This window comes from Vigna umbellata, chromosome 1 (assembly GCF_029865625.1).
Source record: "Vigna umbellata cultivar VRB3 chromosome 1, Vumbellata_1.0, whole genome shotgun sequence".
NCBI classification, from domain to species: domain Eukaryota; kingdom Viridiplantae; phylum Streptophyta; class Magnoliopsida; order Fabales; family Fabaceae; genus Vigna; species Vigna umbellata.
Window position 1 is genome coordinate 96621240 of NC_142165.1, and position 144179 is coordinate 96765418.

The 144179-nt window shown below is 33.9% G+C and overlaps 14 protein-coding genes across 18 annotated transcripts; 7 read left to right on the forward strand and 7 right to left on the reverse strand.

Annotated features, from left to right (window-relative positions):
* Nucleotides 1–30259: 30259 nt before the first annotated feature.
* QS (quinolinate synthase) lies at nucleotides 30260–35123 on the forward strand. Its single transcript, XM_047317594.2, has 7 exons — nucleotides 30260–31297; nucleotides 32416–32700; nucleotides 32947–33162; nucleotides 33292–33471; nucleotides 33822–34334; nucleotides 34607–34768; nucleotides 34851–35123. Exons 1-7 carry the CDS (start codon nucleotides 30590–30592, stop codon nucleotides 34914–34916), a joined length of 2130 nt encoding a protein of 709 aa, XP_047173550.2. The 5' UTR covers nucleotides 30260–30589; the 3' UTR covers nucleotides 34917–35123.
* Nucleotides 35124–38196: 3073 nt separating this feature from the next.
* Nucleotides 38197–39772, forward strand: LOC124841351 (manganese-dependent ADP-ribose/CDP-alcohol diphosphatase-like). The gene has a single exon (XM_047317606.2). The coding sequence runs from the start codon at nucleotides 38470–38472 to the stop codon at nucleotides 39442–39444; it is 975 nt and encodes a 324-aa protein (XP_047173562.1). The 5' UTR covers nucleotides 38197–38469; the 3' UTR covers nucleotides 39445–39772.
* Nucleotides 39773–39922: 150 nt separating this feature from the next.
* WR3 (nitrate transmembrane transporter) lies at nucleotides 39923–41029 on the reverse strand. Its single transcript, XM_047317607.2, has 2 exons — nucleotides 40783–41029; nucleotides 39923–40610 (listed from the first exon to the last, which is right to left on the reverse strand). The coding sequence occupies exons 1-2, from the start codon at nucleotides 40910–40912 to the stop codon at nucleotides 40114–40116; spliced, it is 627 nt and encodes a 208-aa protein (XP_047173563.1). The 5' UTR covers nucleotides 40913–41029; the 3' UTR covers nucleotides 39923–40113.
* Nucleotides 41030–46865: 5836 nt separating this feature from the next.
* On the forward strand, nucleotides 46866–51309 carry LOC124841347 (uncharacterized). Its single transcript, XM_047317603.2, has 9 exons — nucleotides 46866–47410; nucleotides 47550–48130; nucleotides 48217–48407; nucleotides 48974–49054; nucleotides 49174–49260; nucleotides 49403–49535; nucleotides 49629–49700; nucleotides 50666–50815; nucleotides 50982–51309. The coding sequence occupies exons 1-9, from the start codon at nucleotides 46989–46991 to the stop codon at nucleotides 51107–51109; spliced, it is 1845 nt and encodes a 614-aa protein (XP_047173559.2). The 5' UTR covers nucleotides 46866–46988; the 3' UTR covers nucleotides 51110–51309.
* A 740-nt stretch (nucleotides 51310–52049) lies between these two features.
* LOC124841350 (uncharacterized) lies at nucleotides 52050–54334 on the reverse strand. Its single transcript, XM_047317605.2, has one exon. The coding sequence runs from the start codon at nucleotides 53645–53647 to the stop codon at nucleotides 52670–52672; it is 978 nt and encodes a 325-aa protein (XP_047173561.1). The 5' UTR covers nucleotides 53648–54334; the 3' UTR covers nucleotides 52050–52669.
* An 8954-nt stretch (nucleotides 54335–63288) lies between these two features.
* On the forward strand, nucleotides 63289–65087 carry LOC124841343 (elongation factor Tu, chloroplastic). Its single transcript, XM_047317592.2, has one exon. The coding sequence runs from the start codon at nucleotides 63408–63410 to the stop codon at nucleotides 64845–64847; it is 1440 nt and encodes a 479-aa protein (XP_047173548.2). The 5' UTR covers nucleotides 63289–63407; the 3' UTR covers nucleotides 64848–65087.
* Nucleotides 65088–68129: 3042 nt separating this feature from the next.
* LOC124841353 (protein DEHYDRATION-INDUCED 19 homolog 6-like) lies at nucleotides 68130–72994 on the reverse strand. Of its 2 annotated transcripts, none has more exons than XM_047317609.2 (5): nucleotides 72704–72994; nucleotides 70575–70717; nucleotides 70159–70230; nucleotides 69616–69827; nucleotides 68130–68464 (listed from the first exon to the last, which is right to left on the reverse strand). In XM_047317609.2, the coding sequence occupies exons 1-5, from the start codon at nucleotides 72777–72779 to the stop codon at nucleotides 68359–68361; spliced, it is 609 nt and encodes a 202-aa protein (XP_047173565.1). In that variant the 5' UTR covers nucleotides 72780–72994; the 3' UTR covers nucleotides 68130–68358. The 2 variants fall into 2 exon arrangements, with proteins under 2 accessions (XP_047173565.1, XP_047173564.1); XM_047317608.2 differs by having other exon boundaries at nucleotides 68130–68467; nucleotides 72704–72990.
* A 27747-nt stretch (nucleotides 72995–100741) lies between these two features.
* LOC124838645 (pentatricopeptide repeat-containing protein At3g48250, chloroplastic-like) lies at nucleotides 100742–102889 on the forward strand. The gene has a single exon (XM_088104949.1). It carries the CDS (start codon nucleotides 100803–100805, stop codon nucleotides 102696–102698), a length of 1896 nt encoding a protein of 631 aa, XP_087961075.1. The 5' UTR covers nucleotides 100742–100802; the 3' UTR covers nucleotides 102699–102889.
* Nucleotides 102890–106229: 3340 nt separating this feature from the next.
* On the forward strand, nucleotides 106230–109459 carry LOC124838652 (pentatricopeptide repeat-containing protein At3g48250, chloroplastic-like). Of its 2 annotated transcripts, none has more exons than XM_088104950.1 (2): nucleotides 106230–108226; nucleotides 108780–109459. In XM_088104950.1, exon 1 carries the CDS (start codon nucleotides 106317–106319, stop codon nucleotides 108207–108209), a length of 1893 nt encoding a protein of 630 aa, XP_087961076.1. In that variant the 5' UTR covers nucleotides 106230–106316; the 3' UTR covers nucleotides 108210–108226; nucleotides 108780–109459. The 2 variants fall into 2 exon arrangements, with proteins under 2 accessions (XP_087961076.1, XP_047170274.1); XM_047314318.2 differs by having other exon boundaries at nucleotides 106230–108222.
* Nucleotides 109460–110364: 905 nt separating this feature from the next.
* Nucleotides 110365–111084, forward strand: LOC124838658 (uncharacterized). Its single transcript, XM_047314327.2, has one exon. It carries the CDS (start codon nucleotides 110616–110618, stop codon nucleotides 111042–111044), a length of 429 nt encoding a protein of 142 aa, XP_047170283.1. The 5' UTR covers nucleotides 110365–110615; the 3' UTR covers nucleotides 111045–111084.
* A 65-nt stretch (nucleotides 111085–111149) lies between these two features.
* LOC124838667 (uncharacterized) lies at nucleotides 111150–111730 on the reverse strand. The gene has a single exon (XM_047314338.2). It carries the CDS (start codon nucleotides 111645–111647, stop codon nucleotides 111384–111386), a length of 264 nt encoding a protein of 87 aa, XP_047170294.1. The 5' UTR covers nucleotides 111648–111730; the 3' UTR covers nucleotides 111150–111383.
* Nucleotides 111731–114316: 2586 nt separating this feature from the next.
* On the reverse strand, nucleotides 114317–118840 carry NBR1 (ubiquitin-associated (UBA)/TS-N domain-containing protein / octicosapeptide/Phox/Bemp1 (PB1) domain-containing protein). Of its 3 annotated transcripts, none has more exons than XM_047314365.2 (7): nucleotides 118644–118839; nucleotides 116257–117722; nucleotides 116078–116174; nucleotides 115730–115969; nucleotides 115453–115599; nucleotides 114774–115355; nucleotides 114317–114621 (listed from the first exon to the last, which is right to left on the reverse strand). In XM_047314365.2, exons 1-7 carry the CDS (start codon nucleotides 118665–118667, stop codon nucleotides 114529–114531), a joined length of 2649 nt encoding a protein of 882 aa, XP_047170321.2. In that variant the 5' UTR covers nucleotides 118668–118839; the 3' UTR covers nucleotides 114317–114528. The 3 variants fall into 3 exon arrangements, with proteins under 3 accessions (XP_047170321.2, XP_047170313.2, XP_047170305.2); XM_047314357.2 differs by having other exon boundaries at nucleotides 116054–116174; nucleotides 118644–118838; XM_047314349.2 differs by having other exon boundaries at nucleotides 115730–116174; nucleotides 118644–118840.
* Nucleotides 118841–130979: 12139 nt separating this feature from the next.
* On the reverse strand, nucleotides 130980–133592 carry LOC124838628 (plant intracellular Ras-group-related LRR protein 9-like). Its single transcript, XM_047314282.2, has 3 exons — nucleotides 132769–133592; nucleotides 132363–132529; nucleotides 130980–131883 (listed from the first exon to the last, which is right to left on the reverse strand). Exons 1-3 carry the CDS (start codon nucleotides 133579–133581, stop codon nucleotides 131250–131252), a joined length of 1614 nt encoding a protein of 537 aa, XP_047170238.1. The 5' UTR covers nucleotides 133582–133592; the 3' UTR covers nucleotides 130980–131249.
* Nucleotides 133593–138791: 5199 nt separating this feature from the next.
* On the reverse strand, nucleotides 138792–140301 carry LOC124838636 (uncharacterized). Its single transcript, XM_047314294.2, has 2 exons — nucleotides 139954–140301; nucleotides 138792–139577 (listed from the first exon to the last, which is right to left on the reverse strand). Exons 1-2 carry the CDS (start codon nucleotides 140276–140278, stop codon nucleotides 138976–138978), a joined length of 927 nt encoding a protein of 308 aa, XP_047170250.2. The 5' UTR covers nucleotides 140279–140301; the 3' UTR covers nucleotides 138792–138975.
* Between the last annotated feature and the right edge of the window lie 3878 nt (nucleotides 140302–144179).

Here is a 144179-nt window from a genome sequence, read left to right on the forward strand (position 1 = left end):
GTAATTTAATTTTTCCTTTTTTAACTCTTTATATTTCTACATTTACAATAAAAATATCACTTTATGTATTGAATATTATTAAAATAAAATTACAGAATGAAATGAAAAATGATTTTTTTATCGATAATATGATTATTTAAATTGAAAAAAAAACTAAAATTATAGCTCTAATTTAGTTATTAATGAGTTAAAAAATTTAAAGGAAAAAAATCTTTTATACGTATAATTCATTTTAAAGTTAAATTATATACTTATTTTTCTTATGTTAAGTGACCATAATTAAACATATAAATTTTAAATACATTATTTTGACTTTTCAAAATTATTAATCAAGAAGATCAGTCACTTAAAATAGGTTACCATACTTTATTATTGCATATTGTGGATAGAAATATTTGAACTTCAAGGACAGTGTTTACCGTGATATTTAACAATAAAAAAATTAATACAAGTATATTTATATGGTGAGTAAGAGCAGCATGATTCACGTTAACATTCATTTGATAGGGTAAAATGATTTTAAAAAAGCGAATTTTTTTAGTTTTTTTTTTTTTAAAAAAAAGAATAATGTATGTAAAAATATTGTGTGTCAAAAAGTATCATTTGTAGTTATATTATTATATTATTAAAAATAATTGTGAAGTGGTTGTAGTTAGGACCGCGATATTCCAACAACCATTTCTTAACACTTTTTTGACAACGCCACGTGTCCTATTTTCATTGGTTTGGTTTAAAAAAAAATATTTTATAAAAACCTTCAAAATGAAGTCCGTAACCCTTCTTTTAACTGAAAATCCGAAAATACCCCTTTCTCTGTTTCATTGGAAACGAAGTTCCCGTCTCGTGAAGGTCCCGTCTCCGTCTCGTGAAGGTCCTGTCTCCTGAACGTGTTTCGTGCCTCTTGACTTAGCTTTGTATGTGATTGTTCTGTGTGCGTGGTGTTGTCTCCCTCCATTTTCGTAAAGGTGGTGTTTTTCGTACAAGTTATCGTGCTGAATGGCAAGGTCCGGTGACCATTGTCCGACGACGGAAATGAACAACCTTTGAAGACGTATGTTAGGGTTGGATCCCGAATGCGTTACAAGGGAAGAGCACTTAGGACTCCATACACCGGAACCGTAGTGCTTAGAATAAAAAATGAGTGATATGTGTATTTAGTTGATTAATGGAAAGTAAATGATCATTGTAATCATTGTAAATAGATTAAGAAAACAAGGTGTAATGTATCAGATTTATTTGAATGATATAAAATTTGAGTTTTTGTTTGAGTTGGTCTCATATTTTATTTTTTGAATACCATTGTTATTATGAGTTGTGGGTTTGTGGATTTCAGAATGTGGTAAAGTTTTGTGTTTGCTAAGTTGCAGGCTTGTTTGTAAGATGTTGGTGTTTGAGTGGTCATTATGGGTAACATGGGTGACTTATGAGAAAACCAGTTCATTTGAATCATAATTTGAGTGGGGGTGATGTCCTGTGAGGCCAAGGAGTGTTGAGTGACCCCTCATGAGTGGGGAGAGCAAGGTGTGCAAGGGATGAGTGAGGGTGTTGAAAAAACGGTCTGGTAATCGTTTACACCATTCTTGTAAACGATTACCCGAGAGGAAATTGGATTTTGTACAGAAAGTCCAACACAGGTACTCAGTCAGGTGAACAGGGGTCACCATTAAGAAAAAGGTGACTTTTATGCAATTCTGCACCTGTCTGAGGCTGGTCCAGGTGTTTCAGTGCTGGGATAGGGTGGTTGGTGATGTGATGTGAGGCCAAGGAGTGTGGGGTGACCCCTCATCAGTTGGAGGAGCAAGGTGTGCAAGGGATGAGTGAGGGTGTTGAAAAAAGGGTCTGGTAATCGTTTACACCAACCCTGTAAACGATTACCCGAGAGAAAATTGGAATTTGTACAGAAAGTCCAACACAGGTACTCAGTCAGGTGAACAGGGGTCACCATTGGAAAAAGAAGTGACTTTTAGGCACTTTTGCACTTGTCTTAGGCTGTTCCTTGTGTTTCAGTGGTGGGAGAGGGAGGTTAGTGATGTGATTATGTCCCAATGATGGAGGAAAGTGATGTTTTGGCACCCCATGATGGAGGAAAGAAACAATGTTTATGAGATGAGCAACTTGGGTGAGATAACATGCTGTCAACTTTGACCTTTGCTGGCTATTTTACTGATAACTTTTCCCACCGACCTCCAAATGATGTGATTCTTTTTTTATTAGAAACTAGACTCAAAAATCTTTCCAATGACTACTAATTTGTAATTTTTGGACATCTGAGTTGGTACAGTTTATTGTTTCAAGTTAGCGTTTCATATATTTTTGCCAACTCTGACCTTTGCTTGTTCTTTTGCTCATAACTTTCTCCACCGAACTCCAAATGAGTTGATTCTTGTTTTGTTGGAATCTATACTCAAAGACCTTTCAAATTATGCCTTAGAAATCAATTTTACACCTTCTTTGACACTGTAATCGATTACAAGGACACTGTAAACGATTACCCGAGAGAAAATTGGATTTTGTACAGAAAGTCCAACACAGGTACTCAGTCAGGTGAACAGGGGTCACCATTGGAAAAAGAAGTGACTTTTAGGCACTTTTGCACTTGTCTTAGGCTGATCCTGGTGTTTTAGTGGTGGGAAGTGATGTTTTGGCACCCCATGATGGAGGAAAGAAACAATGTTTATGAGGTGAGCAACTTGGGTGAGATAACATGCTGTCAACTTTGACCTTTGCTGGCTATTTTACTGATAACTTTTCCCACCGACCTCCAAATGATGTGATTCTTTTTTTATTAGAAACTAGACTCAAAAATCTTTCCAATGACTACTAATTTGTAATTTTTGGACATCTGAGTTGGTACAGTTTATTGTTTCAAGTTAGCGTTTCATATATTTTTGCCAACTCTGACCTTTGCTTGTTCTTTTGCTCATAACTTTCTCCACCGAACTCCAAATGAGTTGATTCTTGTTTTGTTGGAATCTATACTCAAAGACCTTTCAAATTATGCCTTAGAAATCAATTTTACACCTTCTTTGACACTGTAATCGATTACAAGGACACTGTAAACGATTACCCGACAGAAAATTGGATTTTGTACAGAAAGTCCAACACAGGTACTCAGTCAGGTGAACAGGGGTCACCATTGGAAAAAGAAGTGACTTTTAGGCACTTTTGCACTTGTCTTAGGCTGATCCTGGTGTTTTAGTGGTGGGAAGTGATGTTTTGGCACCCCATGATGGAGGAAAGAAACAATGTTTATGAGGTGAGCAACTTGGGTGAGATAACATGCTGTCAACTTTGACCTTTGTTGGCTATTTTACTGATAACTTTTCCCACCAACCTCCAAATGATGTGATTCTTTTTTTATTAGAAACTAGACTCAAAAATCTTTCCAATGACTACTAATTTGTAATTTTTGGACATCTGAGTTGGTACAGTTTATTGTTTCAAGTTAGCGTTTCATATATTTTTGCCAACTCTGACCTTTGCTTGTTCTTTTGCTCATAACTTTCTCCACCGAACTCCAAATGAGTTGATTCTTGTTTTGTTGGAATCTATACTCAAAGACCTTTCAAATTATGCCTTAGAAATCAATTTTACACCTTCTTTGACACTGTAATCGATTACAAGGACACTGTAAACGATTACCCGACAGAAAATTGGATTTTGTACAGAAAGTCCAACACAGGTACTCAGTCAGGTGAACAGGGGTCACCATTGGAAAAAGAAGTGACTTTTAGGCACTTTTGCACTTGTCTTAGGCTGTTCCTTGTGTTTCAGTGGTGGGAGAGGGAGGTTAGTGATGTGATTATGTCCCAATGATGGAGGAAAGTGATGTTTTGGCACCCCATAATCGATTACAAGGACACTGTATACGATTACCATAGTGTTTTTTCTACAGATTGGCTCTGCACTTGTCCAACTTGGTCCCCTAAGTAAGAATGGCTTCTTCTCCACTTCTTGGGGCCACCTCCCATCACTTTCCACTCTCTACCTCGACTGAAACACCAACACCAAGTAAATACAAGTGGACTTGTGCTTGAAAGTAACAATTTTTGCCAATGATCACCCATGACACCACAGCTGACTACTTCAGTTCAACTTTCTGTACAAAACAATGATTTCTCTCGTGTAATCGTTTACGAGGCCACTGTAAACGATTACAACAGTGTTTTAGTTTTACAGACAACTGCAATGTCATTAAGTGGTATTGGTTAGTGGTATTGGTGTTTTACTCACAACTGCAATGGTATTAAGTGTATCATAAATTGAACATTACATAATAAATGTCGAGAATTGAGGAACCAGTTTTAAAGTAAACAACTTCATTAAATTAAAGACTTGAAATTATCAAAGTAGGAACTGTGGTACATAGTTCTTTATAATGCAGAAAATAAAGCCTAAACAACCAATTTTAAGTCTGAGGATTGTTTTCAGAAGCACTTTGGAAGTGTTGCAGTTGTTGTTCAATGTTCCCAACGCGCGATTGCAACGCATCAAACCTTGTAGTGATGACCATGTTCATGTTTCCAAATCTTGTTTCAAGGGCAAGATGGAGGACAGAGCGACACACAAGATGGAAGGGTTTCCCTGTGGACGACAGACCCACACAAAAGATGGAAGCTTCGAAGATGGAGGAGAGAACGACAGCGAAGATGCAAGCTTCGAAGATGGACGACAGAGCGAGAGAACGAGACACGAGATCGAAGGGTTGAACGCACGTCTTTCCCACCCTAAACCGCCAACCCCAAAACTTAAAATTTTAGTCTGAAAATCCCAAAATACCCCTCACCCCGTAACCCTTTCTCTGTTTTATTTTCAAATTATTTAGCCAATGCAGAGCTGACACGTGGCGTTGTGAAATCGGTGTCAAAATTTCGTTGTCCAAATAACATTTTCCTTGTAGTTATTTGTTGCAAAACACATGGGTGTTCAGATCATTTTGTCATTTCTGGAAAACTGGGAAATGACACTTGAATCCACTCCAAGACCATGTGGTCAAAGTTCAACGCTCTCCCTGTCCTTACTTTGCATCTTCATCAGCATCGTCTTCGTCGTGTTTAAACTCTCCAGAAGAACCAAAAGAAATTTACCTCCATCCCCACCTAAGATACCCTTCATCGGAAATCTTCATCAGCTTGGCACGTTGCGCACCGTTCCTTGCAAGCCCTCTCTCACAAGCATGACCCTCTCATGTTGCTACAGCTGGGGCAGGTCCTCTTCTTCCTAGGGAGACAACCTCTGCTGTGAAACTAAGAGGGTACGATATTCCAGCCAAGACAAGAGTAATGTTGAACGCATGGGCCATACAGAGAGACCCTGAACTTTGGGAAAGACCAGATGAGTTCTGTCGCAACCGGAATCGCGACGGGACGACGATCCAAAAAAGAAACGGGTTTTGAAAAGAGATTTGGAGTCGCCACCATAGTTTATTCTGGAAAACTACGGAAAAACCATAAAATAATAAGACACGGTCCACGAAAACCAGATTCTGGGTTCGGGAGTCGGTTACGTGTAGGGAAGGTATTAGCACCCTACAACGCCTGCCCGAAGGCAGTACCTTTAACTAAATGCACGAATATGATGTGGTTTTCAAAATGTTTAACTAGTCCCTAAAATAAAATTCTAAATAAACAAAATATATTTTTTAGTTTTTTGGGTCCGACAAGGATTGACCTTGCTCCTACGTATTCTCATTCAAAATGAGAAATCAGGGTTACGTAGTTCTTTCTGAAACTGTGTTAAGAAATTTTGTTTAGGAAATTGTTTGAGAATTTTGTTTGAGAAATTGATTGTGGATAATGATTTTGTATTTTTGGGAAATGAACCTGACAAGGACTAGCCTTGCTCCTACGTATCTCCACTTTTGATGGAGAATCAAGGGTAACGTAGTTCTGGCTGAAAGATTACTTGTAGCTGGGAATATTTTAGTATTTTTAATAAAGAAGGAAAAGGTTTTCTAACACAAGGCCTACGCGAGCGGTCGCACGTGTGCTTAAAACCTTTTCAAAATATTTTTATTTGATTTTTAACTTTTGTAAAAGGAAAAGGTTTTTTAGCACAAGGCCTACGCGAGCGGTCGCACGTGTGCTTAAAACCTTTTCAAAATATTTTTATTTGATTTTTAACTTTTGTAAAAGGAAAAGGAAAAGATTTTCAGCACAAGGCCTACGCGAACGGTCGCACGTGTGCTTAAAACCTTTTCAAAATATTTTTATTTGATTTTTAACTTTTGTAAAAGAAAAGGAAAAGGTTTTTTAGCACAAGGCCTACGCGAACGGTCGCACGTGTGCTTAAAACCTTTTCAAAATATTTTTATTTGATTTTTAACTTTTGTAAAAGAAAAGGAAAAGGTTTTTTAGCACAAGGCCTACGCGAACGGTCGCACGTGTGCTTAAAACCTTTTCAAAATATTTTTATTTGATTTTTAACTTTTATAAGAGGAAAAAGTTTTTTAGCACAAGGCCTACGCGAACGGTCGCACGTGTGCTTAAAACCTTTTCAAAATATATTTATTTGATTTTTCACTTTTTGTAAAAGAAAAGGAAAAGGTTTTTTAGCACAAGGCCTACGCGAGCGGTCGCACGTGTGCTTAAAACCTTTTCAAAATATTTTTATTTTTTATTATCGTCTTTTCCATATTTAAAGTGCAGCAAATAAGCCAAAATAAAATAATAAAAAAACCAAATCTAGGAGTGGGGTTATCATACAAGGGGTTACACACAGTAAAAACTAATAACCAAACAAATAATAAAAATAAAAATAAAAGAACAAAAGCATAAAAATAAAGCAAGAGAACAACCCAATAAGAATAGAGGTGCAGAGATAAAAACCAGGAGTGCAACTCGAAATTTCTTAACCAATGCCCAAACCTCCTTTTTTTTTTGTTTGCAGAAACGGAATGGACTTCAGCCCATATGGTAGGGGTGTGAATGGAGTTGCCAGTGGTGTCTAGACCACTTTTCTTTCTAATAACGGACTGGGCCTAAGCCCAAGCGGAAAACACTGTGAAAGGGAAAACCGGGGGTGCAAGGAGGAACATCTTTTTTGTTTTTGGTGTGGATTTGGCCCAATTTTGTCCAGAAATCCTTAGGGGTTTGCCATCTCCCCTTCATTCCCCACACTATTCTCATTCTCCAGAGACCCCAAGTCCGTTTCCCCTCACGGAGATTCACCGCCGCTCCAACCAGAACCGGCCACCGCGCGTTGCCGTCCAGACCGCCGCCAGCTCTAACGCCCGTCGTCGAGACCAACACCGGCCACCGCTCTAGCTCTTCCACTCTTCCTTTCTCGGGTGCGAGAGAGGAGCTCGCTTTTCTCCCTGCAACGTCGTCGCCGCTGCCTCCACCGAAGTCAGCCGACGCGGGTCGCGTTGCAAGGTCCTTCCAGCGCCGTTGTTCACCACCGGGGCATCGCTAGCCACTGCATCGGATCCTCCTCTTTGCTTATCTTCTCCGCGCGTGAGGGAGATGATCATCTTCTTCCTTTCTCGGCAGCCAGCGGCCGGTGACAGGGGATTGGCGGATTGGATGTCACGAAGCTTGAAGGCCGTGAGTTGTGGCCTCCTCTACGTCTCTCTCTGTGATCTGTTTTGTTTGGGAATGAGGTGTGGTGTAATGGTGATAGGAAGCACGGTAGGGGTTACGAAGTGAATGAATTCTTCCTTGTTTTTCCAGTTGTTGAAGAAGATGAAGGTGAGAACGAAGGGTGAACTGGTGATGAGGGCGTTTCTCTGTGCAAGTGAATAGAGGAATTGAGAGTCGTGTGAGGGGCGAGTGATGGTTGGGTGAGGGGAGTGAAGTAGGTGAGTGATGGTTGGGTCGTGGTCATAAGGTGTTGGAGATGAAAATGAAGATGAAAGGGATGAAGATGATAATGGGGTCGTGCATGAGAGGTATCAGTTTGCAGGTTTGGGTTCTGCAGAGAGAGTACTGGTCTCTAATTGTTGAAAGTCGTGAGGCGTGGTTTTGGATTGTTGGGAACGGATGAAGGAGGGTACATAAGCAAGCCGTAAACAACAGAAACATGTATCCCTCTTTCGCGTTCTAGATTTTCTCTGCTTCGTAAGTGTCTGCCCACTACGACAATGGAGCTGCTAACGAGATTGAATAGTAGGGGTCGATGAGGAGAGCTTTTTTCTGTGCAAGTGAGAACCGGAGGTTGTGAGAATCCATTCCCTTCTTTTTTTGTGAAAATGTTTTTGGGATTCTCTTGTGAGTGGTGGAGAATTCAATTCTCAGAGCCTTGTGAGAGTGAATGATAATGGTGTTGGAAGTGAGGGGGCCTCGAGAGTTTGGAGTTCAGCTCCCCCGTCATGTGACCGATGGGATGAAGTTAAAGATCCATTGTGATCCTCCTCCTTTTTCCTTTTTCTCTCCAAAAAAACCAGAATCATTCCCCCTTCCCTCTGCTTTTTTTTTTTCTCCCCTTCTCCACCAAAATCCTCCTTCTAACCACCTCATCTCCCCCGTTTTCTCTCTCTCCCAAAATCTTAGAAAATATTCCCTTAACCACCTGGTCCCCCTTGCTGAGACACGCCTCCCACATACCCCTTTTCCATGTTTTTTTTCTTTTTATTTTATTTATTTCAATTTTATTTTATCTTTTAATTATTTTCAGTTTTAATTTTATTCTTTCAAATTTTTAATTAATTCTATTAAAACAAATTGAAGATAAAAAAAAAAAAAAAAAAGAAATTGAATTAAAAGCAAAAAACTAAATACATAATAAAAAAAAAGTAAAACAAAAAGGTAAAGTAAAAATAAAAAAACAATAAAAACACATTTTTTTTTCAACCCGGACAAAATTGAGTGTTGACAGCTGCCCCTCTTTACTTAGATATTACTAAATAATATGAAAATTTAATCTTTTCGTATTATTTAAGTAAAGCTAAGTAAAGATAAAGACACTAATTTTGTCCGGGTTTCAATCATGAAAGAAAACGAACAAAATAATTCAAGTCACGATGCCAAATGACCAATGTCAAGTAAAGTATCAATAACAAAAACTAAAACCTGGATTTGACCATTGCCTCGCAGAGGGCCAAACTCACAGAACAGAAATTTAAAACCGACCATTGCCATGCAGAGGGCCGATAACAGAAAACTAAAACCTGGATTTGACCATTGCCTCGCAGAGGGCCAAACTCACAGAACAGAAATTTAAAACCGACCATTGCCATGCAGAGGGCCGATAACAGAAAACTAAAACCTGGATTTGACCATTGCCTCGCAGAGGGCCAAACTCACAGAACAGAAATTTAAAACCGACCATTGCCATGCAGAGGGCCGATAACAGAAAACTAAAACCTGGATTTGACCATTGCCTCGCAGAGGGCCAAACTCACAGAACAGAAATTTAAAACCGACCATTGCCATGCAGAGGGCCGATAACAGAAAACTAAAACCTGGATTTGACCATTGCCTCGCAGAGGGCCAAACTCACAGAACAGAAATTTAAATCCGACCATTGCCATGCAGAGGGTCGATAACAGAAAACTAAAACCTGGATTTGACCATTGCCTCGCAGAGGGCCAAACTCACAGAACAGAAATTTAAAACCGACCATTGCCATGCAGAGGGTCGATAACAGAAAACTAAAACCTGGATTTGACCATTGCCTCGCAGAGGGCCAAACTCACAGAACAGAAATTTAAAACCGACCATTGCCATGCAGAGGGCCGATAACAGAAAACTAAAACCTGGATTTGACCATTGCCTCGCAGAGGGCCAAACTCACAGAACAGAAATTTAAAACCGACCATTGCCATGCAGAGGGCCGATAACAGAAAACTAAAACCTGGATTTGACCATTGCCTCGCAGAGGGCCAAACTCACAGAACAGAAATTTAAAACCGACCATTGCCATGCAGAGGGCCGATAACAGAAAACTAAAACCTGGATTTGACCATTGCCTCGCAGAGGGCCAAACTCACAGAACAGAAATTTAAACCCGACCATTGCCATGCAGAGGGCCGATAACAGAAAACTAAAATCTTGAGTTTAAGGTGCCAGGTGAAACTGGGCTTGGGGGCCAGTATGGAAACTGGGCTTTCAAATTTTGGAATTCTTGAAATTTGTAATTTTGTGAAATGGTTTTTTTTTTTTTTTTTTTTTTTGAAATTTTGACAGAAATTTGATTTTTGAAAAGGCATCAATGACCATTCGCTAAAGAGAATGTCCTGACATGAGGATATGGGAAACAAGGCGTAAAAACCATTGTAGAATACTGAACAGGGTGTAAAGATGTGTATTAAAACCCCAAATGAGAGAAAAAATTATCAACAAGAAACAACATGACTTGAAGATAAGACCATAATGTTATTGTTTTTGTATTTTTGAAGAAGGATTTGACAACCATTCATATGAATGAAGAGGGTTTTGATCTGAAAGAATTTCTTTTGATGTATGCACACATATGGAAAACATTTGCTTTGTTTTGTGTTTCATCTAATTTTTTTTTTTTTTTTTTTTTTTTTTTGCTTAAGTCATTCATCTTACTTGCAATCATCATCAAACTGATCTTTATTTTCAGTGTTTTTGTGAAATTGAGGAATGTCATACATTCGAGGTCTAATGTTTGATATGATTACATTCTGACTTTTTCTTTCGAGACATCGACGCACACATGCTTGAATTTACTGGCAAGTGAAGGATGTGAGCTATTTAAAATGGTTTGGAGAAGTCTGGGACAGCCACATAAGCACATCATTCCTTATACATTGCTTAAAGGAAACGAGACACCCAAAAGCTGCCCCAGTTTGGTGTTTGGGAAAATGAACATGGGGTATGGATCTTTGAAAATTCGGGTGAAAAATTCAAATGATATTCACAAAGCTGCCCCAGTCTTGAAATTATGGGTTGATAAAAAAAACTCTTGGGAGACTCACAAAGCTGCCCCAGTTTTTGGCACGAGATTATGTTTGGAAGAGGTAGTGGGCATGAAAAAGATAAGCTAAAAGGGTGCCCCCAATTGGTCTGATTTGCTTTTGCATACTTTTGCTTAGTTGGCAAAGAGATCCCTTATTCCTAAGACATTACTTTTTTTTCTTTTCTTTTTTTTTTCAAAGTTTTTGTTTTTGTTTTTGTTTTTGTTTTTTTGTTTTTTTTTTTTTTTTTTTTTGGACACATTGCAAGTCATTTTGCCTTATCGCAAAATTAAGCTTTATGAAAATTTGAGCAAACATTATTCAATCTGCGTGGACTTTATTAGGCTTGTAATGTGGCTAGGGCTAGAAGGTATTGAAAGGAAGGGGTATAAAGGCCCAAATGAATGCTTATCGGATACATTTTTTTGAAGCAAGGGTTGTCATCTGGCATTGTGTCAACTATTTGACATTTTGAGCACTTTGCTTTTCTTGAACTCCATTTTTTTATTTTTTCATCATCACTTTGTGATTTTTGGTTCTTTTTTTTTTTTTTTTTTTTTTTTTTTTTGTTTTTGGTTACCCTTTTGAAAGAATCCTCCGTTTGATCATTGAGTGCTCTTCAACTGCTTCCTAAGTTGACTCATACTGATGACAACCCTTGCTTGGGAATAATTTTGAAAAAGGATTTATTTTTGGCTCAAAATGGGGTGACAATGGATATATTTTGTTTTTTGGTAAAGAAAAAATGGCCACACATCATTTCAAATTCTGATTGCTTTCTTTTCAAAAGATTAATTCTACGACTAGATGACCTCAACATGAGTGATTTTTCCCTTTCCTTTTCTTTCTAGACCGCCCTTTTGGGTTTTCAATCTAGTGGACTTATTCTCCTTTTGAAAATTCTTTTATTTGTCTCAATGGGTTCAGGGATCACCCAACTAGCGCAAGCAAGGAAAATTTTGGCCAGGCCAATCTGCCCCAGTGTAAAGGCTTACATCATTACTAAGGGCAGTGACAGTGTTTGTTGGGGAACATCCTTTATTTTGGAACAGTGAAGGGTGAAGGTCTTCAAGCAAAATGCGCACAAACGTCTCGGGAGAAAGCGTCAAATTGTTATTTTTGATTAAACACTTGACCTTAGAAAAACTTGACATCCCAATTTTCCTTTTGATTATTCATCATTTTTCTTTTTTTTTTTGCTCTTTTCTATTTTCGAAAAACAAAAGTTTGACGATTTGCAAGAAAGATAAGTGACTCAAGATTGACTTTATTTCATTTTCTTTTCAATTTTGTTTTTTTTTTTTTTTTTTTTTTTTTTTTCACGATACCCTTTCAGGACTCGATTTCCAGCACTACTTGGAGAAACCCTGTAGTGAATGCTCGCATCTAAAGTCATGGATGAAGACGTGATACCGATGAGCATACTTCCCAGTAGCAAGACACTCCACAACATCAAATTCACTTGTACAATGACTTATGATTTCTTGTGTGATCTTAAAGCCCATGGCATTTGTAGAGGCATTCTCAAGCCTTGCCTCAGTGTCTGGGTTAACTTTCTTCACACTTTAATCATCTTGAATGAATCAAAGTTTGCCTTTACGCTTGAACAACCAGCACTTTTGGTGGAATGACAGATAGCCCATTCATGATAATCACTTTTTGTATATGATGCATCACGAGTCTTGAGGTATTGAGGCTTTAAAGGCTTCATGTAACAAGCAGAGACCAAGCCTTTTTATGCAGAAGACTTGGAAGAAATGTTGCATAACTCATATGGATAGGAGTAAAACTCGTAGGCCTTTTCTCTTGATCAAACATTTTTCTACCTGACAACTTGGTGGGGAGTTGAGTTTGGGTCTAGTCTCCAATCTTCCTCAAAACGGATTCAAAGGGTAGGCCAACGGTATTTGAGCAGTGGGATGTGATTGAGCTCTTTCTTCTCTCCTTATCCCAGGCTTAGACCAGACTTGTTCACATTTGTTGTTATGGTAGGACCTCGTGCGATCTTTTAAGTCTTCACACCAATTTCAATTCTTTCTTGGAGTATCCTCAAGTCTGCAAAGTTTGAGGAAACACTACTCACCATATGCTCATAGGAGGGTGATTGTAGAGTTTTTAAGAACATGACAACCATCTCCTTGTCACTCATAGGATACCCTACTTGAGCAGCCATCTCTTTCCACCTTTAGGCATACTTTTTGAACAATTTGGACTCCTTCACCAAGGTCTACAGTTGTAATCTAGCAGGTACCACATCCCTGATATATCTGTACTACCTCAAGAGAACATCCACCAAATCTCCCCAAGACTGGATGCACGAAGATTCAAGATGAGTGCCCCAGTTTGGTGCCATGCCAACCAAATTCTTGGAACAAATGAATTAGCAACTTCCCATCACATGCATGAACAAACATTTTCTTCCCATGTGTTATGAGATGAACCTTAAGACAAATGGTCTCTCCTTGTCATCTATACTTTCGGAGGTATCACCACTTGGGACTAAGCATAGCCCTACAATATTTTCAAACTTAAGGCTTCCTCCAACTTCCTGACTCTCGCCCTTTTCCAACATTTCCAATTTACGCCTCTCAGCCTCAAAATCCATTGGCGTAACAACATGAGGAGAAGATTTCAACTCGGGTTGCTTTGTCATTGTCTTGCTCACAACACTGGGCCGAATCATTTCGGTAAGGACCATGAAAGTGGTTGCCCTAAGCTTGTTTCCTCCTTCACTGTATTATTTTGGCCTTTTGAATGCAAAGTTGTCCCGAGTTCACTCCCAATGGTGTAGTGTAATTCGGAAGAGGACATATCGAGGGAAAATTGGTGCCCCTAAAACTCTTTGTTGTGGATGTGGTGTGGGAAAATCTCCCGGGTTTTGTAACGCATTCAAGACCTTTAGGATTCAGCTCATTTGCTCATTTGCTCATTTGCTCATTCAACTGTTGGACACCGACTTTCATCCCTTCTTGAACTTTCCCTTGGTTCTCCAAGATTTGATAACTGGTTCAAGTCCTTTAGGGTATCTTAGATGTTAAGCTGTATTTTAAAATATTTTTTTTTTTTTGCGAAACAAATTAAGAAAATAAAAAGGAAAAGAAAAAGAAAAGACAACATAGTTCAAATGCTCTAGTCAGAAATTATAAAGCTGTGAAAATATTGCCCCGGTGTAATTTGGAAATTAACATGAAACAAAGTCAATAAGGTGGTTCATCATTCAGAAGTTCCCTGCAGCAATTGAGGAATGTTTCAATCCCCTTAAGCGGGTTGATGATTGACATTACAGACTCAGCATCAGCTAAGAACTTAGGGACGTTTTCAATGGCTTCATCGGCAAGGGAAGCTAGTTGTGAGAGACCTATCATCCCATTCGCCCTTGTTCAACAATATGCCCCTTCATCTGAATTACCAATTCTTGATGCCTCTTTTTCTTAGCTCGATGACATTTCTTCTCCAGTTTTGCCACTGCTGCTTTCACAATGTTCATCCCTTGTGAAATTTCTTTTCACAATTTGGGTCAGGGGAGATTAACTTGAATGGCAACTGGATTGTCTTATCTCTTTCTAAGATCCATTGGCTAAGGGAATCTTCATCAAAACTCCATGATCTTGGGCCTTTCCTCGAAGCGAACAACATTACCCCAAGCGTTCTTAACTTGATGAAGCATTTTAGCAAAAGTTCATTCCTCACAACATAAAATGGCCATGAAAGAAGATGAAGAAACCAAGAGGGAAAAGGGAGTGTTCCCACGAGTCCTAGCATCCTTCCAAGCTCTCCTCTAAGTGAGATGCATCTCCAAAGAAACCAAAGACCGTAAGCCCTTCGTATTTCTGGATTAAATAGACACATCAGCAAAAGTTGCGCCCGTGGAAAAAACGAAAGCAGATGAGCGTTCACTGAAATTTGGACGAGCGTCCTATTCTCTGGCTTGGACGAACGTCCTAAATCTTGGACGAGCGCCCTCTTATCCCACTGGACGAGCGTCCTCTTCTACTGGCCGATCGTCCATTCAAAGAGTCCTGGACGAACGTCCTCTTGTCACGTCATCTGGACGAGCGTCTTTAAAACGAGCGTCCTCTTCTGCTTCACGACGAGCGTCGTCTTCAACACGAGCGTCCTCTTCTGCTCTAGGACGAGCGTCCATTTCTGCCTGGACGATCGTCCTCTCTAAGAGTCCTGGACGAACGTCCTCTTCTCACGCTTGGACGAACGTCCTAAATCTTGGACGAGCGCCCTCTTATCCCACTGGACGAGCGTCCCAATTCTGGACGAGCGTCCTTGGACGAGCGTTGGACGAGCGCTGGACGAGCATTCTCTTGGTGACGAGCGTCCACTTGCTGGACTAACGTGCTTCTGCTGGACCAACGTGGACGAGCGTCCCAATGGACGAACGTCTCAATTCTGAACGAGCGACTGGATTCTGGACGAGCGACCCAATTCTGGACGAGCGTCCTTGGACGAGCGTTGGACGAGCGCTGGACGAGCATTCTCTTGGTGACGAGCGTCCACTTGCTGGACTAACGTGCTTCTGCTGGACCAACGTGGACGAGCGTCCCAATGGACGAACGTCTCAATTTTGAACGAGCGACTGGATTCTGGACGAGCGTCCACTTGTACGAGCGTTCTGGACGAGCGACCTGCAACGAGCGTCCTCTTCACCGACTAGACGAGCGACTGGATTCTGGACGAGCGTCCACTTGTACGAGCGTTCTGGACGAGCGGCCTGCAACGAGCGTCCTCTTCACCGACTGGACGAGCGTTCCTGGACGAGCGTCCCATTTCTGGACGAACGTGCAGAGGAATGTGGACGAACGTCCTCTTCTGGACGAGCGCTGTGTTCGGCGAGCGTCCATGTGCGAGCGTTGGATGTCTGGACGAGCGTCCACTATCTGATCGAACGTTTTCTGCTACACGAGCGTCCTCTTTCATTGTCAACGAGCGTCCGTTCGCCATGAAACGAGCGTGCGCTCGCTAAGTGACGAGCGTCCTGCACGAGCTGCCTTTCTGAACGAGCGTTAACATGTCTGGACGAGCGTCTAGGACGAGCGTCCACTTTTGCGAGAGGTCTGGTCGAGCGGCCATTCTTGCGACGAGCGTCCTGTGCTTCTTCTGCCGTTCGTTCTCTATCAACGAGCGTCCGCGATACTTGTGTGCGCTCGCTATGTGACGAGCGTCCATTTCTACCTCGACGATCGTCCTCTCTAAGAGTCCTGGACGAACATCCTCTTCTCACGTCATCTGGACGAACGTCTCCTTCAAAACGAGCGTCCTCTTCTGCTTCAGGACGAGCGTTGTCTTTTGAGAGCTGGACGAACGTTCACTTGGCGTCACCCTTGCGCCAAGCGTTTATGCATGTGTGACGAGCGTTTCTGCGTGCCTTGTTGATTCATCTCTATAATTTTGTTGGAGACTCTTCCAAGCTCATTTTTAGCTCCTGCAAATGATATATAATTTGCGATCTATGCTGCCAAGGGACACACCATTTAAATTGTTCTTTGTTTAAACTTGTACAAAGTTGCGCCCATTCATTTGCCCCTTTCACATTTGGTTTATACTGCCATAGCTCAAACATGGGACAGGTGGCCTTTAAGGCGTCCTCAGTCACACGGGAGATGAACACAACATAACACTTTCCCTCCCTTCAACTCATAACAATGATTAAGGGTCCCATGAACTTCAGCCAAGATGGTAGCGACTGGATTCTCACAGCGCTCTTCGTATCCCACGAATGCATTCATAGCGGCATAGTCGACGAGGTTCTTGACATTTAGGAGAAAGCGTGACACCATAGAGGAGAAGAGCTATTACATCCGTAAACATCTCCCAATTTTCCTCTTAAGCCAAATGATGTAGGTATTCCTATAAGTATCTTTGAGGAAGGCCCCTCACTTTGCCCTTGATTGAACTCGCTTTCCAACTTCATTAGGTGTATTTTCCTGATCCTCGCTCACTGCAAGACAAGGATATACTGCTCAAAGTAGTTGTATGGAGTTTTTTCCAAATTTAAGACTTGCTCGAATTCTTCCACTGGTGGCACTAGTTGGAAATCTTGGAAAGTGAAGCACCTCAATGGTGGTTCATAGTACTGGGCTAAAGTAGTAATTTCTGATGTTTGGACCTCCACCTCTAACAAACTCAACAAATTCTTATACCCCTTCTTGAATGCATCCTTCAAGGTTATCTTTTTCTCACCAGATCCCTTGATCCACCAGTAATACCGTCCTTTGCTTTGATGTATATCAAAATGTCTGAACTCGAATACCCCCGACTCAAAATCCCATGTTAATTTCCAATTTATCTCAAAGGCTTAATCACAAATTTATAATTTTCTGACTAGAATCAGCGACAAGACCATAAAAATGCATGAGAAAAAGAAAGAAATAAAAGAAAAAGGTGTATAAAAACGGTATAAAGATATGTACAAGGTGTTGGTTTTATTAAGCAAAAATGAGGGTTAAAAGACTGCACACATCTCCCTTTGTACCCTAATGAAGGTCGAACACTTAAGATCTAAGGTTAAGTATATGGAATCTCACAAGGATGGTTACCTGAACCTAAAGATCAACGGCTACTAGAGCTATGGCCCCCTTTATAGTATCTCCACAACAGTCGAGTAATCAACTAGGTGTGGAAACACATATGAAGAGAACAGACTCTAGCTGGAGTTCTCACGATAGCCAAACAGGAAGTACATCCCAGAGTGACACCGCTACACAACTCCTCTAATTCTAAGTTACGCTCAGACCCGGGTATAGGGCCCCACTCATGATATGCCGAAAGTGTGTGTGTGAAGGGAGAATATTATGCATACCCAAACCCTCACCTGCAAAACAACCAGAAAAATTCCCAGGCAGATGTGAACATATTGTCTACCCTAGGGTTCAATATTCAACAGTTATTGCAGTTATTCCAAATATCAAGCATAGATAGAGAAAAGGGAAAGAAAAAACACAAAGCAAAACCACATCGAATTCGCGCATCTAATTAAATGGCTCGACTCTCTAGCAATCCCCAGTGGAGTCGTCATCTGTCGCAACCGGAATCGCGACGGGACGACGATCCAAAAAAGAAACGGGTTTTGAAAAGAGATTTGGAGTCGCCACCATAGTTTATTCTGGAAAACTACGGAAAAACCATAAAATAATAAGACACGGTCCACGAAAACCAGATTCTGGGTTCGGGAGTCGGTTACGTGTAGGGAAGGTATTAGCACCCTACAACGCCTGCCCGAAGGCAGTACCTTTAACTAAATGCACGAATATGATGTGGTTTTCAAAATGTTTAACTAGTCCCTAAAATAAAATTCTAAATAAACAAAATATATTTTTTAGTTTTTTGGGCCCGACAAGGATTGACCTTGCTCCTACGTATTCTCATTCAAAATGAGAAATCAGGGTTACGTAGTTCTTTCTGAAACTGTGTTAAGAAATTTTGTTTAGGAAATTGTTTGAGAATTTTGTTTGAGAAATTGATTGTGGATAATGATTTTGTATTTTTGGGAAATGAACCTGACAAGGACTAGCCTTGCTCCTACGTATCTCCACTTTTGATGGAGAATCAAGGGTAACGTAGTTCTGGCTGAAAGATTACTTGTAGCTGGGAATATTTTAGTATTTTTAATAAAGAAGGAAAAGGTTTTCTAACACAAGGCCTACGCGAGCGGTCGCACGTGTGCTTAAAACCTTTTCAAAATATTTTTATTTGATTTTTAACTTTTGTAAAAGGAAAAGGTTTTTTAGCACAAGGCCTACGCGAGCGGTCGCACGTGTGCTTAAAACCTTTTCAAAATATTTTTATTTGATTTTTAACTTTTGTAAAAGGAAAAGGAAAAGATTTTCAGCACAAGGCCTACGCGAACGGTCGCACGTGTGCTTAAAACCTTTTCAAAATATTTTTATTTGATTTTTAACTTTTGTAAAAGAAAAGGAAAAGGTTTTTTAGCACAAGGCCTACGCGAACGGTCGCACGTGTGCTTAAAACCTTTTCAAAATATTTTTATTTGATTTTTAACTTTTGTAAAAGAAAAGGAAAAGGTTTTTTAGCACAAGGCCTACGCGAACGGTCGCACGTGTGCTTAAAACCTTTTCAAAATATTTTTATTTGATTTTTAACTTTTATAAGAGGAAAAAGTTTTTTAGCACAAGGCCTACGCGAACGGTCGCACGTGTGCTTAAAACCTTTTCAAAATATATTTATTTGATTTTTCACTTTTTGTAAAAGAAAAGGAAAAGGTTTTTTAGCACAAGGCCTACGCGAGCGGTCGCACGTGTGCTTAAAACCTTTTCAAAATATTTTTATTTTTTATTATCGTCTTTTCCATATTTAAAGTGCAGCAAATAAGCCAAAATAAAATAATAAAAAAACCAAATCTAAGAGTGGGGTTATCATACAAGGGGTTACACACAGTAAAAACTAATAACCAAACAAATAATAAAAATAAAAATAAAAGAACAAAAGCATAAAAATAAAGCAAGAGAACAACCCAATAAGAATAGAGGTGCAGAGATAAAAACCAGGAGTGCAACTCGAAATTTCTTAACCAATGCCCAAACCTCCTTTTTTTTTTGTTTGCAGAAACGGAATGGACTTCAGCCCATATGGTAGGGGTGTGAATGGAGTTGCCAGTGGTGTCTAGACCACTTTTCTTTCTAATAACGGACTGGGCCTAAGCCCAAGCGGAAAACACTGTGAAAGGGAAAACCGGGGGTGCAAGGAGGAACATCTTTTTTGTTTTTGGTGTGGATTTGGCCCAATTTTGTCCAGAAATCCTTAGGGGTTTGCCATCTCCCCTTCATTCCCCACACTATTCTCATTCTCCAGAGACCCCAAGTCCGTTTCCCCTCACGGAGATTCACCGCCGCTCCAACCAGAACCGGCCACCGCGCGTTGCCGTCCAGACCGCCGCCAGCTCTAACGCCCGTCGTCGAGACCAACACCGGCCACCGCTCTAGCTCTTCCACTCTTCCTTTCTCGGGTGCGAGAGAGGAGCTCGCTTTTCTCCCTGCAACGTCGTCGCCGCTGCCTCCACCGAAGTCAGCCGACGCGGGTCGCGTTGCAAGGTCCTTCCAGCGCCGTTGTTCACCACCGGGGCATCGCTAGCCACTGCATCGGATCCTCCTCTTTGCTTATCTTCTCCGCGCGTGAGGGAGATGATCATCTTCTTCCTTTCTCGGCAGCCAGCGGCCGGTGACAGGGGATTGGCGGATTGGATGTCACGAAGCTTGAAGGCCGTGAGTTGTGGCCTCCTCTACGTCTCTCTCTGTGATCTGTTTTGTTTGGGAATGAGGTGTGGTGTAATGGTGATAGGAAGCACGGTAGGGGTTACGAAGTGAATGAATTCTTCCTTGTTTTTCCAGTTGTTGAAGAAGATGAAGGTGAGAACGAAGGGTGAACTGGTGATGAGGGCGTTTCTCTGTGCAAGTGAATAGAGGAATTGAGAGTCGTGTGAGGGGCGAGTGATGGTTGGGTGAGGGGAGTGAAGTAGGTGAGTGATGGTTGGGTCGTGGTCATAAGGTGTTGGAGATGAAAATGAAGATGAAAGGGATGAAGATGATAATGGGGTCGTGCATGAGAGGTATCAGTTTGCAGGTTTGGGTTCTGCAGAGAGAGTACTGGTCTCTAATTGTTGAAAGTCGTGAGGCGTGGTTTTGGATTGTTGGGAACGGATGAAGGAGGGTACATAAGCAAGCCGTAAACAACAGAAACATGTATCCCTCTTTCGCGTTCTAGATTTTCTCTGCTTCGTAAGTGTCTGCCCACTACGACAATGGAGCTGCTAACGAGATTGAATAGTAGGGGTCGATGAGGAGAGCTTTTTTCTGTGCAAGTGAGAACCGGAGGTTGTGAGAATCCATTCCCTTCTTTTTTTGTGAAAATGTTTTTGGGATTCTCTTGTGAGTGGTGGAGAATTCAATTCTCAGAGCCTTGTGAGAGTGAATGATAATGGTGTTGGAAGTGAGGGGGCCTCGAGAGTTTGGAGTTCAGCTCCCCCGTCATGTGACCGATGGGATGAAGTTAAAGATCCATTGTGATCCTCCTCCTTTTTCCTTTTTCTCTCCAAAAAAACCAGAATCATTCCCCCTTCCCTCTGCTTTTTTTTTTTCTCCCCTTCTCCACCAAAATCCTCCTTCTAACCACCTCATCTCCCCCGTTTTCTCTCTCTCCCAAAATCTTAGAAAATATTCCCTTAACCACCTGGTCCCCCTTGCTGAGACACGCCTCCCACATACCCCTTTTCCATGTTTTTTTTCTTTTTATTTTATTTATTTCAATTTTATTTTATCTTTTAATTATTTTCAGTTTTAATTTTATTCTTTCAAATTTTTAATTAATTCTATTAAAACAAATTGAAGATAAAAAAAAAAAAAAAAAGAAATTGAATTAAAAGCAAAAAACTAAATACATAATAAAAAAAAAGTAAAACAAAAAGGTAAAGTAAAAATAAAAAAACAATAAAAACACATTTTTTTTTCAACCCGGACAAAATTGAGTGTTGACAAGTTCCTTCCTGATAGATTTGAAAAGAGGGACGTAGATTTCAAAGGACAAGATTTGTATATTCCATTCTGTGGCGGAAGAAGGGGATGCCCTGGAATTACATTTGGGATCAGTGTAGCTGAGTATGCTCTTGCTAATCTTCTTTATTTTGGTTCGATTGGAAAGTGGCTAAAACTGATGCAACTGTGCAAGGTATTGACATGAACGAGAGATATGGAATCACTGTCAACAAGAAGGTTCCACTTCTCCTTCAACCAATACCCTTTTAGGAAGTGGATGTAAACCTTCACATATCCACCTTTAATAGTCTCTTCAATGTTTAATTTCTTCTTCTTTCCTTTATGTTTTGGAGAAAGTTACTACTAAAGTAACGATGGGTGTGTGGTTGGATAGCGGTTGTGAAATAAAATTCATGGTTTAACCTTGAATGTTAAAACGGAGAGAAGTGTTTTCTGCTTGATGTTCGTCAAAGTTAAAAATACTTTTCCAAAATATACTTTGGTCTTGTATATTTGTTTGATCTGTGTATGTTTTCTGCTTATCCATTGATTGCGTCAAGCACGTACGTACAATGGCTATTTGTGCATGAAAAAAATATAATTTCACACACATAAATTTTTTATATCTATTTGACATTTTTTTTAAGAATATAAATTTTATTCTTTTATAATTATTTTACGTATGTCTCAAATAAATATAAAAATATATCACTGTACCGTTTCCTCGCATGCTTGCATGCTTTTACCTATGGAGAGTAAGCAGCCCAAAACTTATATTTACGCTGAATGCTGATGCAAGTAGTGAAATAACACATGCATTGAAAAAACTAATCGAAAATATTCATTTCTACGAAAAACATAGTCGGTTCTGAGAATCAAGTATAACTTTGTTTTTTCGTTTGTTCTTTATAACATGTAACATATTATAGCTCGCATTATAGGTAACTGATGCTGATCATCACAGAAAAAAAAAAATGTTGGGATCCGTAAAATGCGCCGTGGAAAGGGAATATAATTATATACTTGCGTGAACATTCAGCTAAAAAAAAATAAGACTCCGATAAATATGATGTATTATTATAACCTCAAATTTTGTATTACTCCACAAACATGTGTAAATTATTTATAAAATATTCATTAAAGAAAATGTTTATTAAGATAATTAGGTCGACTAGACAATTTTGTTATTAAAAGTATGAGAAAAAAAATTGAAAATCAAATTAGAAATAATTTCAAAACATAATATTATAATAATATATACATACAATACTTCTACAAACTCAGTTCTGCAAAATTGAATTAAATTTAAACCGAATACGAAGATGCATATAGTTGTGTTTATTCTACTATATACAATTGCACATAATATTCTGTTTTCTTAATCTCCCTCTGTGAAAGAGAAATCCTAGAAATTCCATTATATACAATTCCACTTTCACTGTTATTTGCTCACGCATTCTAGCTCATGCATTTTGTGTTTTTTGCTGCATTTTTGGTTCTCCATTGTTGGTCGTCCTTGATTTCAGTCTACTCTATGTTGGTATGTCATTAGACTTTGGAGGGTCATCGCTGCCCCTGTTGGGACTTGAAGAGTCATTGTTCTTGTTAGTTTTTGTTACAGTCGCTCACCGTCACCATTAGAAAGCTTCTCCTGCACTCTACCGCCTTCATTTGCTTCTCCTAATCCTGCAAAAACACCTCCATTGTCACCAATCGCTTCGCCACAAAACTTCCTGAGTATATCACGTAGCTTAAATTTGAACTAATGTAAAATGTGTTATGTTAGCTATATCAGAAAAAAAAAAGGATAAAAGAGAGAATCAATTAATTTAGTATGAAAAATTAGAAAATAAATCAATGATTTTGTAACTAGAGTTTAATTAGTCTTATTAGGAATGCAAATTAGGTCTTAGTTTTGGATCCAATTATAAATACTTCAACATTAATCCAGTATATATGAAATTAAGTAAATTTATCCTAACTTCCAAAATAAAAAAAATAGAAACTTCAAATTCAGGAAACCTGATGTTTGTTTTAAAGCCATAGATGTCTAGAACTTAATGAAAAAGAATCAACTGAAAATAATATTTACATATCAAATTATAGGGAAAAAAAAAGTATAGAAGTTTCATATTAGCTAAAAATGTGGTGAAATTAAAACATAACAAGCACAACTTATCCTAATTGATAAAAAAAATAGTAAGCATACTAGAATCAGACATATATATCAAAAGCTTGTTGAGAATACAAAATAGGCTTTAAATATGTATATACAGAATATGAGTCATTAAATATTCATTGTAAAATTATTTTGAAAATCTTTGCTAAGAAAGCGATATCTAAAAGTGTGTGTGTGTATATATATATATATATATATATATATATGTATGTATATATATATGTATGTATGTATATATATATATGTATGTATGTATATATATATATGTATGTATGTATATATATATATGTATGTATGTATATATATATATGTATGTATGTATATATATATATGTATGTATGTATATATATATGTATGTATGTATATATATATGTATGTATGTATATATATATGTATGTATGTATATATATATGTATGTATGTATATATATATGTATGTATGTATATATATATGTATGTATGTATATATATATATGTATGTATGTATATATATATGTATGTATGTATATATATATGTATGTATGTATATATATATGTATGTATGTATATATGTATGTATGTATATATATATGTATGTATGTATATATATATGTATGTATGTATATATATATGTATGTATGTATATATATATGTATGTATGTATATATATATGTATGTATGTATATATATATGTATGTATGTATATATATATGTATGTATGTATATATATATGTATGTATGTATATATATATATGTATGTATGTATATATATATGTATGTATGTATATATATATGTATGTATGTATATATATATGTATGTATGTATATATATATGTATGTATGTATATATATATGTATGTATGTATATATATATGTATGTATGTATATATATATGTATGTATGTATATATATATGTATGTATGTATATATATATATGTATGTATGTATATATATATGTATGTATGTATATATATATGTATGTATGTATATATATATGTATGTATGTATATATATATATATGTATGTATATATATATATATATATATATATATATATATATATATATATATATGTATGAGTTTGCTAACCTGCGTACACTTTATTTAGTTGATACATTTTAGCAATGTGTACTGAATTTTAGTAGATAAAAATGTTCGCATATATTATGGATTCTAAGTTTTAAGGTTAAGGGTATTTGAATAATTTTCATTCTCAAAACTAAAAAAACAAGAAACCCCCACCCTTACTCATCTCCCTCATTCCTCTCAATCTTTACTCTTTCATCTATCTGACTCTAACATTTTCTCCGTCATCCTTACTGTAGCTCCAATTGAAAAAAATCAAAAACATTCGCTGTTAAACAATTTGCCTTTATAAAGAGTTGAGTCATTGACATATTCGCCTTCAGGCAAATGTTCATTCAACACCAACAAAATATTAAGTTCTTTATTACAACACAAGTCTTCTAAAAATAAAATTCCACACAGTTCAAAAAATTCTAAAATTTAAAATTTCACACAGTTTGGAAATTCAAACGTATAATTATTTAGAAATTCTCCATGTCTCTTTTTCTCACAAATCTCTCATCTTCTAAGCAGGTCCAGAATCATATGCTAATTCATCTAAAATAGTTTCTGCTCCCATATAATATCACACATTATACGATCATTGCATTCACATACACAAACACAAAGAGTAGGGTGAGCTAATAGAATCAAGAAATATACATCATCCGCAATCTTAATATCACAAGTGTGAGAATCAGTCCAATTGATGCATCTCAAACATACTCAAGAACAGACTATCACATTAATACTATATAATATTTCTCAAGTCAAAATCATTAGTCCATTTACTAGATTCAATACAACATATTATTAACTTGCCTACTTACCAAAGCAAAGCAGTCAACAATCCTTATGTCTACTAACCAAAGTAGCATAGTCATGTGATACTGACTACTTACCAAAGTAATCTAACAAGGTTATTTTTTTTTATCTACTTACCAAAGTAGCAACAAGGTGATATTGTCTACTTACCAAAGTAGCACAAGGTAATATTCTCTACTTACCAAAGTAACACAAACAAGTGATATTATCTACTTACCAAAGTAGCATAGCATGGGACATTCCACCTACTTACCAAAGCAGTACGGTTTATGTCAAACTGACCTCTCATCCTCCCACCTACTTACCAAAGTAGTGTCCGGCTTCGAACCTCTCTCCTCCTGACTTACCAAAGTCGTAGAAAATAAATAAAATTCGAATTTACAATTATGGCAAGAATACCTATACAACTGTTGAGACTTTGGCAAGTATACTAAATCATTTCAAGTAATAAAACCGGTAAGACCGGATATTGTTTTTCAAGAGACTCATGTCACCAAACAATTGTATAATTTCCAACTAACTCAGACTAAAGAATGCTCATAATTTAGGTTTTAGTGCAACTAAAGTAAACATGCAACATAAATGATAAAAGTGTCTTTGATACTCAAACACTTGGAAATGAGAAGATTTGAAATGATATGGAATGGTATTGTTGGGGATATGATTTCACCTACTTCACTCTTATGTAAAGAAAATCACTTCCTCTTCATTAATATGCTTATGTCAATCTACTAAATTACTCAAACCCAATCCCTTGGTAGAGAGAGCCTAGACTTCTTTATTAGGCTCCAATCCCTTGGAAGACCAAACAATTATTTTCGCATTAAGAATTGAGATTTAAGACAACCAAGGTCCTAGCTCTATCCCTAGATACTATTTCCTTTAGGTGTTTAATCCAAGTCCAAATTTACCCAACATTTCCCAATATCGAGCAAACCCTAAAATCATGTCATAAGTAGCTACTTCACAACAAGCATTAAGAAAAGGAATTAAACACTCACAATCAATGGAAGAGGCATATATTCATTCAAAGCAAAGTAGTTTACATAAGATTTCAGTGGCTACATCAATCCCCCAACAACAATGAAACTAGCTCTCCATGAATGGAGAGCTTGAGCTTACAACAATGGTGGAAATGGAAGAAGGAAGAAGACCCAAGGAAGAAAATGCACAGTTTCCACAACTCCGAGCTCACCTCCAAGTGCTCCAAATGAGAGAAAACACACCTGGGTGTCAAAAGATGTAAAGCTCTTCATGCCTATGAGTTAAATAAGGCAAATCTGCCTTGTTAGCAAAGTTGGTGCTCCAGCCCCTAAAAGGAGGGGGGCTCAGGCGCACGACAGTCCTGATGCACTGGCGCTCAAGCCCCCACAGACTAGGGGGGCTCGAGCTAGCTTCAGCAGAATTATTGTTCTTCATTTTTGTTTTTTTTCTTGCTTTCCTTGGTTTCCAGTACCTTCATTTGATGCATAGAGTTCTTCCAACTACTTTAAGCACATAAAAGAAGGGATTAGTGATCAAAATATCTCATTAGAGCTTAAGGTGCAACCACTTAACAAACTAAAAGAAAACTAGGGTTTACAAGGTAAAAAGTTAAGGAAGGGTTGACATTTTCTCTTAATTCATTACTGAATTCATGGTAAAATATGTCATTATCAACAACCCATCCAAATTTACCATCAAATGATTTACAGTCCATGATTTAACTCAAATAATAATTATAAACTCAATAATGTTCAATATAATTTAATTTCTAATATAGAATATATCATATTACTCATCTTCCAATCCTCAAAATACAACTACGCATACAATTTAAGAATATAATTACTCAAGATTTTACCCAATACAAATAAATTTACTATTTCGTGGAAAGATTACTCTTTACACATATCATTAATTAAAGATCTGAACCAATCAAACTAATTAACAACATGTTTAGATCACATGGTAAAATTTTCAGTCCGATCCAACAGTTAAGAAGGCGAAAATCTTAATTTTTGTATAAATGATCCAAAAACAGAAATTAAGCAATATTGAGATCCCTGAGAAGATACGAAACTAATATCTCTACATCTGTACCCCCGATTTAAAATCTGAAAGGGCAAAGTAATTCACTATGTGTTAGGAACTACATATTAAAATTTCAGATTAATCTAACGCTTAACTAGGTAGATATTGAGGTTTTACCGAGGTAACATAAGGACATGAATTTAAGTGGTTTTCGATTATACTCAAAATGCGGAATAAATTCCTCTAAACACAGACATCTAATTACAAATCTGAACGATCAAGATGACTTAATATGTCTTATGCACTACATACTAAAGTTTGGGCTCAATCTAACGGTAAATGAAATATATTTGAAGTTTTTACCAACTTAAGAACAAAAATATAGTGTTCATCAAATTTTTCACAATTTCGAAATTAATTTCTCAAAACATAGACTTCCAATTACAAATTCGATCGATCAAGGTGTAGTAATATATCTTAGGAAGCATATACCAAATTTTCAGGTTGATCTAACGGTCAAATAGGTCAGAATCTATATTTTACCAAGAGCACTCAATAACAGAATTACATGGGTAATTAATTTACTCAAACATGCAGGATTTATTTCTCCAAGTACAGACTTCTAATTAATGATCCGAACAGTCAAAGTGAATAAATAGGTCTTAGGATTCATATATTAAAATGTTAGTTGAATCCAACAGTAAAAAAAACTAAAAGGAAGGTTTTACCATAGTAACTCGAAAATAATAAAATTATAATCATGAAAACTAAATTTACACAAGTGAATATATAACTACCATTACCAAAATTTTAACATGTTCATGGCTCATATTCATGATCATAGCATGTATAAATATCATATATAAGAAATTATTAATTCCCCTACCTCAAGTTTAGTAACTCCAAACGTCTAGATCTAGACTGAGTTTGTCCAACTTCTCTACTTTGTGCACCATTTTCTTTCTTTCTCAGACCAACCTCACTTCTCTCCTAAGTTTTAATTTGTTTTCTTAAGTTTTATTAAGGCAAAAAACCAATGTATTTATCCTTGAAAACCAACAACCTTAGTGTTGAATGGTTCCTACCACAAAGAGACCACTCTCCCTTAATCTACGCTTAACTTTTGTAGGTTTTTCCTATTTGGTTTCATTGGGAAGAAGTTTGGAGTCGAGTCAAAATTTCAAAGTTGTTAGGTGGAAAGAAATGAATTATAGGTTTGTGGCGAAAAGAAGATAAGACCTCATTATGGAAGAGAGAAAAGTAAGATGTTACAATTTCATTAGACAAAATAATGAGTATTTCTACTATAGACAACTCATATACTAGATGTATATTCTAACTTAATAAAATATTGATATATATATCCTAGTTATACAATATACTAGAATAAAATATTAAAATCATATACTCAATATTTTAATATCATATTAGTATCATATAACATCTTATTACAATTATGGAACAAAATGAAATAAAACATGTTATCAAAATTTATTTGAGTCTAACAACTTTCATTATACATTTTTCACACCATAAATAATTATTCAAAACCACAACATATATAAATTACTTTTATTTTTTTTATGGGTCTTACAAATATTAACTAACCATTATCTATTCTGAATTATGGATTAGTTATATATTTTAGGTTTACTAATCTTATAATTGAAATTTATTTATATAAATTTTGTTTAAGAAAATATAAAATGATTCTGAATTTAATAAAATTAAAAGGATATTTTTTATTTTACAGTTTAACTATCGGAATTTAATATATATATATATATATATATATATATATATATATATATATATATATATATATGTTATCAAAAAGTAGTTCTACAATTAATTTTCAAATGTTATTCTATACACGTATCTTTGAAAATTTTATTCAAGAAAGAGATAAAGAATCGCCTAACTTTGAATGAAAGAAAAATAGCATCTTGTTCTATCATCATCATTACACCAGTGCGTGACTTTTGAACTCGTCAAATACGTGAATAGACCTATTACTAGTATTATTTAATTTTTCCAACTAAATGGAACGGATTAGAAATTTCCATGATGAAGTTGAGTGAGGACGGAAATAAATGAAAATGATTAATTTTTTTTAAGAAAAAGAGTGATAATATATATGTGGTTTTAAATAAAAAATAAAAAGTAATACTTTTGTCAATTACAAATTTATCCCTGTTTTTTTATTTGTATTTAGTTATATAAGTAAAAGATCATTAATAATTTTTTTTAGCATGATAATAAATTATGTATTACTATGTTATTGATATACTTATTTAAAATCAATCCACAGACTAATTCGTAAACACTTATAAAAAAAATTGTTAAAAATACTTTTTCCATACGTAAAACAGAAAAAAAAAAAAACAAAACGGACAGTTATATAATTCTCCTCTGACAACTCATCTTTCTTCTTTCTGGGTTCATACTACTAAACTCACTATTTGTTTCTTCTTCATGCTTTTTTAGTCAAGCACGTACTTAAAGTATCCAAAATACAAAATTAGAAAATTTTATTTTAATATAGATGAAAGTATTGAATTTCATTCTTAAAGTATTATCTTGGATGCATTATACATTAAGTTAAACAATTTTTAAAGGATTACAAACCTTCTAAATTAGTTCTTAAATTTCATTTAACGATCAAAATGATAAATATTTGATACTTTAAAAATGACATGAAATAAAGAAAAACACTTTAACAGAAATTAGTAGTTTATTTATTCTTATTCTTACGTAGATTTCAGATATTATGCAATGTCAACTTTGGGAAAGATGCTCACAAGAAATGCGAGTAGGCGAAACTGCTAGAGAAATATAGTGCATAGAATGTGCCTAGGCCCACTCTAAGAAGAAAATATTTGGGACATGTTTTATAGAAAACATTATGCAAATATGTGCTACTAATCTTACTTATTACAAATCTTAACCTGTCCTTTTTCGGCAAAATTGTCGTGTTTAAGCTCACATAACATAACAGTGACAAGATGCTGGAACAGAAAAAAGAGCAACAAATGCCAAAATGGGGGGAATCACCCCCTTTGGGCCCTTCACTGATTCTTCATGTTGTTTCTTCCCAACCGTTCCCACTTTTGGAGTTATTTTAACCCTTTCGCTCCAATTCAACCCTTTCCAAGCATTCCTACTAACTAGCCATGGCAGTTATCACTGTGAACACCAATGTCTCCACTTCCTTTTTCCTCCCAACCTCATGCAAACCAAAACCCTTCATCTTCCAACCCCTCAAACAACAACTTCCGTTACTTAAACCCTTCAAATGCCTCCGACGCCGTTCAAGTTCGGTCAAGCCAAACCCTGTGATTTCCTGCTCCGCGATCGCCACCTCGGAGCTCGTTGTTCCGTCCAAGCTCGAGCAGCTCGCGGCGGAGTTCCGGTTGCTGCAGGAGCCGAGGGAGCGGGTGAAGCGCCTGCTTGACTTCGCCGCGGCGATGGAGCCTATGGCGGAGTCGGGTCGGGTCGACTCGAACCGGGTGATGGGGTGCACCTCGCGCGTCTGGGTGGAGGTGGGGATCGACGAGGAGGGGAAAGTGAGGGTGGCGGCGGACAGTGATTCGGATATTACGAGGGGTTTCTGCGCGTGTCTGGTGTGGGTGCTGGATGGTTCAAAGCCGGAGGAAGTTGTGAATGTGAGCACGGACGATTTGGCTGGTCTGAATGCGGGGTTGCCGGGAGGGAGTGGGCGTTCGAGGGTTAACACGTGGCACAACGTGCTGGTGAGCATGCAGAAGAGGACCAAGCAGTTGGTGGCTCAGAGGGAAGGGAAGTTTCCCTTTGAGCCTTTTCCTTCCTTGGTTATTACCTCTGATGGGGTTTTTCCCAAGGGTAGCTACGCTGAAGCCCAGGTTAGCACCGTTTGTCATATTTTATTCTGAATCTCTCGAGTTCATCCAATCACGAATGGTTTGTTTGTTTGCTTTTTTTCCTCTCTTTTCTTTTCGGCATAATTTGTTGTTTCTGGGGCTGGGAGTGGTTTCAGTCTAAAAGAATCTTACACCGTCAAAAAAGTGAAGAACTGTGAAGAGAACTAGTGACCGCAGGTTTCCTTTTGTTATCTTGAGGATCTGATCCTCCTCAAAAGGTGGATGACTATTTTTCTTTTTTTTCTCTTAATGTGTTTTGTCTTATTGATTGTTGGATGGTGGATACATGGTGGTAGTAGCCAAAGTGATTTTGATTTGGTAAAAAACTAACTACCGGACAATATCTGTTCGATGGTAAGTAATTGTCAAATAACAAAAAAGGAAAGATGATTGCAAGACACAAATTTTAATCATTCTTAATAAGTTAAATGAGGGACCACCTTTTCTTTCTTTCTTCTTTCACCCTCTTCCTTCGGCCCTTATCTACCCCAACCTTTCTTCTCCTTCTTTTCTTCCCTTTCTTTCGCTCAATTTCTTGTACTGTGCATCCAACACATCAACTAGACAATGGTGTATTGTGACCATATGTTTAACTAAGCTATGCCTTTCTACTTGTTACATCTTTACTATTGATTAGTTGTATTGAGAAACACCATCATCTTACGATCTTTGTAAGACACTTTTGTGCGTACAAATTTTGTATTTGATGAAAGTCCCACTGTACCGAAAACTTCCTGCTCATTTTTTTGGTGGTGCTTTGGTTGGATGAGATATTTTTTCTCAAAGTTGAACAACTCAATATGCATGACATATCAACCAAGGACCAAGAGTTGTGAAGTAGGTTAAGCTGTACATACTAACTTGTTAATTTGGGCTTTTAGTAATTTTTGGGATTTTTCTTTTTCCTCTTTGTTTTGTTAATGAACTTCAATTAAAAACATTCTGTCACCATGCTTACTTTATCCGTTCAACTGGTTCTTCTCTGAAAGGACATGCTACTTCACATCATAATGGATGGTTATCCCACCACAAATGCCATAATTTCTTGGATCATGACCTGACAGCATTGTTCTCCTAATTTGGTTCTAGCTCCACTGCAGGCAAAATATCTGTTCCCTAACGAGTTAAAAGTTGATGAATTAGTCAATTTGCTGAAGGAGAACAACATTGGTGTTGTTGCACACTTTTACATGGATCCTGAGGTCCAAGGCATTTTAACTGCTGCTCAGAAGCAATGGCCACATATCCATATATCTGATTCACTGGTCATGGCAGATACTGCAGTTAAAATGGCAAAAGCTGGATGCCAGTTCATAACAGTGTTGGGTGTGGATTTTATGTCAGAAAATGTGCGTGCCATTCTTGATCAAGCGGGTTTTAGTGAGGTATGCAATTTTCTTGTTTTTTTTTTGTTCTCTGTTTTGAAGATAGCCATCAGCAGGCGAAATAAGTAATGATAAGTGAAGGCTGTCTAGAAGATGGACTCTATTTAATTTCCTATTTATAAACATTGGTGAATGGTTTTGTATGAAGCAGGTCATATGTGCTGCAGCTAACCATATTAGTAAAGTTCAGTATCTGGTCTGTGTTAATCCTTACTCCTTAATTTTTCTTTGGATAATTACTTGCAGGTTGGTGTGTATAGGATGTCAAATGAGCAAATTGGTTGCTCTCTGGCTGATGCTGCAGCTACTCCTACTTACATGGAATATCTTTCAGCTGCTTCCAGGTCTACGTCTTTGCACGTCATATACATTAACACTAAGTTAGAGACAAAGGCATTTGCTCATGAGCTTGTGCCTACAATAACCTGTACTTCATCAAATGTTGTCCAGACTATCCTACAGGTTGGTCAGATACAAACCTCTACTATTCCTCTTTGACATTGTAATGGTCATATGAAAGCATCATATGATGATCACCACCAAGCCCATTTAGTCGTTTCTTTAAATAATATGTTGGTCATATTTATGCAGGCATTTGCTCAAGTTCCAGATTTGAGCATATGGTATGGACCTGATTCTTACATGGGTGCAAACATTAAAGAACTGTTCCAACAAATGGCAAAGATGACCGATGAAGAGATTGCTGCAATACATCCCGAGCACAGTCAAGACTCTATTAGATCATTATTACCTCGACTTCACTATTTTGAGGTGAGATCTTTAGCACGTTTTTAAAAAAGCCAGGAAAGAATCTGATTCATTTGGATTTTGATGTGCTTCATTTACATGTTATGTCTATACATTTGGTTCAGATCTGCTGTTTTATCCTTTTGGGATGTACATTATTTTCCACGTGGCAATTATATATACTGTAAGCTAGTATGATATCTCATTCTTATTGTACATTTTAGAAAAGTTTGATTGTATAATATGGCTTGTATTGTATTCGCTTATCATCTGCTGGTGTGTGTGTGTGTGTTTATTTTAGTAGGCTAATACTAGCAATCTATGGTTCCGTACTTCATTTCATGGTTATATATGCTTTTGTGACTTGTTGCCAGGATGGAACATGCATTGTTCACCATCTATTTGGCCATGAAGTTGTGGAGAATATCAAAGAAATGTATTGTGATGCGTTTCTCACTGCTCATCTTGAGGTTCCTGGAGAGATGTTTTCATTGGCAATGGAAGCAAAGAGAAGGGGAATGGGCGTAGTAGGCTCCACTAAGAATATTTTAGATTTCATACAAGATCGGGTTCAGGAAGCTTTGGACAGAAATATAAATGATCATCTCCAATTTGTTTTAGGAACAGAATCTGGGATGGTGACTTCAATTGTGGCTAAAGTTCGTAGTTTGTTGGAGCCTGCGAAGTCCTCTTCTGAAAAAGCAAAAGTTACAGTTGAAATAATCTTTCCAGTTTCTTCTGACTCAATCTCAAAAACATCCTCAAGTTTATCCTCAGGTGTTCAATCTGCCAAAGTGGGTGATATCATACTTCCCGTGGTACCAGGAATAGCCAGCGGGGAGGGCTGTTCCATTCATGGTGGCTGTGCATCTTGTCCATACATGAAGGTAGAGTTTGTCATTTGTTTTACAAATGCTTAGCTCAGTTTATAACCATTTTGAGATATGCTAGTAGATTGACAAGATCTTGAATAGCGGTTGAATAAACGACTATAATGGGAAGGTAATTAAGTACATTATAGGTTTACTGCTAAAATGTAATGAAAACACTTTAGTTCTATCATTTTTCACATCCAGGTGGGTTTTATCTGGATTGTAACCAGTTTTCTTCAGTTTTTTTTCTTGGAAGCTGTCATCTGATTACATCTTCAACCTTTCAGATGAATTCTCTGAGCTCACTCCTGAAAGTTTGCTGTAACCTGCCTGATGAAGAAAATATCCTTTCTGCATACCAGGCAGAGCGATTTAAGTTGCAAACACCAAATGGGAAATCAGTGGCAGATGTTGGGTGTGAGCCTATTTTGCACATGAGGAATTTCCAGGTTAGCATCTTTGTATATTTCCTATATTGTTGAGTTGCACATGTACCAATTGCTTTCAATTCACGTATTGATACTTGCACAGGCTACTAAAAAACTTCCAGAGATTCTTGTGAACCAGATTCTTCACCCTCGACAAAGTACATGCTGAATTTGATGAACTTTTGAAACAATAATGTGATGTGAAGACCGACAATTGTACTATTCCAAGTTGCAAAAGCCAGGTCCGTGCGTGGTCTTTGTCTTTCAATATAGCACGTTAATTACTAATACAACCACATTTTGTTGTTGTACGATATCTAACATCGATTATTTAGATAAAGATTACATAATATAGTTTCGTATTGGTATAGAGAAATGAGGAAAATTAGATCTGCTATTTTTTTCTTTTATTAATTAAAAAGATCATGTAGTTAAAATTGAAATTATGATTAAAATAGGAAAAGACTCATAAAATAATAAGATTTTCCTTTTTACCAAATATATATATATATATAATAGCAACATTCGTAATATCCTTACATTTGTTCATTCTTATATATGATTATGATAATTGTAAATTTTAATTTCACGAAATTTATAGCATTAAATTAATTTAACTGATACTTATATTTTAACAAATGTGAAAATTAGGTATAGAATAAAAAATTAAGGACTTCTTTCATTTTAAAAATATGAACATGACAAAAATAATAGAAAATTAGAAACTAAAATAAAATAAAATAAATTGTACCGCACGTTTAAAAGTTGGAAGCACGTTGAAACGTAGGTTGTCTTTATTTTAACACGTGTCTGTATTTTGCGGCGATTACACCGTTATTAGTCGGTAGCCACAAACCAATGTCAAAGGAAGCTGCCACGTCTGTTAAGGCAACTATTTGGTGTTATGTTTCATGCTCTGCACCATAGTATTTACCATTGCTATTAATTAAATTTTCAAATGTATATATCCATTGATTTAGATAAAGTCATATATATTTAAATCCTAATCAAGTTCGAATTAAATCAGCTGTTATCCCACAATATTGGATAATGTTGTATTTGACAAATTTTCTTGTTTACTTAACATTTTTGCAAGAGTTGAAAGATAAATCAATCACATATTACGTTTCTTTTACCTGATGTTTATTGGGAGAGCCAAAAAAAATCTAAAGTTCAATATAAAAAAAAATCAATATAAAAAAGTTAACTATGTATACAATATGGCTCATACTACTACATTCTACTTTTTATATCCAAAACAAATTTAAAACTAAAAACTTAAAAAGTTCGTTCAATGTGGCTTTTGATTGTAAGTATAAATTTAAAAACACATTTTTTTGGGTAACTTTTGATTTTGAAAACTACATTATTCTAATTTTTATTTTTAAAATAAACTAATTTAAAATATTGATATCTTGTTAAAATTAGTTTTATGTTACGTGCTAACAATAATAATAGTAATAATATATGATTGACAATAATAAAAGTGAAAAGAAGTAATAGTGCAACAGTGAGGAAAGAGAAAATATCACTGCTAATGGTGACAGTTATACTAATAATAATTCTGATAATAAGAATTAAGTATTAAGAATAACTATACAAATAATAGTGTTATTATTGTGATAATGTTTGTACAAATTGGAATGATTATAGTAAGAGGAATAATATCAATCATGGTAGTGCTGATATTGTGGATAAATAATTTAAGTATAATGATAGAAAAATCATTATCAAAGATAATGAAATTATTACTTTTAATTAAAAATGAAATAAAAACTTTTCCTTGACGTTTAAAATAAATACAATTGATTGAAATATAAATCTGTTCCATCTTCATTTTAAAAAAGTTGAAAATTCGCAATCACCTTTCAACACAACCTAAGTCAATATAGGTAAACGAAGGAGGGATATAAATATATGAATAAAATAAATAAAGTTCTTTTAGAGATATTAATATTTAATATGTATTTTTATGTGTATTTTAAATCGAGAAATTAGCGAATATATTTATACGCATGAGACTCGAAAAACATCTTTCAGATACATATAATTCACTCTAACATCGTATCCTGTACCAAAATTTGGAGCCTCAATTAATTGCAACTTTTTTTAGGTTATTATTACATTTATTTTGAAATATTATATTCCCTTAAATAATCACGACAACACTTAAAAATAGCTTGTAGTGAAATCCTGACGACAATTTTATAATTAACACAACTATTATGTCTTTATTATCTAAAATATAAATATGTTGAAGTAATAATAATTTATAAACGAAACACATTTTGAACTTTTATAAATAAAAAATAAATATTTGAAAATTGAATTTTAAATGTGATAAACTTATTACAGATATAGTAAAAATTAAGCATAAAACTAAACTAAATATATCCTAATTAATATAATATGTGAATCGAACAATAGGTAACAATAGTTTTTAGAAACTATAATTAGAAATAAATAAAAAGCAATTAATATAATTATGGTAATTTAGAATTTACAGTTAGGAGGAGAGGTGGAAACGGTGTCAGTCCCGTGTTTGTGACAACTGCAAACGACAATTTTAGCACCTTATATTGCATTAACGTCCGAATTCCCAATAACGCGAGTCCTTGACTCTGTCTACCGATTTTCACACCCCACAGAGTTGGGACTTGCGATTTTCTTCCTTCGTTCCACTTCCAAACATATCTCTCCAACCTCCACCTTCCATTCTACTACCTCTCTCTCACTTTTTCTCCTTCCTGTTACAAGTACCATCCTTCTCTTCTCTTCATTTTCTTTCGCTCTTATTTTACATGCATTTTTCTTTCCATGTTATGCTAGCTGCAAAACGGCCTATTCATATAAATTTAACATCAATGCATTTCCATTTTTGTCATCTCTTCTGTTACATTGCCTGTTCTATTCATATATACATACAATTACTTAGGTCACTGTATGGAATCTGTAATGTGAGATCAAACAAACTCACTGTGTTACCCGGTTACAATAATTTCTGTGTTTCCTTTTCTTTAGTTTCTAAACTATGATCTGTTAAGACCGTTTCTCTTCTTTTTCTGTTGTTCTGAAACTTATTTCCAGATTATTGAGGGTCCATCTGTGCTTGTTATATTTGCCTGAATTTGTGGTTGCGTCTTCTCTTGTCTCAAACTGGTTGACTTGTATAGAGGGAATGATGAAATATGATATTTTTTCGGCCTTTAGACTGTATACGCCTGGTGGGAAAATGGAGAAAGAGTGATAGATAAAATAGGATGAAGGTGATAGATTTAAAAATTCGAGTGTGAAAATAGAGAGTTGAGGAATCATGTTCTTTCCCCGTTAGAACATGCCAGACTCTTTTAAGGCAGGTCATGTTAGCAAATCAAGATTTATGGTTGATTGTATTTTCTTTCTATTTCTATACTTTCAATCCATCATTCTGAATTTCTGATACTGATATAATATCTACCACGAAGAAAATTTGAAACTTAACTGCTAAGCATAGACAAGTTTACTAACAGGTTGAGATAGTTGGTTATTTGTATCCCCCGTTTTGTAAATGAACAAAGTTGTTAAATTAAATATCATTGTGAATTGCATATGAAATGAATTTTCTATTTGAGATTATACACACACATTACTTTATCATAGACCTTGCATCGAAAATCCTATTTTGATGACATTATTTATGCTGTATCTCCGATAGGAGCTTGTGCATAGCAGAGACCTACACTATGGGTTCTGCTAACGGACTGATTAACGCAGAGAGGAAACAGCCTCTATTTTCTTTTGGATTGATATCGGACGTGCAGTATGCTGACATTCCTGATGGTAGGTCATTCCTTGGTGTTCCACGTTACTATAGGCACAGCATTCTTGTGTTGCAGAGAGCAGTAAAACATTGGAATACTAATAAGAACCACAAGTTTGTGATAAATTTTGGAGATATTGTTGACGGATACTGTCCAAAAGATCAATCTCTTAACACTGTAAAGAAAATTGTTAATGAATTTGAGATGTTCAACGGACCAGTTTATCATTTGATTGGCAATCACTGCCTTTACAATCTGCCTCGGAGTAAGTTACTTCCATTATTGAAGATCAAGAGTTTTGGAAGCCATGCTTACTATGACTTTTCGCCAGTGCCAGAATATAGATTCGTAGTCCTTGATGGGTATGACATAAGTGCAATTGGCTGGCCACAAGACCATCCAAAAACATTGGAGGCCTTGAAATTCCTCCGGGAAAAGAATCCGAACGATGACAAGAACAGCCCGACAGGTTTGGTGGGCCTCGAAAGAAGGTTTCTTATGTTCAATGGGGCTGTTGGAAAGGAACAAATGGAATGGTTGAACAGTGTTCTTCAGGAAGCAACAAAATTGGAACAGAAGGTAGTAATATGCTGCCACATGCCTCTAGATCCTGTTGCATCATCCAACGAGGCACTGCTATGGAACTACGATGAAGTAATGAATTTGATACACAGATACACTTGTGTAAAGTTGTGTGTATCTGGACATGATCACAAAGGAGGGTATTCCGTTGATTCCCATGGAATTCACCATAGAGTTCTTGAAGCTGCCCTGGAATGTCCTGCTGGCACGGATTCGTTTGGATATGCTGAAGTTTTTGACGACAAAATATCACTTTATGGTACGGGCAGAATGCGAAGTAAAGACATTTACTTTCATTCTTCAGCAGATTTGTAATGACAAGATGTTGATTTTTGTGAGACACCTATTCGTTAATTGGATAATATTGTGGTCCTCGGGCAAATCCAACCCACGTGGAATTAACTTTCTAAGTAACGGAAGTGGAATTACTTGTATGAGTTAGCTAACCTCGGAACAAGTTCATGAATCAACGGCGTTCTACTTGAGTGTTTCCCTTGTTTCGGAAAGAGACAAAGATTCAAAAAGCATTAACAAAGACTGGAGGTTTCCTAATAGATGATTTATCTGTCAAATTTTTTATTGGTTTTGTATAACTATTAGGAGGCTTTTCTAGACAAAAACTCCTTTAACTTACTGTAATAATCATATTATTTTAGAACTTTTGTACAATGAAACTGCAAATTTGACTGCTTCCTATCTAAGCTTATCACCTTACTTCGCATCGGATGGCTCGGTTCATCATAATTTGACACTTTTATTATTTTTTTACTTTCATAGTATGCTACTCAAATGATGACATCCTAATCACATATATAAAATTATCATGGGGAAGATCGTGCTCTACATTGTGATGGAACTTAGTTGTACTGAAGATAGCTGACTATTAGGAGGGAAAAACAGGTCCCTCTTGATTTATTAATGACCATGATGAAATATGTAAACCTGCGACGTTTTTCTCACGCGCGTGTGTTTGTGGTGACTCAATCACTTTGAGGAAGAAGAAGCCTTTCCCTTTCGCTTCTCAATATAGAAGAACACAAAGAGAGCCACTACGGAGAAAGCACTGAAACAAACGGAGCAGATATCAAGGGAAGCGTGGCGCCCGCTGATCGAGTTGATCTCAAACAAGTTGCTGCTCTTCTTCGCGTCTGTCGTCTGCCCATAGGCCACTTCCTCGCCGTTAGAATCAAACGCGTAGGCGCGTACGAAGTACGTGGCTTTGGGCACGTCGCGCTCGATCACCCACTCGAACCTCTGCACGGTTCTGTTCGAAGCGTCGTAGGGTTTGGCCACGATTTTGTGCTGGCATGTCTTGTCCCTGGAGAGTTCGTCCTCGGTCTTTCTCCACGCGCGGTCCTTTTGGCTGATGGGCGCATAGCACAGCTTCACCTTTATGGTTTTGTAGGCTGAGTCTGTCCCCGATGGTAAGGTTTTGTTCAGAGCCCATGTCACGGTGATTTTGTCTGTTCCAGCCTCCAGAACTGCGTAACCATTAACACCATCAGATTGGGTTTAGCATCAAGGAAAGTGAATTTCACAACCCAATTCATAAAATCCATAAAGAATTGAAATTTAAGAATTTGTGCAGTTTTTCTTGATTCAAATATAGAGTTTGATGAAAGGGGGTATCTGAGAAGGGATGTTTTGACTTACCTTGTCCCTGCTTGGGGGAAGCTGTGACATCAAGGGTTTTTTTCAGGGAGGAAAAGTGAACTTTCCCATAGCAACTTCCAGCTAAACAGAAAATTAGAAGTGATGCTACCACAAGGCTATGTGCTGCCATTTTTTCTCAGTTTCAGCTAGCAAGCTTTTCTGATAGAAAAGTCAAAAGAGAGTACAGAAATGGCACTTGAGAGAACAGCTAAGAATTGGAGAGATATTCTTAGAATGTGAGTGGGGATGCACTGACTTCAAAGCCTTTATATAAAGCCAATTTTCATAAAATAATGGGAAATCTAAACAAATTGAATTTTGATAATCGATAAGGACAAGTCAAAGGCCTATATGCTCAAAATATAGCATAAAAGTAATAGCGGACACAAGCAAGTGGTAGATATATGATTTGAATTTTGAAAAAATGATATCCTTTGAACAGTTTGAAAAGCCATTGAGACGCTGCACCAGGTGATTTGATTGTACTGATGCAGTTGGTTTACACGAGTGTACTTGGCCATTGGCAAAATTTAGTATACTTTTTATTGGTTGACATTGTCATTTCTGCTTTATTTTTTCTTCTTTTACCCAATTGCTTGGAGTTTACGAGGGCCACACGAAAGTACTATGAATATACATTTTTACAGGTTTGCCCTTATTTCCCACTCTGTTTCTCTTCCAACTTCTTATAAAAACCAAGGTTTAATTGCTTCCTTTGTCCCCAGTTTGGTTGAATTATGTCAAATTCATCCTCATTTTTTAAAAAGTTTCATTGTCGTCCTCACGTGGTGTAAAAGTTTCATTGTCGTCCTCACGTGGTGTAAAAGTGTCAATTGAATCCAAACATAGAAAAAATTTGTGTCAAAGTAGTCATTTTTCCTATATCTCTGTGTCTTCCTTTCATACAATCAAGTACAGATATTCATTTTACCTTATCCAATTTAAGGCTTTTCATAGCTCCAGAGAAGTGACATATGAAAGGAAGACACAGATATATAGGAAAAATGACTACTTTGACACAAATTTTTTCTATGTTTGGATTCAATTGACACTTTTATACCACGTGAGGACGACAATGAAACTTTTTTAAAAATGAGGATGAATTTGACACAATTCAACCAAACTGGGAACAAAGGAAGCAATTAAACCTAAAAACCAAATACCAGTGTCGACATATCACGCTTTCTTATTGAAAAGTCCTCTCGGTGAACACATTTTCCTATTATTATACTTTCTAACCGCTCTTTATATATAAATCTAAAATTATAAAAATACCTATAACTAATCCATGAATATAAAAATAAAATAAATAAAAAAGTTTAGTATTGAGATTCTATTAATAATGTTTAATATTTGTGTTTGTCCCCTTATGGCTGAGAAGGGGCACGCAAAATACAGTGCGTAGTGGGATTGCGGACTTAACGTAAGCAAAGCAAGAGCTATAAACTTATAAACTAACTTTCATAATTATTTCTTCAACTCACTTTTCTATTTAAAGTAGGCTTTTCAAAAGTGAACGCACGAGTTACTTAAATTTCAATTTATTGATTAATATAATAAATTGATTGAGGTGTGGTTAGATGAAGATTAAATTGTACGAAATGATAAGTATCATTAATAAATATAAAATGATAAAGTAAATTAATATCTAATTATGAATTGTGTGTAATGGTTTGTATAATAGTTATATTTAGTATATAAATAAATAATTCTAATAATTGAATGACTTTAATTGTTATCTTTCTAATTCTTTTTCAATAGAAAAAGAAAAAAATTAAATTATGATTGAATGGATTATAGACATAACCTAATAGATATTCATTTTAAAACAAACTACATAATTCTTTTATAATAGAGTATTACCAAATAAAGAAATGTATTCAAAAAATTTTCTCATATATTGCTTAATTGGTTACTAATACTTATTCATAACAAAGTTATTTCTTTTTAAAAGGATAATGTTGTAGAGCATAATTTCATTACGTTAGTGTTACACCTACGTATATTAGTAGTACGTAAAATAACAAATATAACAATTCATATATTAAATGAAAATTTTATACATTAAACAATAAAAAAACTATATATATTGTTTTTGGTAAAAAAAACCTTAAATTTTTAATTTATATAAAAAGAATTATTTTTATATTTAAATTATTAATACACATTATAAATGGAATTTTGATATTAGCTTTTTATAATTAATAATTAATTTTAATGATAATTAAAAAATATTTATTCATATTATATTTAAAAGAAGTATTTCATATATAATGTTTCAAAAAAATTCTAAATATTTTTTATTAAAACTTTTTCTTAAATTTTATATTTAAAACCAGTACAAGACCCGTACTATACTATGCAGGATCTAACATTCTATTTTAATTGAATAAAACCATTAAAATGAGACATTACAAGTTTGATAATTCAAAATAATTAACACAACAATTAACCTAGAGTATAAATACATTCATTGGAAAAGAAACAAATATAAACCAACAAAAAAATATTTATTATACTATGATTTAAACTGAGTAGTTCTACTACATCCTATGCATTCACTCCTGTATCATCCCCTCTCACACCAATGAATGTTCATTATTGCAAAAAGAAAAAAATATACAAACAAAGTAGGGTAAGTTAATGATAACTTTAAACATATATAATTTAGCTACATATAAATAAAATTTCCACAGAGTAAGTTATCACACCCAAGTTAGTCATTCATCATTTCAAAATCACAAGGAAATTTCATTAACACATACAAACATAAGCTAGAATCAATTATATGGATTTATACATTGACTTGGACATAAGAAGTCTTGCACGTATCATAAAACCTCTTAGTGGATTACAACAAAGGTTTTGGCTCTACTTGGCCTAACAAATTGATAAAAATCCTTTGGATAGAGTAAGTTAACTTATGACATCCTCAAATGTGGGGTCTCACCTCTAATCCTGCCACAATAATCTCCTTCAACTCTTACCACCTAAACTACGATAATTTATGTGAGTTTATAAGCCTAGTAGAGTATAGGATGACTTTTGACTAACATGTATCTTAAGTTAATGCATAACACTAAATTAATAAAGATTTATACTTCTTCCTTAGAAGCCAAAAACTCAAACAATCATACAATTCAAAATTGTTCTCATTCCATTCCATTGATCCACTTTCACTCTCTTAAAGTCATCACACTTACTTAGAACATAATTCACAACTATTTTCACCAATATTTCCACTCCATACATTACTTGATATCATAGTATAACCTTCTCAAATGAAATTTCAAATATATCATAACAAAATTCCACAAGGTCTTCATACCCACAATCATACATACATAGCTCATCACAACTTTACTTCATCTATACTAAACGCTCTCTCATACAAAATTAATTTTAGCCATCATTCATCAACATACATGTTCATACATATTCATATTCATTAACGAATTCATCATAGACAATTGTAACAAACACACCTTATCATACTTATTTTCATCAAATTATTCCATACAACTCAATCCATCACACCAAAACATACAACATAAATGTTCCTTAATCATTCATCATTCACAATACAAACAACATGCATTCTTGACATTTAACATCACACCTAATATATATATATATATATATATATATATATATATATATATATATATATATATATATATATATATAATTGTGTATAGAAGATTTTGTACAGATATACAATATTCGTTTTTGTTAGCGTTGACAATGTTTTTTAAATATAAAACAAAAACAAACGAGGAAGGTGTGTCTTCAAACTTGTAGTGCAATTAAGTTTTTGTCCTTTTTCTACATGTGAAGATGCAAAACTAAAACTTGTTTTCGAAAAAAATATTTTTGTCGAGCTACTTTCCAAAGATTTAGAATGAACTTAACAAAAGATGCTTGAGAATGACAATGTTAATTATGGTTGATTTTTTGTTGATGCTATCTTTTATGATGTATTGGGCTTTTCACAGCCCCAAACCTTTTTCTACCTGACAAATTGAAATAAAAATCTTGCAAATATTCGCTTAAAGAGTGTTGCTCCCTCTACCACCACCAAATGCTTCTTACATCACCCCATACCTAATTTGAACTTCCAATAAAACAGATGTCAACATCCATTACACTTTTAACGGATGTCAACATCCGTTTCACCTTCAACGAATTTTGATATCCGTCAACAGATGTGACCACATCCGTAAACTAAAACATTAAAGAAAAACCTTAACGGATATGACACGTCTGTTTAACTAATAATATGAAAAATATTATAATAATTAAATAAATAATAATATATAAATTAAAATAATTATTATTATTTTATTAAATAAAATAAAATTAATTTATATATAATTATGTAATAAATTTAAAATAAAATTAAATAGTATTTATATATTAATTTAAAATAAAATAAATTAATAAACTAAAAAAAACCCTTAACGGACGTGGCACATACGTTTAACTAATAATATAAAAAATATTATAATAATTAATTAAATAATAATACACAAATTTAATTAATAATAATTATTTTATTAAATAAAATAAAATTAATTTATATATAATTATGTAATAAATTTATAATAAAATTAAACAATATTTATATATTAATTTAAAATATAATAAATTAATAAACTAAAAAAAACCTTAATGGATGTGGTCACATCCGTTTAACTAATAATATAAAAAATATTATAATAATTAATTAAATAAGAATATATAAATTAAATTAATGATAATTTTTTTATTAAATAAAATAAAATTAATTTATGTCTATTATGTAATAAGTTTAAAAAAAATTAAATATGATTTATATATTAATTTAAAATATAAAAATTAAAAACCAAAAAGAAAAAGAACCGTTTAACTAATTATATAAAAAATATTAAATTAATAAACTAAAAACTAAAAAAAGAAACCTTGAACGGATGTAGCCACATCCGTGTAACATATCCGTTGAAGTATTTTTTCTTGAACGGATGTCGACATCCGTTGAAGAAAAAATATGAAGAAGCAGAATATTTTAAAATATAAAGGATAATTTTAGAATTTTTAAAAAATGTGGTGGTGCACGGAGTAATGTGAAGTGGTGTATGGAGTAACCTCTCCCTTAAAGTTTGTAAGTGGGTTTTAAAAAAATAGGGCCATATGTAAACATATGTTTCTTAGCCCGAGTTACCTCTTTTATATTATGGACCAAAGGTATAAACCCAATAAAACAATCACTTATTTTGAGAAAATGGTAACAGATTTACAGATTTAATGCTCAATTTGTAGAGGCATGATTTACAAATATATAAAAATTGTCCTAACATTAAAAAAAAAAACTAATGTCCTTTAACAATTAAATTTATAGCCGCAATATTCTTAGTTTATTTCTTTTCAATATTTATTTTAAACTTGGTAATATATACGTAATTTTGTACAAGTTATAACTATAATTTTGCTAACCCATGATCTACACGGTTGATAAAATGAATGAAGTAATCTAAAAAAGGGGAAATATAATAAAAAATTGACAAATTGTTTCCATAACTTTTTTTTATCAAATACTGCTAAAGAACATATGTTAAATTAATGTTGCCCAATTTTTTTTGCTGATAAGATCGAGGTTATTGTATTTAGTTTTTTGTAGACAGTTTTCATGAACATTGGGTAAAAATACACATTTCTTTTTATAGTTTTACTCAATAATAAATAAAAAAAGGTAAGAGAAGCCTGCCAGTAATGGACAAAAGTTGAATCTCTTCACATATCTTCGCAAAGTAACGATGAAGCTTCAAGTATAGGATTTGATGAAGAAACAAGAAAAGGAGGTGATGCACCTGGACTCTCTCTTAATTAGTCCACTGTAAAAGATTTTACTCTAATCTCTTAATTAGCTACTAATTAGCACTGGCGTTTCCTCAACTAAAATTTTGTATAAGTTCTACTCGTTACCACATTAATTCTTCATGCAAATTCAGTCATCATTCTACTCTCTTTCTATCTTTTGTCCGTAAAATAAAATATACATATATACAAGACAGCCCCAGCGCCGGCCAATTCTTTGCATCCACAATCAAAACTGATGTTTTCTATGTTTCTGTCGATCTTTAAAACTGAACACCCCAAAAACTAAAACATACCACAAAATTATAACCAATCTTTTACTCTCCTCACACTTAATCTTAAGCTCAGAATTAATGGATCGAAGGTCGAGCAGACAAAGCAAAGGGTCTCTAAGCCTACAAAAAAAGATGGCGGAGACACGACGTAAGGAGAAACCAGCGCCGGACCTCACGGACTTTATGAACGACATGTTTTTTGGAGCAGTAGATCACGTGGACAACAAAACCTACGACCTCACAGGTAGTAAAGGAGTGAACGACGACGAGGAGGACGAGGACGAGGACGAAGGGTTCGACGACAGCACTAGAAGCAACAGTGCAAGGTTGACGCAAGAGTGGCTGCAAGAGGCACGACTCATCGTGGGTTCCTCTCCTTCCCGCGGTGGATCTCCAAGTCGTCTTTCAGGGTCCCCAAGGTTCGCAGCACCACAACCACCCTCACCCCTTTCCTCATTGGACCACAGAGACTCTCTCTCTAGAACTAGGTCTGCACGAAGGTAATCACAGTATTCAAGCAAAATCCTACAAGACTAACTCGTAAATCTTTCATTCAAGAATAATGTTTTAGATCAATCACATGAAATAATAATGATGAAAATGGTAATGACATTGATGATAATAATGTGAATGGAGCAGATACAGAACAGGGGTAGGGATCAGTGACGAGATACTGTCAAAAACAGCCAGACACACTCGTAACAAATCCGACACTTTCGCTCAACCCTCATCGGACGAGGATGGATCCCCTGCAACGGCGGTTCACAACTGGTTCTCCAACATCCTTAAACCGACCAATAACAATAACACACAACACACAACTCCTTCTCCTCCCGATAATACCCTTTTAACATCTCTCCCTCCACGTCAGCCGCATCCTCGAAAGTCACGCTTCCAAACGGAGCCCTCTGCTGCGCCTCACCCGCAGGGCATCCAAACTCCCAACTCCAGGCGAACCTTCAAGACTTCTGCTCCGGAGAATTCTCCTTCCGATTCTGTTCCTCTTTCTCCGCCCAGGAACCTCGTCGAGTCTGCTCACCGGAGGACAATATTGTCTTCGACGTGCTCGCGGGAGAGGATGGCGCCGAGGCATGTTGCTGCAAAAGGAGAGCAAGCATGCCTCAACGGCTTCCTCAAAGAGCAGAGGACTTTGCTGCACAAAATCTCCACCGGAGAGTCCCATGCAAATGTGCAAATCGTGCTTTCTGGGCCTTCCAACGGTTGGTGATGAGTGCCTTTTTTTTGTGTGTGTGTGTGTGACGTGGGAGCTTTGGAGAGTGATTGAATTTGTCTTGTGGCGGTGCAGGCACGGCGTCGATGGTGGCTGCCATTTGCCACGCCTGGCTCTTGGATTACCGGCAGAAAGAAAAAGAGGGTGGCGTGGTGGTGGTGCCTGTCATGAATGTTAAGCGCGGCTCCATGTGGAAGCTGAAGCAGGCTGCGTGGCTCTTTCACCATGCTGGTCTTGATGCCACTTCGTTGCTTTTCATTGATGAGGTGCCTTTGCAATCTTCAAAATTGATTCAGATTTTACCCGCCTTTTCGTTAGTTATGGCATGAAAAATGTTATTCGACTAATAACATAAATGGTATAGAATTAATACGCATAAAAGTAAAGGTTATTTCCTTATCCTTATCATCATTATAAGTTTTAGTTCTTACATGAAAAAGCTGTCAAGTTTCAGTCCCATGTAGGCCTAGGTGTTTTGGCCTATGAAACTAGGGAATAAATTTCAAATTATATGAAAATATATCAAAGTTGTTTTTGCATGGACAAGACTTTAACAATGAGTGATGAAATAATACATGTTCCATACTACTTTTTAGCTTTCATTTGTCAGATGCATATACAGTTTATATGCATGTACATTTTATAAGTCTTGATTTTGTTTATTTGGTATATTATTTGATAATTATTTGGATTAGACATCACTGAATTTATCTCTCTCCTTATGATAAAGATGTTTGGACTTTGGAGGACATTGTACGTATGATTAGTATAGTAAGCTGAAGCTTGATGTGTTTTGCTTAGTTTGGTGAACTGACAGTGAATTTGTTTGCAGGTGGACATGGAAAGCCTTTTGATGACTGGCCAACTGAGCGTCCTCGTGGTTGGACAAGATGTCCTGAGCACTACTGGCGAGGTTGGATGATCAATTATAGATGATCTGAAAATTAATTTTATAAACAAAAAGTTTGATCCAAAGGCAATGTGCCCAGATGAACTTTATAATTAACTTTATCTGTTGTTTTGATTTTCAAGGTTGGATCCCAATGCACAGTGGTTACTGACAATTACTGTGAAGATGCCTATGATTTACTTGAAAACCCTGTTCTGAAGAAACTATTGGTAAATTTATGGTGATCTTAGTTTGCAATCCATTAATTTACTTTATGGTTCCCCATATTAAAAGATGCTTCTGAAAATTATTAAACACCGGTTTGGTTTCAAGTGACTTTGGTGTTGCTCATTGAATGTATTTATTTTGCAGCTTGCCGGTATTCTGCTTGACACACAGAATATAAAATCATCTGCAGCAATATCGATGACAAGAGATGCAGAAGCAGTCCAGTTGTTATTGGCTGGCTCAGTCCCAAATTACAGATATGCATTATTCGATCAATGTCAGTTCATATTTTTCAATATTAAAATAGTTATTGTAATTTTCTTGATTATTAAGTTAAACTAATTAATAAAGTTGTTTTTCTTCTTTGAAGTGATCCAAGACCAGGGAACTGCTTCTTTTATCGAAGCTTTGAACCATAGTTACGGGAAATCTCCGACTGAAAGTAAGTAATATTTATTTTAACCTTTCATGATCGGTTTTCTAAATTCCAAAATATTTGAGCATCATGTTTATGAAATTATAAAATTCAAAAACCAGTAAATCTTTGACAAATATACTCTACTTGTTTGTTAATTCTTTTGATTGGTATTTTCTTCAAGATGTTGGAGAAGGAGTGAATCTGAACTTTACAAGTTAAAAAAATTATCTTTTGACATCCAATTAAGCATGTGACAACGTATTTTAAAGTAATATAGTTATTAGAAGAAATATGCTTTTGTAAGTATAAAGAAAAAAGAAAGGTAAGATAATGAACATAAAGCAGTTGTATGATTTTAGCGGACCCCAAAATATCATTGCTCCATGAATTAAGAATGTCATCATATGCTTTCAATTTTCAATAATGTCAATTTCCACTCTCAAAGGATGATGTAGATTGGGATTTAAACGGGATTTTTCTACTGATATGTTTTTTTTTTTCTAAATTAGTGATGAAAAGTGAAGAAGTTAAAAAAGAAACGAAGGGAATTTTAAAATAGAAAATAAAGTTATTTGTATTAGCTGGAAAAAAAAATAGTAAACAGGAAGCTAATTTTCTTTCTGCGGTACCTTTTCTTTCTTTTCTTTACAAATTAGCTAATCTAAAGCACCAAAATATATATATATATATATATATATATATATATATATATATATGTGATCCGTTCCTAGAACCTGAAGCGAAAAAAACATAAAAGATTTTATGTGAAATGTCATAAAGAGGAAGGCAGTGTTGTCCAATTGGTTTTTCAACTACAGACGCGGTAGAGTAATCAGTAATTACTCTGTTAATGAAGATAATAACAGGAGTTTTTCATAGTTTTAACATTATAATATGGTTAACTATAGGCGATATATCTGGTTGAAATGCCTCTGATATTTTGCAATCTATTCTCTCTAATACTTGTTCTATTCTTGGTAAAATTGCAGGTGAAGAAAACAGTGAAGGAAAGACGAAGAATAAAGTTCGCGAGAGAAAGTCAAGCTCTGTATCTGATCGCGAACCCACCATATCAAGTTCAAAAACAAATTCCTCCGACACAAGAAGTTCTAAAGCTTTCAAGGTTTCCCCAAATCCAGGTTGCATTTCCTTTTATTTCCTTATATTCTCATTATGGCTTTTTAGTTGTGTTTACATATATTTGGACTCTGATTTTATCATCGAAGTTCCTCCACTTAATGAACACATACTCAGTAATTGACCTTTCCATCTATGAATATATGATGACATAAACTATTCTTGCAGTCAAACTCGTTACGCCACCTTTGCTATCTCCTTCTCCAGCTCCAACACCACAACATGCGGAAAAGGAGGCCCCACGTGGCAAAAACAAGTTCTTCTTGGCAAGGTGGTTTGGTTTTGGTTCAAAATGAATACGTCTCGTCCATCAATGCCATTGCCAATGGCAACTTAAATTTTGCAAATTCTTCGATTACCGCATTTGTTCTACTATGTCCTGTTAGCTCTTTAAAATTTATTAATGATTTTTTACTCCAATAGCCATCTGTGAAAGTACTTAAAATCACTACTATATCTTCTTTTATCCACGCAGTTCACTTCATCCTAATTTGGTTCGGCATGAAAATAAATAAAGTTTGGTCAAAAATTAATTTCGACCATTTCCAAATAATTCAACTTACCAAAATTTTATACAAAATTGGTTTTTAGTTACTGATAGAAGTTAAGAATCTCTTAATAACTGTCATAAATTTATGCTGGCGTTTTGGTGACTTTTCCGGTTAAACTATTACCTGAGTTAAACAATAACATCTGGGCCTACCCAATATTTTTCTTCGATAAATCAGCCAAAGTCCCTGGCCGCATACTTTTGAATCTTTCAGTGTGACCTTGTTATCATTGTTTGCGACGTTGACGTGAATTAATAAATCTTCTTGGTCAAAAAAGCTTCAACTGCTTCCTAAAAAAGACGAACTTTGTAGTTCACTTCTCATTTCTCTTGACCCCCCAAAGAACAAATCTACTATTCTTTTTCTTGCCACAACTGCTGCTGTCATTTTATACACTGTTTCTGCTACACGTATCGTTTTTGTAAATTTTTCTGATTAAAAAGTATTACTCTGCACGTAGCATTTAATTGAATCAAAATAATAGTTTGTCAACGTATTTGTACTAAGTAATGTAATAATATCCTTTGTCGTGGGTGTACGAGTATAATACGCCCAGTGAGGTAGAAGAAATAAAAGGAAGATAAAAAATAGTGGCCTTGGACCAAAAACAGAATCATATACCTGGCTATTTGTACTAAAAATTTTATGCAGAGTTTGGGAATGAATAACGAATAGAGTAACGAACTTAGGCAATAATGATGAGAGGATGATACTGATAATCCAACTACTAGAAAGAGAAGCATGTGTATTAATGTGCGTGAGGTGCACATACTGGGATTATTGTACTCTTGTTTCTACATCATCACCCAACACCCATCCTCTCTTTACGGGGTACCATTTTCCGTCACATGCATGAACAGATATAAGTTTATGGGCAAATACAAACATTCAGTTTAGTAATCTTGTGTCTACATATATTATTTTTTGATAGAAAATTTAGGTAAGATGTACCTTTGGTTGATAGATTTTGGAGGAAACATAAACAGCTCGGTTACCAAGATGGGATCAAGAAAGAGCATTTTCCAGTGTGGTAAAATGTAGGTGGAGACGTAGATGCCTCTGGATGGAGAATTATTGGACATGTGTGCGATTGTTAATGTGATACAATCTGTCTTGTCCACAATTATGCGCATTTGCTCAACCCCAGCTGTAACTAACTCCCAAGCCACTGTTTGGTCCCACTGCCTTTCTCAATCTCAACCAAACCCAATTCTCTTTCTCTCTTCTCTCTCTCTCAATCCAATCTCAACCTGCATCTTCACCATTCCATTATCACTACCAGACCATTAAGTTGGCATGGCTTCTTCATTCTACCTTCCAAGCATAGAGAAACAAGCAAAACTCTGATGACCCACTAACACTAAATCCCTCTACTGATCTAGAACTCCTTGTCTGATCAGTAGATAAGGGAGGTGATGAGGATGATAACGAAGGTGACGAAGACGACATAGAACAAGTGCTGGTGGTACTGGGTGATAAAATTGGCTTAAAAATGAATAAAGCATGCTTTAAACCAGGACTAAATAGCCAATCATGAACATCCCAATATACCTCTACTCTCATTTTGCTGAGATGAATTGACTCGTTGCCTCTAAACTTCCACTGGAGGTGCTTCACATGAATCACCAAGTGCCCATCAATCCTTATCTCCATCTCTGGCTGAACCCCACTCGGAGACTCCCTATTATATCCCTTGTTCTTGCACTCAATTGAAATCTCGTGCCACCTACCCTTCTCATGAAACTTGGCTCTTGTGGAGAACTTTTTCTTCCCAAAAATATGCTCTTTCTTTGAAACCAAAATGGGGTCAATAAGTGCTGGCCTGCACCCCGTCCTTCTGTATGCCTCTTTCTTTAGATCACCCAGCAGCAGCACCACCTCTTCATCACAAACCACTGCCACATAGTACTCCGAGGTCGGTTCCGTTTCACCGTTAAATTTCGCAGCCTTAAGGTCCCAGAAAATATCAACTGCTTTACCATCCACTATGAAGCGTTTGGAGCCTTGCTTCCTCCAAAAGTACCATGGCTTCACCTCCACCTTGCACGTGTACTGTTCTTCTCCTTCAGGGCCTTCCACTGACACCGAAAGCCCGTGAAGCAAGAGGTTTTTGCACCATGTGATGGTGATCAAACGGCAGTGGTCCGCAACCTTTGTTCTGTACACAGACATGTAAACGCTCTGGCCTGAACGGGTCACCGCTCCATGATCGTCACCGTGCTGCTTCTCTGCTGAAGAAGAAAAACAAGCAGGAATATTGATCCCAATTGAGTCCTGCATCATTTTTTGATTTTGAACTTCCAAGAACAGAAGATGGAAAGAAGAGGAAAATGGGATGGGAATATGAAATAGAAAAAGAGTGAGAAAGGCCTAGTTAAAGAAGTTAGAGTCAGAAGGTGAATGAATGGTAGACTCTGGAAGAGGTGTTAATGGCAGCATTAATTGGATTTGGGAAGAATATTTCCAAACTGGCATATGGACTGGCTGTGAGTGAGAGTGAGTGAGGAACAACCCTTTTTATATTCTGCACCTCGCTCACTTACTTCTCACCTCCTTTATAATTATTGTTCTTATTATTATTTTATTTCGGTTTGTGTTTACCTTTTTAAGTTCAAAGTTGAGTCTACACAAACTTTTTCGAATCCAAAGTTGTTAAAATTTTACTATATTCAAAAGTGCTTACTTCCAGGCACAGTTAGATGCAGAGGACCCAGCTTGTATTTTTCATCAGATTTGGTGTATAGATTTTTACTAACTTGGGAGTCATCTATATTCATAACACCACATGACATCGGACTATCATAGGTCAAAAGAACAACTCTAGTGCCGAGGGTTAGCTTTCCGAGGTAAGACTCATCATATTTCTTCCCTGTTTCAAAGGATCTTCCTATCCCTTTTAATCCACCTTCCAATTTTCCAAATCAAGCATCAAATTTTTCATTAAACCCAAATCAATATTTTTTTTAATCAAATCATGCTTACTTTTATTTTCGTTATTTAACATCACATTAAAACTTAAAGGTTCTTGTGAACTGGGAGTCTCTAAAAAGTTGTTATGGAACTTTTTACTGGAAGAAGGGTTTGAGAGGGAATCTAAGTCTGCAGGTGGTTGCAGAGAAATCTGAGGAATCTACATTGAAGTTACAGATCTGGTCTGATGGCCAGAGTTTAGCATAATTTTGCTTCGTGACAAAGTGGTCCTGGGTGGGTGGTTTTGTGATGCAGGGTAAAACTAAAAGTGAAAGATGAAATTTCTGGTAATTTCATCTTACCTGTGATATGGTTTTAGGTAATTTAGCAACCTTAACTGTCCACATGCAATTGGATAAGGTCCCTATTGTCTTTATATTTTTATTTTATTGTTTTTTCTTTTTGCAAGGGTCCAACACTTTCCAACTGCTTCTGACCTAACAGCTTACACTCAGTACTCACCCAAAAGAAAAAGATAGCTAGCTTCCCCAAAAGAAAAAGATAGCAGCTAGCTACACATAATAAATAATCTCCATCTAATTTTAATTTACATTAATATTGTGCACTATAAGTTTCGCTGAATAACATTACTCCTTTATTTATTCCTATTTTATAAAAAAAATTCAGATAATTAAGATATCTCATGAAAATGATATATATTATTTGTTCAACTCTGAAGTAGAATTTTGAGCTTAAAAAGATCGATGGATCTAACAATTAGTTTTTTTTAAGAAGGGAAAATTAAGAAGAAAAATAGTAACAAATTAAATGTAAATAATTGAAAAAGTGGTCCTTAAAGCAAGTTAGTATATAGATATCAGTAGCCTATGATTATGCTAAAAGAATAGGTTGGATTAGCGATGAAAAAAAGTTGTGATCTATATATAATCTTATGCTTTAATAGTTTTGTCATTATAACCTTAACCATTGTTAACTTTTACCATCAAATTTAATTCACCCTTAGTAAATAAGAAATGGTAACATCATTATATTAACTATGATCTTGTGCTGGTAAAGTTTTTTACTCCTCTCATCTGATCATGTGAAAAGCTGTATATATTATTTTTATATTATTGTGGCAATCAATATCATGGTAAAACTTTATTTCGTCTTTCTCTTATATGGCGTTTTTTATTTCTTTTAAATATAGTTCCGGTGCTCACCGCTTAAAAAGTAAAAAAAAAAACTTTAGATAGTATTTTAATTAAAAAAACTTTATTTCGTCTCTCTCTTCCTCTCTTATTCTCTTGTAAAGTATATTAAATTTAGATGTTGTATTTAAATAAACATGTAGTACTTTTTTCTTCTTTTTTACTTTTGAAATTGGAACTGAAATAAAATAAACACACGTTAAAATGTTAAACCAAAATATGTATTTAAATAGAATATGATTGACTACGTGGAAAAGACAAAATCTCTCTCATTAGATTCAATTTAAATGTTGCATTTAAGTAAATATTTGTTATTGTCTCAATTTTATTTCTTTTTTTACTTTTGAAATGTCGATATGAAACTTCAAACGTGAAATAAAATGTGATTGATCATGCTCAACAAGTCTCATGTTTAAATATTATACACACACACACACACATATATATATATATATATATATATATATATATATATATATATATATAGATAGATAGATAGATAGATAAGGTAATAATTCAATGTTGAGATGTTAAATCAATTTTTGGTTGAGTCATGTTAGATTCACTTATGATCATTTTGAGTTGGATTTATCTGAGATTGAGTTGAATTTGATCCACCTTTGGCCTAATTGAGTCAAACTTATGTCAGATTGAGTAAAGTTTTGTCCATGTTATGTCAAGTAAAATTGGATCATGTTGGATGGAGTCAGACTAATGTTGCACAAAAGTTAATTGGATCCATATCGAACCAAATTAATTCGACTACCTCTAGTCAAATTGAGTTGGATCCACTTTTGATTGAGTTGAGTTAAACCTATATTTGATTCCGTTGAATTGAATTCATATATTATGACCACTTCAATCAAGTTGACGTCAAACTAATGTCCAAATTCAAAATATCATGCTAACTTATATTAAGATAAGGTTGATTATATTTGAATCAATGTTGAATAATGTTTGGTTAGATCAAACTCAAATTGGATTGGATTTGTTCCTAACTTTTGTGTTAAGTTGTTCATAATAAAAATTAAAAACTAATATAAAATATGTGAAGGTCACTTAAAGTTCAAAATATTTTTAAAAAAATTACAATAACATTTAGGAGTTAATTAAATAAGAAGTTTTTGGACCAACTCATTTGAGGAAAAATACAAAATGGACTTACGGGAGGAGTGGATTGAGATTAAAGGCTTGCACCATGAATCTCTTTTAAACTGTACACTGATTTTCCTATAAAAAATAGTAAATTTAGGTTATAAATGATATTGTTCTTTAAAATGACGTTTTATATATATATATATATATATATATATATATATATATATATATATATATATATATATAAACAAAAACATGTGTTTAATTGTATTAAATAAAAGGACTTAATAATAAGCTAAATATACAAAATAAAAAATATAGACTTTAATTTTTTTAATTAATCTCTCTCATTTCCTTTATTGCTAAACCCACCAATGTTTTCTAGGTGTCGTCCAAAAGTTGGGTTGGGTGTCGTGAGTATTGCTCCCTCCACCACCACAACTTTTTTCTTGCACCTCTTGAATTTATTCTTTTTCCAAAAATATCCTCAGGTTAATTTTTTTTTACTTTTATCCTTAACTTTTTATTCTTTTAATTAAAAACCATGATTCTTTACCCTCATTCTAAGGCACAACACACTTCCTCCCTTCCCTCTTTTCTCCTTCTCTTTCCCATTTTCGTCACCACCACCCCCTCTTCTCTTTTATCTCTTATCATTACAATATTCTAAATACTTAAAATTAAGCATGAACATCGAGATACAACATGGTTTTGTTCCTTAACAAAATTCTTAGACCAGCATTTCAAATTACCATCTTCATCCAACGATCATTACTGAAGAAAGACATGAGAAAAATAATGAACTTGAGAAGTAATAAACTGAAACCATTGGAAAACAAACATCAAAATCTACCTTGGCAAGTTGCAAACTTTGGGCTGCCACCTCCACTTTGTGTAATATAAATCACGTCTTCCATTCTCCAAACATCGAAAACCTTTGTCCAGAAAGCTACAATCTTTTGAACGATACAAAGGTTAGTTCTCATCCCAAACCCATTCCCCATCAAACAAATCACACCCTTCACCCTCACCTCCAAGAAACTCAACTCTGCGTTCCTTAGTTTTTATCCGCAACCGATAAAACCTTTGTCATTGTTCCAAGAATCTGAATCTTGAAGCAGAGTATCTATTATCCGAGTAGAAGAAGCAAGAAATCATAAAGACAATAACAAGAACAAACCCAATAACACCCAAAGATAAACTATCACCCCCCTCTCTTCTCCTTCTCTTTCCCATTTCCGTCACTCACCCTCCCTCTTCTCCTTCTGTTTCACATGTATATGTGTGTTGTGAAAGAAATGAAATAAAAAATCATTAAGGCCAAAACAGATGTGGAAATCCGTTCGGCCTTCAACGGACATGGATATTCGTTTAACCAAGGTAGTTCAATTTTCACTGAAGGGCAATTATGAAATGAGGTGGTGTAGGAAGAAATCTGTGGTGTTACCGGGAGGAACTCTCGTGAGTAAATAGGTGTAGAGATACTAATTTTGAAGCTGAATGCATATGGAAGTGATTTCTACACCTTTCATTAGAAAGTGGTTTTAAGTCTAAAAAGACCTCACAAAACCAGTTTGTAAAATGAAGTTTGCACTTCACTTATATATTATAATTTGGTCTTATTTCTAATTGATGTGAGACTTCTAACACTTTCACTATATACCATTCAACCAAACCAACAAGACATCATCAAGCTACACCACCAAACACAACACCACGAGCATGAGATGGGAACACCAGCATCGCGACTAAGAGACCATAAACATCATCTCCACAACATGGTGTTATTCAAATTAAACTGAAGTCATTTCTATCATTCACATCAGTTTTATAATACATCATTTCATCTCTCAATCTTTATGTGTACATGCTTCGCTTCTTCCAGAAAACTCTCATCTCCAAATCCTCCAAAATCTTAAACCTCTTGTTCAAAACAGTTAAAAAGAAAATAAATATAGAAATTTTTATTATATTTTTAATAAAAGTTAATTTGGAAATTACATATTTTATGGGTACCGCAACAAAATGAGATGCAGAAAGAAAAGCCCTCAAGACGTAATGGCCCAACTGGAAAATTGGTCAGGTCCCAATACCAAGACCAAAAAAGTTTACTGAATTAAAACATACTTTAAACATGGATAATGGTTCCCCACTCCTTTGGCTATAAGTTGTTTTGAAATATCTCTCATTTATAGTTACGGATTTTAAAGTCAAAATAATATATTTAAAATTCACAATTATTGATCAAAAAGATAAATGTAACATCCCAAAAATATAGCTATAAACTATACTTAGAGGTCCTCACAGTTATAATAAAATAGAACAGTTTACAAGGAGAATAAATTTAACTTACAGTTATTCTATAATAACCATAAATTAAAACTTTACAGAAAACAAATACAAGTACACATCAAAAGAGCTTACCGATCGGTCATACCAGAAGGGTCTCGACCGAACGGTCCTACATTAATAGCAAAGGAATACAAGACCGAACGGTCTTGCTCTTAAACTACCTTCTTCTTCTTCCAGCACTTGCTCCAGAGAGTCATCAACACCTTCTGCTCACATTTACAGGGTGATCATTGCAAAGACAAGGACGACCGAAGGGACCACATGACAAGACAGGAAAATAAGGGTAAGCTAGTGTAATTTAATTAACTATGTAAACAGATAACTCACATAAATCTGATATAAATCAATAAGTCCATCATGCACAACCAATCATACATTTCCAACCATAACCATACAACAATGCATGCAATGACTATTCACTTTACTCTGATTGTCTGGACTATATGAATTATGTAGCTACGACGTTCTTACACTCGTGGAAAGGTAATCTGGAAAATCATCAGAATTACCATAGTTGGAAACCCAAGCCGCACACGAGGTTAACCCTTCATCCCTCATTGTAGCTGGAAACCCAAGTCTACACATGAGTTTAGTCCGATAGCTGGAACCCTAAGCTATACGCAACCAGGCCTCCTGCTATTCTCACCACATGCGCCATCATTCTCTACTTGAGACTCGGTGACCATTAGAATGTCAAGATGAACGACAACTTAGTCTGACCATATTCATACTTTACAATTCCATAATCATTTCTGAGATATTCCTCCTTGGAACACTCGTTCATATCCATATAATACAAATCACATCATACTTCTTCATATTCATACTATTCCATTCATATCACATTCTAAATATCATACCTCCTTAACAACATCTTTCCTCATCCATAACACTTTTAAATAACTTCAAACCGAACATTAAAACAACATCACCATTGAGCACAACTGACTCAGAAATATCAACACTTATTATGAATAAAACCTGACGGTAGAACACCCCCATATGCGAACATGACCGTACGGGATATTGTTCCCTATTGTGACATGACCGAATGGTCATATAAAGAGTGAAAATCAAACATGAGCCGAACACTATTAGCTTGATTTGAGTACTATTGAATTAGACCGAACACTTATTGATTAATGCCAACCACTAATAGACCATACTGAACACTATTATCTTAGACTAATCACTATAGGCTTAGGCCGAACACTTAGGACTTAGGTCGAACGTTATAACCAGGCTAAACACTTTAGTTGAACCAAATACTTATTGTGAGACAAAACATTTTCTCATTATTCAAAGACTATAATCGAACTATATTTACTAGACCGAATCCAAAGAATTGACTTAATACTATAGAACATCTATAATTGGACATAATCAAATACTAAAGCTTATAATCAAAATCTAAGAGCTTAAACCGAATACTACGAGCTTAGACCGAACACTCTTAGTTTCAATTTCAATTACATAATTTTGGTAATATGACGAGACCGAGTGCTTAGCGCATCACTGAGAACTACTGAAACCGAGTGCTGGCATCTGACCGAGCACTACCAAGACAGTTCAAGACCGAGCGGTCAATAACAGTTATAGCCTATGATAGACCGAACATTGTTTATAAACAAAAGCTATGTCTAGACCGAATGCTACAATTCATTGAAAATCAATACTAAACCGAACGGTCATTAACTGTGAATCCACAATAGCAGAACTTAGTTAAGACCAAGCACCAGATAAAAGTCGAATTGTCAATTAAAGACCTTCAACAACTACATAATTCTGCAGAATAGCTACAGAATTAAGATCGACACCAAACCCCACCAATTTCACTCGACCATTGTTCCTTAATCATACAGATATACAATCATCATAAACACAACATCAATTAATCCACACCAATAGTACCGAACACCCAATTCATCCAATTTTACATTCATACAGCTTTATCCCAACCAATTTCATACACATGCATATTTATCAAACAACATCTTCATACATCAAAACCAAGTAATTAAATCATTTAGCTTCCCTTACCTCTTAACCGGACCGAACAACTCTACCACTTCAGAAATTTGCTCCTAACACCAGAATTCTCAAGAACCTACAATTCACTGATTTTCGGTAACAGACCAACCCAAAATACCATAAAAGTGATCAGGAATCAGAAGAAGAAGCTGATGAACACATGCAACCAGAAATGTGACTTGCATGTGTCAGAAAAATTTCAGAATCCTACAAGAACCCAGAGATTGAGACTTACCCGTTCTAAACGATACGTTGATCGGTGAAAATTGAAGTTCTTGATACCAGGGATGATTGAGTGTGGTCAGATGATTGAAAAGATGAAATGAAGATTTTCTAGAGAGAAGGAGGAGAAAAGAAGAGGTTTGAGTTTTTAGAGAGATGCGGATTATGAGAAAATGGGATGAGCTGTGTTTTGAAAAAATTCTATAAAATGCTCAAACTCTTTTAGTTGAGACATTTGTCCCTCTCTTCCAGATGTCATTTTCAGGGTTTTACAATAAAATATAATTTAATGAAAGCATAACAGTAAAAAAATACATATTTAAATATTTTTTTCGTTCCAAATTATTAATTTTATTCATTCAAATATTTTTTTTTCTTTTCATAGGATGAGACAACCTTATTCAGCCATACTAACAACAACATTCTAATAAATGTGGTGGTGAACAGTGAAAGATTAAGGTAATTAATCCCAAAAAAATCATAAAACATATCACATCTACCAATTTTAGGTTTATTAAGAGTTAAAGTCCATATAAATACTGTAAATGTATACTATTCAAAAAGCATAACTATCATCTAATTATTATAACTTTATTTTCTAAGTATTGTTTACTTGAGTGTGAGTGAGTATTATTGGGAGAACAAATACACCCTAATTAGGACAGAGAAACATTAAAGATTAGGAAAACATGAAAGATTCTGAACACAGATAGAATATATTGTAAAAAAAAATTATTCAAATTCTTATATTTTACACGTATGAGAGATGGTAAAAGTTTTATGTATTAAAAATACTATACCACGAAACTAATACTTCAAGTCAGATAAGAAAAAATTATCTTTCTTTTTTATAAAATGCAGCAAAATATATAAAAAATAGTAGAACAAAAATAATGAGTCTATTTTTACTTCTTTGTGAAACATCTCATTTTAATAGTATAAAATTATCAAAATGAAACTTACATACTAGGTATAACAAATCTTCTGCAAAAAAAAATAAAAATTGTAGATCCATCTATTCACACCTTTGTTTTACCGTCACCTCTCGCTAGAGTAACTGAAAAGAAGACTCCTTAAGCTCACACCATTAGTTGATCTTTGCAAAAGAGAAAAAACGTACAAAGACAAACAACAGAAAAGTAAAGGTAAGCAAGCTAGATATGCAAGCAATACATCATAAGTTTAAAGCATTTCATACAAGAATCATATATAATTTAATTCATCACAAACATCTTAACATGCAATGACCTATACCGACTGTCCAGACTTAGAATGAATGTTGAGCTATGGCAGGTTGTGTACTTGTGGTGGCCTCTACTGCATTGCAAAGTCATTGTCAATGAGTTTCATCCTACCACCCACATAAGATTAGTTTGTTACCACATGAGTCAATCTTCTTTACTTGAGAATGAAAGATCATTAGATTATTAGGATAACCCGTAAAACCTGAACGTCCTACATTCATTTTAAAGATACTTGAAACCATACCAAAAAAATCCCCCGTGGAATCCATTTTACCAAGCATGAAACCATTTGAATCCATATAAAATCGTATACATATAACCTTTCACTTTTACATTACATACAAACATATATAACATTGATTATACTTCAAAGGATCATAAACAACCAAACAAGTCATCAAAAATCATACCAGACCATTCCAAATACATTAATACACAAGAATAATCCAAGAAGAATCACTAAACAACACAAAATCTCTTTAAACTTATATTAAAACAAGTAAAACAACTTCGAAACTTAACCACAATTAAATACAATCATGATACATTTGTTTTCTTAAATGTATGATTATTTGATTGTTAGTGATAAAATATTTCAAAACATAGAATATATAAACATTGATTGTTCTAAACACTAGATTTTATATGTATACATTGTTTAATCGCTATGGCTTGATTATTATTTAAATTCAAATGATGAATTATAACATTTGTCATGACATTAGAATTCCCTGAATAGTTTATAGACTTGAAGTATAACAGAATACACGTTAAAATGTCTAGATAATACATTCACATTTAAAGAGAAAAAGGAAAAAGAGGGATAAAACTTAAACATGAGGTCCTCTTTCATCCACAGCAGATAGCATTACAAATTCCGAAACCCTTTCCCTATCCTCTTCTTCTCCTTACTCACACTCCCGTTCTTCTTCCCCAGACCCGAAACCCACTCTCCACCTTCAACCACCAATCCCAATGGCAATTTCTTCGGCGGCGGCAGGAGCAACCTCAAAGCTCTCATACCCTCATATCTACCCCTCTCCTTCACCCTCATCCAATTCCCTATTCCTCAAATCCCACACACCCTCCACCACCCACCTGTCCTCCTCCTTCATCCACCCCTCCACTGCCCTCCATCTCTCTCCCATCCCCTCCGCCCTTCGCCGCCGCTCCTTCACTGTCCGCGCTGCCCGCGGCAAGTTCGAGCGGAAGAAGCCCCACGTCAACATCGGCACCATCGGTCATGTCGACCACGGCAAGACCACCCTTACCGCTGCCCTCACCATGGCCCTCGCTTCCCTCGGCAACAGCGCCCCCAAGAAATACGATGAAATCGATGCTGCCCCCGAGGAGCGCGCCCGAGGCATCACCATCAACACTGCCACCGTCGAGTACGAGACCGAGAACCGTCACTATGCCCACGTCGACTGCCCCGGCCACGCCGACTACGTCAAGAACATGATCACCGGCGCCGCCCAGATGGACGGAGCCATCCTCGTCGTATCCGGCGCCGACGGCCCAATGCCGCAGACCAAAGAACACATACTTTTGGCCAAACAAGTCGGTGTACCCAACATTGTGGTCTTTCTCAACAAGCAGGACCAGGTCGATGACGAAGAGCTTCTGCAGTTGGTAGAATTGGAGGTTCGTGAGCTTCTTTCTTCGTACGAATTCCCTGGTGATGATGTTCCCATTGTTTCTGGTTCTGCGTTGTTGGCTTTGGAAGCTTTGATGGCAAACCCTTCCATCAAGCGCGGCGAAAACCAATGGGTTGATAAGATTTACGAGCTCATGGAAGCTGTGGATAACTACATTCCCATCCCTCAACGCCAAACTGAACTTCCCTTTTTGTTGGCCATTGAGGATGTGTTTACAATCACTGGACGTGGAACCGTGGCAACTGGCCGTGTTGAGCGGGGTACCATTAAGGTTGGGGAAACGGTTGATATTGTTGGTGTGAAGGAAACTAGGAACACCACTGTGACCGGGGTGGAAATGTTTCAGAAGATTCTGGACGAGGCTTTGGCTGGGGACAATGTGGGGTTGTTGCTTCGGGGTATTCAGAAGACTGATATTCAGAGAGGGATGGTTCTGTCTAAGCCTGGAAGCATTACCCCTCACACCAAGTTTTCTGCAATTGTTTATGTCTTGAAGAAGGAAGAGGGTGGCAGACATTCTCCCTTCTTCGCCGGGTACAGGCCTCAGTTCTACATGAGGACCACCGATGTTACTGGCAAAGTAACTTCCATTATGAATGACAAGGATGAGGAGTCCAAGATGGTGATGCCCGGTGACCGTGTTAAGATGGTGGTTGAACTTATTGTCCCCGTGGCTTGTGAACAAGGAATGAGGTTTGCTATCAGAGAAGGAGGCAAAACTGTTGGAGCTGGTGTTATCCAATCTATCATTGAGTAAATTGTGTGAGATTACATCCCAACTACTCGACTCTTACATTTGTGGGCCAAGAAAGTATCTATCATCTACTATGGGCTTGTGCAATTGAGTTTTTTTTTCATTTTACATAACTGCTGTTATATCCATTTTGTTATATTTTGTAGGTTTCTAGATGTTGTTTAGTCAAGTTGGACAATGAATTAGCAATGGCTTTGACTTCCATCTTTTTTTGTTGTCATAATTCATATATTAATTGCCTGAGCAAGATTCTACAAATTTCTGCTTGCCTGAAATTATGAGATTTGTCTTACAAAGCTGATCAGTGTTTCTCTTTAGTACAGTCATTCGATATTTGGGTGGAGGTTGAATCCACTTCCCTTGTTTGGATGTAAGAGGGGAACTCTTTAACCCTGTATAGGAGCTGAAGTTAAAGGGAAAAGGAAGTTATTTTCTCTTATTTAGTTTAAACTATAATACACTCCTTCTCCCTATTTAGCCCCACTACAATGGGTTAGGGTTTTTTTTTGGGAGGGGTTGAGGGTTTGAGGAGGCATTCCGCACTTGAATTCTTCCGTAACAGTTATAGTAATCTACTGTAATGCAACAATTACAGTAATGTGGTTACCCATTTTTTTTATCATTAGATATGTAGAAATAGAATAATTGGTATTGCAATATCCTGAGACACTTGATGCTCATGCATGTTCATTTTGTGTGGTAGAAGTCTTACAGAAAATTTATTTTGAATGTATAGGTCTTTATTGAAAATAAATATGCAATGGAGGCAACTACTTATCTTGGCAAGACTATATCAGATTTAAGCCATGTTTATGTTCGGAGTAGTTACCAATGTATCCTTAATCCAGATTACATTCATATCCAGAGTCAATAGATGTTTCCTTGTCATATGAGAGATAAACTGTAAACGATCTCAGTTCTCTTGCACTTATATGTGTGGATTTGAGTATGTATTACGTTAATAGGTTCAGTTGACAAGATCACCTCCCTCCCAAGACACACAACAGGGGGAATGAGGATTCGATTTTTGTTTTTAAGAGAATACGTTCTTGTACTCATACGGGACAGGGGGATAAGAGGACTTGGTTAGAGTCAATTGAGAAGTGGATTGAAATGGAGAGAACTGGGTCTCTTGAATACCTAGGTGAAGGAGAGGGAGGTAATTGAGGGGGAAAGGTTCCACCTTAGAGGGTGACTGGAGGGGAAGGCTCTTGGTTGGTTTTGATGGTGTGAATGTTGTTGACTGACACTGAGTCCTTCATTGGAGGGTTTCTGAATATCAGTGATGAGGCAATCTCAGCCTTACACGATGGGAAACACATGTGAATTGCTTTCCAGTTTGAAGAAAACTATAACATGGATTATTTCAGGGAGTAATGTAATTGGCCGTCGACCTGCTGAGGTGCACTGAACAAACAATACCTAAAAGGTATTTTCTTCAATGGCTTTGGAGAGGAGTTTGCAGCAGAACTCAAACTGTGCTTAGCAAAATACTGGTCGAATGATAGATTGATGAGAAGAGACAAGCTTGTGGAATATAAGATTGGATAGTGATCTGTACTGACCCTTATAGATTAAGGACTGGGCAATGCCCTCTTTATGAAAAAGACACCATTAATCACGTCGTAATTCCTATTAATTTCCCTTTGATACTTAATTTCTCCTTTTATGGCATGACGCCTCTGTCCTTTTGTTGTCGATCGGTTACTGAAATGATCTAATTAAAGATACGCCTCATACAATGAAACAGGGGCTCTGCACTTAGGAGACTTGTAGTAGTCTGGTCTTCAGCATCCAGGAGACTTATGGTGGTTTTTTTTAGCAAAATCAGACAGGTAAAGTAAGACAATGGGGACTGCTATGAGAGTGAAATTGAAAGGGGGAGAACTAGGTCTCAGAAATATATGGATGATACCGACAGAATTCTTCTGTTGTACAAGTTCTGTTATTTGATCTCTGATTCTAAAATAAGTTTTCTTCATCCTCTGTTTATGCCAATTCCATTTCCCTCAGAAGTAAATACAGAAGTGAAATGACAGTTAGATTCTAAAAGGACACAATTATATTTTTTACATATGAATCTCGTGTCATACTTGATCTTTTAATGTGAGCACACACCTCCTTTTATTTATGTTACATGGAATGTTAGAAGTTTGAAGTGCTAACTAGATTTACATGTTATTTAAACTATCATTGTTTCTGGCATATGATTTGTAACAACTTTTGTAATGCCTGGTATGAACAAATGTAAAATCAAAACATGAATGGGAGAGGTGTTTATTGCATTTTTTGTCAGTAGAAACTAAACGTAAGTGTATGTTGTTTTAACTAACCTATGGTGAAAAAAATAGAGTATTGGCAATACATTATTCGTTATTATTTTTTATTATTGAACAAAATCTTATTGGAACCTCACAAAATGATGAAACCTCAAACCTCATGAATGAAATGGAAGAGTGGGCTTTAACATAGTGACTTCTCACGTACAATCCATTAAATTCAATTGGTTTAATGATTGAATCAATTAGCTCAACCTCTTGTTTGCTCATCTTTTTAAGCTTGAGTCATAGACTCAATAATACATGAACATAAGTATGACAAAAACTGAAAATTCAAATTAGGAAAAGTAAAAGAGGGAGTAAGATGAGAAATAAATAACATGTTCCTTGAGATTGATTCAAGACACGTGAGAAAGACAATCATCACTTGAATTCTTAAGATTTTACATCAAACTCAATGAGTGAGAGTATCAGGCCTTCAAGAAGAATAAGCTCACGATTTCACACAGAAATTTTATTCAATAAAAAGTATGAAACAAGGATACAAGAAGGTAATTTATAGCCGAGTATGGGGCCCTTTACAAAACAAGGTTACTTTATACTACTATTTAAAAATAATAGACGAGTGTTTGTATTTTTTGAAAAGTAAAAGGATTTTCAAAATGAATAAAGCCCAAATACACTTCGATATTTTGACTTTCTTCTGTAACTTTAGTTGAAAATCAGTTTCATTTATTTGTTTTCTCAGTATCCATCTAAGATGTTAAAAGATAAAAAAGAAAAACCAGATGATACGATTTGTGATAGTACAACCGTTACTTGAACCTTGGTTATTTCCTAAACTGTCCACAAGATGGATAGAATCAACATAACCCTATGCAGTGAAAGTTTTTGATTTAGATCTATCAGTGTTTAACCTTTTCTCCATTCGATATAGTAACTAGGAGATGACTAAACTGCGAAACTAATCTCAGACTAATATCAGTTGGCACCAACAGTGATAAGGTAAAGATAAAGCAGATTGACGAATTTTTATATAGTATACCAAACGGCAAACTTCAATTGAAAGATATGAAATATAGTTAAATACATATAACTATGGCTTAGACTACTTCACATCCCCTACGCCCATACAGCACAATAAAACTCAGTGCCTGTTGAATCAGCATGAGGCAGTCTGAAAAGGAGTTTCTACCAAACCATGCTGTGTGTGACCGTAAATTCTGGTAACACATTTACTCCAATATAGTTGAGAATATCAACTGCTGAACAAAAGCTGCCCTCAGCCTTTTCTCTTCCTGATCCTGCTCATCACCTACATCTGCTTCATCTTTGCCAGACCTGCTGCACAAACAGAGCCATAAACAATATTTCAGCATTGGATTTAAGGGGAGACTTTTCACAACCCTTCTCTCTTCCTCTTTCTATAACCAGAATACAAGATTGCTACTTATTACAAAGCAAGAAGGCATAATGTAGTAAAATGAGAACATTTTCAATAAATTTTCTACCTAAGTTATTTGGTAAGGATTGGACGAATGCATGGAAAAATCTGAAAAGATTCAATCACAAGCTTACGTCAGGACTGGAGTCTGACTCGATTAGTTTCCTCAGGGTGGTTCTGACACTTAAAACCATTTATATATTTTTTATTCAGAAAACCATTTATAATATGCAAAGTATACTAGAAATATTTAATGTAAAATATTGGACTGTACTAAAGAATTTGGTATTAATCGGGAAATGTGAAAAGCATACAGATATTTCCGCAGGTGTGTCATATAGTCAATCCTGACTCAGGGCATGACACAACTTAACAAAACTAAATATTGAATCTTTTTGACAGAGACAACAAATTCTTCTAAATTTTCCTTAAAGCCGAGAATGTAAAAATTAGCGCCAAAGTAGCATGCTAATACAAAATTAAAGCCAAAACTTGAGAGAAAACATCTCAATCATCCTTCGTAAAAAAAACACAAGCTATTTAAGTGGGAATAATCTGATTGTGCAATGACTATCTTAATTAATTATTTTATTGCAATGTAAAATTCAAGTTCTGCAACCATGAGTTGCTGAGTTATACATAATTAGTAACAGTATCATTAGCCAGCATTCTAATTAATCTGTAACTGATCAACTTCATTAATTTCAGTCCAAACCAAACAAACAAAATCAGTTAACATTTGATTACGCAACAGAGCACGTTGTCTGAGAGTAGCTTTTATTCTATGCATTGAAATTTAGTATTCTGGCAAACATATCTGTTCTAAATAATAGAAAACACACAAAAAATCTTGAGGCAGTGAGGATCATCATGTCCTGAGAAAAAAGTGTAAACTGAGCTGCTCCTGGTAATAATAAACTATCATTTATTACAACTAACAAAGTTTGTTTTGGAGGAAATAATTTTATATGTCATGCACTCTGTACTAGTTTTCTCATGCTTTACAAAATTTACAGTGCTACTTACTTTGATGGAAAAAGAAGTATACCTTTTTGCATCAGGAATGTTTATATCCTTGCTGCTGGAGCTGGAGTTTTCATCTGGATGGAGATTGTTTAAGTTTGGAACAGGGTTGCAGATGAATGGTGTCAAAAGTGGATCAGTTATTGATTCTTGTTTGTTCCCCCTGGTAGCCAGCTTCTTACCTAGCATTGCTGCGTTACCAGACCAGATGCTAGATTTCTCAGGCTTCCACGCCCACTTCAGATAAAAAAATCAATATATTCAATTGAGTTAGACAAAAATCAAATCCTAGTTATAACATAAGCTAAAATAAATAGTCTTTCCTAATAATGAGAAACCAAAAAAGGATGCGAGACATTAGTCTTTCTACGTTAAGAGCTATAATGCTTCATTGTGCTCAATATTGAGAAGTTATGGTCTGATAGTATATTGAATTTTTATTTTAACTCTGCTTTTCATATATTTAAGGACGGTAATACCTGTCTAGAGTGTTACGCTCATAATACCAAACATATGCTAGATTACATTTTAGAACACAACACATTTGAGATAAGTAAAGCATATGTACCTTTCGAGAGTTTGAATGTGTAAATTGCACGATTGAATCCTTCCCTAAATTTTCTTCACACACGGGACAAACCTGATAAAAGAAATTGAAGCAGAGTTTTCAATCATGATTTACTTACCTAAATAAACAGACATGTCCCTGTTTCACTTTTCCCAGTTGTTAAATATAATGCTTGCTGGATCCCTGGATCCTTTATCTTCTTGATCCAGATCAGGACAGTGTTGTACCGTATCAAGCAGACACTTAAATTTTCTGTTTAGATGTATATAACTACATTTATAATCTATAATAAAGTGCTTGGACAGATACTAAGTAATCAAGGAAAGTGAAACGAATTTACAACGAAATTGTAATCATGTTAGCACTTAGAGGTACTTTCTGCTAAACAGAAATTTAAAGAAACATAAAAGGCATACCACATTTTTTAGGGCATAGCAATGATCCTCTTCCAAATTGGTGCAGAGTAGAGGAACTTCAATTTCAAAATCACAAAAAGGACATCGGAAATTGCACAGGCCGTCATTATCCACATCCGTGTAATGGATCACTGAATAGTTATCTGTATTTTAAAAGGGGTCAGTGAGTTATTTCTAGGACAAGTACAAAAACTTCACAGGGCATGTTATAGAAGGAGCATCTCAATATCTCAAGATAAAAGCAATAGGAAAATGAATGAACAGCACATAATTGGCTAACTTCACAAGCTCCCAAATATCAAACAAGAACGATAAGCACAAGTAGAACTCAATTATGCTCTTTTCTAACTTCCAGGCACATGCCAATACCTGGTCTGAGCGTCAATGAAAACTTTGCCATATGATCAAATATTCAGACCTAAATTACCTAACATCAAATCATTAAGCGTAAACCTATGTTGTACGTACACTTCAGTCATTTACATGACAATTGATACAAGCGGTTTCCCATAAATCTGGCTTATTTAAACAGTTATGGAAATTTTTTAACTTGCGTTCCAAGAGTCCAATCAATCCCAAAAGAAAAGGGATACAAATATATATCAGTGCAATTAATGTATGATTAGTAGGATCAAACAAAATTGAAGTAAAGGTCGAGTTTGATAATTGATGATAGTCAATCATTGATAGGTCAGTTGTAAGTCTCATCATTATAATACATTCCCTTACTACATGCTAAGGCTTTTTGTATGCTTAACCTAGAAAAAGAAAAATAAGGTCATATTTTGGTCTTTCTCAACACTAACAAACCTGCCCTAGTTGGAAAATTCAAGAGGGAGAAATACTGAGAGATCATCACCAACAAGTCTTCAGTCAATATCACGTTTAACCCAAAACCTTACCTCAACAAGTAAAATAGGTTTTCTCATATGTCAATTTATTCATTTCTACTTAACGCGGAACTCTTATTCATACTTGAAATATAACAACTCCGAAGTCATACACTTGAAATACTTCATGGTTGGGACCAGTCCCAGACTGAGCCTATGCAGGATATGCAGCAACGAAATCAGCCTCAGACAGTCTATTGTGTTAATGGCTTTTCTTTTCAGTGTAATTTTTCATCCTTACGACTTACACATCGACCAGCCTCCAATTCATTAGCTTTTTCCATCATCATCATCATAAGAAAGAAATCCTGCTAGGTTGTAAGATTGAAGATGCTAGACTGATAGTTATATAGGAAGGGGTCTCAGAGTAAACCAAATTTAACGCATGTTATAGTAATATACGCACATGGAAGCTCAATGGAAACTTTGTTGAGCTTTTTAATCTTCTGATCAAATTGCTCTTCTGATAACAGAACGTAGAGTTCATATGTCTAAAGTAGGAAAAGAAAATTGACACTTTAAGACCAGTTAATGATTTGTACGCACAAAAGACATGGGTGGTGTCATTTTCATCGCAATCGAAATTAACATTAGAAAAAATATTACATGCCACAAATTAAAATTCTCAACTCTTCCATAGGCACTCTTATCTACCTTCTTCGTGAGCACCTGTAAAGCTATCATTCCTGCCTTAGAAAAGTCTTAAAACCTAGGGGTTTTACAACTTAAAAGCTTTCATAATAAACTAGAAGTTAATGCACACTACGGCTTAGAGCGTAGTGAATCACTTCAAATTCAGTCACAAAATGAAGATATGCTTCTGAAAAATTATGACAGTAGCCTAAGCAAACTGAAACACGAATTCTAATTACACGTACACGTCTTTGCCACAAGGAAAGCCTGACAGAATATTGAAATCAAATGTAAACAAATAAACGCGTTCACACGGTTACCCAAAAATCACACATACCAAGAAATGAGACTTTATATCCAATTCATCAAAAAGTGCCATAAAGGAAAAAATAAAAAAAATCAGACTACATAATTCCAACCCAAATGCTTTCCCCCAGTTCAACCCACTAAAGAAAAAATCTTAGGATTTCACATCAAGAGGTAAGACGAATAGCTAGTGGGGTTCATGAATACTAAGAACTTAAAAAAAGGGAAAAAGGAAAAAAGGATAAACAGAAACAAAAGAAGTAAAGAATAAAGGGAAATAGAAAGTGAGAAATCAAGTACCAGAGTGAAGTCTAGCAGCTTGCACAGCAGAAAGGTGTTTGACAGAATGAAAACTAGCCCTGAAGTCGAAGTCCATGATGTGAGCAGAAACAAAAATTGTGGTGTTTCAGTAGAACTGGTGAAGTAGTTGAGGGTTGAGATGAGAGAGGTAAATGTGTTGGGTCTGAAGTACTCTAAGGAGATAAAGACTTTGCTTTCCCATCAGTTATTTATCACCACCGGCTTTGTGAACTTGCCAAGTCTTGCTGACTCATGTTTGGCTTCTGACAATGGATGCTTTTCCGACACACAAAAAGATCAACATTATGGCTTACACTTGGCATTTCTTAATCATTATTTTTCTTCTTTTTTTTCATTTTCTAATAATTGAATAACTGCAGATTTGTAATCAGAAGACAACAAAGCCCAACACACCAGACCCATCTTCATTAATTTTCCACGAAATGAATACTTGAGAGTAATATCATAATATTACAAAAATAAATGTAATACCGCAGTAAATTTCAATTTAATTACTAAATAAATTTTAAATAAAATAATTTATTTAAACAATTATAAATTTTCTAACTCTCTCGATCTATTCGTCATGCTTGTATAATCATATATTTTCGTATAAAAACGATCATGGTAAGTGAAAATCTCATAATTTATTTATCAGGTAGAAGATCACACAATAACCAATTATACATCTAAACGACAATAAATATACACAACTCACACTCAAAATCATGTTTTATTTTCGTAACCCATTCAAAATCATTCATACCATCATTCACAACGTATAAAAGGTTCAAAGAACATCTACCAACCAATTTTACAATAACAATAGCCAATAAAAAGATTGTTGCAGCATCAATTTAATAATACCATAAGATCTATAACATGCAACTAATTAGAATAAAAAAAATGACAAACATCAAGAATAAAAATCAAGAATGGCAAATATCAAGAATAAAGATCAACAATGACAAAACCAATAATAAAAATCAAGAATGATAAAAGTCAAGATTGTGAGTTTCCTCTACCTAAACTTCCCGCTAAGACTTTTTCTTAGAATAAATAATGTCTTTCAACAACTCACTTGAGCTCTTAAAGACTTTCCCTCAATTAAACTCTCACTCTTATCCTCAAAGTTTTTATCTCTTTTTTTGTTTCATTGGTGATAGTTTTTATATGAATAGTAGGTGTCTAATATAGTATAACAACTATATATGAAATTAATTTTTCTTTTGTTGAATACACATATAACATATTCTGTTTATAATAGAAGAAATATGAACTAAACCTAAAATACTAATAACGAGTAATAAAAATTAACTCAAGATAAATAATAAAAATAAGATATCTATCTAAGATATCTAATAATAATCTATCTAATAATAATCTATCTAACGTAAGACATATCTAACCCAATCAGGTTTATTTTCAAAATATCTATGAAAGTCTATTATTTTTATAATACAATAAAATAAAATTATATTTAACTTAATTAATTTTAATAAGTCTTTAAATAATATATTCTATATTAATATTTTTATTTTAATTGACTGTGATAAATCTCTAAATAATACATTCTATTTTATTATTATTATCTAATAATAATGTCTAATTATATATAATATTATCTTAATATATTTTTTAATTTTTGAAAGTATTTCATATATCTTATAATTTTTACATGTATCTAGTATAAAAGAGTATCCAATAATATATTTTAAAATGTCTTAACAATATCTAATAATAATTTTTTCAATTGAATAATTTTTTCCCAATCTTACTTTTAAGAAAATCTTTTAAAATAAAATAAACTCTTTAAATAAAAATAACAAACTATTTCATTTTTTATTTAAAATAGTTAACCATGTTTATATATTTTTCGTAATTATTAAATTTTTAAAAAATAAAGATATATTCTCCTTATGTTTTCTTATTATAAGATTTAAGATAAATACTTAAAATTATAGTTAAATAAACACAACAACCTATTTATACTTTAACATAATAAACAATGCACAATAATTATTATAAAATATACAACAAACTTGTACAAAACCAAATAAAATAATAAATAAATAATAAAAATAATAAATAAATATTATGCATATAACAAGACTCAAACGTATGATTATCCGTTCATAATAAAAAGCTCTATTCAACTAGGTTACTTTTCCCTTCTATAATAATTATTTCTTATTTTAAATAACAACCCATAACTATCACATTTTCTAAATATTTAATTTTTGATCTTAAAACACATGTTTTATATTTTATATTATTAATTAATCGTCCAGCTCACTTTGGTTCAGTGTTGATATTTTTAATCCCCGTAATTTTGTCCTTTTATTGGCTCCCCAATTCTGCACATTTTTCCGTAATGCAAGAAAGTCCTGTACATTGGACTTCCTTGAAATACATGACATCAAATTCAGTATTTAAATTAGTAATTAAAAGATACAAATAAAAAAGGTCAACTTTAAAAAAAAATACCATTCAGTGTCTTGACTTTAAAATAAATATCTTAATGGGTCAAATCAATATTTAGATGTATTTAAAACAATGTAGTGTCTGTTCTGAGAAACTAAATTATATATCAGGAATCACATCTTTGAATATAATTTATTTTTTAATAATTATGGTATGTTAATTTAGGAACAATAAAACTACATTTACAATGACGTATCAGTCTTTTTATATTATATAATAGTATTATTATGATTTATTTAAAAATTGAAAGACATTTATTATCATTTGTCTATGCTAAGTTTAATTATAAACATTATATATAGATGTTTGATAATTTAAAATGATATAAATTAACAAGTATTTTCTCTCTTTCTTGTCACACTTTTTTGTTTCATTTTGTTTTCCTATTTCTGTCTTCAGTTTTTAGGACACTGGTTATGAATTGTGACTCTTCAATGTGTTATTTTTTAATAAAATTATTGAAAATACTAAGTTACTGGATGAACGAATTAAATAAGATACGAGAGTCATACGTTTTTGTAAATCAATATATTAATTTTATATATATCAGCAAAATTCATAAAATAACTTCGTGTATGTTGTTCTGATTACTGTAAAGTATAATTTCTTAATAATTTTTGTATGAAAGAAAGAAAAGTTAAGCCTTGGTTGAGTATAACAATTTTAGCTAACGTTGTAATTGACTCCAAAATTTGTGTCCACTTTTTAACCTAATGACTTTTCAGACATTGTTTTTGACTAAAACTGAGAAAACTTTGCTTCCAAGTCATTAGTTAAACAAAGGTCAACACAAATGCACGCAGATTTGAGCTTCGAGGCTGTAATGTCTTTCGTTATTTTGACAAAAACTGTAAAGACAAACTTAACGTGTCTATTCATATTTTTTCATCTCTTCCCAGTAAACTTTTCCGGCATTTCCTTTCACTTTCTGTGTAACTTTAAAAAATTGGATGGTTCAGAAAGTGGTAAAATTCTCAAGAGGAATGTACACTCAGATAAAAATAACAATTTATACATTAAATATTGAAATTCTTTTGTGTTTTTTAATAACCCTCTTATATACATTTAATAGTTCAACCACTTTTATTAATGTAAGTGAAAAGAGAATAGCAGAATATACTTGAAAATTATGTGTTGTGATAAAGCCGTGTGGAGCGGATCTAAGAAAAAGAAGGAATGGGAAGAGAAAAGAAAAAGTAGGAGAAAGAATATAAGAACTTGTGAGTTAAGGAGTTGGGAAAAAAAGGTACTTTTTAGTATGGAGGAAACTAGGTAATGCCGTGGCAGTGACAATTTATCACGTAGGGCCGATGCATCAAACCTACACAAATGGCCAAAAACACACACCTTAAAAACTTTTCTCAACTTTTGCTAAATAGATAATAAAAGCTTGTTTAATAATAGGTTTTGTTAATTGCAATGGAAAACACGGCAGAGCCTAAATTTGTGATGTATAGCTTTTCAGCCTTTTACACTTTTCCTGCATGTTTAATGACATGTTATGTCAACCAACCCTTTTACAAGAAGAAACCAATGTTTAGGTTCATCCCAGTTCAATTTAAATCTTATGATAGAAAACACTGTTGAATAAGGAAATTCTATTTAAGAAAAAAATAATTTTTAAAAAATTAATCAATATTGAGACAAACTAACCTTTTGGAAGATGGTGGAAATTAGAAGATGGGAAAATTGAAAATGATGAATGCAGTGAGCCAATGGGAATAAGAATCAGTGGGTATGGATCTGTCGCGCAGGTGTCACCAGACTAAAATCCAGGTGTTATAATATTTTTATAGCCCAAGTGTACATCAGTACACGTTAAGCCTAAAAAGCCCACCTTTTATTTTGCTTTTAGATTTGTTTTTAATTTCTTTTGGGTTAAAGTCAGATGTTCTTGCTATACTTTTTATTGTTCTAACTTTACTTCCACTCCTTAATTATATCAGTAAACATCTAACAAGGAGATTATTGAATTATTATTATTTTTAACTATCAAGAGCTAACAATCTACATCTTAAAAGTGAAGTCACAAACGCTCTTTTACTCAAATGAGCCCCCCTAGTAAGAAGGGATTTAATTGAATGTCAAATAAAAATATAAATACCCTCCACATTATTTAAAAGAAACCTCATAGTAATTTTTTTAAGTTCGAAAAAAATTATAAATTTCTTAAAAATCTAACTTGAGTTACATAATCCAAAAATATATTACATGTTTCGGTAGATATTTTTGGGACCGAGAGACTAACCTGCTGACGTGTTTGGGCCACTCGCTCTCTTCCAAACTCCTGCTATTGGTCGATCGGTGTTGGCACAAATCGATCGGTCTCCTTCTTGACGAGGGAGGATGTATCTGCAAAAGATACTCCGACGCTCAAGTTAGTGTGTGATTTGAAGAGCCTCGACTCTTGGTTGAATATTTAGTGAATGATTATCACTATTGAGTATTTGAGAGTAGCGTAGAGTGAAACCTACCTGGCTTTCGGTCCTGGCTTTGTATTTATAATTTACCTTATGGATCCTAAGCTGATATAAGCCCAATAAAATATAAACAGAATAAGATATAAACAGATTACCTGAATATCCGATTGGTTGTTTGTAACCACTCAGTCAATATTTCATATGATACATCATGCCCCCAAGTCCGAGTGAAGCGTTCGGCTTTAGCCGTGGTTAACTATAGGACTTATGAGTTTGAGGGAGGTTGTGTTTTGCTGTATTGGAAAGCTCCTACGGCTCCTGTTGGTGGTTGAGGAGAGTTCGTTTTAGAACTTTTCCCATGTAAAGACAAACCGAGGGCATTTTACCGCTCGCCCTTCAACATGAAGGGAGAGGGATTTACCTCTCGCCCTTCAACAGGAACCGAGAGGGATTGACCTCTCGCCCTTTAACATTAACCGAGAGGGTTTTACCTCTCGACCTTCGACATTAACCGAGCGAGATTTACCACTCGTCCTTCAACAGGAACCGAGAGGAATTTACCTCTCGGTCTTCAACATTAACCGAGAGGGTTTTACCTCTCGACCTTCGACATTATAGAACTATACTCCTGTTACAATTATACCAGGTTCCCACAACTCCATAATCTTGTTCTTCTCCGCGCTACCATATACATAGTCATGGTCACAACCGTCATGTTGTAAAACTTCATTGCGAGAATGATCAAACCCGAGTCGAAACACCAACTTTGTCATCTTGACTATTTGGAATAAATACTGAATTGAGATTTGCAGGTGTAGTGGTCGCAAATGATGTCGTTGTTTGGGGAAGAGTACGGGAGGAGATTTCGTGGAGTTTGGGATAAGGAACTATAAGAAATAGAGTAATATTATATTATATATCTCACATCAATTAGATATAAGATAAGTTTGTAGATCTTATTTTACAAACTGATTACTGATTAGATATAAGATAAGTTCGTAGATCTTGAATTGAATTTAAAGTTTACATGTTAAAATATTAGAGTTATATGATTTGTTATTTTTTTACCTATTATGTTATTAGAAAAATTGTTAGTTTTTGAGTATATTGTTTTACCTATCGAAGCAGAACAAATCCTATATTTTGAGTTATAATTGTTTTTCATTTTGCATGATTAAGTTTATTTTCTCTTTTGTTTAAGCTTATGTCTGGATTGGAAAATAAATTTGAAAGATTGAAAAGAGTGAATTTAAGAAAATTGGAGGTGAGAGTAAGGTTGTTAGGATTAAGAAAAAAAAAATGGTGAGAAATAAAGATAAATAAGAGGAAAGTTTGAGTGATTTTAATAAATAAAATTATTTATAAAAAAATATACTTAAAAAATACATTAAAAATGTTAAAATTTACATTATTTTATGTTAAATAATTTAGTATGTTATAATAAAAATAAAATATTTTATTATTTTATTAATTGATACAATATATATTTATAAATATTTAATTATTAATTATATTTATATATTTTAATTATTTATTATGTTAGAGTAAAAGAATAGATATTTTATTTAATTCTAATCAATTATAAATAAATATTTACAATTATCTTATTATTATTATTATTATCATCATTATTTTCTAATTTATTACTAAATTTTTATTTTTATTAATGTTAGAACCATTAAATTCAGCTTGTAGTGGAAGTCAGGTGTAGGTAGAAGGGTTTAGAAAATTCAGAAAGTGGAAGACAGGTGTGTGCAGCTGGTTGGCCGATCGGTTTTTTGCGGTAGTATATAAGTAAAATTTTCAAACGTTGAGCCACTTTTCCATGCACCTCTTCTTTCCAGATTTCTGAGTTTCTCCTCATTCTCTCTACAATTCTCCTCATCCTCTCTAAAAATCCTCACTTTCTTCTTCTTCTGATAATCATCTAGGTCGTGTTTGAATTCTTCTTTGGTGACAAGAAGTTATTTTTCATCAATCTAGTTGTTGTGTGAAGTGGGTAAGTAAAATAATTCTTCCTTTTTAAGTTTCGGTATTTTCTGGAACATGCAAGCATTGTTCCGCTTGCATATGTTCTTCATCTATCTCTCTCTGAACCTGTTTCTGTTTTTGATCCTCTAGTTGGTCCATTTTACCGATCGGAAGTGTAGTAAGTTACTTTAGAAGTGGTTCTTGGTTAGTCAAAGTGGTGGAAGCTTAGGAAGTGCCTAGTTTATTCAAGGTAAGGGAAGCTAGTGATTTAATTATATTTTTCTGTGTTTGAAGTTGATGTGTGAATGCTTGCATGTATGAATGATAGTATGTTTGATTGAATTGTATTCAAATTATGTGGTTGGCCGAGACATGTGAACTGGATTGGAGTTTCCTGTTGTAGAATGTTCGGTCAGTTATGGTTTGGAGAAGAGGGTGTGTGAAAATGGGAGTGGTGAGCAGTGTGTAATAGGTTCAGCGGAAAAGGTTTAAAATAACTTAGAAATCACGTTTGGAGGTTTAGAAATTAAGAAAAATGTCTTGTTTTGGTTTAAGAAGGGTTATTCTGAGATTTGTTTTGTTGACCATTCGGCTATGTTACGTACTCAGTCATTAACTGGGTTCGGTTTATTAGAAGCATTATCTATTTATGACCATTCGGTCTAATCGTAGTGTCCTAATATTAAACTGGTGTTCGGTTTAGATAGAGTATCCAATAATCTCTAAGTACTCGAGCTAGTATAGTATTTTATATAAGTTTTCTTTTTTAAGAGTTTCAGTTTGAGTTATGAGTGTGTGGTTTAAACTCTTTGGGTTGGGCTAAGTTCCTAGTAGTTGGTTTCTATGGTCGTCGGCCTATAATAGCGTTCGGTCAGTTTCTTCTATTTTGTCTCTTATGAACCATTCGGTTCTCTCGGTTGAGTAATGTGAAGGTGTTCGGTCGCCAACGTTCACATGTTTTCTCTTTATTTTGTGAAAATTTAATTGATGAATGATTGTGTATGTTAAGAATTGAAGATTTATATTTTCAAATATTGTGGAAGATAATTCCAAGGAGGAATGTCTCATGGATGGTTGTGGAATTGTAAAGTATGAATATGGATATGCTAAGTTGGCGTTCATCCTGATATTCTGTAAGTTACTCATTTTCAAGTAGAGAGGAGTAAATCATGGGTGAGAATGACAAGAGGTCCTACCGCCTCAGGGTGCCGAGGTAGGTAATATGGGATTAACCTTGGGTAGTAGCTTGATTGGTGTCAGCTGTTACACTACCACAAGTGCAAGGACGATTATAGCTACATATTCATACAATCCGGATGGTCAAGTCATAGTGTTCAGTTTATATATATTTATATGAATAATGATGTTTTGGTTGTATGTGATGAATTGTATTCATTGTTGTATGATGTACCATTCGGCTTCATATAGATTGAACTTGCATGAAATGCATATATGTGTTTATAATTAAATTACAATAGGTTACCCTATTTTCTTGTTCTGTCTTGTCTTGTTCGTTCGGTTTTCTTTTCCCACAGAAGGTAACGAGTGTTCAGTGGAGCAAGTGTTGGAAGGCGAAGATCCTGTCGCTTAAGTTATGACCGCTCGGTCATCTATTGTGTATAATTTTGAATTGGACCGTTCGGCCAATAGATTTAGTATTCCTTTTGCAAATCGATCGGTTTATACAGTGTGTTGTATCACCTTTCGGTTTATTCCTATATTTTGTATCAAACTTATGATATTCTGTAACGTTTTAATGTTTTATGGTTATTTTTGGATAACTGTAATGGTTAAACACTTTACTAACTATTAATGAACTAATCTATCTTATTATTATATTTCGGTTTAATCCTTTCGAACATCTCTATTTCCGTAGGATCGTCTCAAGTAGGTCCTCGTATTGTAAATGTTCTCGATTAGGTCCCTTATTATGAAAAATTGAATCAATTTAGGCCTTACCGTTAGTTCCATACTAACACCGTTAAAGGGGGTGACACGCGTCAGTTCGTGGTTTTTTTGAATTTTTGAATTATATTTTTATTATTTTTATTTTTATTTTTATTTTATTTTTTATTTTTTTAAAAGTAAAATTTAAAAATGCCACGTGTCAAACTGATAGTGTGCCACGTGGCAATGGCAGTGTGACATGGCACTAACAGTGCCACATGTCATTGTCAGGCCACGTGTCATTGCATTAGTCTCAATTTGGTCCCTGTATTTTTATTTTGTCTCAATTTAGTCTTAATTTTAAAAATTAAACAATTTTTTCCCTCCTCAAATTCAAACAAAATTTAAATTGTATATAAATCTTAACAAATATTTTTATTAAAATTAATATTTTTAATAAATATTTTTAGGGTTAAATATGTTTTTAGTCCCTAAACTATTGACCGTTTCTGGTTTTCGTCCCTCTTCCAAAGTAAGGTACAATTTAGTCCTCAATCTTTAAAAAACGTTCGTTTTAGTCGAAAAAACGAACATTTTGAGGACTAAAACGAGGACTAAAAACAAAATTTTGAGGACTAAAAGGAACGTTTTTCTAAAGAATGAGGACCAAATTGTACCTTACTTTGGAAGAGGGACGAAAACCAGAAACGGCCAATAGTTTAGGGACTAAAAACATATTTAACCCATATTTTTAACAAGATTAAGTTTAATTATATTTATATTTACTTAATTATAGAAATGTTAATTATGTTATTTAAATATATCTATAAGGGTTTAAAAAGAAGAGTGGCATAACATGCTGTAACATCCCAAAAATTTACCCTTAAAAATTCAAAAATTAAATATGGTAATAATACATTTACTGTAACACCCCGTAACCTCATACACAAATTTATACATAAGTTTTATGCTCAGAGTTAACTGTAAACAAAAATTTAATCTTTCTAATTTGGTCTTCCATCTCTTCCTTCATTTGCACAGGATCACGTGACATTTCTTCATCTGCTCCCGTATAACAAATACATTATACGATCATCGCAAAAATATGATTTTTCCGATACATGCACAAATAAGTAAGGGTGAGCTAACATGCAAAATAACATTTATAAAACATACAAAAATTTGCTTTAATATAGGCATCATATAAAATTTACGATAGACATCCTCATCTACCATCATACCACAATTCATACTAGACACTCATCCGGATGATACGTTGATGAGCGGTCACGGGAGGTTATGCACTTGTGATGACTTCCACTTTTTCTTATAAATACACTTCCAACATACTTCATACCATTCACAAGGTTAGTCCCCTCACTATGTCCAAAACCGGCACATAGACCAGGACCTCCTGCTCCTCTCACCACATAATTCATCCTTCTCTACTTGAGACTGGATGATTATTAGAGTATCAGGATAACCTCCAACTACGGGACCCTCAACATCAACATATACACTACTAATACCATGATATTACAGAATCTCTCCATGAGATTCATACCATTCTCATATTCATCAACTCACATTACACCTTTACAAAATCTCCAAATAATACACATATCAGGATCAGAGACATAATTTCATATCAACACCATAAAATACATTCATCACAGTAATTTTATCATATTTCATGCATTCTCATATTTTCTCATAGATCACATCACCACATATATTCTACACATTTATACACAGAATCCAATTCAAGAGAAAATATAAATTAAGAAAATACAACATGTACCGAACACTATTTGAACGAAAAACGGTCCTCCGAACTGGAACGAACGCTAACTGACGAACAGTACTTTCCAAGTATCAGGCCGAACATCATTTTGGACGTACTTCACGAACGCTCAATACCGAACATCATTTTCAAACACCAGCCAAAAATTTGGACGAATGTCATTTCCCGAGGGCTAGAACAAAATTGGACGAGCGCTCACTTTCGAACTGACGAACGCTATTTGCAGAATTTGGACGAACGTCCATTACGAACGAAGGAACGACATCTAACAGGTCGAACACTTCTTTGACGAACGCTCACTTATAAAGGACGAACGCTCAACAACGAACGCCTGGACGACCGCTCAACAATGAACGTTTGGACGAACGCTCAACAAAAACGCTTGGACGAACGTTCGAAAACGAACGCTTGGACAAGGACGAACACGACACTTAGGACGAACGCGAAGTCAGGACGAACGCTCACTCAAATGTAGGACGAACGCTCAACAACCTTAACACTTCTCTGGACGAACGCTTCTGGACGAACGCTCAGCGTATTCCTGTCGAGCAACTTCGACGAACGTTCTAATTGGGCCGATTGTGCGAGCGCTCAAAATTTGGCTTTGGCGAATGTTCAGAAAATAACGAACGTTCAGAACTTTGTCTAATTTGGACGAACGTTCAGAAAAATAACGAACGTTCACAAATTTGTCTATTTGGACGAACGTTCAGAAAATAACCGAACGTTCAAAAATTGGCTAAGCCATTTTGGGACGAACGTCCAATTTGAAACCAAATTTGACGAACGGTTCTGCAGAATTTCTGCAGATTTGCAGATTTCCAGAAACATCAAATTCAACCCTTTCTTCCCAGATTTTGCCCAGATTTGCATCATACAAAGCATATACAATCAATCAAACAAAAGATCTAGCTCCCCTTACCTCTTGAAGACTTCCTTAGATCTTGAATCTATTTTCCTCAAGACCTGCAACTGCAACTTCAGACGCTCTCTGCTTCACCTCTTCTAGATCTGCAGCAAACCTCTTCACTCTTCCAGAAATTCAGAATCAGCATCCAACACCCTTCTTGAATTTATCTCTCCCAAGACTTGCAGCACTAAGGCTTCTTTGCAGCTCCAGTAACTCTGAACTTCACCTCTCTCCCAGATTCAGTAACAAGGCTTACCACTCCTCCCGGATTTATAGAACCCAAAACCTCCTCTCAGTATTTCTGAAGTTGGTACAGCTTCCCATGGGTGCCCTTTGTACGGCTGGAAACGGGAGAAGGGTTCCCTCCCTCTGCTGCTCTCTCTCTCCTTCTCACATGCTAATAATGAGAGCCCCCTTTTTGCCAAGCCTCCCCCGTAAAATGCCCCCTTTCCTTTTCTCCCTTCCTCCAATAATTCCACTCCAATCATGCAAGTGGGTGTCCCCCACCACTAAGAAAAGAGGCCCTTACATTCTCCCCAACAACAAAAATTTTCGTCCTCGAAAATTAAGCCTACCGGAACAAGTCGAGATAAGTTTCTCTTTGTTCAAACCATCTGTTAACATAATCTTACCTTTAGATTGCCACTATAACTCAAAACCACAGCTCAAATAGTCTCCTTCGCCCATTGACCCAGTCTTCCCATTCCAAAGCCATTAATACTTTCTCACTTTAAAGTTGACCCTGTAGCTTGCAACCGAAGGTTCACTTATCTTCCTTGCCTGATACATGTTTCTTTCACACATAAACTCACTTCTGACTCTTGAAGATTACTAAACACTCCTAACTCATGACAACACCAATACTGTTTCAAAGAACTCGTCCCTCACAAACTACTAATCCACAATTTTGAAAGCTCTTCATGCATACCTATTACTGACAATAACATGCTCAACATCATCTGCTGCGCTACTCTGCTCCTCATACTTCCTTACTCACCAATTTACTTAAAATGACACTTCCTTCATGACAACTGTAACCAGCAAAAGATCACCCTCGAAGAACCTTTCTCAGAACTTTTATGGCCTTACCAAAACTCTGAGAACTCTCCCTTTGCATAATAGCCTTGTCATTCCATTTCCCCAACACTGCTTTCTACTCCACAAAACGACCATGCCCAAAATCACTCCTGATTTAAAACTTATACTAGACTATACCAACATATCCTCTATTTCTCTTCTGCGATTCTCCAACCTTGTAGTTCTCCCTATGATTATACTGAGCCCATATATTATTGCTCTAACTCAACCTCCATCTTCCTCTTGCACTACACGACTTAAACAGGAACCACCCAAAAATTTCGGACGCAGGTGTTGCCTAAGACCCCACTCCAAAGTGAATTCCACTTCTTCAAGTTATAAAATCCCATACTTGTTGCAAAAAAAAAAACCAATCAAAACCCTTCCCTTGAATCACACCTCAAACTTACGAAAGAACAACATCATCTCTTCTTCATTTACAATTTGCAGACATCTCGAATTCTCATAACACTTGCTTCGATCTTTCGCTCAACTACACTTGATGCACCACCTTCGTTCTCCTTCCTTGTCAAGGAACCACTCCATATAAACTTCAAACTTGAGCTCTTAGATTAACTCCACAAACGCCACATCACTCATACTTCTTCTTGTACTCATCCCGTCCAAATTAACTTAAAACCTTCTTCTTCAAGGATTGTCCTCTTCAACTCGGAGTCGTCAAAATACAAAACCTATCTTTAATCCTCTAAACCTCAAGATACTCTTAACCAATAATACCAATCCTCTGACCTTATCTGAACTTACTAACTTACTGCCTTCTGCATTCCATCATTCAATATCCACTTCTCTCTTGATCAAATTCAGCCGAACACTAAACATCACCATAAAACCATATCCAAAGAAAATTAACTCTATCACAACATGCAACTTCATAACTCTAAACATCTCATCCAACCCAAACTTCTCTGATCATTCTCGATACCCTCTTTAGCAACTTATACTACAACCGCCCTTTATCATCTGTTCTAAAACCTTTCTTCTCCTTAACATATAGTTGAGCCAACTTTTTCATAGACATTCTCAAATCAATTGCCAAGAAGTGAGCACTCTTGGTCAATTGGTCCACTATTATCCATATTGCATCATGCTTCCGAATAGTGCGTGGCAAATGGGTAACGAAGTCCATCGCGATGCTATCCCATTTCCACTCTGGAATCCCCAACGGTTGCAACAAACCTCCAGGTCTTTGATGTTCTACTTTTGCCTTTTTGACAAATTAAGCAAGAAGCCACAAACTGTGCTACGTCCCTCTTCATACCCGACCACCAGAAGGACTTCTTGAGATCTTGATACATCTTCGTCATACCTGGATGCATGCTAAAATGGCTTTTGTGACCTTCTTCCATGATTAACTTCTTCAATCCTGAGCTGCTAGGGATACATACTCGGCCTTTGAATCTCAAAATACCGTCGGTCCCTAAGACAAAAATCTTTTCCTTGTTCAGTTCCAATCAAACTAGCTGACGTCTCGAGTTCAATATCCTTCGACTGCTCTTCTTTAACATTCCTCAACAAGTCATTGGATACCACCAAATTACTGCATCTGATGCTGTCAGCTTCAAATTCTACTTGTAACCTCAAATCTCTGAAACTTGCTACCAGCTCTAATTCTCTGATCATCAATGAAGACATATGTACTACCTTTCTGCTCAATGCATCTGCCACTACATTGGCTTTCCGAGGATGGTATAAAAGATCAAAGTCATAATCCTTAAGGAACTCCATCCATCTCCTTTGCCTCATGATAAGCTCCTTCTGATCAAAGAGACATCTCAGGCTCTTATGATCACTGAACACCTGAAATTGCACACCATACAGGTAGTGTCTCCAATTCTTCAAAGCAAAAACTACAGCTGCCAACTCCAAGTCATGAGTAGGGTAATTCTTCTCATGAACCTTGAGTTGTCTTGATGCATACGTCACTACCTTCTTCTCCTGCGCCGCATGATTTGAAACCTGAGTCGCTTCCATAGGTGATAACACTAAGAAGCAACCATCATCATCTAGGAGGTCTTGTCTCAAGACACTGATTGACAGAGACATACCTTCGTCTTCATCATTTGAAACCTTTCATCTTAGCCTATGCTTAAACCTTTCTTCTGTGTGAACTACTAATCTTGAAACATCCAACTAAACTTGACTCTGAATCATCCACTTGTTGAGAAAACTTGATCATCTCCTTCAAATTTTTCACTTAAGATCCTAACAATACATCATTCTTCTTCAAAGACCTCATGTTCTGCCTTATCTGACTGCCTCTCGAAATATTCTCCTTCTACTTCCTTCTTGATACTTGTTCCCCTTAATCCACTATAGAATTTCCTATTCCTTTCTTAACTTAAACTTTAGGTCATCCACCACCTTCTTATTCAGATTCCAACCATCACTGATACCTAGATTCATGTTACCAATCTCTCACAACATCACTCCCTTTTTCACCCACACTCCCCTTTCTTCTGACTACTGACGTCACTGATATACTAAACCCAACTCATTTATCAAACCTTGTTACAACCATGCTTATCCAAAGGTTCTCTAAATCTAATCTCTGAACTTCTTGCGAACGTACGATATAAGATCTTCTGACTTTTTTTTTTTTTTTTTTTTTTTTTTCCTGAAATTTTCTTCACCCATAACATTACTTCTAAACTCCAATATCTTCACTCGTCCTCCGAAGCTTAACCTTTAGTCTTCTAACTCCTATCTTCGAGACAAGAACTTGTCTCAAAGGCTTAAACCAATTCCAATAAAGGTATACAACTCAAGTTGCCCTTGAATATGCATTCCTCTACTACTATCGAGCACAATACACTACCACAAAAGCAAGAGCAAGACAGGAATTTCTACAGGGAACAACACTAAAACTCTAACTCATTCTTACCTCAAACCTTCAGATTTAAGAAAGGAAAACCATCTATGGTAAAAGTCATGAGTGTGCACCCTCATTACTCTTATCAAGACGTTTTCTGTTCTTAAAACTTCTAGTTAGATACACACCTTACTATATAGACTCGGGGGAAATGGTAAGTCATACCATTTACACTCAATTCTTCACAGAGAAGACATGGCAAACCCACAACCTATAGGTTTCTAAGGAAGAACTGCTCTGATACCATTAATGTAACATCCCAAAAATTTACCCTTAAAAATTCAAAAATTAAATATGGTAATAATACATTTACTGTAACACCCCGTAACCTCATACACAAATTTATACATAAGTTTTATGCTCAGAGTTAACTGTAAACAAAAATTTAATCTTTCTAATTTGGTCTTCCATCTCTTCCTTCATTTGCACAGGATCACGTGACATTTCTTCATCTGCTCCCGTATAACAAATACATTATACGATCATCGCAAAAATATGATTTTTCCGATACATGCACAAATAAGTAAGGGTGAGCTAACATGCAAAATAACATTTATAAAACATACAAAAATTTGCTTTAATATAGGCATCATATAAAATTTACGATAGACATCCTCATCTACCATCATACCACAATTCATACTAGACACTCATCCGGATGATACGTTGATGAGCGGTCACGGGAGGTTATGCACTTGTGATGACTTCCACTTTTTCTTATAAATACACTTCCAACATACTTCATACCATTCACAAGGTTAGTCCCCTCACTATGTCCAAAACCGGCACATAGACCAGGACCTCCTGCTCCTCTCACCACATAATTCATCCTTCTCTACTTGAGACTGGATGATTATTAGAGTATCAGGATAACCTCCAACTACGGGACCCTCAACATCAACATATACACTACTAATACCATGATATTACAGAATCTCTCCATGAGATTCATACCATTCTCATATTCATCAACTCACATTACACCTTTACAAAATCTCCAAATAATACACATATCAGGATCAGAGACATAATTTCATATCAACACCATAAAATACATTCATCACAGTAATTTTATCATATTTCATGCATTCTCATATTTTCTCATAGATCACATCACCACATATATTCTACACATTTATACACAGAATCCAATTCAAGAGAAAATATAAATTAAGAAAATACAACATGTACCGAACACTATTTGAACGAAAAACGGTCCTCCGAACTGGAACGAACGCTAACTGACGAACAGTACTTTCCAAGTATCAGGCCGAACATCATTTTGGACGTACTTCACGAACGCTCAATACCGAACATCATTTTCAAACACCAGCCAAAAATTTGGACGAATGTCATTTCCCGAGGGCCAGAACAAAATTGGACGAGCGCTCACTTTCGAACTGACGAACGCTATTTGCAGAATTTGGACGAACGTCCATTACGAACGAAGGAACGACATCTAACAGGTCGAACACTTCTTTGACGAACGCTCACTTATAAAGGACGAACGCTCAACAACGAACGCCTGGACGACCGCTCAACAATGAACGTTTGGACGAACGCTCAACAAAAACGCTTGGACGAACGTTCGAAAACGAACGCTTGGACAAGGACGAACACGACACTTAGGACGAACGTGAAGTCAGGACGAACGCTCACTCAAATGTAGGACGAACGCTCAACAACCTTAACACTTCTCTGGACGAACGCTTCTGGACGAACGCTCAGCGTATTCCTGTCGAGCAACTTCGACGAACGTTCTAATTGGGCCGATTGTGCGAGCGCTCAAAATTTGGCTTTGGCGAATGTTCAGAAAATAACGAACGTTCAGAACTTTGTCTAATTTGGACGAACGTTCAGAAAAATAACGAACGTTCACAAATTTGTCTATTTGGACGAACGTTCAGAAAATAACCGAACGTTCAAAAATTGGCTAAGCCATTTTGGGACGAACGTCCAATTTGAAACCAAATTTGACGAACGGTTCTGCAGAATTTCTGCAGATTTGCAGATTTCCAGAAACATCAAATTCAACCCTTTCTTCCCAGATTTTGCCCAGATTTGCATCATACAAAGCATATACAATCAATCAAACAAAAGATCTAGCTCCCCTTACCTCTTGAAGACTTCCTTAGATCTTGAATCTATTTTCCTCAAGACCTGCAACTGCAACTTCAGACGCTCTCTGCTTCACCTCTTCTAGATCTGCAGCAAACCTCTTCACTCTTCCAGAAATTCAGAATCAGCATCCAACACCCTTCTTGAATTTATCTCTCCCAAGACTTGCAGCACTAAGGCTTCTTTGCAGCTCCAGTAACTCTGAACTTCACCTCTCTCCCAGATTCAGTAACAAGGCTTACCACTCCTCCCGGATTTATAGAACCCAAAACCTCCTCTCAGTATTTCTGAAGTTGGTACAGCTTCCCATGGGTGCCCTTTGTACGGCTGGAAACGGGAGAAGGGTTCCCTCCCTCTGCTGCTCTCTCTCTCCTTCTCACATGCTAATAATGAGAGCCCCCTTTTTGCCAAGCCTCCCCCGTAAAATGCCCCCTTTCCTTTTCTCCCTTCCTCCAATAATTCCACTCCAATCATGCAAGTGGGTGTCCCCCACCACTAAGAAAAGAGGCCCTTACATTCTCCCCAACAACAAAAATTTTCGTCCTCGAAAATTAAGCCTACCGGAACAAGTCGAGATAAGTTTCTCTTTGTTCAAACCATCTGTTAACATAATCTTACCTTTAGATTGCCACTATAACTCAAAACCACAGCTCAAATAGTCTCCTTCGCCCATTGACCCAGTCTTCCCATTCCAAAGCCATTAATACTTTCTCACTTTAAAGTTGACCCTGTAGCTTGCAACCGAAGGTTCACTTATCTTCCTTGCCTGATACATGTTTCTTTCACACATAAACTCACTTCTGACTCTTGAAGATTACTAAACACTCCTAACTCATGACAACACCAATACTGTTTCAAAGAACTCGTCCCTCACAAACTACTAATCCACAATTTTGAAAGCTCTTCATGCATACCTATTACTGACAATAACATGCTCAACATCATCTGCTGCGCTACTCTGCTCCTCATACTTCCTTACTCACCAATTTACTTAAAATGACACTTCCTTCATGACAACTGTAACCAGCAAAAGATCACCCTCGAAGAACCTTTCTCAGAACTTTTATGGCCTTACCAAAACTCTGAGAACTCTCCCTTTGCATAATAGCCTTGTCATTCCATTTCCCCAACACTGCTTTCTACTCCACAAAACGACCATGCCCAAAATCACTCCTGATTTAAAACTTATACTAGACTATACCAACATATCCTCTATTTCTCTTCTGCGATTCTCCAACCTTGTAGTTCTCCCTATGATTATACTGAGCCCATATATTATTGCTCTAACTCAACCTCCATCTTCCTCTTGCACTACACGACTTAAACAGGAACCACCCAAAAATTTCGGACGCAGGTGTTGCCTAAGACCCCACTCCAAAGTGAATTCCACTTCTTCAAGTTATAAAATCCCATACTTGTTGCAAAAAAAAAAACCAATCAAAACCCTTCCCTTGAATCACACCTCAAACTTACGAAAGAACAACATCATCTCTTCTTCATTTACAATTTGCAGACATCTCGAATTCTCATAACACTTGCTTCGATCTTTCGCTCAACTACACTTGATGCACCACCTTCGTTCTCCTTCCTTGTCAAGGAACCACTCCATATAAACTTCAAACTTGAGCTCTTAGATTAACTCCACAAACGCCACATCACTCATACTTCTTCTTGTACTCATCCCGTCCAAATTAACTTAAAACCTTCTTCTTCAAGGATTGTCCTCTTCAACTCGGAGTCGTCAAAATACAAAACCTATCTTTAATCCTCTAAACCTCAAGATACTCTTAACCAATAATACCAATCCTCTGACCTTATCTGAACTTACTAACTTACTGCCTTCTGCATTCCATCATTCAATATCCACTTCTCTCTTGATCAAATTCAGCCGAACACTAAACATCACCATAAAACCATATCCAAAGAAAATTAACTCTATCACAACATGCAACTTCATAACTCTAAACATCTCATCCAACCCAAACTTCTCTGATCATTCTCGATACCCTCTTTAGCAACTTATACTACAACCGCCCTTTATCATCTGTTCTAAAACCTTTCTTCTCCTTAACATATAGTTGAGCCAACTTTTTCATAGACATTCTCAAATCAATTGCCAAGAAGTGAGCACTCTTGGTCAATTGGTCCACTATTATCCATATTGCATCATGCTTCCGAATAGTGCGTGGCAAATGGGTAACGAAGTCCATCGCGATGCTATCCCATTTCCACTCTGGAATCCCCAACGGTTGCAACAAACCTCCAGGTCTTTGATGTTCTACTTTTGCCTTTTTGACAAATTAAGCAAGAAGCCACAAACTGTGCTACGTCCCTCTTCATACCCGACCACCAGAAGGACTTCTTGAGATCTTGATACATCTTCGTCATACCTGGATGCATGCTAAAATGGCTTTTGTGACCTTCTTCCATGATTAACTTCTTCAATCCTGAGCTGCTAGGGATACATACTCGGCCTTTGAATCTCAAAATACCGTCGGTCCCTAAGACAAAAATCTTTTCCTTGTTCAGTTCCAATCAAACTAGCTGACGTCTCGAGTTCAATATCCTTCGACTGCTCTTCTTTAACATTCCTCAACAAGTCATTGGATACCACCAAATTACTGCATCTGATGCTGTCAGCTTCAAATTCTACTTGTAACCTCAAATATCTGAAACTTGCTACCAGCTCTAATTCTCTGATCATCAATGAAGACATATGTACTACCTTTCTGCTCAATGCATCTGCCACTACATTGGCTTTCCGAGGATGGTATAAAAGATCAAAGTCATAATCCTTAAGGAACTCCATCCATCTCCTTTGCCTCATGATAAGCTCCTTCTGATCAAAGAGACATCTCAGGCTCTTATGATCACTGAACACCTGAAATTGCACACCATACAGGTAGTGTCTCCAATTCTTCAAAGCAAAAACTACAGCTGCCAACTCCAAGTCATGAGTAGGGTAATTCTTCTCATGAACCTTGAGTTGTCTTGATGCATACGTCACTACCTTCTTCTCCTGCGCCGCATGATTTGAAACCTGAGTCGCTTCCATAGGTGATAACACTAAGAAGCAACCATCATCATCTAGGAGGTCTTGTCTCAAGACACTGATTGACAGAGACATACCTTCGTCTTCATCATTTGAAACCTTTCATCTTAGCCTATGCTTAAACCTTTCTTCTGTGTGAACTACTAATCTTGAAACATCCAACTAAACTTGACTCTGAATCATCCACTTGTTGAGAAAACTTGATCATCTCCTTCAAATTTTTCACTTAAGATCCTAACAATACATCATTCTTCTTCAAAGACCTCATGTTCTGCCTTATCTGACTGCCTCTCGAAATATTCTCCTTCTACTTCCTTCTTGATACTTGTTCCCCTTAATCCACTATAGAATTTCCTATTCCTTTCTTAACTTAAACTTTAGGTCATCCACCACCTTCTTATTCAGATTCCAACCATCACTGATACCTAGATTCATGTTACCAATCTCTCACAACATCACTCCCTTTTTCACCCACACTCCCCTTTCTTCTGACTACTGACGTCACTGATATACTAAACCCAACTCATTTATCAAACCTTGTTACAACCATGCTTATCCAAAGGTTCTCTAAATCTAATCTCTGAACTTCTTGCGAACGTACGATATAAGATCTTCTGACTTTTTTTTTTTTTTTTTTTTTTTTTTCCTGAAATTTTCTTCACCCATAACATTACTTCTAAACTCCAATATCTTCACTCGTCCTCCGAAGCTTAACCTTTAGTCTTCTAACTCCTATCTTCGAGACAAGAACTTGTCTCAAAGGCTTAAACCAATTCCAATAAAGGTATACAACTCAAGTTGCCCTTGAATATGCATTCCTCTACTACTATCGAGCACAATACACTACCACAAAAGCAAGAGCAAGACAGGAATTTCTACAGGGAACAACACTAAAACTCTAACTCATTCTTACCTCAAACCTTCAGATTTAAGAAAGGAAAACCATCTATGGTAAAAGTCATGAGTGTGCACCCTCATTACTCTTATCAAGACGTTTTCTGTTCTTAAAACTTCTAGTTAGATACACACCTTACTATATAGACTCGGGGGAAATGGTAAGTCATACCATTTACACTCAATTCTTCACAGAGAAGACATGGCAAACCCACAACCTATAGGTTTCTAAGGAAGAACTGCTCTGATACCATTAATGTAACATCCCAAAAATTTACCCTTAAAAATTCAAAAATTAAATATGGTAATAATACATTTACTGTAACACCCCGTAACCTCATACACAAATTTATACATAAGTTTTATGCTCAGAGTTAACTGTAAACAAAAATTTAATCTTTCTAATTTGGTCTTCCATCTCTTCCTTCATTTGCACAGGATCACGTGACATTTCTTCATCTGCTCCCGTATAACAAATACATTATACGATCATCGCAAAAATATGATTTTTCCGATACATGCACAAATAAGTAAGGGTGAGCTAACATGCAAAATAACATTTATAAAACATACAAAAATTTGCTTTAATATAGGCATCATATAAAATTTACGATAGACATCCTCATCTACCATCATACCACAATTCATACTAGACACTCATCCGGATGATACGTTGATGAGCGGTCACGGGAGGTTATGCACTTGTGATGACTTCCACTTTTTCTTATAAATACACTTCCAACATACTTCATACCATTCACAAGGTTAGTCCCCTCACTATGTCCAAAACCGGCACATAGACCAGGACCTCCTGCTCCTCTCACCACATAATTCATCCTTCTCTACTTGAGACTGGATGATTATTAGAGTATCAGGATAACCTCCAACTACGGGACCCTCAACATCAACATATACACTACTAATACCATGATATTACAGAATCTCTCCATGAGATTCATACCATTCTCATATTCATCAACTCACATTACACCTTTACAAAATCTCCAAATAATACACATATCAGGATCAGAGACATAATTTCATATCAACACCATAAAATACATTCATCACAGTAATTTTATCATATTTCATGCATTCTCATATTTTCTCATAGATCACATCACCACATATATTCTACACATTTATACACAGAATCCAATTCAAGAGAAAATATAAATTAAGAAAATACAACATGTACCGAACACTATTTGAACGAAAAACGGTCCTCCGAACTGGAACGAACGCTAACTGACGAACAGTACTTTCCAAGTATCAGGCCGAACATCATTTTGGACGTACTTCACGAACGCTCAATACCGAACATCATTTTCAAACACCAGCCAAAAATTTGGACGAATGTCATTTCCCGAGGGCCAGAACAAAATTGGACGAGCGCTCACTTTCGAACTGACGAACGCTATTTGCAGAATTTGGACGAACGTCCATTACGAACGAAGGAACGACATCTAACAGGTCGAACACTTCTTTGACGAACGCTCACTTATAAAGGACGAACGCTCAACAACGAACGCCTGGACGACCGCTCAACAATGAACGTTTGGACGAACGCTCAACAAAAACGCTTGGACGAACGTTCGAAAACGAACGCTTGGACAAGGACGAACACGACACTTAGGACGAACGCGAAGTCAGGACGAACGCTCACTCAAATGTAGGACGAACGCTCAACAACCTTAACACTTCTCTGGACGAACGCTTCTGGACGAACGCTTCTGGACGAACGCTCAGCGTATTCCTGTCGAGCAACTTCGACGAACGTTCTAATTGGGCCGATTGTGCGAGCGCTCAAAATTTGGCTTTGGCGAATGTTCAGAAAATAACGAACGTTCAGAACTTTGTCTAATTTGGACGAACGTTCAGAAAAATAACGAACGTTCACAAATTTGTCTATTTGGACGAACGTTCAGAAAATAACCGAACGTTCAAAAATTGGCTAAGCCATTTTGGGACGAACGTCCAATTTGAAACCAAATTTGACGAACGGTTCTGCAGAATTTCTGCAGATTTGCAGATTTCCAGAAACATCAAATTCAACCCTTTCTTCCCAGATTTTGCCCAGATTTGCATCATACAAAGCATATACAATCAATCAAACAAAAGATCTAGCTCCCCTTACCTCTTGAAGACTTCCTTAGATCTTGAATCTATTTTCCTCAAGACCTGCAACTGCAACTTCAGACGCTCTCTGCTTCACCTCTTCTAGATCTGCAGCAAACCTCTTCACTCTTCCAGAAATTCAGAATCAGCATCCAACACCCTTCTTGAATTTATCTCTCCCAAGACTTGCAGCACTAAGGCTTCTTTGCAGCTCCAGTAACTCTGAACTTCACCTCTCTCCCAGATTCAGTAACAAGGCTTACCACTCCTCCCGGATTTATAGAACCCAAAACCTCCTCTCAGTATTTCTGAAGTTGGTACAGCTTCCCATGGGTGCCCTTTGTACGGCTGGAAACGGGAGAAGGGTTCCCTCCCTCTGCTGCTCTCTCTCTCTCCTTCTCACATGCTAATAATGAGAGCCCCCTTTTTGCCAAGCCTCCCCCGTAAAATGCCCCCTTTCCTTTTCTCCCTTCCTCCAATAATTCCACTCCAATCATGCAAGTGGGTGTCCCCCACCACTAAGAAAAGAGGCCCTTACACATGCTGGTGTTATGTTATGTTACTTAAATATATACAATTTAAACTTTGTTTGAATTTGAGGAGGGAAAAATTGTTTAATTTTTAAAATTAAAACTAAATTGAGACAAAATAAAAATACAAGGATCAAATTACAACATAATAAAAATACAGGGACCAAATTGAGACTAATACAATGACACGTGGCCTGACAATGACATGTGGCACTGTCAGTGCCACGTCACACTGCCATTGCCACGTGGCACACTATCAGTTTGACACGTGGCATTTTTAAATTTTACTTTTAAAAAAATAAAAAATAAAAATAAAAATAATAAAAATATAATTAAAAAATTCAAAAAAACCACGAACTGACACGTGTCACCCCCTTTAACGGTGTTAGTATGGAACTAACGGTAAGGCCTAAATTGATTCAATTTTTCATAATAAGGGACCTAATCGAGAACATTTAAAATACGAGGACCTACTTGAGACGATCCTACAGAAATAGGGATGTTCGAAAGGATTAAACCTTATATTTATATGTGATTAATCTATGATATAGTATTATACTATATTTTGAGGATGTTACAATTAATATCTTATTATTATTGTTATTATTTATGTAAAAATATTATATATATATATATATATATATATATATATATATATTAATAATAATAATAAAATGTTATATATAATGGATTATCATAAATAATGAATTCTCTATTATATATTTGACGTTATACATGAATATATTTTTACATTCACCTCAAATTTTTTTCATTAAATTTGTTTAATATGATATTGAAAATTGAGAATTTTGATACCAATTAACCATATGTAATTGAAAAATATAAATTTCGCAATCAAAATTCAATACTTTTACAAAAATACCACCGATCATATTTTTATCTTGATATCTTCTATATTACGACATTGAACACAATATACAAAGTATTTCTATACAAAGTCTTTCTCTTTATAGGAAATACAGTCCTTCGATATACTTCATAATTATCTTAAATATAACATCACTAAATTAGTAAATATCTTAATAGAGATTATTTTAGTCAAAACCAAAAATATATTTTTAAATCATTCTAACTTAACATTATAACAATTAAATGCTATATATTTTTTTTGTTTTATTAAAAGGCTTAATACCTCTTTTTGTTCCTCTTTATAAGGGAAATGTTCAAGTTCGTCCTACCTTTTTTAAAAAGTTCAATGTGGTCCCAAGTTGTGAAAAAAGTGTCCAATTAAATCCTTTTTGGTCACGGCGTTAAATATTTAACAATCCAGCTGACAGCGTGGAGTGATCTGTGCAACGTGGCTGTTTACCTTCCAACATGGCAGTTGACGTGGCAGTGGCAGTGATTAAAAAATTCTGAGTTAGGGTTTGGGTATTTTCTCCCATCCTTACTTCTACAGTTTGGAGCCAATTGGATTCGAAGCTATTATAGGGCACAAACAACGTTTGTTTAGTTTAGTTTGGGACTTTGTGTACCCTTCTACGCCGGGTGGCATTGATAACCCCATGGTCAACCCCTTCGCTCCTGGGGCACCAAGCTTGGATGGACTTGGGTGTTCCAAGATTATTGTGTGTGTGGCTAGCGAGGACAAAATTAGGGATAGAGGGGTTTGGTACATGGAGGGTGTGAGAAAGAGTGGGTGGCAAGGAAAACTGGAACTGTTTGAAGAGCAAGTGATGAGAACGGAGAGTGTAATTTTGCCGTCGAAGCCCCTGATTGAAGAAGCATCAATGGAGAATCCTCCCACGGCCATTTTTTGCTGGCTCTGTTTTTCCTTTCTAAACACTGAAAACAGGTATATTGTTGTTAGGTGTAAGAATTACAAGAACTTGACAATTAAATGTAGAATAGAGTAGTGTGGGGCTTCCTTTTTCTCTCTCAAAAAGGGTAAACGCACAATTTGCTCTGCAGATTTCATCACCTAATTTGTATTTCCAGTTCTTCCAAAATGTTGAAGGAATAGATCAGTGGTTAGGTTTCCTTTTAATAGTATTTAGAAATAAAGTAAGAATTAGGGTTTCCTTTTAATGTTAATTAAAATTAATTAGGGGTTGTTATATAAAGTAAGAATTTTTATTTCCTGTTAACGTTAATTAAAAATAATTTGGGGTTGTTAATTTCTGTTGTTTTTTAATTATTTCTCTAATTCTAAGTGAGAAATTTAATTAAACCAATTGAATCCTAATTACTCTAGTTAAACCCCAAATGCTGATTCATCTCAATACCCTAATCTGAAGAATTTTTTCCCCAATTTTGTTTGCCTTCCTCTTCTTCGCGGAAACCCCAACTTAAGGCGGCTTGGGAGTCTTGGAGCTCGCGCAAAAGGATTGCTAGGGGAGCAACTTTATTCTTCCCCATATATGTTTTCGGGTTCGGGGACAACCCCAGCCCTAGGGAAAACTCTCCTGCCGTGCAAGTAGCAGTGGGGTTCTCTTTGTTCTCCCTCTTTTCTCTGTTCGAGCTTGACGTTGCAGGAGATCCTCATCCTCTCTGTTCTAGTTCGTGGGCGCAGTGGTCATGACCGTAGCATCTCTAGCGACTACGCAGCACAGGGGTTTCTGTTCTCGCATTTCTTTTGACTCACGATTGGTTTTTCGAGTTAGGGGAACTCTTCTTCTTTCCAAAATTCCTTCTTTTGACTCTTCTTTTTACACTGTCACTGCCACGTCAACTGCCACCTTACGAAGATAAACAACCATGTTGCACAGTGTCAGCTGGATCGTTAAATATTTAACGCCGTGACCAAAAAGGATTTAATTGGACACTTTTTTCACAACTTGGGACTACATTGAACTTTTTAAAAAAGGTAGGACGAACTTGAACATTTCCCTTGTAAAAAGGGACAAAAAGAGGTATTAAGCCTTATTAAAATATGTATTTGTGTAAGTGCACCATACTTTAATATAAACCAATATAATACTCTCTTTTTTCACAAATTATTTTAACAACTTAGTAATTAATTAATATATTTAGTGAAAGGAGCTTAAAACATATTTAGATATTTTTTTCTTAATCTTAATAAAGTATCAATTAAGTTTCTTATTTTTGTGTACATTATTTAGTAAAAATTGAAATTAGTTTCGAATTTTAAATCAATTTAGTTTTTCATATTTAAAATCGTGTGAAATTAGTTATTTTAATCAATTTTTTTGTTAAGTTGATTTGATATTTTAAATGCATTTTTAGTTAACAATGAAGCGAAAATATGTTAAACCGTAACAACTGAATGCTTCATTAAATGTGTTTGATATGTGAAATAAACTTAACAAAATTTAGTAAAAAAGACTAAATTTACAACTTTTTTGATGAGAGACTATTTCTAATTTTCAATTAAAATTAAAAGACTAAAAACATATTCAACATTATTTTTTATAAGTGTAAATAAATTATAATGGAAAATAAAAATATATAAATAAAAAGCTAATTAATATAAACTTAAATTCTTTATAAGTTAGACAGTTATATAAAAATCTTCTTAAAATTTGATAATAAAAAACAGATTGTAAATTACTCTGAAAATAGTTTTAGAAACTAGTATGGCAAAACAAGTTTGTAATGATGATCTGGGATAAAAGGAAATAATAAATTTTTTGATCTTTAAACTAAAATTAACTTTCCATAATTAATGAATACTTTTTTTGGTCTGTTTTCAGCACCCCTTCTGCATTCCTTTACAGTATTATTCTTTTATTAACTTTTACAACGAACTAATTCCCCTTTTATAATGATAATAGTAATTATTAAAATGGATCCGAAGGTTAGCAAAATCCGGTTATGGCAACCCATGGATGGACCCGGACCCGGATCTGTTCGCGAGAAAGGTGGTTAATGCTAAACCCTACATAGCCCATTTTGAATTCCTCGTAAGCTGCCGGTAATGCAAGGCTCCAAAGTTGGCTTCGTCCCTCTGAATCTGATCTACAATGAATCCTTTGAAGGCAATTGTTGCTAACCTCAGATTCCTCGACTCGCCAGTCACCAGGAGACTCATTGCAACTCGGTCTATCCGACTCACTCAGAACCAGGTGACTCATTTCTCTCTTCACACTCCATCACCCTTTTTGGATCATTCTCGTGATTTCCCCTTTCCCAACCTCCACCGAAAGATCTACTTTTCTTCGAAATCAATTCCCATTGCCGAGCTTATTTTGACGAGCCATTGGTCCAAGGAGTTAGAGAACGAGTTAGAAAAATGCTACCCATCCCTGACCCATGAAACTGTTGTTTACGTTTTGAAGCGGTTGGAAGCAAGCCCAGAAAAAGCATGGCGCTTTTTCGATTGGGTCAGTACCAAAAAATGGTTTAGAGCAAGTTCTACAGTGTATGGTTTAATCCTTAGGATCTTGGCCACTGAGGTGACGATAAAACAATTTTGGATTACTCTATGGACTATGAAGAGAAGAGGGTTTTATTTTTATGAAGAAATGTATTTGTCAATTTTAGTCGTTTTTAAAAGGAAAAAGATGGACAGGGATTGCACGTCTCTTACCCACTTCTATAATCGGAGTATCCGGGAGGATGCAATGCATAGTTTTGTTGCCAATGTTGTTGGCATCATTTCAGCGTCTAAATGGGGTGATGATGTTAATGGTGAACTTGCAAAGGTTAAAATTCAGCTCTCCGATAATTTTGTAATAAGGGTTTTGAGAGAGCTTCGAAGCACTCCTTTAAAGGCTTACGAGTTCTTTCGTTGGGTTGGTAGACAATCTGGTTATGAGCATAATACAGTGACTTATAATGCACTTGCAAGAGTTCTGGCGAGGATAGATTCAATTGAGAAGTTTTGGAGTGTTATTGAGGAGATGAAGAGTGTGGGTCATGAATTGGATATTGATACTTACTTAAAGATATCAAGGATGCTTCAAAGGCATAGGATGATGGAAGATGCTGTCAAGCTTTATGAGCTTATGATGGATAGTTCGTATAAGCCATCTGTTGAGGATTGCAGCTTTCTTTTGAAAAGTATCTCTGAAAGTGATAAGCCAAATTTGGATTTAGTTTTCAGGGTTTCTAAGAAATATGAGTCAACAGAGCACACACTCCCCAAGGCAATCTATGATGTGATCCACAGGTCTTTGACAAATTCTGGGAAACTTGACGAAGCTGAGAATATTGTTAATCGTATGAGAAAGGCTGGTCATGAACCTGATAACATCACATATGGCCAAGTGATTGTTGGATTTTGTAAGATGAGGAGGCTTGAAGAAGCATGTAAAGTGATGGAGGAAATGGAATCTTGTGGTTGCATCCCTGATACTAAGACTTGGACCCTATTGGTCCAAGGGCATTGTGTTGCGAATGAAGTAGACAGGGCATTACTATGTTTACATAAGATGATTGAAAAGGGCTGCAATCTTGATGCTGCTGTTTTATGTGTTCTGACAGACAGTTTTCTTGGTCAAAAGCGAATAGATGATGCATACAAGTTACTTGTAGAGGTTGCTACCAAACACGGTGCATCTCCGTCACGCAGTACATATGAGAAACTGATTGTAAATCTATTGAAAATTGAGAAATTTGAGGAGGCTCTCAACCTTCTTTGTTTGACTAGGATACACAAACACACACCGATCATTGAACCCTTTGTGCAGTATATTTCTAATTTTGGGTCTGTTGAAGATGCAGTAAAATTCCTGAAGAGTAAGGGAAGTCCCCGGTCGTATTTGATCTACCTTCGTGTTTTTAAATCTTTGGTTGGAAAAGGTAGACTTTCTGAGGCCGAAGATCTATTGAGCAAAATACCCTCCTATATGAGTAAAACCAAAGAAATCCGTGAACTTTTCGATTCAAATGTGTTTCGACTACGGCCTACGAGTTGAGTACACAATTTGGAAAAGGAATAATGATCTTCTAATGTATATTAATAAGCTCTTCATTGTTGTAGTTGTTGTTTTGTTTAGAAAATTTTCCATTTTTGTTAATGCTAACTTTAGCTCATTGATTTTGTTAATGCTAATGTTTAGACGAGTTTGTTAGGGCATTGATTTTATTATTATTATTAATTTTTTTTTATCGTTGTACAATACATGATTGATGTTCTGGAATTTACTGCTCCAATTAGAAGATATTTGATAGGAGGCCAGAGAGGGAAAATAAAAGCTCATGTTGAGAGGAAGACACTCTGATGAGCTTTGAGCTACAGTAGTATTAAAGGAACCTAGTTGGCTGAAGAAATTGTACTCTGCGCTATAGCCCCGTTTTCCACAATATTAACTATTATTTTTGGTGATGAATATTCATATCAATAGCATGATTAAAAAATATTAAATTTACAATAATGCTTCAGTATGGTTTTGGATATTCAAAATTTTGGTTCCTAATATTGTTAGTAAAGTTCATCCAAGGTGTTGTAGATAGTAGGGTGATCGATTATATTTACTACTAGATTAGCATTAAATCAATTCAAGTTTAAGCTTTTTAAGAAAATACCTTATGCGTGCAAAATTAAAAAAAAAAAAAACTCTAAAGAAGTAAAGTACTTTCTAATATACTTTAACGGAGGGAAATTGACGTGAAACTATTTCAATGAAGAATGAAATTCACTTTTGAGAGTGAGATTTAGCACATTTAATAAGTTTTATATGGATTTAAGTCCTTTATTTGTTGAGATGAAAATATATTCTAAAAAAAAGGGTTTTGGATAAGAATTCATGAACTTTGTATTAAACTTCAGTGTTTTCATAATTCACTAAGATATATCAATGAGTTGAATTTGGAGAAACAAAATAGAGATAAATTGTGAAATAATTAAATTAAAATTTAGTGTAACCTTAATGTCAAACTTTATTGATATTTTCATTCGTTGTATTGGTTTAAGTAGAAGGATTTAAATAAAAGAGAGTGAATAAATTTGAAAAGATTTAAGAATAGATTGTTATTTTTTTTTGAAATAGTTAGAAATGATTAAGAGTGAATTTGAAAATAAAATTTGTAAAGAATTTGACTGATCTAATAAATTAAAAAAAATATTTTAATAAATAAAAAATAAAAATTATCAAATTGTCTGATAATAATTATATAAAATGAGATTTGAGTTATATATATTTTGTAAAAATTATTTGCAATACTAAAATTAAAAAATGATAATAACAAATAAATAATACAATATATTTTGACAGCACACAACACGCTAATTTTTTTGTTTATATAATATTTTTTTAATAATTTAGTGACACGTAATATTAAGTATATTCACAATAAAATTTATGAAAAATATAACTGATTTTCAACAATACAAAATATTAATATTCTTTTTATTATTATTATAGTTCTAGGCACATTAGCCATTCTTATTATACTGTAAAAATGATTGACAAACGAATAAATTCCATGATGCAAATACCCTTGTATCAAAATTCAACAGGAAGAAAACCGTAGAAGGGGGAAATGTAATGAGAGAACCTAAATTAAATTAGGAAATTAAAAGATAAAAACTAAGAATAGTTCTTAATAAGTAGAAAGAGTTTATCTTAAAAACATTAAGTTTGGATCACAAATATTATACATATCAATAAATTAGTAATTATAGTATGAAACAACTAAACAAAAACATATGTACATTCTTTAGAGAAAGAAATTGGTAGCTCACCTTTTTCACAATCCTGCAACTAAGGAATTATAAAAAAATCCACAGAGCAGAAGTCCCGGGAGCACTGTGAAAAGCTTCAAGCTCCAGAAAAATTAGAATTTGACTTGCAGGTAACGAGAGTATATCTAAGGAGAGAATCCAAAAGGCGCTAAAACAATATCAATGTAGCATGAGAGATACGGTGTACAGAGCACCATCTCGGTATCACCATTTTCTTCTGGATTGATGATCCTCAGATAAGTTTCTTCGCCAGAGGTACCATTTGTCCAGGTTTTCTGCTCTCAGGCTCCATGATCCAACGTTGTTGTTTGAAAATTTTAATCCCTCTGCTTTTGAGAAAAAAGAATCCTGCTTCCAAGTTAACTTAAACTTTTTATATTAAGATTGTATTTTTTCATTATACTAAAATAAAAATAAATATGTAAATAATTATTATATTAAACTCACTATTTATCTTATATTAAATGGATTGAGTTTTATAAATAATGTGGCAAAGAGTTTAGTGTCGTGAAATTTAATTTGAAAAATGATTTCTTTTTTCAATTTAGCATTTTTAAAATATTATGTTCTAATTTGAAATTTAATATTTCTAAAAGAAATTACAAATCATTAAATTAAAATTGTATTTATATATATATATATATATATATATATATATATATATATATATAGGTTTGCTAACGCGCGTACGTTTTTCAGTTGGTACACCGGGTTTTAGTAGATAAAAAAAAAAAAAGAAACCCCCAAAACCCTTAGTCACCTCTCTCATTCGTCTCAACCCTTTCTCTTTCCTCTTTCTCACTCCAATCTTTTTTCTGTCATCCCTACTGTAGCCCCAATTGAAAAAATCAGAAACACTTGCTGTTAAACAATCTTAAAAAAAATGATTTTATAATGAGTTTTCATCTTATAATTTTTGTCTTATCTAATTTTATCCAATTTTCACAAGCATAAACGAATTGGTAATTGACCTGGAAAAAATCAGAAATACTCGCTATTAAACAATTTCTTACAAAAAATGATTTTATAATGAGTTTTTATTTTATAATTTTTGTCTTATCTAATTTTATGTAATTTTCACAAGCATAGTTTTTTTTAGAGATGATGATTCAACAAATACAGATGATGAAATTAGAGAGGTTAGTGAAGATGGTGAAATTGAAGAGATCTTGAATGAACCTTTGCCTTGAAGGTGAATATGTCAATGACTCAACTCTTTACAAAGGAAAATTTTTTAAAGGCATGTGTTTCTGATTTTTTTCAATTGGGGCTACAGTAGAGATGACAAATAAAAGGTTGGAGTGAGAGAGATGAAAGAGAAAGGATTGAGAGGAATGAGAGAGGTGAGTAAGGGTTTGGGGGTTTCTTTCTTTTTTTTAAGTTTTGAGAATAAAAATTATTAAAATACCCTTAACCTTAAAACTTGGAATCCATAATATATAAGGGTATTTTTGTCTACTAAAATCCGGTACACATTGCTAAAATATACCAATTCAAAAACAGGCGTTAGCAAACCTCATATATATATATATATATATATATATATATATTGTGAATTAAATTAAATAGTTCTATTTATTGTAATTTAACTATATGAAATAAATATTTATTATGTATAATATACAGTAAAAAAAATTAATTTTAACGAAGCAATTTGTTCATTTGTATAAATTTATTTCATGAATAAACTAAAAGAATAAAACGAGTGTTTGTTTTATTTCTCTATTCACTAATTAACCACCATGGAAACCCATGGCTTGGATCCATAAAAGCTAAGTGCCCGTGGACAGCGGTTATTCCTTAAACCCTCTCTAACCCTTAGACCTATATTGTCCATTTTGGTGTTACCATGAACCGCGTGAAAGCAGTTGCCGCTTCTCTCAGGGTGCTCGAGTCTTCACTCGCTACCAGAGTTCTGGTGACTCGGAATCAGGTGACTCACTTCTCTCTCAATCCATTGCCCCGTTTGGATTCGCGTCACAATTTCCAATTTCCCGTAAGTCACCGCAAACTCTATTTTTCTACCAAGCCGAGCTCTATTGTGGACCTTGTTTTGACCAACGATTGGTCCCAAGCGATAGAGCTCAGCTTAGAAAATAGTTGCCCGTCAATGACCCATGAAACCGTTATTTACGTCATAAAGCGGTTGGATAAAAACCCAGAAAAAGCTTCGTGCTTTTTCAATTGGGTCATTAATAAAGACTGGTTTAGGTCAAGCTCTTCGGTGTTCAGCTTAATTGTTAGGATCTTGGCCACCAAGGATACTATGAAACTATTTTGGATTACTTTAGGGATGACGAAGGAAAAGGGGTTTTATCTCAACGAAGAAACATATCTCACAATTTTTGTTCGCTTTAAAAAGGAAAAGATGAACAGTGACGCCGTTGCTTTGACCCAATTTTATAATCGGATGCTAGAGGAGAATGCAATGCAGAGTGTTGTCACCAAGGTGGTTGGTATCATTTCAGTGTCTGAATGGGGTGAGGAGGTTATGGGTGAACTCGCTAAGCTTAAAATTCTACTGTCGGATAATTTTGTACTAAGGGTTTTGAAAGAGCTTCGAAATACTCCTCTAAAGTCTTACAAGTTCTTTCGTTGGGTTGGGACACAACCGGGGTATGAGCATAATACTGTGACTTACAATGCATTTGCAAGTGTTCTCGCGAGGAACGACTCAATTCAGGAGTTTTGGAGTGTTATTGAAGAGATGAAGAGTGTGGGTCATCAATTGGATATTGATACTTACATAAAGATATCGAGGCAGCTTCAAAAGAATAGGATGATGGAGGATGCTGTCAAGCTTTATGAGCATATGATGGATGGTTCATATAAGCCACTGGTTCAAGATTGCATTCTCCTTTTGAAGAGCATATCTGCAAGTGATAAGCCAAATCTGGATTTAGTTTTCAGGGTTACTAGGAAATATGAGTCGACAGGGCACACTCTCTCCAAGGCTATCTATGATGGAATCCACAGGTCTTTGACAGGTGCTGGGAAATTTGATGAAGCTGAAAATATTGTTAGGACTATGCGAAATGCTGGTCACGAGCCTGATAACATCACCTACAGTCAACTGGTTTTTGGACTTTGCAAGATGAGGAGGTTTGAAGAAGCATGTAAGGTGCTGGAGGAGATGCAGTCTTGTGGATGCATCCCTGATATTAAGACTTGGACCATTTTGATCCAAGGGCATTGTGATGCCATGGAATTAGACAAAGCCTTACTTTGTTTTTCTAAGATGATTGAAAAGGACTGCTATCCTGATGCTGATTTATTGGATGTTCTGGTTGACGGTTTTCTTAGTCAAAAGAGAATAGAAGGTGCGTACAAGTTGCTTATAGAGATTAGTAGGAAGTGTCGTATATCTCCATGGCAAGCTACATATAAAAAACTGATTGAAAAGCTATTGGAAGACATGAAGTTTGAGGAAGCACTTGAACTTCTTCGTTTGATGAAGACCCACAACTACCCTCCATATCATCTACCCTTTGTGCCTTATATTTCAAAGTTTGGGTCTGTGGAGGATGCTGAGGCATTCCTGAAGGCATTGAGTGTAAAAAGTTACCCATCCCATGCTGTTTACGTTCAGGTTTTTGAATCCTTATTCGAAGAGGGTAGACTCTCTGAGGCCAAGGATCTATTGTACAAGACTCCTCACCATATCCGTACACACATTAAAATCTCTAAACTTTTCGGTTCATCTGAAAGGGACACTCAGACTCCTCAGCTGCCTGATCCCTAGAACTTTTCTCTCAGTAGGTATCTCGTCTTTCTTCAAAGTTCAAATTATTGATACTATCAAGTTTGATCATTAGCCGTTGCAAAACCATTGGACACAGGAAGTGATGTGAGGCTAAGTTTCATTTTTAAATTATAACAAATTTTCATCTAATACCCGTAAAGTTATCATCAATGGCTATTTTTCAGAAGATTCTGCATTATAGCTTTTAGTGTTTTTTCTCTAACGGAGATGGATGTACATGCTTTACAATTCATAACACGAAAAATATTTGAGGGGAATGTTGTGTTGGCTTCTGAAGTTAGTTCATTGTTTATTATATCGACTCCTGGTTTATAATTTCAATTTTGAATTTCAACCGTGTTGAGACAAATGCTTGACTATTCACCTTGGAACAAGAATGTTATTATCGAATCATTTTTAATGAACCATGCTCTTTCATAACTTTCTATTGCATCTCTTCTCATTGCCGTCTTAAGTTACTCATGTTAGTGAGAGAAAATCTTATTAAAGATGTCAGAATTATTGACTAAAGTTGGTAGTGTAAGAAATTCAGCTACTTTTACTCTGCAGTCCATCGAAGAGTGTGGAGGCCCCAGAAGAATTCAATGAAGGGTCCATGAAGCATCCCTTGAATTTAGCAGATTTTGCCGCATGTATGTTGAAGTGCGATGTGTCCAATTTTTGAAGATTGTAGGAGTTCATTAGTTGCTAGACGGTGCACATTGCTGAGTATCGGTGGTTGTAGTCTCGTTATATATCTATCTCTTTCGATGGTAGTCTTGAACTAATCAAGAAGTTGTACCCTTCTTCCCTATCACCTTCTCTTAGGACACTCCTTAACCTCGAATCAAGGTAATTTAACTCTTACCAATTTGGTGTTTTTGTCGAGAGTTGTGCCACGGAGAGGGTTATTTATAGATTGAAAAGGTACTAGTCAAATGCTGATAGATGAGTGAAATTATAGTGCACTTTGGATCTTAAAAAGGATGATAATATTAGCAGTCTCTCATTGAATTGAATAGGATGAACTATTTGGCATGCTACTACTCAAATATAGAGATTCTCTCACCTAATATATTAGTCTTTGGGGATGGATTCTTCATGAATGTTTGTGACAGTTTGGCCACAACCAACTTTAGGAATGCTATTGCTACATATCTTTGCGTACTTTCAATATAGGAAATGATCTTCATGTATCTTTCCATCCATTGTTTCTTTCATATATGAAAGATTTCCCCTCTCTTTTTAAAGCCTTCCACTTTGTGCAAAATTTAGTAACACTACGAAGGAATTAAACGCCATTAGAAAGATGAGACCTTATAAAATACAAAGTTCTTGTTAAGCACCCTTTGAACCTTTTTTAATCAAAAAATTAATTCTAATAAAATAATTTTCAGTGTTAATAATTTAACCATTGGTTCCTTTTTGTTTGAATATTGCTTATTTTATGAATTCAAAGTGATATTTGAACTTGAAAAGTTTCTTTATGATCCTTGATGAAATTTCCATGGATTTAAGTTAAATATTATTATTTTAAGTAGAATATGATTTTGGTCCCTATAAATTTATTAGTTAATTCTTTTTTTGTTTTTATAAAACTAAATGTGTTAAATTTAGTTTTGTTAATGATTTTGTTATATCATGTTGCATTCCTTAAACAAGGATCTACGTGACAAACACTGTTATATTTGTAAACTATGAGTGATTTACTTTTAATTTTCTATAATATAAGTAGTTAATTTTCAGTCTCTCAAAAATGAAAGGAAAAACATTAATAAAATTGAAGTTTTCAACTAGGAAATGCTGAAAACAGAAGGACTTTTTCTTCATAAAAGCAATAGGATGTCTGAATTACGTTCGAACTTGTTACTCCCCGTCCCACTTTATGAAAAGAAACAAGATTGATAAATTAGGTTTTCTACTCAATCTTATTTATAAATCAAAATTAAATAAAAACAATAAATATTATATCTCAACATATTTTATACACCAATAAATGATATAAACTAGTAAAATAATAAGTAATGTAAGCAATTATTATTTTAACGAGTTGTTAATCATCGAATTTGACGTATCTTAATTTTGTATGAATATAAAATAAACGAGTTGAAGGATAATTCATCATCATACTGGGTAAATTCGCACGAACTAACGTTAATTCATCGAGACGGAAATAAACTATTGTTCACAAAAATTAGGATAATAAGACGAAATGCACTCAGAGCAACCAGAGAAAAAAAAAGAGAAAAACAAAAAAAAAGAAGAAAAGAAAGAAATTGCATCTGCACCAGCGTGAGCTTATCCCTTTCCGTATGGCATATGTGAGGCCGTGGTTTCAACGAAAGTAACACGACCGTGAGCATGAGCAGGAACATGGCGTCTTGAAGAAAATGTTTTGTCAGTGCCATGAAGAAGAGGGCAGAGCTCCCACGACACGAACCCCAAGACTTGGAAGTTTTGAAAGCCGTTGCACAGGCCTGGTACAGCCGCTCCGGCACTTCCAAGCCCATGGCCGAATTCGACGCTCATCGAAGGAATTTCAGAGGCAAGCCTTCAAGATTTAAGCTTCAAGCTTTGAGCAAGCCACCAACTTCTTCTAAAGACACTCATTGGGACTTTCAGCACTCACTCTGGGACTCCTATGAGCTTGTCACTGTGTCCAGAAGGATCGAGACAGGGTTAACTTTAGATAACCCTTTTCATGATTTATGTGGTTCCACTCCAATCCAACCCAAGCGAAAGCCTGAGAGTAAGAATAGCCTCAGGAATCTGTTCAATTTTAGGTCTTCCAGGCGCTTTAATGCCCCCAATATTCCACTCCAAAATGATACATGACTTTTATCTTCTTTTAAGTTTCGTTTACTCTTCAATTTTATTCAATATGTCCCCTCATTTTCTCACAGATTTAGCTGTTTTAAGTCAGAAGAATTAAAGTTGGAATAAACAAATAATAAACCATAGCATGCTATAGTTCAAATATGTTGTAGATAACTCATGTATATGCTTCATTTATAGTTCGTACATGGTAAACAATACTAATGTACTACTGGTATAAAACACTTAAGCAAACACAATAGCCTGCTGAGCAGGCATTTATTTCACAATCATACATACTGATGATTTTGATGTATTAGGTAGTTTTTGTAGCAAACTGTGTTCTTGGTCATGTTCTTCTCAAGGCCTGTAGGTCTTCCACTTGTGTAATTCAAATCGAGCCTTGTTCTTCCCTGGGTTGGACTGAACCCTTTCTTGGTACATGACTTCACCATCCTCAGTCTGATCATACTCTACCATCTCAGCCCTCTCATTAGAATGTGAGTTGTTATGGGCGTTGTTGAAAGCCATGTGAGCATTGGGGTAGCGAGGGACATCTGTGAGAACACTCTGTGACCTGTGAACTTTTGATATGTGGGCGTGGTAGTCCTCCGAGCGCAGCATTGTTTTCTGATGGTTTTTTCTCACAAGGACAGGTATATAAGCACAACTACACCATTAATCTGCTATCACACACTGCAATTTATAGACAGAATGGCAGGTACAACAACCTCTGTTTGTTCTTAAATCGATGGCTTTGAATCTAATTCCTTGGATATTTATCATCTCCAAAAGCAGGAAGCAGATTCTACCTCTATGTTACATTCCATTCCTCCAAGGAATCTAATTCCATGGCAAGCAAGTAAGCCACACACACTCACTTTTATTAATTAAAATTCATTAAAAATAACTAAAATCTGAACAAGGATTAGTGATATAACACTGCATTAATAACATTTTTCATTTGGAAGAAAGAGTAGAAAGTTGGAGTCAAAATCACATAATCAAATGGTTAATAATATCTCTATCTGGTACTGTAATGAAAAGGAAAATAGATAATGGTTCTGATATATGACCAGATTGACATATGAATAATTGAAAGTAGCAGCTCCATATAGAGACATATTTGGCCAAAAAGTAGAAAGTTATTTAGAGATGGAGAAATTCCTTTCTTATAACTTTTTAATTTGATGTCAGTTCACACTAATCTTTTAAAATTCTTGTCGACACTAACATATTCCATCATATAAGAACACTGTTTAGCCACAATTGGCGTCTCACTGTCATAAAAGAACGGCTATTTTGGTAGACGGAGGACACCACACCACACACAAGTAAGAACAATACACCATTTTAATTTTATGGAAGGATTTTATAATTTTTCATATTAGATAAAACACACCATCTTGTATGTTACTATATCGAGTACTTCATGAAGCATAGAAGTCTTCAACTAATATGACTCAGTATCTTTCTCTTACATATATGCAGTTAGGCAAGAACTTCCTGCATCCTATCAAATTTCTTAATGCATCTCATCAAAAGCCCAGAATTATTTAAGTGGGGTGATTGTCTACAGGAAAACAATTTCTGAATTTGTTTTAATGTGTTCCGGAAAATGAATTGTCGAATGATAGGATGCAGGGATATGGTGCATGAAGTAATAGCCATGGAGTTATTGCAATTTCAAATTATGAGGACCGTCTGTTATCAAATTGTGTTTCGTTATCGTTTTTATTAGATAGTGGGTGGGTATATACACTCATCTGGTATGGTCATAAATATTAATTAAATATATGTATTTTTTATAAAAGAATGAAGATAAAACAGATAAACATGATATTATTATTTATTTGATATAAAAAATATAGACATTTTCTTTTCTTTAATATTAAATATCAAAAAGAAAATTATATATATATATATATATATATATATATATATATATATATATTAAAATAGAGTAACAAATAATAATTTTAAAGCTATTATATTTCTGCAAATGTTTGAGAATGAAATTATCTTAAGTATCAAGTGAACTTGGTGGTACAGAAGAAGTCAAAATGTTAAGAGAAAATAAAAATTGCATAACGAAGGAAATGATATTTAAATAAAACGAAACTAGAAAACAAGGAGAAAAGACAAAATATGTTTAACCAAATAAAGTAAAGGTTTACATAAAGGAATACTCATCCTACGCATGAAAAAAAAACAAATAAAAATATTAAAAAATGAATAGAAATGAATAAATATATGCCTTATAAAAACAACTTAATTAAATAAAATTTAGATTTGTATTTTCCGAAATATAATATATTGTTTGAAGGAAATCATAAAAAAATATAATTAAAATTATGAGAGAAAAAAGTATTTGAGCAATGATGAGTTTTCAGAAAATATTTTAAGAGTGTCAAATTAGTTTTACAAAATTTTTGGAATGAACAAATATATAAAATATATTAAAATTAGAAAAAAGATATTTTATTTATATTTTTCTTTTTATATATGTGGAAAAAGATTTAGAAGGACGAAACCTCTTAATCATATACTATGCTTAGCCGTAACTTAAATGTATATACTAAACAAATCGAAAGTTATCTAAAAAAGTATTTTACCAATTTAATATTTGGACCGGACACATCTATCCTTTTTCATATATATATATATATATATACACACAAGTTCATTAAAAATTAAAATGATTGATAAAAGATTTAAAAATTAAACTTAAAAATAACTTAAACATATTTCTATCCATAAAATAAAATTCATAATATAAATGTTTATTTATTTCGTTTCGTGATTATTAGTTATTCTAATACATAATTATTAGTTATTCTAATATAAAATATAAATGTTACTGTTTTTGTTTGTTTATCTTATCAGAAGATAAGACACTTTAAATAAAGATAAATACGATTAAAACTGCAGTATGGAATGTAAAAGTTACTTAATAAATCACAAGACGCTTATGACTTACAACACACTTTAACTTGGATTAGTATTTAGAAATTTAATGTCAACATTCTATGGATATTTTTCATATAACGAAGAAGCCATCTTCGAACTAATCGGCAGAAAGAAAAGAGTCATAGCATAAATTTTTTATGATTGGACTGGAGCTCAAATATATAATTATCTTGCCAAATTTCACTTTTTTTTTCTATATCTTGTAAGTACCCATGAAATCTTTCAGTAATACCCAGTCAAATGTAGCAAAAATCATGGCTAATGAAAAGTGTTATTAAAACTAATTTCAGAGAAAAATAGCAGAGATTAAAAACTGCAGAGGGTGGCGAAGGCAATATAATTAATTACATACGAAAGCACAGTAGTTCAAACATACTTGAATCCGACACTGGATTGTGATGGCAATATCACCACAACACAAAGACAGGGAATAGATACGATATAAGATAATTATGTCTACCTGACAGATGTCAAGCACCCAAGGAGCACTAGTCGCCAACTTTACATTAACTATTAACCCACATTTTAACAAAAGCTACTCTCCTTGGATTAAATCCATAACAACACGCTTAATGCTTCCATTGTTTTTCTTAAGCAACCTCTTATTCATCTCTTGGTCACGGAAACCCTGCATAAACCCCGTAACCAATCAAAACAGTATCCAGTTGAATAATATATTGTATGGTCAGAGGAACGAATGGAAAATGGGAGGAGGGGATTAGAAGATAAAGGACTTCAATTTCATGCATTTGATGATAAAAGATGAACCAAACAACTCACCATCTCTTGCAACTCTAAAAGGATAGGGTCCCACTCAGAAACATTATAGACATCACTACATAGATCGACGATGGATTGCTCCAGATCATACTCATTCATCCTCAAGACCTCTTTGTTCAAATCAACCTGCTTAAAACCCATCACCTCAAGTTCTTTAAGTAGACTCTCCTCCAGAGAGTTAATTCCATCGGTCCCCATAATAGATGATGATGGTACAGCCACAGTGGAGGATTGCTGATCAGAGGGAACAGCTGGTGTTGTTTCAGATAAATCAATAATAGGATAAGAGATTGAGGAAGGTGCCAGGGAGGTTGCAGCAGGGGCTGAGGCAGAAGGGCCAACAAATGTAGCTTCATTTATAGGGAATTCCTTTTCCAGTTCCAACATTGGTTCCTTATCAACCTGTTCAGCAGGTTGAATCAGAGCATTAGGAATGCGGGTTTGAAGAAAAGTATCATCCTCGGCAGGCCTAACATTGATATCTATAAGCAGAGGTCCTTCAGATCCACTGACATCAAGTGGAATATTCAAGTTCAATCCCTGAGAGTTATCATAAAATGAGTCCTTGAGAGAGGCATCAACCTGTGTGTACGACGATGCAAGAGAGCAAATTTATTATTACACCATCAAGAGTAAAATCTAGTATCAGTAAGAAATTCCTTCAACACTATCATTTTACCTGTACAAGGACCCAAACACGTTGGCCAAATTTATGTCCAGATGAAGTTGCCAACCTCCAGTATGATGTGTATCGACCAGGTATCCGAGGTGCTGCAAAGTCAACTGCAATGTCAAGTTCCTTCTCGATAGGGACACCATTCTGAACCTGTGACGTTTAATCAGAAAGAGCACAAAATGAACTTGCATACAGATTCTAAGATGAGCAAGGCAAACCTAGAGAAAAGATAATAGACCTTCAGGAAATAATTAAACTACAGTATGAATATTTATCAAACCTCTAAGTCAACTGAATGAGAGTCACTAAACTTGTCTCCTCCAATCCAAACAAGTTTAGTTCCCTTGGGCCACGCTACAGTGCCATTATTGCGCATCCGCCAGATCTTTGTAAATGCAGTAGATGGAGCCATCATTGTACCGTCTAGCACATTGACATCCAAAATGAACTGACTATCTAACTTTGGTCTTGCATGCTTCAAAATGGCACTTTTTTTAAAAGTATGAGGCGGTAATGTTGGCTGCAACATAAAAAAAAAATGTGAAAAATGCAAAGATTCAGCATAGGGAGAAGTTAAAAGATAGCAGTGTTCAAAAGTGATTACAAAGTTTTTGGATTGCTCATATACACATCGAGGGAAACGAGCCGGACGGTCCATTCTGATATAATCTGTACCATTACCCATTTCGTTGTAACAAATGTGGCAGAGATCATAATTTTCCTTCCTGCATGAAGAACAAAATATCATGGAAACGGCCCTGAAAACAATTTAACAATAAATAAGTCCAAATAAATCAAAGTACTTACACTTTGGATTTGAACCGAGGTCCAGTTATCGGATAGACACCACAACCATCACAACGCACACCTTTGTGGAACATACCAGTCATTGCCTCAGTGTGACGATGGCTCCTTTTAAAGGGGGGCATTTGAGAGTTTCCAAAATGTGGTGTCCAAGAATTAATATATGTCCCAGAAAATGGACATTCAAAGAAACCACCAGCATTCAATGAAGTAGTCTGGGTTGAACTGTCATTAGGACCAGCAGGACTTGAGGATGTACCACTGCTGTCAACCTTACCAGCAGAACTATAGACAGTTGACATTTTACCCTTCCTGCAATCACCATCAGGGACTTCTGATGAAAGTGGAGCCTTATTCACATTTGTGGACTGAGATGAATAGGGATCACAAGGAGGGATATTGAGATCAACTGTGGAAACTTCCGCAGCTGTAGTTGCACTGATTACATTCCCAGCTTCCAAATGTTGACCGGCTACATCTCTAATTATGTTTTCAGTCTCCACCTGTTGAGTGGCATTAGAAGCAGAGGCTGCATCTCTAACTAGGTTTTCAGCCTCCACATGTTGAGTGGCATTGGAAGCCAAGTCCACAGATGGCATCTGTGGATCTCTTGCTTCACCAGAGATAGGTTCTTCAGGAACACCATTTTTAGAGAATGGACCAGTTGCAACATGAGGCTCGCAATAAGAATTTAAAACAGAATGTCCCAGTAGGGAAATTAAATCAGCAAGATTAACAGGCAGCTGACTAGAAGATGCAGCATTTGGATACAACAAATTGGAAATAAGCTCACGTACTGGATCAGGCACAGGAGATGAAATGGCAACTTTATCTGCATTTGGGCTCAGAGATGGGTTTGGAACAGGAAATCTTAAGGGAGTGGCACTCTCACCCTGGACAGTAGAATTGGAGGCTGAGTCCACATATGAAGATTGAGAACCTTTTGCCTTAGAAGTGGCATGTTCTCCAGGACCCGTTTTTGAACTTGTACCAGCTGTATCACGAGGCTGGAAATGAGAATTTAGAACAGATTGTCCTATTTTCAAAATTGAATTGGCAATATTATCAACCACGGGAGTAGAAGATGCTGCTTTTGAAAGCGACAATTTAGATAGAGCCTCGTGTAATATAGTATTTCTACCCAGAGGTGGGTTTGTGACAGAAGGAGATTTTAAGGGGGTGGCACTTCCAGTAGACCAAGCAGTCGATTTAGCACCGCCATCATTGTTCATAAGTACCTCAATTCTCAAGAATTTCAATTGCTGCCTCATCACATCACGCAAATCATCATCATCAACCAAAGTCACCAAGTCGCCATCTTCATCAACATATCTCAGAACTAAATTTGCATCAGCACTGAAACCGAAGATAGAACATATCTTCTGTCTCAACCCAACCATGTCGAGATCCAGTCGATTAATCTCGTCCACAGAGGCAGTGAAGCGCCGGAGGGTATCCCCATATTTCACCTGTCCAACAAAAAAGTGATGTATTGATGCAATAAGCAAAGATGTTCATGATTGTAGAACCGATCTAAAGCCACAAAAAAATATTAGCAGATTCTTCCACCAAATATTATTTTATGAATTTGCCGTAAAATGAATGAAGGTTATCCTCAAATTACACTAAGCATCAAAAGATTACCAGCTAAATAAAAATGTATTATCATACATTGATCAGCAGGAACCTTGATATATTAAAAAATATATATATATATATAATACCATCAATTGAACTAAAACAGAGCCTCAGTTAAATGAAAGTTCCACACTGCACAACAGTTTTAATTCCAATACAAATTCATAAAAGTGAATCATTTAAAATACTCACAATACTCCAAGCCAAAAGAATAAAAACAATACAACCGCGACAAATCTAGCAGATGCTAGGAATCAATTAATTTTCATGAAACTAACGCTAAATTTTTTCTAGGCAAAACCAATTTGTTCATGCCGAACCCAGCAAGAATTGGTTGGGGTTTCAGCCCCATCGTCATTCCAAAAGTCACTACATATAGTGTTATATAAAACCATAGTGACTATGAGACTCAAGGCTTTATCAACTAAAATTCGGTGCTCCGATCACTCAGACAATAATATTAAAGGCGAAACTAGAAGGGGGTGTATGTCAATTTTAATTTGACAAGATTGTAACAAAATCAACCACAGAATGAAAGCACCATAGTGACTATCAGACTCAAGGCCTCATCAACTAGCAACATCGTCACAAACAAAAATAAAAACAATTCATCTTCATTTTCTCTAAGAAATATCAAGATTAATAAACGCAGAGCATCACATCACAAAGTCACGATATAATAGAAGGAAAAAAATTCAGGACCGAAAACTGAAACGAAAACATGACGGAAAAAGGAAAATTAAGATCAGAACCTTGATCACTAGAGCAGACTCCATAGCTCTCGGAGCTAAAGAAAAACGACAAAGGAAAGCGTGGCAGGTACACGGAAGAGAAAACACTGAAACCCTAACCCTAATGGGAAACGAAGCTTCTTCTTCGGAACAGAAAATGGAGAGAACTGCACGGCTAGCGTTAGCGACCCGTTAGCCACTTTAAAAGCTTTGTGAGCCGGAGAGTGACATATATATACACTATTGTGGCTTTGGTAACAAGAAATTTTTTATTTTGACTTTTATTCTTTTTCCTAAATGCATACATAACTTCGTGGCAAAGGTAACGGTAGGATCGGCCCACGTATCTTATCTATTTAATAGCGTTGTTAAACCGACTCATCAAATTAAATAACATTGAAAAAAATACATTTACAAAACTAAAAATTAAATAAAATTTAGAATTCAATAATCAAAAACCAATTCTAACTTATTGCTAAAGTAACCCATTAATGACAAAAAGAAGTTAAATTATTTGTTGAGTAATAGCGCTTATACACAATTAATCTTATATCTTATATATGTATAAATCTTGATAAAGAATTTTAATGAATATCAGTAATATTTAAATTGAGGTATTAAATAAGCATTTTTTTTATTCTTATAATACTTATTTTCATGATTAATTTTTATTTTAAATTATTAAAGTATCTTTTATTTATTAGGGAATTTAAAAGTTTATATTATTTTTTTGTTGATTAATTTTGTAATTTATTTTTAGAAGATAAATTTGATTTTTTTTATCTAATTATTATTTATAACCATTGATTATTGAACATGTGATATTATTATATTTTATTTATTACTTTTAAAATTATTTAATTAATATTAAAAAGAGGAAAAATACATTTACAAGCATAAATACAGATATATCCGTTTTTCAGAAAAAATTGAACAAAACAAAATTTATATAAAAATACAAGTAAATATAAATTTTTATTTAAAAATGAATATAGAATAATCAAGCCTGATATTTCTTATTTTTAACTGTATAAAAATTTGAAGTTGGAATATTATTTTTCTATCATAATCTATTTCAAGATTTCTACAGATGGTTAACAATAAAAAGAATTATCTATTACCATATTCATTTTCTTAATATCTATTATTATGATAAAAAAATTATTTATAATTATTTTGAATTTTCTATAATAAAAAAAAGTGTGCATTTTATTTTTGCTCTAAAATAACCAAAATAATAAATAATTTTTTTATAATTGAAAAAAAAATTATGAACATTCGTTATTATTATTTTTTTTTAATAACCATAACATTTTAAGTTTAAAGTCAAATCTAACTATACATTTTACATGCATGCATAGAAAATGATTTGTAAAGTGAATTCTATAAATTAGATGATAACAACAATATGTTAGACAAATAATTAATATGGTGGGAGGTGAATAAATATGGATAAGAGTAAAGAAAAAAATAAAAATAAAAATTCATAGTAGAAAATGAATAATATTTTGACACTTCAAAATAGCATCAATATTAATTTAATAGAGACCAAATTAATTATATTTAATTGGATTGAGTAAAAATAAAAAAGTAATTTTAAATATAAAGATTAAATTATTAATTAAGCTTTATAAAATTTTAAAAACTTTAAAATATAAAACAAACAATAATAATATGTTTATATTTTATAAAAAGCACCAGAAGCAGATTCTTTTGAGAATGCAAAAGACCATTGAAGTTTAAGTCCACAACCCTTACACTAAAAATAATAACCATTTTTTATTCTAGCCATTAAGTTGAGTTTTCTCTCCTGATTAAGAGAAAGTGAAAATTTTGTTGATTGTCATTTTCAACACAACAACAGCTATTATCTATGAATAAAAGAATTTGCACTCTAGATTCTTAAAATAAAAGAGAAAAGCCATGTTCCACAAATTGTTCAATGATCAATAGATTTTCATCTATTTTGCCCATAAAGAATATGAATCACTTTACCTCCTTGCTTTGATCTAATTTCAGTGTTGTTTGTTCTTCTTCTTCAACATGCTCTTCATTACCTGATTTATCTTTTGAAACAAATGAAGAGTCCATATTAATAAAAGTTTTTTTATTTCCAATTATATGATTGTTGTAGCCATTATTCAACTACCATACATTCTTATCTTCTTGAATTGTCTTTTGACAAGTAAAGAGCATGTTTCTTTCACCAATTTTCATTTTAACAAATCAATTATGTTGATGATTTCTAAAGTAACAATCTATATAAACATGCCCAAACCTTTTTTATTATAAAATATTGATTTGGGTTTATTTCAATAATATACATTTTTTTTCCTGTCATTTGTTTGATCGGTATCATTTCCGATCCATCATAGTTGTGTCTTTTTCGTTCAAAGAAATCTTTCGTTTGTATCTTCCAATAATCTGCCATTTCTAGAGAACTTATAAATATTTGTTCATTCATCTTTTCAAGCTACCATGAGTTTGGATGGAAAATCCTTTTAATTAACTTTTCAACACAATGCAATAACCTTTGCTAGTAGAGTCCTTGACTAGTCATAGTGGATAAGTCCTTAATTTCTTATCACAACATTAATTCTTAATTAGACTAATAAGAATTTATCAATAATTACTCAATTATCAGTTATATTTTAGTGAGATTTCATTTAATTCACAAATTGGCATAATTTATTGAGATATTCTTTCAAACATTCATTTTCTTTCATTCTTAAAATTTTACTTGAGAATGATTTTTTTCCTCATCTTTAAATTTCTCCAAACTCATGTCTAAAACTAGTTCATGTTTCTTTTTTTTTTCTGTCATGAATATTGAAAATATAAATAGGAAAATATAAATAGGAAAATATAAATAGGAAAACTCTTCTTTAAATTATTCCAAAAACTTCAACATTTTTCTTCAAAGTTGCATATTGTACCTTTAAACATTAATAAAAAGGTAAATAAATTTTCACTTGTTAAAAAATTATAATTTTCTCTTTTATACTATACACTAACTAAAAAATCAGAAAAAGTTCTAGACTGGCTTAAAAAAGATTAAATTTAGATTCATCTTGGTCAACTTTAAACTCACTTGTTTTTTCTTATTAAAACAATACCTTTAATCATTTGGATCAAGATAGATTAGTCTTTTTGATTGTAGTGAGCAAAGCATATGATATTTTGGTGTTTATATTCTCTTTACGGTAGAAAAGGCTTGCCTTATTTTACTTTAATATGCTTAATGTTATGCATCATCTTACATATTTTTCAAGAAATGTTTCTTGATTATTGTCAATGATTTGTATTAGTCTTTATTTTTTATTTTTTTAGTGCATGCAGTTATGGGACTACCTAAGAAGTCTAAGGAGGCAGATTGATAAGTATAATAAATAAAAACAAAATATTTATAAATTTGTTATCTTAAAATTTTAAGTTAAATTGACATTAATATCTCATGTGAATTGGATTCATATTTTATCACTTTAAGATTTTAGATTTGAGATAGTGTTAATATTTTATGTAAATTGAACTTATGTTTTTTTTTCATGTTGTGTTTTCTCATTATCAAAATTATTGTTTATAGAGGTTTATAAGATAAGTGTGTCTTATTATATGAATAGTGATAGAAGTAAGAGAGTACTTGTGACTAGTTGAGAATCATGGGTTGCTTTTTTAAAGGAAGATTATTAGAGAGAAATTTTATATATGTAACTTTAATTCAACTCAATAAAATATTATCATTACTTTTAATTTTAAATATTGAGATATTTAGTTTATAAGTCTTTTTTTCCTTGCTTGATGTTAAATTTTGTCATTGCTTCCCAATTTAAAATAACTCACACTGAAGAAAAGATTATTTGAAATTCAAATATGATTCTAAGTTATTCATTGAATATAAATAAAAAAAATTAAACTATTAAAGAAAAAGACTCAAAATTTATCATCTTAAAATTTTTAGTTAATTTTTTTTATGTAAATTAAAAATTGTGTCTTATTCACCTAGATCTTCCTATAGATCCATCAATAATGGATATATAATTATTTGTAAGTAAATTGACTTACAATAGGCAATGTAGATGCATAGGATGACTGATATTCTTTTAGATAAAAAGAAAAGGAAAAGTGATTAAAAGAAATTTTTTAATTAAAAGTGAACAAAAGTAGATCTCTTCTCCACATATTTATTGTCAGATACTTCACATTTTATAATGATGAGTAAAAAATTATTTACTAAATGTTTTTAAATGTAGAAAAATTTCATATTTTCTTTGGGTTGGCTGAGGTGAACTAATTAAAAAGAAGAAACAAAGGAGGAAAATAATGATTTTGTATGGTGGAAAAGAACGAGAAAAATATTATATGGTGCACTTTTGGATTTACTTTTATAAAAATGTGAAAAAGAAAAGGCAAAATTTATTAAAATATTATCATAATTAATTATGGAAAGTTACACAATTAATTAATAAAAGTTTGATTTTTAATATTTTTTATAATAAAAATAATAATACTAATGATAAATAAATAAAATAATATATAATATCATTTAATACGTTAAATAATTAAAATATCATATAACTCTCCAATTTCCAAGATATATAAATACTTTGAAAAATATTCACGATTACCAGATTTCTTTGTCAAGAATCACGATACGAACTTATACTTCATCTAAAATTCTAAGAAAAGAAATCCTTAATTAGAAAACTAAGATTGATCTGTAATTCCGTTTAGAGATGTTGGAATAAGTCTTACTCTTTGATCCTACAATCAAGGAATGGTGCATTTGACAGCAATGGCCTTTTGCTTTTGTGCTTCGCATCACAAGCAGTCTATTCAGATTACAATTCACATACAGAATGCGCTAATAATCCACACTGAGTTTCTTTAAAGGCTTATGTAAATAAACTCCATGTATTCCAATCAAGGAACAATTTGCAGAACCAACAAGAAAAGATAAAGAAAACAGGAAAAAGTTGAAAAAATTTGTAAATTGCATGCTACTATATATATATTCTCTCATCGTGACTATTGGATAAATGTTGGTAGTTAATTACTAGCTTGTTTTGTAAATTATTACAAGAAGGTTCTATCCCCAATCGTTGCCATTGCCATGTGGTTATTACGTCATTCATTCATCCATAGGTGGCAAACAAGCTGAGAAGGGTAGCACAAACCAAAGCGAAGAGTCCCTTCTGTGATCTGAAGATAGAGCAGCCCAAAGACCACGCCACGTCAAGCGTAATTAGCCATCCTTGTTGAACCAAAACCCTGCGACGGTAACCTGCAAAACTCATCAGCACCAACACTGTGATAGATGTCATCATTGTGAATCGGAAGGCCAACAACACCACTGATGCAATGATACTCAAAAGCGCCACTACCAAATAGAAACCTTCAATTTTTCGATCACCGAAAAAACATGAGACCATAACAGCGATCACCAACGTTAAGATTATGGAAGTCTTGGCCATGCCTCTCACAACGCAGAAGCCTAAGAAGAAGCTAAAAGTTGAGACATAAGTATAGAACAATGATGTCTTTTGCATAAAATATGTATACGAGGAAGCGCTGGTGCTTTAATTATTGTATGATTTATGAAGTGTGTTAATTATATAATTAAATGACAGGCATGTGCTGCACATGGAGGTGGTTGCCGGTGGCTGGTAACTGAGGTTTTGTAACACAACCATGGCTGTGACACACGAACGGTGTTGAAAATGGGATCTGAAAATAAATAAAATTAGAGCTAAAATTGACCTTCAATCATTGTCCAATGAGTGATTCTTCCTACACCTCACTGCCTTCATCCTGCACCCCCAATTTTACTTTTTTACCCTTCATTAATACCGCACTTCGAAGTGCGTTTTAATTAATTTTTTCCTAACCGCACTTCGAAGTGCGTTTCTATTTTAATTAATTTTTTCCTAATCGCACTTCGAAGTGCGTTCCTATTTTAATTAATTTTTTCTTAACCGCACTTCGAAGTGCGTTCCTATTTTAATTAATTTTTTCTTAACCGCACTTCGAAGTGCGTTTCCTATTTTAATTAATTGTTTCTTTCTTAACCGCACTTCGAAGTGCGTTTCCTATCTATTTAATTGTTTCCTAACCGCACTTCGAAGTGCGTTTTCGAAGTGCGTTTTAATTAATTTAAATCCAAAATAATATTTAACATTACATATAATAATTATTATTTAATTCAATAAACAATTTAATAATTATTTCAATTTTATAAAAAATTAAAAAACTTAAATAAAATTAAATACATAATAAATAATATATTAAGAAAATAATAATATGTTGAAAAATAACAAATTCAACAAAATTTAACAAACAAATAAATTATTCAAAATATATTAAAACAAAACATTTTATTTAACAACTAACATAAAAAATTAAATTTATTATACTAACCTAATAAAAATAAAACCTAATAAAATAAATATATACTAACCTAATAAAAAAATTAAAAAACTAAATCCTAAAAATCTAACGCACTTCGAAGTGCGGTTTGTCTCAGCCTGCCGCAGATCGAAATGCGGTGGTGGGTTTTTGCTTTTCGCAGATCGAACTGCGGTTTCTCTTTGGAGGTGCAGGAGGAAGTTGTCGCAGTTCGAAATGTGGTTTCTCTGTGAAGGGTATTATTGGAATTAAAATATGTTTTGGAGGTGCAGGAAGGATAACGTGAGGTGCAGGGAGAATCACTCTTGTCCAATCTATCTGTCGTATATTGATGCTTCTTGTGGCATATGAGGATTTGAACAGCATTATATGATAGAAGAAATCTGGAATTGATATATCAAATGTCAAAGCAGAAAAATATGGATAATAATTTACTTATAATATAAAGGTTTAATCCTTTCGAACATACTATTTCTGTAGGATTGTCTCAAGTAGGTCCTCGTATTATAAATGTTCTCGATTAGGTCTCTTGTTATGAAAAATTGAATCAATTTAGGCCTTACACTTAGTTCCATACTAACACCGTTAAAGGGGTGGCACGTGTCAGTTCGTGGTTTTTTTGAATTTTTTAATTATATTTTTATTATTTTTATTTTTATTTTTATTTTTATTTTTATTTTTTAAAAGTAAAATTTAAAAATGACACGTGTCAAACTGATAGTGTGCCATGTGGCAATGGCAGTGTGACATGGCACTGACAGTGCCACATGTCATTGTCAGGCCACGTGTCATTGCATTAGTCTCAATTTGGTCCCTGTATTTTTATTATGTTGCAATTTGATCCCTGTATTTTCATTTTGTCTCAATTTAGTCTTAATTTTAAAAATTAAACAATTTTTCCCTCCTCAAATTCAAACAAAGTTTAAATTGTATATAAATCTTAACAAATTTTGTTTAAATATATACAAAAGATATATATTTAAATATATACAAATTAAAAAAAAAGAGTTTAATTTAAATATATACAATTTAAAAAAAAGAGTTAAAATTGAGGAGGGAAAATTTAAATATATACAATTTAAATATATACAATTTAAATATATACAATTTAAAAAAAGAGTTTAAAAATACAGGTGTTATGTTATGTTATGCTATAAGGGTTTAAAAAAAAGAGTGACATAACATGTTGGTGTTATGTTATTTAAATATATACAATTTAAATAAGATAATATTTAAATATGTTATGTTTCAAAACCAACATAGACCTTTATATTTCATCATAGATTTTCATACCACTTTCTTAGATATATTGCACAATCAACATAACAACATATGCAAGAACGGTTCGAGACTATAGAAAGAAAATGCAGTTTTCACAAAACTAAAAAATGTATGTCCTTCCATTCAAATTAAATATAATTGAATGAGTAATACAATGAAAAAGAATCAACTCAATTAGATAAACTGTGGAAAAAGTTATGTATTAAACAAACAAAGGTCAAGGATATCAATCACCTAAACTATTAAAATATTACGTGAAAAATTGTTCTAACTACATGCCTCTAATTAAATATACGACCAGTCAAAATAAATAACATATATATAGAACTCACGATAAAAACATTCAGCTTGATTAGACGGATAATGAAGCACAAATATTAATTTTACCGAGATGACTAATAGAATTAAGGTTGTGTTGAGTTCCCTAAGAAATACGAAACTAATTTCTCTAACAACAGACATACAATTATAAATCCGAGTTGTTAAAGTGAATTAATATATATATTAGAAACTGCATATCCAAATTTCTAGTTAATCTAATGGTCAATTAAGTGAGAGTTGATGTTTTATCTAAACAACTTAAAAACAAAAATAAAATAATGATCTCTTTATTAAAAAATATAAACTTAATTCCTCTAAACATAAACCTCAAATTAATAATCCAAACAATCAATGATAATACTAATAATAAAAAAATGTTATTACTATATATTATAAAATTTATTTTGTATAAATATTTTTCACGCGTATTACACAATAGTCTATTAAAAATCAATTTTGTTTTGTTTTTTATTTCTGAATTTCTACAATATTTTTTATCTATACTTCTATACTATTATATTAAGTAGATTTCTCATTTTAATATACATATTTTCTTTTTCATTTTTACCTTGTGAATAACTATTTTTCAAATTAAAATAACAATTTTATTAATTTTACTCTTTAAGTAATTATTTTTTAAAATTAATATATTTTATTTGATTTTTTTAAATTTATCCATTTCTTAATTTAAATAATTGTCTATAATAAAATTGTAAAAACTTTTATATTTATTTTTATATTATAATAATAATATTTTTTTATTATAAAGAAAGAAAAAAGATACATATGTGTTTTCACTTGTTTTTTATAAAGTTTGTATGTTTTTCAAGTTAATAAATGTAATGTCATGTATTGTGTCAAATATTAGGGTACTAAATTTATTCGATCAGGACAAAATTATAAACAACTTAAACATGATTAAGTCATTGTGAAAAAAAATTAAAATATTTGGATTACTTGTTGAATTTCTCATTTGATTCACAAATAGTAACATTATTTTATTTTAATGTTTATTTCTGTAAATTACTAATATAAAATTATTTTATATATACGCAATTAAAATTTGATTAAATTGTATCTAAATTTCTTATCATTCAAGCAAATTTAAATATTAGCATTTGAATAATACAACATCCAGAAATAATTCTTAATAGACAAAACTGACAATAAAAAATTTAAATATCATCAAAATATAAAAGTACATTTCATATTAGATTTTTATTTAGTCTTTAAATAGTATTTTTTTTCTTGTTAATTATAACGTTGTAAGTTGCTTTCCTGTTAAGAATTTGACAAGCATATCAAAACTAGAAATAGTAAAATAACTTTTTAAGCTCCAATATATCAAATTCTAACGGACTAGTACAGTACTTAAGTAAAAAAAGGACTTCTGTATTAATTTAAAATTAGGAAAAAATATCTGTATTTTATTGCAAATGAAATAAAATAATTATTATAATATAATGAGACAAAATAAATAATAAAATAATAAAAGATAAAGAGGAAAATTAAACATTAAAAAAAGATATAATAAATAATAGAAGATAAGAAAATAAAATAAATATTAAAATGAAATAAATGATAAAATATAAAGAGATAATATATGTACTAAAAGATAAATAGATAAAACATTATGAAAGTTCTTGATCAATTTAAGTGTATAGTGAAGATTTATAATTATGGACGAGAAATTCAACTTGAGATAAATCAATTCAATAATTTATTCTATTTATATTCACATTATTTTATCTTAAATTCAGAACCTAAATCACTTTCAGCTCCACACAATTACAATCAAATAATAAGTTTAAATAGATCAAAAGTCCAAGATGTTTAAACAAAATTGACTAGTGATCTTAGAGATATTCACTCTGACTTATAGTTAAATTCAAAATGATTTAGTTTAATATAATTTTCTTTTTGTTAGATAACTTTTTATAAAGGTAACTTAATTCATCAGGTTTGTGAGTTAAGTATGTTTTTAATTGTTTTTCTAATTTATTTTATATATTTATTGTATGATAAAATGGATTAATTTGACTAATATTTTGATAATATTATAATCAAAATGTTCATATTTTATTAAACAGATAATAGTTAAAAATTAAAATGTTAACTTAGATAAATAAATAAATTAAACATTTAAATTATTCAAATATTATTGAACAAACATTTTAATATTTAAAAAATCAAATTGTCAATCCACAAAATAAAAAATAATAAATAATTATAATAAAAAATTTATAAAAAAATAATAAAGAATAATTATTGATGGTTTATGGATCAATTCACATAATAAAAAATAATAGTGTATTAACTCACATATTTTTATCCATTTTAATATGTTTAGAATTTAGTTATTCTTAAAATTAATATTACTATTATTTCCATGTTTTAGGTGTATTTTTCCATTTCTTCAATCAACTAACAGGTAATGAATCTCGTAGTAGCTGTTAAGCATAAAAAGGATGGGAACTTTAGCGACTCAACTAACATAGATAGTGTATTGTGTAACTGAAGACTCCTCGGTCGTATCAATTACAATTTTTAAATAAATTACCTAAAATGATAACAGGATATCATTTACTGATACTTAATGTTTAATAACTTGTAATAAGTACAATTGATAGGGTGATCACGGGATATCGAGAATTATATTGCTAAAGTGGTAAGTTCAACAAGCAATGCGAATTATGTATTCTAAATCAAAGCCTACATCCATCATTTGAGAAAGACGTTTCTCACTATGAGATATCTCATTGTACTTGTCGAAGACATTCTTGCCTTAGATAACTTAGCCAAAAACAAATATAATTTCTCATATGTAAGATAGTTATCGAGTTTTTGAGTTAATGAGCCCATAAATGTGCCTATTCATATGAGAGTTCATGATAAGTAAAATATGCTTATAAATATTATTTTAATCATATTTTAACTTCACTCTTCGCATTAATTCAAATTTGGTCAGAATCTCTGACTAAATACTAATTTGAACGTTGAAGGCTTAAAAAACGTATCTCAAATAATGAAGAGTTTATGAAGTAGAAATTTTTTTTTACCGAATACATTTGATTTTGCAAGAACAGATAGTAATGTTAGCAAAACATGAGGTGTTTTGATAATGATAAAACAATGATGATGATGAAAACAATTCCAAGAATTCAACACAAAAAAGATAGTGAAAGACTTATAATTTTCTATGTAAAGCTTTTGTAATATATATATATATATATATATATATATATATATATTTAATGTATAGGACTTAGCTTAAGAGTAGAAAATGTGTTTTTGCAAAATCATGGAAGCAAATCACTTAGCAAAACACTATAGCAATCATTGTAACACTGTTCATATGAATAGTAGCGTTGAGCGATGAATAGTAGCGCTAAGCAGTAATGGTTCTAGAATAATCGATTACTAGAGGGTGTAATTGATTAATGTTAATAGATTAACACTTAAAATAATTGATTAACATTAGTCGTTACTAGCCGTTTTGATGAACAATCCGCTATTTTTGTTTTTTAGTGTGAAATCGATTAATACTTAAAATAATCGATTATTACAATAAGAAAGGTTGAAAACGAAATTTAGAAGGTGTCTATTACTTGAGTCTATAAATAGACTCTCGTTTCAGACAAAACACTATAGATATTGTGAATTCTTTGATAAAGCTTATTTAAATGTGTGAAAGTGTGTTCAATTGTGGTATTTAAACTGTCTAATGATAAATTGAGGCTCATAAGTAATGAAATTTTGATTGATAAAAGTTTTATATTTTGGTTTGAGTTTGTCGAGTGGATAAAAAATCATAATGAAATAAATGAACACACATAGTCACGCGAATAAGAAGTTTCTTATATACTTTAGCCATTTTTTTAAGAGAGACTTCAAGCCCATCAATACTAGGCTCCTTAGAGGGATGAAGAATAGAAATATACTAAGACATATGATCAATAATAAACAAAAGAAATTACCATACATTAATGGAGGGAAGAATACTTAAAAAAATCATTTCCTTAAAAAAATATTTAATGAAAGAGATCTTCCTTAAAATAAAAGAGAAATTGTTTTGTATAAAATAATTCGTAGGACCAAATGTATCATTTCCTGAAAAAAAAAATGCCATGTATAATAGTAAACATAATAACAAACTCAGCAAAGAGAAAAAAAAATAAAATAACTATAATTATATATAATATCTAATTAGATTTGACGGATATTAGAAATATAATATCTGAATCAATTATTTAACATACTGTTCTATTATTGAATGAAAATTATATGGCTATGGGATTTTCTTGAAATTCACCTTACCATAAAGGGAGTGTCTAAAAGAGTATCTGTTGCAATATAAAACAACCAAAGGGTTGGGGAAAAGAAGTAATAGAAAATAGTAAATTGTGTTTAGTTTACCAATTGCCTGTAAGCAAAACTATTCTTAATTGCGAAAAAGGAAAATATTGTTAACTTGCAGGCTCCGCAAGATGCTATGCAGTAGCATGCATATCAACCAAAGAAGACTGAAGAGCTGGGAAGCCTACTGGAAGCAGATAGTAAGTGTGTATGTTATGATCTTCATCTCATAATAATAAGCATCAAAGAAAGTCCCCAGCCATAGGCTCATAGCTGCTGATTAAGATACGCTTCTTTGGGAGTTTTTGGGGACATAATCATCTCAGTTACATTTTCAGAAACATTCTTCAGCCAAGAGGTGCTTCGCGTTAACCACCCATTTTCTCCTTGTTCTTGCACCTCCTGGGTGGTTTTCCTTTCTTCCTCCTCCAATATATCAATCCATCTCTGAGACATGAACCCTTTTATGGCTTGGAGCCCTTCACCCACAACATGCATAGGTGGCACTTCGACAGGATTCTGTTCCAAGTTTAGCTTGGTCAAGTTATGAAGGCGACCAAAAGAATCAGGAAGTGCATGAATTTGGTTGTTGCTCAGATCTAACTCCCTGAGGTTGATCAAATCACCAAACGTCTCTGGAAGTTCTCTGAGGTCACTGAAGTTACTGCTCAGGTTTAGAACTTGAAGATTAGTCAATTTCCCAATCGCAACAGGAAGCCCGCGCAGCTCGTTGAAGTGAGCATCCAGATAACGCAGGGATTTCATCTCACAAATTGACGAGGGAAGAGATCGAATCTTGTTCAACTGAATCATAAGCTTCTGTAAATTATGCAACTCAAATCCAATGTTTGTTGGCAAATACGACAGGCTGTTAAAGCTTGCATCTAGCTCCACCAATGAACTGATCATTTAATATAAAGATGGTTCCATCAATCATAGAAAAAGCATTCTAAGTATCGACGCATGTGCATAAACAAAAAATACGGTTCCAAACTCAGATATGATGTTTACAAATTGACAAGATGCATAACTGATATAATTTAGCCACAAACGATGTTCAGACTTTCCTTAATATCCAAGAATTTAAACCAGAAACAGTTTTGCCCTTGATATGTTGCATGTGTAACAAGTATAGCTTTCAAAATATACCGTCATCACTTGAGAGTTGCCATGATGTCGGACATAAATTTTGCAAGGAAGTCAAACTAAACCAGAGTTATTAACCAACTTGACACACCGGAAACAAGAGTAAACAGTGCACACACCGAGAATGTAAAAAACTTCTACATCGTTCAATCACAGACATACGTATTTGTACTAGTTACGTTAGTCGATATAGCGTACAAAAAGAATGTAAAATGGAATTCTTTCTTGCATTACCTGCACTTACTAATGGAATCAGGAAGAGCAGACAGCTTGTTTCCGGACACATTGAGGACCTTCAGCTTCTGCAACAAGCCAATTGACTCGGGTAGCGACTCCAAAGCATTGGAAGAGAGATTAAGCTCCTCGAGACTTTCCAATCCACATATGGAATCAGGAATCACCTATTGTGCAGCAAAGAATTGTGGAACACGTACATATATGTGTGCGTGAAATCAAAATATAGAAGAAAGAGTAGAAGCTAAGTAAACAAGGAGGAGTGTGGATTTATGAGGAGATAAAGAATTCGAAAGGGATGCGGAAAAAATGAGTTGAGATTCTTTGCTGGTTTTTGGTGCAGATGAACAACACATAAAAATCCAGCTGAGAATCCAAATTCGAAAAAAAAAAGCGGCGGAATTACCGAAAGTTGATTGGTGGAGACATCGAGGACGACCAATGCAGGAATGTGGCCAAATGCTTCAGGCAGGTACTTGAGGCGCTTGCCGGAGAGAGCGATTCGCTCCACCCCTTTTCCGTAGGCCTCCTTCAAAATCCCCTCAACCTGTTCTTTCACTTGAACACTGTCCTCGTCGTCCTCTTCGTTTTCGTTGTTGTTGTCGTAGTCGGCGCCGTCGTTCTCGTAAATCTTGACCAAGCGCTTCTCGGCGTCCTTGAGGAGCTTACCGTAGGCGTCGTGCATGTTGTCGAGCTGAATGATGGACTTCAAAATGCGCTTCTCTTTCTCCGTGGATTCCTTGATGACCTTCTCCTTCTCCGCGATGTGGGCAGTCCAGCGGGCCTCGTCGATCTCCGGGGGCCTGGGCAGGCCCACGATCTCTTCCAGTTGGCGGGACAGGTGGGCTTCCAGGTCCGCTAGCTTAGCCTTGGCCTCGTCGACCTCCTCGTGGGTGGGCCGGGGCCCCATGACCTTGAAGACGGATCGAGCCTGGGCAACGTCGGAGATGGCGCGGGTCATGGAGGCCAGCATTTCCGGGTTGGCTAGATTGGGCATTTGGCCCACGATGGAGGAAGAGGAAGCATCGGAGTGAGGTGGCTGTTCGATGTCGACGTGATGGGAACGGGAAGTGGAGGCGGAGGCGGAGGCGGAGTCGGAGGTGGAGGCGGAGGAGGCGGAGATGGAGGCAGGGCTTCTGGGGCCGAAGGAAGGGAGACGAGACATGACGTAGGAGAGAACGGGGAAGGTTCCTGGGTGGGGATCCATGGTGGCTTGCATTGGAGGGAGGGAGCAACTCACAAACCAAAATGTGTATCAATGTGATAAGGCTTCGCTATATAGATCAACCTCCATACCTGGGATTCAGGCAGTTAGTTAGTTATTTTCTTTGAATGTGTGGGACAAAATCACTCCCTCTTTCTTTTGCTCAAATTCCTGTACAACAAAAAGAAGATAACCTATTTTTGGAGAACTTATCGAAAGAAAATTTTGTCTTCTAAAGTGAAGTCAAACCAGAGAGAAATTATTTATTTTAAACAAATATTTTAAAATAATAAATAGTTTTACTTAAAGAAAAAAAAAATACATAATTTAATTTGTATAGACTAATTTTTATATTATTTATTTTCATTCATCAAAACAACTAATCTGCACCTTCTTTATTCTTATTTCCCTCTAGCCAAACAATATCTCCAACTTTTTTTTTGTGTTGTCGATGGATCGAAAGGAGATGACCGAATTGTTTTTGAGGATCACGGAAAAAGGATCAGGAGATCAGAGTTTTTCTTCGTTTATAAATATTTGTTTTTTTTTTCATTTTTAATGATTTTAATAATTTTCCAATTTCCGGAAAAAGTATATTTCCGTGATGGATAAACAATTCAAGTATATTTCCGTCGTTGTCATATTTCAGTCTTGTGTGTTTATTTACATTACTTATATATTCATGTCGTACTAAAATTTAGCAATTATTTTTAAATTGTTGAAAATGTCACTAGTTTAAAGTTTTGGAGTATTTACAAAACTTATAAATTTTGTAATGTCAATTGATAGATCTCATGAATAAGTAATTTTCTATGTTTTGATTTACAAAAAGCATACGTCTTTCTACGACAGTGATAATTGATAGGGTTTGAACAAGTAATAGTTTACGTTTCAATATAAGCAAATTATTTAAGTTATATTCTACCTATTATGTTTTTAAAAAAATTTGATCAAGGCAATGGTTTTGTGATGACATAAAGTTACAAGTTAATGATTTAAAAAAAATGTTATTTATGTCCCTATATCATGGGTAAAAACATTAGTGGAAAGATATTTATCCAATAATGGAATTGGTTCCTCCTAACTCAATACTTCCTTTCAAATTTTAAAGAAAATAATTTTAAATATCTTATGTTTTGTCATCACAATCAATAAGAGTTAAGTCAATATTCTCTTTCAAAAGTTGAATTGTATCTTTCACGTTATGTTTTTACTCATAGTAAATTATTAGTTGTCATTTCTAGAATCAAGACAAAAAAGAGACTAAAAATACTCATCTTAGACGAGTATGAATATGTATGAAGTATAATTAACTGCATTATCTACATTTTGAAATCTTTGAAAATGTTTTGGACAATACTCTATAACTTTTAATAACTCATTATTGTATTTGTAATTTATTTATTCAGTCGGTATATGTTTTTACTCAACCTAACTTTATATATCTATATTACAGGAAACTAAGTTTCATAAACTTCATCAATGTTTAAAAGTTGTTCAAAATTATTCTTAGTCACAATTATACCACGATAAAAGCTGAAATAAAATAAGTGTTCAAACTATCATTTTACAATGACATTTATATATTTATTTAAAAGGTTCCATTACAAATAATGTGTAATGGTTTTTTTCAAACATGTTACTCATTTTCTTTAACATATTAAAAAATGTAAAAAATGAATACATTTCATATGTCAAATCATTCTACAAAAGTAGTCAATGGTACTTCATTTTATTGTTTTAATAAACATGAATTTTTTTATTGTTACTATTACTTTAAATCATATTAATAGCATTATTACTTTAATTTAAATATACTTAATCAAAATTTCATATTAATATATGTTATAATACATCTAGTGCAATGCAATATACAAAACTGATATGAATAAAAGTAGTATCAACTAGAAAGATTTAATAGGCATTTTTTACATCAAATTAGGAGAGATGAAAAATTACTTTTACTCAATAAAATAATCGTATCGTATAGTAAATTGTTTTAAAGAACTTGTAGACTGTAAAAAAAAATATTATGATAATTATTAGTCTCTTATGTCTAAATTTAATCTAATATAATATTCCAGAATTAGACAATCCCTATATTATGCTGACGATATTTGTAATCTTACAATAGATTTTAATACATGGTATTCATAGATTGATGTTATTATTTGTATATTTAAATAGTTAATTATCCTTATTTTATTTTATATTTTGTGATCTTTTTATTATAGTGTTTTGACATATAAGTATATAATCCTTCCCAAACAAATGAAGCAAAACATGCATACAAAATTTATAATGGATATAAATTAAAAATAAAAGGTAAAACCGAAAGAACATAAACATATATATTGTTTTAACCCAAATATTGAGGTCATTCAATATTATTTCATAAATCACTAATCTATAGTTAATCGTATTAGAAAAGTGGATGTAGGTATTTGGATATATCACTGCCCTATAAAGAAAAATAAAAAAAATCCAGAAAATGATTTTAGGGTTTAACTTTTCACTGTACCCCACATTTATCTTCTTCTTCCAAACTTTTCTCTTTTGTTCATTTTGTAATAAGAAATTGGATAATATAATTTGGAAGATCGGATAAAAAAATTGAGAGATATGATGTGAACTGAAACAAGAAATTTGATTAATTCTTTTGAAGGGTCTAGTTGTCAGATTTCAGAATTTGATGTACAGTTCCAAAATTAGGAAAAACATATCATATTCATAAATTTGGTGATCACACACAACTTTACATTAGATTTCAAAATTTAATATATAAAAATTCAAAATCTGATGAAAAAAAAAAAGCCCTTCGTTAAATTTCGAAATTTATTAAAAAACCAGAATCTTAAAGTTAATTTTAGAATGTGAAAAAGAAATGGTTGGAGATACAGAAAAAAAAAACCAATAATTTGATCAGTAGCAATAAATAATTGAGAGTTGCTCCCTCCACCACCACCAACCGCTCCCTGCACCTCCCCATACCTTATTTGCCCTTCTATAAAACGGATGTCAACATCCGTTTCACCTTCAACGGATGTTGACATCCGTAACATCCATTTACATATTTTATATTTTAGTTTATTATTTTTATTTAAAAAAAAAAAAACTTCAACGGATGTGGTCACATCCGTTAACGGATGTGCCACATCCGTTTAATAGATTTTTAAAAAGTTTTTTATTTATTATTTAAATAATAATATATAAATTAAAATAATTATTATTATTTTATTAAATAAAATAAAATTAATTTACAAATAATTAAATAATAATTTTTTAAAAATTAAATAATATTTATATATTAATTTAAAATATAAAAAATTAAAAAAATAAAAACTAAAAAACAAAAAAAGCAACGGATGTCGCCACATCCGTTAACGGATGTGGCGCATCCGTTTTAATATATTTATAACAAATTTTTTAATTATTATTTAAATAATAATACATAAATTAAAAGTAATAATAATTATTTTATTAAATAAAATAAAATTAATTTATAAATAATTAAGTAATAATTTTAAAATAATTAAATTATATTTATATATTAATTTAAAACAAAAAAAATAAAAAAACTAAACTAGAAAAAAAAAAGCAACGGATGTCGCCACATCCGTTAACGGATGTGGCACATCCGTTTTAATATATTTATAATAAATTTTTTAATTATTATTTAAATAATAATACATAAATTAAAATTAATAATAATTATTTTATTAAATAAAATGAAATTAATTTATAAATAATTAAGTAATAATTTTAAAATAATTAAATAATATTTATATATTAATTTAAAACAAAATAAATAAAAAAACTAAAAATTAAAAAACCAAAAGAAGGCAACGGATGTCGCCACATCCGTTAACGGATGTAACACGTCCGTGGAAGAATTTTTTCTTCAACGGATGTTGACATCCGTTGAAGAAAAGAGGTGAGGGTGTAGGATATTTTAAAATATAAAGGATAATTTTGGAATTTTAAAAAAATGTGGTGGTGCAGGGAGCAAAGTGGGGTGGTGTAGGGAGTAAAACCCTAAATAATTAGTGAAGCGAGGCCCACCGTACAGAAATTTTGGGCTTGTGTGCAATTCATTGTTGAGAGTTGCTCCCTCCACCACCACCAACCGCTCCCTGCACCTCCCCATACCTTATTTGCCCTTCTATAAAACGGATGTCAACATCCGTTTCACCTTCAACGGATGTTGACATCCGTAACATCCATTTACATATTTTATATTTTAGTTTATTATTTTTATTTAAAAAAAAAAAAACTTCAACGGATGTGGTCACATCCGTTAACGGATGTGCCACATCCGTTTAATAGATTTTTAAAAAGTTTTTTATTTATTATTTAAATAATAATATATAAATTAAAATAATTATTATTATTTTATTAAATAAAATAAAATTAATTTACAAATAATTAAATAATAATTTTTTAAAAATTAAATAATATTTATATATTAATTTAAAATATAAAAAATTAAAAAAATAAAAACTAAAAAACAAAAAAAGCAACGGATGTCGCCACATCCGTTAACGGATGTGGCGCATCCGTTTTAATATATTTATAACAAATTTTTTAATTATTATTTAAATAATAATACATAAATTAAAAGTAATAATAATTATTTTATTAAATAAAATAAAATTAATTTATAAATAATTAAGTAATAATTTTAAAATAATTAAATTATATTTATATATTAATTTAAAACAAAAAAAATAAAAAAACTAAACTAGAAAAAAAAAAGCAACGGATGTCGCCACATCCGTTAACGGATGTGGCACATCCGTTTTAATATATTTATAATAAATTTTTTAATTATTATTTAAATAATAATACATAAATTAAAATTAATAATAATTATTTTATTAAATAAAATGAAATTAATTTATAAATAATTAAGTAATAATTTTAAAATAATTAAATAATATTTATATATTAATTTAAAACAAAATAAATAAAAAAACTAAAAATTAAAAAACCAAAAGAAGGCAACGGATGTCGCCACATCCGTTAACGGATGTAACACGTCCGTGGAAGAATTTTTTCTTCAACGGATGTTGACATCCGTTGAAGAAAAGAGGTGGGGGTGTAGGATATTTTAAAATATAAAGGATAATTTTGGAATTTTAAAAAAATGTGGTGGTGCAGGGAGCAAAGTGGGGTGGTGTAGGGAGTAAAACCCTTCATTGTTTGGGTTTTGTATAGCAACTTTTAAAATAATACATAATTTTTTTTCTTGTATAAATTAAGTTAATTCGTAGTGAAGCTTTTTTACACAGGTTTTTAAAAGTTTTAAGTATTACTTTATACATAAATTCATCTTATTTTGTAAAACAAAAATCTAATTTTTTATATATTTTTAAAATTCACAAAGCTGGCACTACCATCGCAATATACCTAACATCCTTTTACCGCCGCGTTACAGACGCCAATTGGATACGAAATCGGCGAGCAATTCTGGCAGCCGAACCGGTGGGCTGTGGAATACGGCGGGGAGCCGCCGGAGGAGTGAGGAGAACTGGATTTAGCCGCTCCATTACGGATGCTGGTAAGATACGCACCCGAGGAACAATTCCGGCAACGGAACCGGTGCACCGCGTAGCACGGCAAGGAACAGGGAGAGGAGTGATACGAACCGGATTTTGCCGCTCCGTTACGGGGGCATATAGAATACGCAGTTGGCGAGCAGTTCCGGCAGCCGAATCGGTGAGCCTCAGAACACGGCGGGGAACTGGCGGATGAGTGAGGCGAACCAGGCGGAGTGTGAGAGGCGCTGGACGAAGAAGATGGAGAAGGAGATGATTTGTCCAGCGGCGAAAGAATGGCTCTGATCTTCAACCGATGAGGTAAGGACGAAGAAACTCGATCGTATTCCTCGATTATATTTGCCAAATCTTCGTCGTTTTTGACGGAAATCAAGGTGTCCAAGTCCCCGTTTGGCAAAGGACACCGGAGTGTCGCCGGCGAACCGCACAGCTCGCTAATCTTTGTCATTAACTCTACAAAACACTAACGTGTAAGCACACGCGCCTCCAATAAAACGTATTATTTTATAGAAACTAATAAAACTAAAATTATATTGAAAGATAAACCAAAATGACTGTAAAAAACTATTTAAATTCTAAAATAGGAGATACACTGTTATTTAAATCTTTAAAATGTTAAAATTTAAATAATGTCAAGATATACTCTCTCTTTTTTCTATGGACGAAATTACCATGATAAAAACATTAATTTTCTAACCATGAATTTTATATGAGTGATAAATTTGAGTTTTAATAATTAAAATGACTCTTTATGAAAATATATTTCATCAATAAATGAACTAATGGAAAAGCTTGATGAAATTGATGAAGCGAGTTAGGAGTTACTGACCTGAGAATGAAGTGGAAGGAAAAGCGAGGACTCTGGTGTGGCCGCCGTAGTATCGGAGGATGCCGTCGGTGCGGCGAGGAAGGATCTTGCCGCCGTAGCTACAGAGGAACTTAATAGTATTATTTCCGTTGTTATTGTTATGCAGGAGTTTAGATCCCATGGCCGAGTATTGCAAGAATGAAAAGCTTTGGTAATTTGGGTATGTTTGAGCGTTGCCTGAAAACTCTTGTAAGTGAGTTTCATCCACATTTATAGCAGATGCAGGGAATAACAATAAATAGAAAATAGGAATCTTCATACGATTTCCCTTTTTTTTTTCGCACATCCGCGTATTCCCTTTTATTCTCCTTTTTCTATTCTATTCAATATTTGATTGAAACATTTAATAAAAACTCAATCAATTCTACTCTTATCTTAATAATTTATATAAAAACGAATTTGAATTGATTAAGTCTTTTTAATTTAAATTCGAATTTATTTTTCTGATGTAAACCTTTTCACTTTAATTCTATAACTTTGTTTATAAATGTATTATATCACTTATCACTTATATTTAACGTAAATGTTTCCACCAATAATGAAAAATTTATTTTATTAGATATGAATACACTAAAATTAAACTTTTTAAAATTAAAGAGAATATATATAAATATATGGTGTTTGAATTTGAATTTTATATATGCATAAAAAAATTATTGAGATATTGTGGTTAATCATATTTTTAAATAAAAATTAGTCATTTATGGAGTCATTATATAATTTATACGATAAAAAAGTTGTTTTGGATTTCATTATATCAAATTATAAAAGTAGAAGGGGATTACATTGAGAAACAAACATTTTTTCTTAAATTCCAATTTATAAATATCTTTTTCATGTTTTTTTTTTCAAATATAGTTAATATTAGATTTTTTATTTAAACCCTTCGTTTGGAAATTCTTATAAGATGTTATATATAAGGATAATATATAAGGATTTCACACGTATTGTGATACTGAATGCTGTGTTACACTACAAAATTTGACATGTGAAAAAATATTTTACAAAAAAAATAAAACAAATGCAAATTAACATTTAACATGTCTTTAATGTTGTTTTTAAGATATTAACAGAAATTATCTAATTGAATCAATTTTCAAAAATGATTATTCAATTAGAAAAATATATAAATGTAAACAAAATTGAAACTTTCTAACCAACACTAAACAAATAATTGAATATATTAATTGAAATTATATTCTATGAATATATTGGTTAAGACTATATTTCATGATTTAAATTGTTTTTTGTTTGGTGAAAAATAACAATGTTATAGATTAAGATGAAATTAATAGTGGTTATGATGAAATTTATTAATGAAATAATACTTTTGTTATGAGATTAATGCAAATATTGAGCCATGAAATGTTATGATAGGATATACAAACTTTTATTAATAATTTAATTATATAACGGTGAAAAATCAACAAAAATGTATTCATTTGCTACGAGATAAGGTATATTGAAAACTAAATGAGAATACAATAAACTATCTTATCATAATTATCATATGAGATTGGAATTAATAATAAATAATAATGTATTTAATTATTACTATTATTATTGTTGTTAAATATTTGAATTGATTTATATAAATTTTGAAACACGTGTATTTTGTTTTACGGATCCACAAATATTAGTATTTGTATTTGTTTATGCATAATGAATGAGTGTGTAGTTAGATGAATAATTAGTCATAGTTTCTTTGACTTGTAAAATAAGGGTAGTAGGACTGTTAAACTAATTATAATTATAATAAAAAAATATTAATTATAGATATTAATAAATCTTAGAATATATAACTGAAAATATAATAAAAAATAATATTATATAATGAGTATTTTCATAATATTATATTTAATAGATTTTATAATATCTTTTATTTTGAGTATTATTATAGATATAATATTTATTAAACTTGCATTATAATATCCACAAGTTATAATAACATCTATTTCTATCAATACAAAATTATATATAATATTGATCTTTTAACATTAGATTATTCAAAACCTTCCAACTAAAACATTCTCAAAAAATATAAAAGACTACATAAAACAGTAATATGCATTCCTTATATAATACTATACATACATACATATATCAGTAAGGTTTATCCAACACTAACATGGAAAACTTATATCCAAAGAAAAATCTCAAAATGAATTATTTGCTCTTGAATTGAATATTGAGGAATATAATTCATAAATAATAAAAGTAACTTGACATATATAATATATAAAACAGAGATACTATCTATACGAGGACTCTCAAGATACTTGGCCCAGTATATCTAAACTACCAGAAACAACAATAAATAAATATTTATGAAATCTGAAATATTTATTAGATTTAATTATTGATTTGATCTTAATTTTAATTAAACGTAAAACTTTTAACACTTCCTAATAGCTGCACTGGACTTAACGTTAGAAAACCTTTTACAGCTATGATGAAGATGATCGAAACTATTACAAAGTAGGGTTAAATATATTTTTAGTCCCTAAATTATTAGTAGTTTTTGGTTTTCGTCCCTATTTTAAAATAAGGTACAATTTGATTTCATTCTTTTCGAAACTTTGATTTTAATCCTTGAAACTTTGGTTTTAGTCCTCATTTTGTTGACAGACACATCAGCACATTTTTAACAGACCAAAGTTTCGAAGATTAAAACTAAAATTTCGAAAAGAGTGAGGATCAAATTGTACCTTATTTTGAAAAAAGGACAAAAACCAGAAACAACTAATAATTTAGGAACTAAAAACATATTTAACCCTACAAAATATTTATAGAAGTATCCTCAACAAGATCACAAATGACAGAAGAACATTCTTAGTTCCTTGTAAAATCAGTATATAAATGTTAAATATATATCACTAAGATTGAATTAATGTATTTTTCTTATTAGAAATTATCCATGAGACGTAAGTTAGGCGGAGATGACACTTTATATACTCTTTTTAAAGATGTTTGTTCATTTCCACACTTTTCACTCTCGTGGATCCTAAGTGAAACCACAATCGTCCTTCACTTATCACCACAAAGAAATCTTCAATTTATTCAGTTGGCTGAAAATTGTTCATGTGTCAAAACATATGCAGTATGTTACACAGATTTCATTATATGAATTATTTTTTTATAACCATGGTCAATAAGACCTCTTCAATTCATAATCACAAGTTATCTCACTAAAGATGTTCGAAATCCTCCTTTAATTCGTTGAACTACTTTTTTTATTTGATGCATAATGTATAAATAAATACAAGAATCATCTGGAATTAACTCGGAGTGACAACCTTTGAAGAAAAGAGACAATGAGGCTCCGTTGTGATGTCCATATCTCAGTTCAATAAAATGGAAACATCTAATCTAACATGAAAGAGCCATCTTAAAGCTTTGTGATGCTTCATCATGTTCCCCGCATCACTTTTTTCAATTCCCAAATTAGCAAAATTAGTTTGGAGACATCTTATAAATTAATAAATAATAAACTCTCAATTGGTTATTGAGAACAATATAAACTAATATTTTAAATTTTATTTGGATTACCAATAAGAATGAAAAAAAAAAGTAATTATACATACTCAGATAAAAACTGTCATTTCATTTATGTAACTATTACTTTTTAAACATTTTAATATTTTAATATTTTAATTTAACCTCTCAAACAAACTAAAATATTATTTATAATCTTTATCCAATAAATCTTTTATAATATACATACTTTTAACCATAATTTATTTAATTATCACTTAATAAATTAACTAATAAAATATAATCAATTTAACTGATTTAATAATTTATTATATGTATATAAATAATTCAAATTGCTGGTATATTGTATTGATTTATTTTGGATGAGTTGCCAAATCAAACAGGGTTACGACATTACCAAAATCTTACTCAGTGTCTCAGACATCTTCTGAGTGCCTCACCAGTCATCACCTTTGAACACAGAAAGCAGGCATTAGTGTAAGCTTTTGTTTTGTTCTGATTTCATGTGTTGGCGACGCGTGTAATTTAATGATTTAATGTAAACCGACCCGGTTCCATTATGCTGCTGTCTCACCAAGCACCTCACATGCTTCTCATTCTGACTCATCAAACAGACCACACATCTGAAAACAAAGAATTTAAGTTATCCATTTTTGGTACGGGTGGATTTTCAAATGAATAAATGATTTTAT

Coding starts and splice junctions, on each gene's coding strand:
- QS (XM_047317594.2), top strand. CDS start 30,590: ATGGCAGTTATCACTGTGAACACCAATGTCTCCACTTCCTTTTTCCTC. Junction 31,298..32,415: donor GTAGCTACGCTGAAGCCCAG/GTTAGCACCGTT, acceptor GCTCCACTGCAG/GCAAAATATCTGTTCCCTAA. Junction 33,163..33,291: donor TTGTCCAGACTATCCTACAG/GTTGGTCAGATA, acceptor ATATTTATGCAG/GCATTTGCTCAAGTTCCAGA.
- LOC124841351 (XM_047317606.2), top strand. CDS start 38,470: ATGGGTTCTGCTAACGGACTGATTAACGCAGAGAGGAAACAGCCTCTA.
- WR3 (XM_047317607.2), bottom strand. CDS start 40,912: ATGGCAGCACATAGCCTTGTGGTAGCATCACTTCTAATTTTCTGTTTA. Junction 40,611..40,782: donor TTCCCCCAAGCAGGGACAAG/GTAAGTCAAAAC, acceptor ATGGTTACGCAG/TTCTGGAGGCTGGAACAGAC.
- LOC124841347 (XM_047317603.2), top strand. CDS start 46,989: ATGGATCGAAGGTCGAGCAGACAAAGCAAAGGGTCTCTAAGCCTACAA. Junction 47,411..47,549: donor AGAACTAGGTCTGCACGAAG/GTAATCACAGTA, acceptor TGAATGGAGCAG/ATACAGAACAGGGGTAGGGA. Junction 49,055..49,173: donor TCCTGAGCACTACTGGCGAG/GTTGGATGATCA, acceptor TTGATTTTCAAG/GTTGGATCCCAATGCACAGT.
- LOC124841350 (XM_047317605.2), bottom strand. CDS start 53,647: ATGATGCAGGACTCAATTGGGATCAATATTCCTGCTTGTTTTTCTTCT.
- LOC124841343 (XM_047317592.2), top strand. CDS start 63,408: ATGGCAATTTCTTCGGCGGCGGCAGGAGCAACCTCAAAGCTCTCATAC.
- LOC124841353 (XM_047317608.2), bottom strand. CDS start 72,779: ATGGACTTCGACTTCAGGGCTAGTTTTCATTCTGTCAAACACCTTTCT. Junction 70,718..72,703: donor AGCTGCTAGACTTCACTCTG/GTACTTGATTTC, acceptor TTTAAAATACAG/ATAACTATTCAGTGATCCAT. Junction 68,468..69,615: donor AACATTCCTGATGCAAAAAG/GTATACTTCTTT, acceptor CTGTTTGTGCAG/CAGGTCTGGCAAAGATGAAG.
- LOC124838645 (XM_088104949.1), top strand. CDS start 100,803: ATGAATCCTTTGAAGGCAATTGTTGCTAACCTCAGATTCCTCGACTCG.
- LOC124838652 (XM_088104950.1), top strand. CDS start 106,317: ATGAACCGCGTGAAAGCAGTTGCCGCTTCTCTCAGGGTGCTCGAGTCT.
- LOC124838658 (XM_047314327.2), top strand. CDS start 110,616: ATGAAGAAGAGGGCAGAGCTCCCACGACACGAACCCCAAGACTTGGAA.
- LOC124838667 (XM_047314338.2), bottom strand. CDS start 111,647: ATGCTGCGCTCGGAGGACTACCACGCCCACATATCAAAAGTTCACAGG.
- NBR1 (XM_047314349.2), bottom strand. CDS start 118,667: ATGGAGTCTGCTCTAGTGATCAAG. Junction 115,356..115,452: donor GTGTTTGGGTCCTTGTACAG/GTAAAATGATAG, acceptor TCGTACACACAG/GTTGATGCCTCTCTCAAGGA. Junction 114,622..114,773: donor TTTTAGAGTTGCAAGAGATG/GTGAGTTGTTTG, acceptor GGGTTTATGCAG/GGTTTCCGTGACCAAGAGAT.
- LOC124838628 (XM_047314282.2), bottom strand. CDS start 133,581: ATGCAAGCCACCATGGATCCCCACCCAGGAACCTTCCCCGTTCTCTCC. Junction 132,530..132,768: donor TCTCCACCAATCAACTTTCG/GTAATTCCGCCG, acceptor GCTGCACAATAG/GTGATTCCTGATTCCATATG. Junction 131,884..132,362: donor GATTCCATTAGTAAGTGCAG/GTAATGCAAGAA, acceptor TTAAATGATCAG/TTCATTGGTGGAGCTAGATG.
- LOC124838636 (XM_047314294.2), bottom strand. CDS start 140,278: ATGTGCGAAAAAAAAAAGGGAAATCGTATGAAGATTCCTATTTTCTAT. Junction 139,578..139,953: donor TCCTTCCACTTCATTCTCAG/GTCAGTAACTCC, acceptor AGTGTTTTGTAG/AGTTAATGACAAAGATTAGC.